Source organism: Lonchura striata, chromosome 8, assembly GCF_046129695.1.
Source record: "Lonchura striata isolate bLonStr1 chromosome 8, bLonStr1.mat, whole genome shotgun sequence".
Classification (NCBI taxonomy): Eukaryota; Metazoa; Chordata; class Aves; order Passeriformes; family Estrildidae; genus Lonchura; species Lonchura striata.
This window is the reverse complement of record NC_134610.1, coordinates 15,393,382-15,521,009: the sequence shown is the minus strand read 5'-3', so window position 1 is coordinate 15,521,009 and position 127,628 is coordinate 15,393,382. Positions and strand designations below refer to the sequence as shown.

The window sequence follows — 127,628 nt, the reverse complement described above, 5'->3', positions numbered from 1 at the left end:
TGAGTGCCCTGTGCCCTCCATCATGGCACAGTGAGGCAGCAGGACATAGGTCTCAGGCTGCCTGCATTCCCATTCCAGTGCTCTTGAGAGACCTCCGATGAGCTATCTTTGCATCTGCCCACCCTACTTGTACCTCAGTTTACCCCAGGAAGAGAAGCCCCTTACCTGTGTCCAGGAGCTGTGGGGTGCCCCAAGGCAGTTGCTGAGTGCTGCGGGTGCTCTGGCATGTCCCTGTGCCCACAGTCTGCCTGCCTGCTTCTCCTTTTGTACCTTGGGCAGGAGGAAGTGTGGGAGGTTGGTGGGGCTGCAGAAGCCACAGCTTACCCGGCCCACATCACATCAGGCACTGCAGCTTAGCCCCCAGTACCTGGCTCCATGTTTTGGAGGGTGCCAGTTGTGGGGAAAGGGTCTGCAAGGATGGTCCCCCTGTGCAGCTTTTGCAGGGGCAGAGCAAGGACAGTGTCAGACCTGGGGGGACCCTAATACTCTCCAATAATGGAAATTCAGAATGTTCTGAAGAACCTTCCTGCAGTTTTTGTGGAGGGGGTCCAGGACCCATCCTCTGCTAGAAGCAGCCAGCAGCAGACCTTGACACAGAGGCCACCCCCATGCACAACAGCCCCTGGGCACAGAGACCCCTGCAGAAACTGCAGCCCCCCCTGGCAAGAACCACAACCCTCCCCAATCATCTGGCCTCCACATGGGGGCTATACCCAGAGCCAGTGTGTAAAGCTCTTTCCAGAGCATTCTGGACAAGGCTCTCTCTTGTTAGGGAGCCCCCTACCCAGCAGTGCGCCTCATTCACTGTGCCTGGACCCCTGTATTGTGTCAGCCCTGTCCTGCGGGCTCCTTCTCGACTGGGAGCTGAAAAACCCCTGCGGGGGTGATGTCAAAGGTGATGCCAGCCCGTTTCTTCAGTCCAGGCAGGGGGACCCACTGCCATCCCACTCCCCACCACCATCTTGGTGGATGGCCACAGTGGTGCCCATGTCCTATCCTCTGCCATGCCCCTCCCTAGAGCATGCTGCCCCTACCTGTGCCACCTGAATGTCTTCGGGGCCACCCACGTCCACCCAGCTAGGCCTCGCTCGACACCAAAGTGAAAGTAGGAAGTGATGCTGAGTGGGAGCCTGGGCCTCCCAGCACCCTCCTGGCTCCTGGGGGGGTGTTGGCCTGTAGGTGCAGCTGGGGAGCACAGGGGAGACAGTGGCAGTGCTCGGGGTGACCTCAGCCTCCTCAGCACCCCATTGTCGATGCCACCCTGCAGTGTGTGCCACTGTGGGCATGGGGCACAGCACCTCATATTGGATATGGGTGTGGGCAGGGTGTTGAGTGGCAGTGGAGCATCAGCTGGTGTTGTGTGTGTGCATGCGTGAGCAGGCGTGCGTGTGATTGCACGTGTGTGCCACCTGTGTGAGCACAGCTGTGAGGCTGTGTGTGTGGGTGGTGTGGGTGCATGTGTGGCTGGTGTGGGTGCGAGGCTGGGAGGGCACCGTGTGTGCCCTTCATTGCACCCACCCCTGTGCCCCGTGCCGGGCACTGCAAGGCCAAGACCCCAACACCTGCAGGGGGGACGCGCCCCTGCCCGTCGCTCCGCTGCGGCAGCCTGGGTCCCCTCTCCCTGCCCCAGCCGAGGGCCGGGGCGGGGGTGCCGCGGGCTGGGGGGGCAGAGAAGGCTCTCACCCATCCTTGGCGTGGGTGCAATTCAATTAACGAGGCCTGGCCCTGGTTCAGCGCAGCCAATAAAGCTAATGGCCCCGCACAGGCCTGGCGCTGCCCGCCGGGGTGGGGGGGCAGGGGGGGAGCCGGGAGCCATCTGCTAATTAAATGGGGGTGGGGGACCACAGAGCCAGCAATGATGTCACCTCCCTGAGGCTCACTGGCCCCCTCTGCCCTCCTGCTATCTACCACCCTCAGGGTGCCAGACAGAGCTGTGGGGGACAGCTGTGAAGTGTGGGGGACCACCCAAACTTCCTGCACCCCACCCTGATGATGGCTGCTTGTTGGGAGGCTTCCCAAGGCAAATGCAATTAGTGCCCATGCCTGGCATGGCCGCTGCCCACGCTTGGCACCAGCAGCTGCCCCGTGGGGATGGGTCCTTGCCCGGCACCAGCACGGCATCATGGCAGCATCCAGGGGTGCTGCTGCCTGCTCCTCTTGGCACTATCTCCATGTGTGCATGGGGGATGTGTGGTGCCTAGGGGCTGCAGCCTGTTACTCTGTTCCCCTGCCCTGTGCAAGCCCCATGGCGAGGTGGAGGTGCCCGCGGCCGGCTCGAGCTGTCCTGCAGGGAGGAGTTCCCCATGGTAATTCTGTGTCCACAGCACGGTGCATCATCCAGGCAGGCTTTGTGGAGAGACCCCACTGGAAGGGGACTGTGTGGGGAGTCCCTGGTTGTGTCTTCAGGCTCCTCAGGAGAGGCTCGGTGGGATACAAGGAGGACTGGCAGAGGCGGAGGGAAGCCTCCCTCCCGCCCCTGTGTAGGCACTGCAATTTAGAGCTAGGGGCGGGCAGGGGGTACTGTAAGGAAACTGAGGCAGGGTCGGGGCGAGGGTCGCGGATTGAGCTGCGATCAAACATACGGTGTGCGACCTCCTGCACCCCCAAAACTGACGGCGCTGGAGTGGGGGACCCTGTCAAGGTCTGGCATCCACCCCAGGGGATGCCGTGCCCGGAGGGCAGGCGGGTGAGCGCCGGAGGTGCCAAGCCCCGAGCCCGTGTGCGGGAGGAGGAGAAGGAGGAGGAGGAGGAGAAGGAGGAGGGGGAGGAGGGGGAGCGTGTCGGAGCTGGCTCCCACCCAAGCACTGCAGGACAGGGGCGGGCACGGTGCTCCCTGCCTGGCTGCCAGCGCGCAGGCGACGCTGGGGAGCCGGCGGGGGGGACAGGGCCCGGTGGGACCGCAGCCCCCCGGCACATCATTGTCGCACGGCCCCGTGCCCAGGGCTGGGCACTTCGGGGGCACTGCCCGGGCACCGGAGCTTGTTGCGGCCGGTGCACGGCTGGGTTCGGCCGCTCCTCCGAGCGTGCCCTGGGCAGGGGTCGGCCCCTGCAGCCTCCCCCCGCCGGGTGAGCCCCTGGCAGGGGCACCATGACCCGGCTGAGCTGGTGCTTTGCCACCTTGGTTGGCTGGGGGAAGTCCTTGGTGTCCTGCCTCCTGCCCCTCCGCGCCTGCCGCCGCCGGGAGGTAAGCGGGCATCGCCGGGCACGGCGTTAGGGTTAGGGGCTGCGGGGGACGCGGAGCCGGGGGGGCTCCGGGGTGCGGGGACTGGGGCTGTGGGCTGCCGCTGGCCCTGCCTGCACCGGGCAGCTGGGGGTTAAACCCTGCATATGCATGCCAGGGTGCAGGGCATGTCCTTTGTCCCTCCTTTTGCCCCCCCCACAGCATCTCACTGTGACCCTCTCTTCCCACACCCGAGGAGCCCTGCAGTGCCTGGCTGGAGAGGACCTGCCGTACAGCCTTTCATTCTAGGGGACCTGCTGGGATCCCTGTGTCCTTATAGAGAGGCTGTAGAGACAGGGGGTGTCCCTGTCTCCTTAAAGAACCCACAATGGGAGCACTGTGCCCTGCATGAGGGGACCCCAGTGCCCATAAAACACACCCCAAGTGAAATCCCTATGCCCATAAAGTGGTCAGTGTGTGGGATCCCTATACCTGTAAACACCTGGCACTGGGAAGCACCATGCCCATAAAGTACTCAGTCAATGTGGGCTCCCTGTGCCCAACATGAGAGGCCCCTGTGGGGTCAGTCTGTGTAGGGCACCTCTGTGCCCATCAGCACCTGGCATGTGTGGGATCCACGTGCCAAAGGATTGCCCCACAGGGGATCCCCGTGCCCATGCAGCACCCAGTGTGGGGACTCATTCTGCTCTGACACCCAGGCTGCAGAAATTGAGGTGGGGAGGGGGGCAAAACTGTTGGAGGGTGCTGGACTCCCACTGCACCACCCTCACTTTGTTCCTCAGTTTTTGGGAAGCTGCCCCGTGACAGGCAGGATGACATGGGACACTTCAGCTGCACCATGCCAGAAAAGCAGGTGCCAAAGCCACTGCCAGGCAGCGCCTGAGGGAGTCACTGCAGGCTGGTGGCAGTCCAGCCAGGACAGGGACACAGCCTGGAGGAAGGAGAGGCCTCTGACTGCTTGAGGACCCCAGAGCGCACCGGGGACGTAGGATCATGAACTGATGGGAGTACTGGGGGATGGTCAGGGCTGTGGGTGGGTGGGTGGCATTGGTGAGACGTGTGTTGGTGGTTGTGCAGTCCTGTGTCCACCACATTGTCCGTGTGTTTCTGATGTGGGTGTGAGAACATGGACTTGTGGGGGGCTGTAGCACACGTGCACTTGTGCATGTGTGTTCATGGGCATGAAGGTGGGGCTGAGGTGAGGGTGAGCTGCTGCTCACATGGGTGTGGGTGCACAGGAGGTCTCTATGGCGCTGCCATGGGGTGTGTGTCCCCTAAGACGTGTGTATGCTGGGGCGGTAGCAGCAGGGCTTTATGGTGGTGTGAGCTGTTATAGAGGGGTGTCTCAGTCCTTTCTGAGCTGACAGGTACCCACGCACGTGAGACCCACCCGCCATGTGTGACATGGGCTGTGTGTGTGGCGTACATGAACGTGTACACAGGGGGACATGTGTGATGTGTGCATGTGCCCTGTGCACCCAAGAGCAGTGGGGGGGACAGGTCTGCTGGAAGTGGGTGTGGGGGCCTTGGGGATGTGTTTTCCCAGGACACAAAGGAGTTCTGCCAAGGCTGGCCCTGCACTGGGAGTACATGCCTACACCAGTAGAACCTGTGCGGGAGTCCCTGTGCTAAGTGACCCTGTATGTGTCCACCTGCTGAGAAAATGAGCCTTAAATGATGGTGATGGGCTGTGTCCCTGTGGCCACCCTGTCCCTGTCGTATGACCCTTGTCCCTGCCCTTCTGAGGAGCCTGGGATTGTCACGGCAGTGAATGGGAGGAGGTGATTTATTGGGGGGGTGTGGATGCTTCTCCCCACTGGGGCTTTAATTTGTGGGCAGTAACAAGGTTGATTAATAAGGGCTGAAATGATGGGAGAGGTATGTGAGAGGGGTGGGCAGGGATGGCTCTTTGCTTGGTTTGTGCTGTGAGCAGGATCAGTCCCCCCAGTCTCTCTCTGCCCCTGGATCTGGTTGACTTGGAGAAGTGGGAAGTGTTGTCCTCCATCCCAGCTGGCACATCCCTGCAAGGGTACTACTACCCTGGGCAGGGTGAACACAGCGTAGTGGTGGGGTGGAGGACAATGGGACAGGGATATTTTGGGGACGGGATGCTGCACTTTGGGAGGAGCCAGATGCAACCCCACTCTCTGGGAAGGGCAGCCTCCCCCCACCCCCATCCCATCCTGCCCTTCCTTTCTGGGCTGGCAATTTTATGCAGAGTATAGATGGGAAACCAAGGCATGGGGAGGAGGGCATTACAGTGCCAACGTCCTCTCCATGCCCAGGTTTCCATGCCAGCCGCGGCTCGTCCTGTCGGTGTGTCCTTCTCCCTGGCACATCCCGCACCCTGACTCACACCCTCATGGTCACGGCCGGTTGAGCACAAGTTTCCAGGCTGGAGCCAGAGTCAGCACTGGCAGAGACAGGGGGAGCCGTGTGTCGCACGGCCAAGCCCCCCAGGAGGGGCTGGAGCTCCCCCCTGCCAAAACCATTCCCGTCAGGGCCGCAGGCTGCCAAGCCGCTTCTCCGTCCCGCCTGGAGGTTGTCCCCCCTCGCTGAGGCCCCCCAGCTCCGCGCATGGATGTCCGCTGATCCCTCCCCGTCTCCCGTCCCGGGACCACCCAGGGGACTCGACTGGGGATGGGGGGGGTGCATCCCGCCGCAGGACCCGCTGGAGGCCGGAGGAGGGATGAGGGTGACGTGGGTGGCGGGTGTCCCCCGGTCAGCGGAGGAAATGGATCCCAAATGTGTGTGAGTGGGGAAGAGGGGGCCTGGGACACGCACAGCCCCACTCCGGGCCCCCGCAGTCCCGCAGCCCCTCTGCCGGCCGTGGGGGGGTGTCCCAGACGCCTCCGGGCCAGCTCGATCGGGGCGCAGCGGGGTCGGGGGGGTTTGCCGCTCCCCGCCTCCCCCGGCCGCAGGGGCGGCGAGGGGCCGGGGTGGGGCGGGCGGGCGGAGCGAGGGGCCGGGGGGCTCGGCCGGCCGGGGACGCGCCGCGGGCAGCATGACCGGGATGTGCCTCTCCTGCCTGCTCTGGGTACGAGCCGCACCGGGGGGAGCAGCGCCGCGGGGTCCCGGCGCCGGGGTCCCGGGAGCGGGCGGTGGATGGGACTGGATGCGAGGGGAGCGGGACGGAGCGGGGGCGTTTGCACCGGGACCGGCTGACTGGGAGCGGGGGGAACTGGCGGGGCTGGACCGGAACCACGACCACCTCTGGGGGAACCGGGACAGCGCGGAGACCGCTAGGGACGGCCGGACATAGGGGTGGGGTTGGGGGGACCGGACCAGGAGCAGGGCCGGGAGGCGCCCGGGGACTGTGGGGAGCGGAGCGGGACCCAGCCCGAGAGAGAAGTGGCGGTGGGCAGTAGGCTGGGGGGTACAAGAAGAGGCGACCGGGCTGGGATGCGGGACAAGTACTGGGCTGTAGAAGGATCTGTGTGTGGAAGGGTCGTTGGCTTGGGGAGGGTTGTAGGCTGATCCCCCACGACGCCCAGCCTTCGTCAGTCACTGGCCGGGGCTCCATCATTCTCTGGGGCAGAGGATCTGCTATTCCACTGAAGAGAAGGGCAACTCAGAAAACTGGGGATCCAGTTAGCTATGGGGGCTTGGGACTCTGCATTCTCCCCGGTCACCAAGCTGGGTCCCGGGGCCCAGCGAGTTGCAAAACTCTGGGTGGACCTGAGAGTACAAAACTGCACCCAGGTGTCCCAGTGCCCTCCACCCACTCTGGCTTTGCAGCCTCAGGGGAACTGGGTGTCACAGCTTTCCTCCCTCCCCGGCTATGCACTCTCTGCAGTACTGGGCAATCAACCCAGGTCTCCCAGCTCTTGATTAATTTGGCATCTCTATCTGGTGCCTCTTCCAGCCCAGGACACCTGGGTCCCCTTCCAGCCTCCTTTGGTCTGCATGTTGGGGGGGCCCCATGGCTAGGGATGCATTTGCACCCCTGCTCCTGCACCATGTGGGTGCTGGTCCCTGGAGGTGGGTACCCATGGGTGGGTATCCAGGTGGCATGCCCAAGAAGCCCTCCAGCCCATGTCCCTGCATCCCTCAACAGTTTCCAGCCTTGGGGGCAGGGAAGCTAATTGGGACACTGCCAGTATGGAGCTGGGACTGGATTGTTTTGTGGGATGGGCTGGTTCCCTGGCTAGGAGAGTGGCAGTGGGTGGGCGGAGTGCCCCTCCAGCAGCAGGGTGCTGGGGGGGGGGGCATAAAGCTGGGTGCTGGGTTGGTCCCCCTCTGTTACAGTGATGGCAATGAGACAAACAGAAGAGACTGGGGGTGTGGGAATCAAAGGGCCAGTTCTTTCACTGGTGAGGATAATTGCTGTTAATGAAGCCATGGAGGCCAGGGCAGAGTGGGGGGTGTGTACATGGGAGATGTGTCACCATCCCTGGGCATCCCAGTGGGTCCCTGGGAGCGGGGGGCAAGGCCTCTTCCCGGGGCACCCTGCAGCAATGATGCTGCTTTGCATATGCAAAGGAGCTCATGGCATCATTAGGTCTCACTGTCACCCAGCAACTGCGGCGTGGGAGCCGCTGTCCTGTGGGAGCATTTCCCACGGCCGCTGGGTGGGGGATGCCACGCCTGAGCACACAGACGTCTGTGGGTGTGGTGGGGTGGCAGCAGCTCTGGGGGCTGCCAAGGGACCACCCGTGAGTGGCCCTGTGGGAGCAGGTGCCAGGGGAAGAGGGGCTTGCACGCACATGAACAAACCCGTGTGAGTGTGTGTGTGGTGGCACTTGGACCTGCATATGGGAACAATGAGCCCGTGCCGCTGCTGCAGCAGCGGCTGGGGGAGACATGCGAGCCTGCAGGTGTGCATGAACACGCAGTGTCGTGACACATGCACTGCATGTTTCATGCACAACACCCTCACAGCCCCGGGGCTGTTTGCACACACACGGGTGTGCAGTGCACTTGCATGGCCCATCTCCCATCAGTGTCTGCACTGGGGAAACTGAGGCAGAGAATTTTGTGGGGAGGTACCCGGCCCCCTGACGCTTTGGCACCATCTCTTTTGGCTCTGGTGCAGTGGGCTGGAGAAGAGTGGGGCGCCAAGGCAAGGGGGGGCCACCGGGCCTCTGCTTAATCTCATTAGTCTTGGCATGAAAAGGCGGATTTACAGGGGCTCACGTCTTCATCTGGCAGCGGGTGGGTGGGCAGGGCTGGCATGGTGCCAAGGGTTGCCCCCCTCCAAAAGCAGTCAACTGGGAGTTTGGGAGGATCACTGGCTGCCTGCAGCTGTGCCAAGACCCCTCCCTGTCCTGAACCCCCATGGATGAACACACACACATGCTTGCACAGATTGGATCCATCCTGCACTCAGTCACACGCGTGGCATCAGCTTCCTCTTGCTGTGGGTTGTGCTAGACAGGGTGGGCATGGCTGCTCATGCTCACGGGACTCTATGCCCTCTTTACACTCCTCCAAGAGACACCTCAGCACATGCTGCCTGCCGTGCACCCCAAAACACACCATGACAGTGAGACACCCCCAGCATGGGCACCCTACTGGCAGCACTCACATGTACTCCGGTGTGCACATAGGTCTTTGTACACGTATCTGTGTACTCACACACATGCAAATACATGCACGTATTGTCTACACGTTTATCTATGCTCATTCACATCTGCTCACATGCACACGAGTTTGCACACACATACGTGCATTCAAGCATCTTCACCCCCTGTATGTGCAAACATACACAGCTGTGCCTACACACATATGCTCACAGACGCTTGTGCATGGGCACATATTCACAGGGACATATGGAGATGTACTGACATGCAGGGAACCACGAGTGTGCACACAGCTGTGCATGCACACACACATGTATGTGCTCACACACATACACACACATGTGTGCACACCTCTGTACGTGCAGGCACACACACTGCACACGCAGCACAAACAGCGCGGACATACACACATGCACACACGCATCTGTGCACACCATCTGTGAGTGCACACACACGCACACACACACATATATGTGCACATGCACAGATGTGTGAACACACGTGTGCGCACACACACTGCACATGGGAACGCTCCGCCAGGGGGCGGCAGAGACTATTTAAAGGGGTGGAAGCAGTGCCGCAGCCCCCCTTCCCCTTCCCCTGCACCCCCCATCCCCACTACATGCCCCCCTCATCCCTCGCCCTGTACCCCCTGTTCTGTAGCCCATGCAGCTGCAGAATTCACAGCCACAGGTGAAGGGGACGTTTGGAGGATGAAGTGCCCAGGGGAAACAGGCAGGTCAGAGGTGAGTGTCTGGGTCTTGGTGCCTCCTTGTTCCCGCTGATGAAGGCCCATGTTCTCCCCAGCCCCAGGACCTGGAGGCCCCTCCAGCACACACCTTCAAGATGACGAGCTTCAAGAAGGTGAAGGCATGCGGGATCTGCCGGCAGGCCATCACGCGCCAGGGCAGCACCTGCAGAGGTGAGCTGGGGCTGTGGGAACGTGTGTGCACAGGGACATGATGGGGAGGTCAGGACATTGGGGATGTGTGTGTGTCCCTGCATGCATGAGGATCTGAATGTGGGAACATGTGCCTGTGCCAATCTGTGCACACACACGTGTGCCTGTGTGTTACAGGGAGAGCTGTGGTAGTGAGAGAGTGTGTGCGGTGCCTTTGTGGGTGGGACGGTGGCTGGGAGGCCAGGGTGGCCCATGGAGACACTGAGGTGTCACACATGTACGTGGCCGTGTGTCAGCTTCACGCACGTGCAGTGAGTGTGCAGTGGCCACCACGTATGTGCACGTGGGCGGGGGTCTGTGCACACGTGGGTGCTCACCTCCTGAGCCGTGCGTGCTGCCCACAGCACCCAGTGGGTCACAGGTGGGGCTGGGAGCCCTTGCACGTGTGCGGTGTCACTGAGCCCCGTGCGAGGGGTGGACAGAGGAAATGGGAACAATGAGGCTTCCTGTGCTGCAGGAAACAGGCCCAAGGGGAACAGGGACTGGGGTGCGGCCGTGGCCGTGCTGCATGGGGACCCTTGTGTCCCCTGAGGATGGGACATATGTCTTTGCAGGGCTACTCAGGCAGTGTAGTGGTGCCCTGTATAAGTGTGTGTCCCCAGCAGTGGCAAACAAGCCTGCACTGCCCGTGAGCACGTGCCCTCCATGGGGCATGGGTGAAAGTGTGCAACAGCAGTGCACCGGGAGGAGGCAGAGAGCACAGGTAATGGCAGCACCCCTGTGACACTCTCAGTCATGCCAGTGTCCGTGAGAGACCCCATGAGACCTGTGTGTGCATGGTGTCCCTCCACAGCGTTCACCCTGGGCACTGAGGCTTGCACGCACACATGATCACTGGCACGTTGGCACTGTGTGTGCCCCAAAGCTACATTTTGTGTGCCTGCTGCTGTGCCCTGCTGGTGCCACCCAGAATGTGTGAGCACCAATGTGAGCTGTGGGTGTCCCTGCACACATGGGCACGTCCTGGCAGCCAGTGCCCAGTACCAAGGTGCTCTGTGCCCTGTAGTGTTGGGTGCCCCCCCTTCCTGCACTGCGTGTGGGGTGCTGCAGACTGCTCCCCCGGCACTCCTCCCCCTCCTGCTTTCAATAACCCTTCTCCCCCCTCTCTCCCACAGGCTGCAAGCTCTCCTGCCACACCAAATGCCAAGCCAAGGTAAGGCCAGTGCCCTGAGGTGTCCCCAGCCCTGCTTGTGGGCGCTGGGGACTCAGAGGGAGGATGCCATGGTCCATGCCAGCTGACTCCACTGGATGGGCACCCAAACGGGCTGGTGGCTCTGGGCTGGTCATGGTGGCACTGGTGTCACCACTGGGTGACAGTGCCATCCTGCTGCCTAGTCACTGACAGCACGTGCCTGTCTGTATGAGGCTGGGTTTTGGGGTGCAGCCCTTCTCAGAGCAGAGCAGCAGGTATCTGTGCCCCAGTGCCTGGAGTGGGGTGCCCTTTGCCAGGGTGAGTGCAGCTGCACGTGGGTGCCATGCGCCGTGGCCAAGCGCTGCCAGCTGCATGCACACAGGCTGAGCAGCTCTGCCGATGCCCGGCCAGGGGCGGATCTTGCTGGCAGGAGACAGTGGAACGGAGGATGCCCAGTGGTGTCTGTCTATCCAGCTGCTGCACCAGCAGAAGGGGACCCGACAGCAACCCAGGTTCTCTGAGGAGCTGGAGGTGGGCATGGTGCCCATTACTGCGCTGACAGGGCAGGGGAGGCTTCATGTTCTTAATCCCTGGGGAGGCGTGTATGCCAGCTAGCTCTGGGGCTGGCATCCTGGGCGGGAAGAGGCTGGCATGCCCCAGGCAGACAGCGTAGGCTGGGACATGCCTGTTCCTGTGCCCATTGCCTGTGCCCAGCTGGGCAGGGAGGGAGAGGAAAGGGGGGGTGCTGTGCCAGGGGCTGGGCACACGTCGGGCTTTGCAGGGTGCCACGGTATGGGTGGTGGTGCAGGGCAGGCGCTGGCAGCAGCCCCAGCACCGAGCCGCAGCCTGGGCTCTTGGGGGAAGTGGGGGCTGTGGGGTACCCTGGGCCTTGAGCGGGCTGGGCGAAGGTGATCGGGAGGCTTAGTGGAGCTGTGCCAGCCTCAGGACCCTGTGCCGACTCTGGGCCACCCCAGGACCCTGTGTCACCCCGGGCAGCCTGTGCCAAAGATGCCAGGAAGGCTGAGGCCAGGGAAGGTGGCCTTGCCGGTGCCGCGGGGAGAGCCAGGAGGGGCGTGCAGTGAGGGGATGCCTGTGGCACAGCAGCAGGGAGCATCTGCCAGTGCTTTCCAGGCAGGAGGGAGTGCCAGGAAGTGTGTGTGTGTCTGGGTGTGAACCCGGTGGGGATGCTCTGATGTCTGAAGGGGGTTGTACACCAAGAGGGGGGTCATACCGGGCTCCCAGCATCTGGACAGGCTGTGCGCATGGGCAGCCCGTGGCTCGCTCTTGCAGCCGGCTGCATTTCATTAGCCTCCATCACCCTTCCCACGCTCGCTGGAAGCTGGAGCCCCCTCGGTGGGGCCAGCTAGCTGAGGGGTTTGCTGCTGGGGGGAGCGTGCATGGGGCCAGGGCCAGGGGCCTTCCGCAGAGCTCCTTTGGGCCAGCGCCCAGGGAGGGGCTCCTCCGGTCGGGCAAATGGCCAGCTGACTCACACGCCGGCTTGTTATTGTAGGGTCTCTGGGGAGCGTGCATGTGGGGAGGGGGCTTGGCATGGAGCAAAAACGGCCTCTTGTTTACCTGAAGTCCCTCTTGTTTAACCCCTGCACCTCCAGGATACTTTGGCAGGGGAAGATGGATTCACCCCCAAAGTGCTGGCAGCTGCACCCTGCAGTGCTTCCTCTTCCTGCCCTGGATATGCTGCCAAGGTCCTGGTGTCCCCTGGCTCTGGTGTCTCCTGACCCTGGAGTCTGCCCCACCATGCTACTGGCAGTGTTTGCTCTTTGGTCCCCATATTTACCTCCCTGGGACTTGCTCCACCTCTTCGTTCTGCCCCCCCAGCATGGCCAGCTCCCAGCCAGCTGCATCCAAGCCCAGCTTAAAAACCTCAAATGGACCAAGTATAGGGGAGGGGGGAGAGATGGGGGTGTGGGTGGGGTGTAAAGAGTTGTACTCCTGGTAATTAGTGTGGAGCACCAGGGGGTACCGTGGGTGTGATGGGGATAAGGGGAGGTGGGCACTGGAGTGTGTGTGGGTACACCTGGGAGGTAGTGCTAGTGAGTGCCCCCTCCATGAGAAGGCAGTGAGCAGGCAGAGCTGTAGCAGGGAGGGCAGGACCTGTGCCCTGGCAGTGACCTGCATCCCTCAAGTTTCCATCCTGCCTGAAAGACAGTGGGGCAGCAGTGGTGGAACCTACTGCCCTGTGCTGGCAGTGATGCTGGTGGGATGCCTGGTGCCCGTGGGTGGCTGTGGAGGGGCCAGGGCAGCTGCACACTCATCAGCTGGGAAGCACAACACTGTTCCCATGCCCATGTAAGGCCCGTCTTGCGCCCTGTGCCTCTGCTCAGGGATTTTTTCCTCGCTTAGCAAACCTCCCTCCCTCTCTGTGAGAGGGGTGGTTTGGATGGATGGACATTGGTATGTATGTGACACACAGAGCTTGCCCCTCCCTCCTTCCCTGCACCAAAAGTGCCTGCCCAAAACTGCGGGGGAGTATCTTCCTTTGGAAAATGGGGAAACTGAGTCACCGAGCCCTGTGTGGGGGCAGCAGGAGGCAGGGAACATGGTGTGGGGTGCAGTACTTCTGTGCCTGCGTTCAGGCGTGGGTGAGCCTGTGTCGTGGGTGGCACGTGCCGGCAGTGGCACAGCCAGGATCGGTGGTGACGCTCGAGGATGCTCTGAGCAATGGGGCCAAGCAGGCATGTCCCAAATCAATGGGTATCCTAGGAGTGTCTCTGTCCCCCAGGACAACTTTGGTCTGACTGTGGCCAGATTTTGCCATGATGCTGGTTGGAGAGGCTGAGAAAAGACGGGGGACTGTGCTGCTTCCCGTAGTGGGAGCTGGCCCCACGATGGATGGTTTGGCTGGGGGACAGGGAGCGCTGTGGTGTTTGGCTGCCGAATCGGCTGGCGATTGCTGGTGCTTGGTTCTGGGAAATGGCGCCTGTGCCAGCCCCTGGGCTTGGCAAGCCTCCAGCCTGCCCTGCTCGTCCCTGCCACACAGGGGCCCAGCAGTGCTGGGGGAGTGGGGGTGGGGAAACTGAGGCACATCACACAGCATGGGACCAAGGGATCTAGGGGTTGTTCCCTCATTATCTTTTCCTAGAGAGCTGAAAGTGTGCATTGTAGCCATGACAGGCTGCTGGGCCATGTGTGTGTGTGTGCCTGTGTATGTGAACGTGTGTGTGTGACTGTGTGTGCTCACAGATGCATGCACGAATGCATGAGCTGCAGGAAAATGCATGTGTGTGCAAGAACATCCATCCATGTGCGTGAGCACGCTCGCACACAGGCAGGTGGTCACATGCATGTGCTCCCAGTTCACTGCCACCCATCCCCACTGGCCTCATGCCAGGCCTGGGTTGTTTTTCAAGTGCCCCCTGTGATGGGACTCCGGGGGGGGCAGGTTTGTCCATCATTAAACCAGGGGCTGGAGCAGGGCCAGGGCCGGGCAGCGAGGCATGTCCCGGCCAGAGCAATCGCTCCCAGTGCCCAGTGCGGCGTTGATGGGCCCTTGGACAGCTGTAAGACCTATGGCAGGCTGTGGTGGTGGGGGTGAGGGGGTGTGCTACTACTCCTCAGCTGGTGCTGGTGATACCCCCTGCTTGTTAAACAAGCCAGAACTAGGAAGGGAAACTGAGGCAAGGAGTGGTTGGACGCTTCCAGGAAGGCTTGACTCCTGGTGACTGGCACCCTCCAGCCGTGCCGTGGCCAGGGGCCCAGCAGTGTTTGGAGGTATGGCTAGGCTGTGTATTGCAGGTCCCCGGGGGCTGCAAGGAGGGGACATCCATGTCCCAGCTGTAGTAGACTCTTGTTATGGGACTTGTGGCTGTCTGGTCCCTGCTCTCTGCCCCAGCCACTCTGCTGCCTCCCCGTGCTGTCGAGGGGATGATGTACTGGTCATAGGGGAGCTGCCCATCAGGTCCCTGTCCCTGATGGCCCCATTCAAACCCCAGTGCTTTGGCATAGGTAATTAGCAGCATCCCTGGTCTCCACAACGGAGGGGGCGGGGCAGGGGAGGGAAGGAATATAGCAGGAATATGTCCTTGACCCTGGCATGGGCCCAGCTGGGGTGGAAGGCTGTGGGGCTTAGCCCTGCCCCAGTGCTGTGCCAGGTCTTATTTGTGCAGCAGGTCCTGGAGGGGATTTTGTTGTTTTTTTTTTTTTTTCCCTTGCCTCTTTCCTTTTTCCCCTTCTTTACGTCACTGCCCAAATATTCGGCCTCTCAGCTCCGGTGGGGGGCCGGCTCTGCTGCTTGGAGGACTTGGGGCCCTTCTCTGCACCCTCGGGGTGCTGCACAGAAAGGATGGGCAGAGGAGAGGGAATGCTGAGACTGCTCATGCTCGCTGCACTGGTGAGCACTGGCCAGGACCGGCCTGGGAGGTGTCAGATGAGGCAGCGGGGACCACCAGCCTCCCTCCTTGGCAGCTCCTAGGGCTGCATCCATCTTCCCAGAGCCCTGTTAGGGTGGGAAGAATGGTCCAGGTCTGCCTCATTTCCCACTGGTTTTCTTTCTTCCCAGACCAATTTGCATCCCCCATGGGCACTCTTCTTGATACCTGCCCTGGGAAGGATACTGGGTCCCTGGGAACTCCCAGGACCCTCCAAGAGGTGGCAGAGATCCCAAAACAGCTGAAAGGTCTGGTTCAAGAGGGGCTCTACAGACCCTGCATTGGGGCTTATCTCCTGTGTGCCTTAATCTCTGGAGATGAACTGCACCTGGGTGCCTGGTCCCCAGGTCTCCTGTCTTCCACTGACATCTGGGGTAATGATGCTCAAGGGTGTTTGTTGTGGGTCACAGAGGAGCTGTTTCATGTGAGGGGTGGTTTGTCGGGGGGGGCTGGGAGTCACTGGAGCCACTTTGCAGACCGTTGGACTTGCTCCCACTGGCACTTTGACCCTATGGCTCTGGGATATACTTTGGCAGCTGTAGTTCAAGGATGTTGTCAGAACTTCTCTGGCTGTGTCCTGTGAAAGGGACATGTCATGTCCCCAGGGGACAGTTCCTGTCATTGCCCTGGGACCAGGACAGGGACATGCTATCACTGCCCTTTGCTCACCCACTCATTTCCATCCCATTCAGTTGCTGATACTTTCCCATCTGGCCTCAGCTCTTCCTCTGCTGATCTTTCTCAGGGCCTGGGAGCCATCCTGTGGCCGCCTCTTGAGGAGTTTGAGCTCTGGGGACTGTGCAGGGGTCTGTGCTGGAGCTGGGCTGGGGTCCATGCTGTGCATTGCTGGTGCAGGATGTTCGTTGCCCCTCCATCCCTGTTGCAGCACATCCCATCTTTTTGGGATGCCGGGTTTTTGTGGGCTGTGGGGATGGTGGGACTTGTTTAGGGGTGTCAATGGATCCTGGATTTGGGGTTTTGTCTCTCGAGTGGTGGCAGTTGGGGTCTGACCCTGTGCTGTTGGGTGCTGGGGAGGCAGAAGGGCTGGCTGGTGCTTGCTTGGGAGGGGGATGAGGAGATGCTCTCCAGAGATATTTGGCTCTGGTGCTTTGTCCTTGGCAGAAGAAAGGGTCCACAGTGCCTTTTGGTGCTCCTGTCCCATGGCACTTTGGGTTGCTGTGGAAGCTGAGGCATGGAGGGACTAGGAAAGATCTCCCTGAACTGGAGTGTACGCCCAGGGGTGGTGTCCCTTAGGGGGACTTGGAGGTGGGCAATGGGAAAACCCCTTACCACTGACCCCTCCCTGGTGACTTTAGAAGAGGTGGTGAGGTAGGAGGGGTGTTGGGGTCCTGCACCGCTCCAGCAGAGCCAGTTCCAGCCTTTTGGCTGAGCCCACGGCTTCAGGACGGAAATGCAAACAGGAACGGGGAGGCGTTGGGTGAGAAAATGTCAACAGCACTGGGCCGGGTGCCTGGCTCACTGCCTCCCTGGCCAGCTCGCCACTCTCTGGGCTGCTGCTGGTGGGCTTCCCCTCTTTGCTGTGGGGTCTCCTGGCACTGAGCACTTGCTTGTTCAGCAGGGCTGGGGCTGGGTTGCCCCAGGGGCAGCAAGAGAGACCAGGGCTCCATCCATCGACATGCAGCCCCCCGAGGAGGAGGAGAAGGAAGGAGGAGGAGGGGAGACAGGAGGAAGGCCAGGGGGATGCTGGGCACACTCCAGGTTTGGGACAGGCAAGCTGGGACTGGCATGACTTTAGGTGCTAAAGGACTGATGGGGTTTTTCCAGCATTTTGGCTTTGATTTTTAGTTGAGAGGCGGTCTGATAAATCTTGACATCCTCTCCAACGCTGGGGGTGTGGGACACCCAAGGACCACTAGTTGGGCACTTGGTCCCGCATATGGCAGGGGGGCACCAAGTTGTGCCAGGGGGTGCCAGGCAGGCCCCGAGCAGGGCCCCACGCACCGGTCGCTGCCACCCCCCCGCCAAGGGCACAGGGACGCCGGTGGCGTCACCGGGGCGATAAGGCCCCGACCCCGCTGCACCCCGCCGCCCACCGCGGCCCCTCGGCACCGGCTGCGAGGGGCTTCGAAGGGGGAGGTGGCGGAGGTGTGGGGGGGGGGTAATTTTTTTTTTCTTTTTTGGGGGGAGGTCTGCCCACCTGCCGGCGCCCCTACCCCAGGGCCAGCTGCTCGAGTCAAGCTCACGGTTGCCTTTAAGGGCGTTTTTGGGGGAGGCGAGGGGAGCGGAGCGGGGCCGGACTTGGAGCGCGCCGTGCAGCTGGGGAGAGGGAAGAGGAGAAGAAAGAGGGAGAAGAAGCGGGAGAAGGGAGAGGAGCGGTGGAAAAAGTCGACCGGGACCCCGTTCCTCCCCCAGGGCCGGGGCCGGCGCCCCGGGCTCCCCAGCCCCCGGCCGCCCCGGGGGTGCGGAGGGGAGCGGGGAGCCGGCGGGACCTCCCCGCGCCCCTCCATCGCCGGGGTCCCGCTTCTAGGGAGCGAAAGCCTTCGGCTCTCCCCCTCCTTCCCTCCCCTCCCTCCTCCCTCCCTCCTTCCTTCCTTCCTTCTCCAGGCTTGGCCCGGGGAGGGAGGGGGGCTCTGCCTGCAGTCTGCTTTCACTCCTGCCCGCCCGGGCGACGCCGGGCTCCCGCCTGCCCCCGCGGCCCCTCCGGCCGCCCCCCGCGCCCCCCGGGCCAGGTGAGGCTGCGGTGCCGTCCCTCTCGGATGTAGGCAGGCGAGACCCCGGATGGATTTCGGGAGCGTCATGAACCAGGTACGGGCGGGAGGTGAGGGCACGGGGGTCCCCAGGCCCCCCGGGAGGGGGGTGCTGGAGGGGGGTGTCATCTCTCCAGGGGGCGGGGGCCACGCGTGATATCAGAGCGGTGATGGGGTGGTGCGTGGAGGGGGGGTGCTGCCCCCCCGTGTTAGGGGGATCCGTAGCTGTCTGTCACCAGAAGGGGTCTCAGGGTTCAGGGGGGCTTGAAGGGGGCGATGCGGTGCTCGCAGGGAGGAGGGCTTGGGCAGGGGGCTCGGGCCGGCTGGCTGCCGGCAGGGAGGGACCTGTGAGCGGCTCCGGGGGCCCTTTCCCCCGAGCCCCTCTCCCGCCTCACAGGGCCGGTGGCTCTCAGGGTGCTCCGGAGGGGGACACGCAGCCGCTGGGGTCTGCGTCCCCCCCGGCCTCCCCGGAGTGCGTAGGGACACGTCCCCGCGGAGCGAGGACTGCGCGGGAAAGCGGGGTCCGCCCCCGGCACCCCGCTCCCGCTCCGCAGCCGAGCGGCGATGCCGGGCTCCTGTCACCCCCGCGCGGAGGACACGGTGGGGGGCTGCCCCTGGGCTGGGACAGCCTGGCAGCCCACGGGTTAACCCCCCCTCCCCGGCGGGACCGTCAATGGTTAAACTCCGGGTTAATGAGTGGCGAGGCAGCCCCGGCGGGTGCCAGCCCCCCCCGCCGCCCCCCCCGGGCAGGGATCCCCGGCCCCTCGGCGCCGCCGGGCCCGCAGAGGGTTAACTCCGTCAGGGCAGGTCCCAGCGCAGATGTTTTTGGGCTGTGCTGCTGGGAGAGGAAACGACCGAGCGAGGGAGGCATCAGCCCGCTTGCGTTTAAGGGGAAAACAAGGAAAAAAAGAGAAGTGCGCCGTTCCCGGGCGCCTGAGCCCGCTCTGTGCTGGAGTCAGCCCTGGTGCGGGACCGGTGACCCCAGTGTGTGTGCTGGGGGACAGCTGGCAGGGACAGTGGGGTGACAGCGGCTGCACCCCCTGGGTGCTCATGGCACTTGAGTCTGCACGTTCTGGGGGACAACCAAGCAGGCACCTCTTGTCCCTACAGCATGATGGTACTGGGAAGACAACATGTGTCCTCTCTGGAGTCTGAAGCCACCCCCAGGGAAAGTGTATCGATAGAAAACAAACCTCCAGCTCTCACCCGCTCTAATGAAGCCCCTTCCTAGTGATCCTGCTGGCCCCAGGCAGGGGTACTGGGCCTTGGAGCTGTGCTCACCCACATGCCCTCTTGAGGTCCTGAGTTGCAGGGGGGTCCATTTGCCCATGCCCTGGGTGACCCTCCTTGCTTTGCCACTATCTAGTTCCTAGCCTTGTGCAGCCCATCTCAGGGGTATCTGGTCACAGACCCTGATCAGCATTGGAGCTTCCCTGATGGGTTTTGGGACACAAGAGAGAAAGTAGTCCCACAGCACAGCTCCTGGGCAGGGGGAGTGTATCTTTGTCTCCACTTGTCCCTCCTATTCCCTCATTTCCTCAAAACTACAAACTGGGGGGACACCAGTTTTGGAGGTGCTGCTCAGCATTTCAGGTCCCCTGTAGTGCTTTCAGCTCAGTCCTGCAGGGTGAGGACACAGCAGTGACTCCAGTCTCCATCTGCTTTGGGCCTTTCCTACTCTCCCAAGTAGAGCCCCTGGGCTCAGTACTGGGGGCTAAGACCCCTAGGGGCAGCCAGGGCTTATCTTGGCACCTTAATCACCCCTCGAGGTGGGTCCCAGTCCCATGAGCACTGGCAGATGCCCCTGATGCTGGGAGGCTGCCAAAAGTGTGCAGCAAGGTCTGAGTGCACAGAAAGGGGTTTGCCTGATGCTCCACCAGAGTGGATCTATGGGAAGGATCCCGCACTGGGCTTAGGGTGGGGCACAGACTGCGGAGAGGCTGGTGTGCTGACCAGTCCCACAGGAGTGCCCGTGCTCCATGTCAGAATCCCTTTGTTGATCAGTTCCATGTGAGAATCCGTGCGCTGGCCAGTCCTGTGCGGGAATCCCTGCTCTGACCAATCCTGCCTGAGAGTCAGTGCTCTGACCAATCCCCTGTCAGAAGCCACGGCTTGACCAGTCCTATGGGACAGGCTGGGGAGTGTTTAATCCCGTGTAAGAATCCGTGTGCTGGCCAATCCTGCGTGAGAATCCCTGCATTTACTAATCTCAGGTGAGAATCCATGCTCAGACCAGCCCCAGATGAGAATCCAGTTGCTGCCCAATCTCATGTAAGAATCCATGCATCGACCAATCCTATGTAAAAACCTGTTCATGGACCAGTCCTGGTGAAACCCCTTGCAGCAGGGTCTGTCCCAGCCAGTCCTAGTGTGATTCTGTTTCTGGCCTATCCCTGGTGCAGAAGCTGCTCCCTGGGCAGTCCTGGTGTCTGGTTTGGCTCTGGGGAGTTGCTGAGGGGGTGGGGGGATCCTGGTACTTTTTCTTGAAGAAGTCTGGTGCAGAGGTGGGCAGTGACCCCATGGTCTTCCTTAGGGTGGTTGTGGGGTCCCCATGGGCCTGGGCTGAGGGGTGTCCCCACAGTGGGGTGGCAGCACACGTGTGTGGTGCTGAGGGCAGAGCAGGGCAGGGCTGGGGCTCTGGGGCCAGAGCCAGGCAGGCGCGTGCTGGCCTGTGGGGCTGGATCCAGACCTGCTGCCTCCAGATGTTGCCTTTTTAGGCACTAGAGCACAGCATATCCCTGCCTGTAGCCGGCCCTGTGCCGAGCCAGCGCCTGCAAGCAAAGTAGGGACAGTCCCTGTCTTGGTCATGTGGAGGCATCTCTGTCCCCCTCCTGACCCCCAAAACCACCCTTCTCCCCCCAGACAGGGTCAGGGATGCTACCTTCTCTCCCTTCCCCTCATCTGCACTTGGCAGCACTGAGGCTGATTGCTGAAACCACCCCAGAGCCGGGACCTGCCCTTATTTGGGTTGAAACCAGGGCTATTTTGGTGTATCTGCCTCCACTGCAACCCCTTGAAGCTTCTCTGTACATTGTTTTTCCTGTCCTGTCCCATACCCCTGTGCCAGGGCTGCTGGCCAGGCCAGCCATGGGCTGCTGGGGGCCGTCATCCTCCCAGTGTGCTGTGTATCCCAGTGTGTCATGGGTGTCAGTGGTGGCCCCCACGGCCACCGTGGGACGGAATGGCTGGTGTCCCCTGTGGCATTTCATCCCTGATTTGCAGGGCTGTGTGTACCGGGTAACCTCTGTCCTGGTCCTGCTGCCGCCTTCCTGGCGGGGATGGGCCACAGGGCGGCTCCTCATCAACATACCAGGGGAGAGACAGGAGGTAGCGTTTGTCCCAGTTCGGGGGACATCACTGAGTAGCTCTTGGTACTCTTCCTGGTGCCCCAGCATCTCTTGGGGAATGCAAGGACAGCATAGACTTGATGGCCTCTGCCTTGGCATGAGTGCTGTCCAGGCATGGAGAGGATGGCACAGTGACAGTCTCTGACCCAGCTGCAGGGTGGGCTGGGGATGCTTGGAGGGAAGCCTGGGAGCGGTGAGACCTCTGTGCCCCAGCATCAGCCCAGAGTGACTCACCCTGAGCCGCTGGCCAAGCCGCTCCCCTGCCCTTCGGCGCATCTGCCAGTTACCCCCACCCAATAGAAGAAGTCCCAAAAGCAGCACCCCTGGATACTGGTGGCTGCAGAGAGGGGCTGTGGGGTGCACGGGGTGCTACCTCCTCCCAGGGACCCCCATGCCGGGGGTCTGGGGTTCTGTGTGGCTGCCCTGTGCCTCGCACACCGGGGCTGTGCTGGGCAGGGTGGAGCTGGAGTGGGGGGGGAGCGGGTGTGCATGGAAACATGCCGTCCTCCTGCCGGGGACATGTTGCATAAACAGGAGTTTTGCCAGAGCTGCAAAAAATGTGAGGGCAGGAGCAGCCAGCACGTGGTGTGGCAGAGGATACCTGACCCCTGTGCAGGTCAGAGGGGTGACCAGAGCACAGACACCATGGTCCCTTATGCCTGGCAGGGGAGAAGGATGCTGCAGCTGGAATGGGGAGCAGGGGTGCTGGAGAGCGAAAATCCTTCCCCAACATCCCCAATTTAGTGGTGCCAACCTGTCCCCTAGAAGTGTCTTCTGCTGTGAGGTGCCTGATGGCAGCTCACACTTTGCCCCACACTGTGGCTATGAGAGGGCTCAGCAGGGCTTGGTGGCTGGGCTGGAGGGACTGGTGAGTAGGGGAATGGCTGGGGAAGTTGCTGTGGCCTGTGGCTGTCCCTGGGATCCCCTTTACTTGAGGCAGGGTCTCGAGGTGAGCAGAGAGTTGTGGGGTGCATGGGGAAGTGATTCACAGCCCAGCTGGGATGTAAGTGGCACAAAGCTGAGATGAACTTGCTTGGGAGGAAGTGGTCCCTCATGGGGTAATGTGGGACCCCATGAGGTGGGATCACATGGGCTGAGCAGGCATTTATGCTGCCCAAGCATTGTCCTGTGGGACGCCAGTGTGGCCACTGAGTCACATTCCTGTTCGACAACTGCATTTCCAGACCACAGGGTGGCTTGGGCAGGGGAACCACTTACAGGGCTGCAGGGAGTAGGGTGCCTTGATGCCCTCTCTTGGGGTCCACATTCTTTCTAAACAGTGGGGCCATGAAGGGCCATGAATTTGGCTTGCTTTCGGAGGGTCTGGGATGTCAGTATCCCTTTTGACAGTGTGTCTCCAGGTTCAACCATACCAGATGGGCTGGCTTGCCAGCATCTCAGTGCCTGGCCATGGGAAGCATCTCTGGTGTGCAGGGGTCTGTGCGAGGGCTAGGGTGGCTAGTGCTGCATCTGCTCCTGGCATAGTAAGGGTCAGCACCAGCCCGGATATCGTCCGGCTCCGGAATGTTTATCGGAGCTCCTGGGGAAGGGAAAAACACAAACCGCCACCCAAAGGAAGGGATATGCGTCAGAGATGGGCCTGGATCACCCACCAGCAGCCGGACGGGCCATGCTGTGGGCTGTGGGCCAGTGCTCGCCCGGCTCCAGCAGCCCAGCTGGGGAGAGCTGATCCAGCCCGTTCCTGAGTCGCAGGGTCCCTCCATGGAGGTTTGTTCTCCCAGAGCCCTGCTGGCATCTTGGGGCTGGCAGGTTGGGGCTACAACCCACGGCGATGCTCTGCTGGAGCTGGCAGTGGCCCTGGGCACTTCCAGGGGTGCAAGGGTTGTTTTACTGAGGGAGGAGGAGGGAGAGGAAGGAGGTGCTGAGGGAGGGAGGTTTAAGCAGTGGTTGCAGCATGAAGAAGGCTCTGAGGTGTCTCATCCCTGGATAGGAGGTGGATGTCTGCATTCCTCCAGCCTCGCTCAGTTCTTGTGAAATGGTGCTGAAGTCCTGTCGGGATCTGTGGTGCAGAGGTCAGTCCGTGAGCTGTAGCTGGAGGGGTTAGGTGGAAGAGGGATCTCATGAGCTGCTCTGCACTATGGCGGTGTGGCCAGGGACTGTCAGGGGTTTGCCAGCCAGGTGTTTATTTCTGGGCTTGGACATGTCAAGGCTATCGAGTTTCTCTAGGTATAGTGACAGCTGGTGATGAGCAAGAGAGCCCATCATTGCCTTCCAGCGGAAGGCTGCAGGGTGTGCCCAACCCTTTATGAGACATCAGAGACTCCTATCACTCGTGGCCATGGGGCCTCCTCATTTGCTGGGAAAGTGATTTTTCTGCTTGGCAAAACTCGGGTGTCAAGGCAGCAGCTCGTGGGATGTGGCTGCCGGGAGGGATGGGGCTACGACCTGGGGGGCCGGGTGGCGGGTGGGGGGCCATGGGGGGCTGGCGGGGTGGGCGGCAGCCCTGCTGCGCCTCGTTCCTCGCATTCCTGGGCAGGGCTGCTGGGCGGCGGGGTCGGCGGCGGGGGCCAGCCTGCAGGAATGCAAACACCGGTGAGGGGAGAAGAAAGGCTGCTGTGTCTGCCATGGCAAAGCAAAACCTGGACCAGAGGTGTGCGGGTCCCCTTGCCTTTCGCACCCCTCCCTGCACGGAGGGATGCAGGAATCCCTGAGGACAGGGATGGAGGCTGTTCCGGGGGTGCTGCAGTGCTGTATGGAGCGATACTCTCACCGGTACCGTGGGGCAGGAGGGGCCTCGTACACCTCCTACACCTCTAGGGCAGGAACTGGACATCCATAGGGAGTGATCCATTGTCTGGGGCAGGGTCTTCCTTCTTCTCCTTGAACTGGGGGCATGTTTGAGCCAAACTTGAGAGAGGTAAACAGCTTTACATTCCTGCAGTCCTTGTAAAACTGCCTTTCTGGGATTCGAAAGTGCCATACAGCCTGAGTTGCTGTCTTCTGCAGATGGGAAGAGTGATATTGGGTGAGCACAAGCCCATATCACTCATCAGAGAATCCTTAAGGGCAAGGAAATACAACCACAGGCACCTCAGTTTTTTCGCTTTTCCAGCCAGAGGTTCATTTGTAGCCTGCAAACTTCCCCATGCCTACAGCAGAGGAGGACTGGGCATGGACCCTACCCGGTTGTGGCACCGGTGTGTCCCATTGTGGGGGAGCTGTGCATTTCCCCATCTCTGGCCCTGTAGCTGGGGCTGGGCGGGGGTCGGGGCGCTTGTTGAGCATCCCCGGGGGAAGAGCACGGCAGTGTGCGGGACACGGTACGGCACAGCCCTCGTCGGCTCTGTCCGCAGCAGCGGCTCGCTGCCGGAGAACATTCCAGGGAGGCTGGCGTGGGGCCAGCGCCGCGGGGCAGGGAAAAGGGCCTTTTATGGAAGCGTTTCTGCATTAGAATAAAATCATAATAATAATGCGCAGGGGAAGGGAGCGGGAGGAGGAGGAGGAACCCCTGAAGAAAACAGACGGGAAGGGAACAGGCTGGCAGCCGGGGAGGGGAGCAGGCGCTGGGCATCCTGCTCTGGGGATCAGGATGGGATGGGATATGGGTGCTCCAAGTGGGTTGCTTGGGACAAATCCTTCTTTTTATGGCCCGGGGCAGGACAGGCAGAGTGGGGTGCAGTGGGTCCCTATGCTGCCGTAGTAGGGGACCAGCCCCTGAGTGGTGTTTGCCATCTCAGCTCCATCCTGGGATAGGGCAGGGGATAGCTTACTGGGCATCACTGCTCCTGGTGGGATTTGTAGAGGACAAAATGCCCCAAATCACACACTCCCACTACTGCTGGCACCTCTGGGCCAACACAGAGCTGCAGTGCCTGTGCCTGCTGCCCCAGCACCAATGAGGTGCTGCCTCTCCCACCCTGGCATGCTGCTGCTTCCCTACGGACTGGGGTGCACACAAAACCCAAGGTTAATTGTCAGTAATTGCCGCTGGTAATTAAGGTAACAATAGCCGGGCTGTTCAGCTGGCGGCTGCAGGAGCTCACGAGGCTGGGCTGGGGTTTGTTCCAGGAGCTGCTCTTGGCATCAGGCGCCCGTCCTGTGCTGTGCTGTGCTGTGCTGTGCTTGCCATGCCCACCCGGGCTGGGGCTGGGGCTGGGCCTGTCTTGGCTCCCTGGCCAAGGATGAATGGCACAGCTGCCATGGCCTTGAGCCCGCTCCCACTCCCAGGAAGACAGCCTTGACTTTGGGATGCTGCCTAAGCTCCTGCCTTGGGTGGCAAGGCCATAGATGCCCCTGTCACTTCCTTGGATGGGTGCTGTATTCCCTGTGGCGTGGCTGGGGGGTAAATGCTGCATTCCAGCCTCTTCCCATGCCCTGTGTTGTACATGTTGTACAGGGTGTTCAGGGACTAATTGTGACTCTCTTCTGCTTCCTTGCAGGCTGTGACCCCCTGCTCCCCCACTGTCAACTATGAGCTGGTAAGTGACACCTCCACTGTGAGCCATGGGTGACAGCCAGGGCTCTGGAGATGCTAGAGCATCCTGCTCTGGGTATGGGGCTTTCTCTGTCCTGGGGCTTCAGGATGTGAATCTGCCACCCTCAAAACCACAGGGGTCCTGGGCTGGGGGTAAGGGCACCCCCATTTTGGCACTGTGCCTGACACCATTGCTGGCTGAAGGGCATCCCGCAGCTTAGCAGCAGAAGTTGGAGCAGCTCAGCCATCACTCCAGAGACGCCTGGAGCTGGATCTTTCAGTGAAGAGGAGCTTGCAGGGTTGCTGAGAGGGACAGGCAGATAGGACGTGACCATCCAGGGCTCTGAGGTCCCCTGGCCTTCCCTCCCTGGCCAGAGCTGGGGCGGTTTCTTGCACACCCGGAGATGGGTGTACCAGATGTGCCTTTGGCTCGGGGCGCCCAAGGCCATGCATTTGAGCTCTTGTTGTTGTCACCCTGTACTATTGTCTGTCCTAGGGGCCTTTAATAATCTGCTGGGGCCAGGGCGACGCAGGCTGTTCCCACCCTGTTCCCTCTGGACACCGGGAGAACAGCTGGATGCATCATCTCCGTTCACCCTGTGCTGGGGAGGGCAGGTGTGGGGGTGCTGGGCAGACAGCCACAGTCCTTTGCCACACAGCTCCAGGCCATGGCTGGGCTCTGGGGGCACCAGGCACTGGGATGTCGCCTGGAGCAGAGCCATGCCCAGCAAGAGGTTTGGGGAGCATGACACGATGGTGCCTACCAGGCAGCAGCATTTCACCAGCAGAGCAGCTCCCCTGCCCCGTCCCCAGCCTGGCGATGCCCGTGGCAGCAGGCAGAGCGGGCACGTGGCAGCAGGGAGACTGGCATAGCCCGGGGCCGGTGTGGCAGCCCTTCCTTTGTGCTGCAGACGTGTGCCAAGGCTTGCTGGGGCAGGTGCCGGGGAGAGGAGGCCCTGGCAGGGTTTCAGCTCAGGCTCGGCAGCCAGGCAGTGCCGCAATATCTGTGCCCCACACGGGGCCCTGGGCCGGGCAGCCCATAGCTGGGCAGGGGTCTCACCTGCAAAGTGAGTGTAGGGGATGACCACCTGCAAGCTCTGAGAGCAGCGTGAGAGCCCAAGTGAGCGAGAGCATGGGGTAGGAGTGGAACATGCTGCCTGCCCTGGGGCCCCGTGGTGGTTATCTGCCCCGGGTTTAATCTCTGCCTGCACCCCCCACCCCTGCCAACCTCCTTGGGCACTTATCAACAGCAAAAATATGTTGGCTTTGAGCTGGGACCGTTACTGTGGCTTTGGGAGGAAATTGAAAGGGTTTGCCCTGCCTCATGATGGAAATGTCTGCTCTGGCCCTGCTGCCAAGAGTAGAGCAGCCTGGTTTTGGGGGTGACCTCCAACCTCCTGGTCCCAAGATTCCCATCTGGGGACCCACCCACCTAGGTCCTTTTGCTGTGCCATCCTCAGGCACCACAACCACCATTCCCAGATAGAGGTATCTGTCTCCTGCTTCCTATATTTGGGGTCCATACACTTTCTCCCACTACAGGAAGTTAATTCCTATCCCCAGCCTCCTTTCAGAGCTCTCTCCATTGGCATGTCAACAAATTTCCTCCTGTTTAGAGCATCTCAGACCCTGGCTCTGCTCTCACTGGGGTCCTTCACTCGCCCTGTGGGATCAGGCTTATCTTGGGGAGCTGGTCTTGCTGGTGGCCAGTTGCCAGGCTGGGTGTGGGACTGCACTGTGCTTGCCCTGTTGTTTACTTCCCAGCTGTAGGGTCTGACCATGGAGGATCCATCTGGAATCCTAGAGATGTGAGGGGCACCCAGGTGCCCATCATGGAACAAGCTCAGGGTTCAGCCAAATGCTTCCCATTGGCAACAGTGGTCCAGTGCCAGTGGTGGTGGCTGAGAGGCAGGATGGCAGCATCCTTGGTACCTGAGTATCCCAGCTCGTCACTTGTGTTTTGGGCAATTCCCAACCTTTAGGAAGAGAGGATATGTTGGCAGGCAGGGAAGGGAACAGAACTGTGGTGCATTTCCTAGGAAGCACCAGAAATAGCCAGGGGGAACTTTTGACCCTGGCCTTGCTCTGTGTGTGTGTCCCTCTCTCAATCTCTCCTCTCTTGCTTGCCTTTTTCTCACCCTCTCCTGCTCCTGTCTGCAGCCATCCCTGGGGGAGAGCATCACCAAGCAGGTAGAAGTCCTGGTAAGTGCAACCAATCATGGAGGCTGATCACTGCCTCAAGACCTCTTAGGGGGTCACTTGTATCTGTGCCATTGCTGCAAGCACCCCCTGCAGCCAAAATCCCTCAGCCTGGAATGCTCCTGTAGGTTCCCAATGGAAAACTTGGGATCCTGAAGTCCTCTCTCCCTGCCAGCCAAGGTGATGGTGGCCATGCCAAAGGCAAAGGGAGATGCCCAGGGTTGGTGGCAGAGGTGGTGGTGGAGCCCAGCACACTGGGGGCTGAGGCTTTTGCTGCAAAGCTGACTTTCCTGTCTTGGAGCTGGGGATCTGTTACTTAATCTGTGAACATGAAATTGCTAAGACAGTGTAGACAAATGCACTGCCAAAGTCAACGTGGACAGCTACCCCCACCGCCTGCAGCCACTTGCTGGCCTCCCTGTGTGTTGGGACTGGTACCCAAGGGATGGAGGCATGATGGTTCCCATGAGGAAGAGGATGAAAGCCTTCCTCACCTGAGATCTGGCTTTTCCTAATCCCTTTGGTTGTCCAGGGCATGTTTCCAGCCCTTAGAAAGAGCATCCTCAGAAAAATCCAGTTAGAAGCCTCTTTTGCTGGCTTTGCTGTGTTTCAGGGCAGTTTCTTGATGTTTCTGAAACCTTTCTTGTGCCTTTCTTCACCCTTTCCAAGCAGAAGGAACCTGCAGGTTTTGGGTGCTGCCAGGAGCCTGGGGACATGCCAAGCTAGCTTGGGACTGGAAGGCACGTTCTTGGTGGGGTTGGCAGAGGGATCTTCAACCCAACAGGACTGGGACCAACCCGTCCTGTGCTGGGCTGGACTGGGTTATACTGGTTTGGCTGGAGGCTCTCTGCACAGGGGACGTTTGCAAGGTCTCCCAGCCCAGCGGGCAGGAGTGTTTAATGACAGGAGTGCTGGCTCCTATCAGCTGATTGCAGGCTGACTCTTCCTCGTGCAGGGGCTGGCGGCAGAGACGCAGCCTGGCTGTGCCTGGGGGGTGGGGAGCATGGCAGAGCCTGGGGAGCGGGGCAGAGCTCAAGGGCTCTCGCTGGGGCAGGGGACACTGGAGGACCCTGGCTGTGGGCACCCGCTCTCCCGGGTCTGCAGGGTGCCAGGAGTGGACCTGCCATGGCGTGGAAATGGATTAGCAAGAGGCTCACTGCTATCCAGGTATGGGGAGGGAGAGGGGCTCTGGCGTCCCCACCATGCTTGCCCTCCTGTGCCTCAGTTGACCCATGTGGGAGCTGGGGGTGATTCCTGGTTTCCCCATGTCAGCTCTCTGTTGGGAAAGGCGGTGGTTTTGGGAAGCTGCTGCAGCTGATGGGGCTCCCCTGGCTGGTGGGTGTGGGTGTGGGACCCCAGAGATCTCCATTATGGATGTTTGAGGCACTGCACAAGCCATGGTGGGGATCCCATCCTGATCACTAGTGGATGATGCAGGGATGAGCCCATATTCAGGTTCAGGCTTGTTCCACCACCTGGACTCTCCCAGGAAAGGTTTTACCTCTCTTTTTCTTGCATTTTAACTCCTTGTTTGCCCTCAGCAATGCTAGGGGTTTTCTGGGTTGAGCAGGCAATTTGGGACACCCTAAGGAAAAACTGGAAGGGAATTGTCACTAATGTTCAAGCACCTCTGGTCACTGAGGCAAAGCTGTTGCCTTCTGGAACTGCTTTGGCTGGGAGGGGTGACACTGTCCCCAGGCCCCAGACTTGCTGAGCCTGGCTCTGCTCTGCAGGACAACCTGACTTTGAGAGGGGCATGAAAGGCCGGTGGAGGGTAACACTGGCTGTCCATGGCAGCAGCTCTGGGAGTGTGCTGGGTGGGCAGAAAGTGGCAGGTGAAGGATGTCAGGGAAACTGCTCTCCCACCTCTTCCTGTGCACTTTGGTGTGCTGGTTGTGGGATGCTGCAACCCTGAGGAGAGTAGCAGCAGTCTTGCAGCTCTGGGGACCAATGGGGCATCCCAGGAATCAGCTGCAGGATGCATCTCTTATTTCTGATCCTTCCAGGCGGGTTGCCTGCATGAGATGAGTCTTTAAATGACTTCTGCTTATTAGCTGGAGATACTAAAACTAATGAGGTGCAAGTGTGTTTTTCCTCAGCAGCTTTTTTTGGAAACCCTGCTTTGTTTTTCGGCTGAGGTCACAAAGTCACAAAGCAAGCCGGCTGCAGATGAAATTTTCGAGGTCGGAGAACATGCATAAATAGAAGTTTCCTGCTCCAAGAGCTCAAACATTTCCTCCAGGCGTTTGGCTCAGTGGAGCTGGGGCCAAAGCAAACTGTCGTGCCTGGCTGGCTCCTCGATGCTTCTTGGGCAGCAAACCTGCCCTGCTCCAGGCAGGGCCAAAGCAGCTCTGTCCCACCAGGTGTGCCCGCAGCCTCATGGAGACAAGAGGGACTTGTGACATGCCTGAGACTGTGTCCACCTGCTCAGCATCCTCCCAAAAGGTTCTCTAGGACCCTTTGGCAAGGCACCAGCCTCACAGTGCCTGTGGCAGCTGGTCCCTGCAGCACTGGGGTTGTGAGAGTTGGGTTGTGTATGTGGGGTATGTCAAGCTGCTTTGCTATTGGAATGCTTGGTGGGCTTTAGAGACAGTGATATTTTGGGGATGTTAGGATGCTCAGTGCAGTGTGGTGGAGGTAGGATACTTTGGCAGCACCATCACACTCAGGTCTAGCAAGATCACTGTGCTGGCTGTGGCTGGGTCATGGCAGTAACTTGCTTTTCCTCTCTGGTTCTTTAGGATGCCACAAAATCCCCCAGGAGTGGGCAGTCACGCTGCAAAACATCCAGGTACCTGCTTCAGTTTCCCCCTTCTGATGACTATCTCTGCTCTGTCTGAAGCTCCCTTCCACTGAGACCTGCTTCTCCAGAGGTGCTATACCTGGGAGATGCTCCAGTGAAGAAGGGACAGGAGTTATGACCCACCAGGGTCTCTAAGATACTCCAAGAGGACTGGGAGCAGGGGACAGGCTGCAGGCAGCTGTGTCCCCATGTGTCCCAGCCTGTCTTGCAGGGTGGGGAAGGGTCCCTGTGTCTCCCCACCGTGCGTATATTGACAATGGTCTCCTTCTTTGTCCAGAAGCATGAGCCTGACTGCAGCCATGGAGAGCAGCTGTGAGCTGGACCTGGTGTACATCACGGAGCGGATCATTGCTGTCTCCTACCCCAGCACAGCTGAGGAGCAGAGTTACTCCAGCAACCTCCGTGAAGTGGCTCACATGCTCAAGTCCAAGCATGGGAACAACTATGTGGTAAGGGGCACAGCCAGGTCCCTGTCAGGCTGCTGGAGGGGTTGGGGTGCTCAGCTGCTGGGGATGGGTACTTGCAGGGGATGTATACTGCATCCATTTCTCTGTCTGGGTTCTTTTGAGGGAGGGTCTTTGCACTATGCTGGATAGATTTTTTTCTTCATGGAAGACTACCCATCCCTTTCAGACGTCCTGGGAGTTTTTGGTCATTGTATTGTCGTATGGCAAAATGTTACTCAGGGTAATGTGTCTGAGAAAGCCTCTCACAGCAGGATTTGGAAAGGCTTTGGGGTGAGGAAGAGGTGAGGTGGCAGCAAGGAAGATGTTCTCTCACTCTGTTTTTCATCTTCCCTAAAGCTTTTCAACCTCTCTGAGCGGAGACGTGATGTCAACAAACTTCACCCCAAGGTGGGTCACAGTTGTGAGAAGCTGGAAGGTCTCAGGGGCCTCAGGGCAGGCCTGTCTGCAGGACCAGCTCCCTGCAGCAGGATGTCTAGGGGAAAAACAGCCACCTTTTCTATTCTATCTAGCTGGGAAAAACCCTGAGAAAAGCACTGAGACTTCACACTGTGTTTGTGGTATTTCAGCTTGACTCCCATTACCCTCCCAGCCCCCCCTTCTCAGCCCAAAACTGGCTGTTTGGGATCTCCTGGAGACCTCCCTAAGGCATTGTCCTCATCCCACTGAGAATGGGGGAGCCTTCAGAAGCTGAGCCAAGTAACCTGGGGTGAAGGGCCTGAGATCTGGGACCATGGTGGCCTCCCTGGGCCAGGGATCTGGGCAGTGGGGTGCAGGGTTGGGAGATTGCATGTCAGAGCAACACAGTAATGCCTACCCTGCCTATGTGCCCTGGGATTTGCCCACTGGCAGGCTGGGAACGCGGCATGGGTGTGTCTGTGACCCCAGGCTGTTTGTTCCCCTGTTCAGGTGCTTGATTTTGGATGGCCTGACATGCACACCCCTGCGCTGGAGAAGATCTGCAGCATTTGCAAAGCCATGGACACGTGGCTGAACGCAGCAGCACACAACGTGGTGGTGCTGCACAACAAGGTGGGCAGCACCCGTCACCGGGGCTCTGTGGGGCTGCAGGGATTGGGCTGAGCAGCCTCAGAGGCTGAGAGATGTAGAGAATGCAGTGGTTTGTGGTTTGGTGTGTGGGTAGGTGTCAGCACATACGTGTAGATTGGTGTGTGTCTTGTGAGGGTTGGGGCATCTGTGGGCTGGTGTATGCTTATAGGGATCAGTGTGTGCCTCTGTGGGATGTCTGTGCCTGGGTGCTCAGTGACACCCCTTCTGCTGTGTGCCTGCAGGGGAACCGTGGCCGGCTGGGGGTGGTAGTGGCTGCCTACATGCACTACAGCAACATCTCAGCCAGGTGAGAGAGACGTGAGGTCCTGGGGTGGCCCTGGGGCTCACTGGTGACCTCCATGCCGGTGGTGCTGGGGTGCTGGTGCCAATACTTCCCTTCAGCTGCATCTGTCCTTTCATCCCCACAGTGCTGACCAGGCTCTGGACAGGTTTGCCATGAAGCGCTTCTATGAGGACAAGGTGGTGCCGGTGGGACAGCCATCCCAGAAGAGGTGGGTCCTGGCAGGCCTTTGCAGCTGGGTTTTTCCCCATAGAATGGTTGGATGCAGGGGTCCAAGGTGGATGTTCTTCTGTGGGTTCTGTCCCTGAGCTGCCTGTCTGCCCTCCAGGTACATCCATTACTTCAGTGGGCTCCTCTCTGGCAGCATCAAGATGAACAACAAGCCCCTCTTCCTCCACCACGTCATCATGCACGGGATCCCCAACTTTGAGTCGAAAGGTGGTAGGTGTCCCCAGCTGCTTCCCCAGCCTGCTGCTTCCCACAACACCATCCTACACTGCCTCGGCAGGCTTGTCCTCCTTGGGGGATGTTTTCCACCATTTCCTTGGCAATTTGAATTCCCCTTTTCCTCTCAGAGACTATTCACTCATAATAGCAGGGTGCTACCCTTTTCTGGCAGAGATGCCCTCAGAGGATGCCCTCCCGATGCTGGACACTAACCTGAGCTGTGGGGTGACAATATTTTTCTGACAGCTTTTCCAAGGATGGCTGCAGACCGGGGTTTGGGATGCAGTGCCCCGTCTGGTGCTGCTGGTACCTCACCCAGATCATCATCCCACCCCTTTCCCCAGCCCAGCACTTGCCCTAGATTCTACAGGACCCAAACTGTGAGGGCTTTGCCCTTTCTCACCTCATGCACAGCATCCTTTCTGCCCATTGCAGATGTTGCCCTTGGTCGGTGCGGGCTGCCTGGGGCAGGGAGCGGCTGTTTGCTTTGGCTTCCTCCCTGTTTGGATTTCTCCCCCGTGACTAATCCCTCCCCTGGCCCCTCCGCCCAGCCGGCTAACAGCAGTGTGCCTTTTCTCCCCGCCTTGATGTCTTCCAGGTTGTCGGCCCTTCCTGAAAATCTACCAGGCCATGCAGCCCGTCTACACCTCGGGGATCTAGTAACTATCTCCTCTCCATGGGGCTTTCCTCCTGCCCAGCATGGGGGGCATGGCAAGCGGGGGAGGATGGAGGGGATCAAGGACAAGTCCCCTGTGCTCTTGTGCTCTGTGCTTGGTCCGTCTGGGGGCCAGGGAAAAAAAAAGGGCTTCCTTTTTTTTTGGAGGTGGTCACTGGCTGTACTGGGCCGTACTGGACCCTTCTGCTGAGAGGGCTGTAGTGACTCGGCATATCAGCAGAGGGAGCCTGGGGCTGCGCGGAGCCTGGGGCGGCGTGTCCCCGGAGGGAGTGGGGAAAGCGATGGGGACATCCGGGAGATGAAGGCATCTTGGGAGATGAAGGCATTTCTTCTCTCCCTGCTTACAGAACTGCTCTTCCTGTCTGGATTAGCCCCCAGAGTTCACAGAGTATTCTTAGTTGGAAGGGACCCACAAGGATTATTGAGTCAAACTCTCAAGTAAATGGCCCATATGGGGATTGAACCCACAACCTTGGTGTAATTAGCACCATGCTTTGACCAGCTGAGCTAATATCCTTTCTTTCTCCAAAAAAAAATCTTCCCCTTGTTTTAATCTCCCCACAGTTTTTTTCAGATTCTGATCCTGGGAGCAGGCACTGGCAGAAGGAAGGCAGGAGTTGATTTCTCCAGCCTCCAAGACACTCTGCCAGCACCACATCCCAGTCTGGGTGGGACCACTGGCTCCTGGTCTCCCTGGAGGAACCAGAGCACCTCACCTCTAAAATATTCCCATCTCAACCCCCAGGCCCAGGATCTCACTTCTATACAGCCATGGGTCCCCGTTAGCTGAGATTTACTGCCATCCCAGCCTTGCCTTTCAGCTTTTAATAGACTGTTTATGGGATGCCTGTAATAAACTCCAGGTTTATCTTGCCTGTGAAATCCAACTCCTTTCTTCCCTTGTTCCTCGCTGCTGACGCCACCGCCCGTCGGCAGCCTGTCGGCAGTGCACTGGGAGGGGAGGGGAGGGCTTCCCGCAGGGAAACTGAGGCAGGGAGAAGAGTCTTCCCAGAGATTTCTCCCTCTGTGTCCTAAGCCCCTGCGGAGCTAGGTGGATGGCTGATAGCCTATGTTTGGCACTTGGAACCTGGGCAAACCCTCCCACCCAGCAGTTTTTGCACCCTTGCTGTGCTGTGCCTCAGTTTCCCCTTCCCGTCCTCCTTCCACCTGGGAATATGTGCCCCTTGAGGTGATGGATGGGTCTCCCCCCCCCCCCCCCCCCACCCCGCCCCAGTCACAGGGAGGGCAAGCTCTGTGCTTTGCACCTTTTCTGCCTGGATTTGGGTGGAAGGGCTGGTTGAGGTGGTTTTTTCTTGGGGGGCTCTGTACTACAGCTCACAACCTCCTGCTGTTCCTCTCTGCAGCAATGTGCAAGGAGACAGCCAGACGGGCATCTGCATCACCATTGAGCCTGGCTTGCTGCTCAAGGGTGATATCTTGGTAAGGATCGTCAGCTCAGCCCCGGAGTAGGAAGCAGACAGAGGTTCTGTGGTAGTCTTGCCTCAGGACCCCCAGATTCTCCCCAGATTCCCTGAGATCTGGGGGCTTATCCTGATGGCCCACACCTATTCCCCTCTGCAGCTGAAGTGCTACCACAAGAAGTTTCGCAGCCCTACCCGTGACGTGATTTTCCGTGTGCAGTTCCACACGTGTGCTGTGCATGATCTTGACATCGTCTTTGGCAAGGAGGACCTGGATGAGGCCTTCAGAGGTAACCTGGCACTTCCCTGCTCCAAACTGCCTCATCCTCCTGCCCCCTGTAACTCTGGTGTCATCATGGGGACATCTGGGCACCCATCCCAGATCCACCCCCGCCAAAACAGGGCACCCCAGCTCCATCTGCAGGGTGTGGTGCTGCTTGGGAAGTGGTGGCACCATCATCCCTTTCAGAGCCAAAAGCATTACTGCTTTGAGGGGCTGCCTCAGGGTTGTTCTGGGGGCTAAGATGCACTGCCCCATGCAGGGATATCCCCTAGCAGCTCCCAGCCTTAAGCTGGTCTGCAGGTTTGTTTGGGGTGACTGGCTACTACTGGAGCTATGGATGGAAATAGTCCCTTTATTCTGCTCTCTCCTTGCCAGATGACCGCTTCCCTGAGTATGGGAAGGTGGAGTTTGTGTTCTCCTATGGCCCTGAGAAGATCCAAGGTATGGCTGGCTCAGTGCCATGGGGGTTTGGAGATGGATGCTATCTCCTTTCCTTCTCCTCAGCTGTATCCCCTGCTCCCTCCCTTGTGACCTCCACCTACCCCATTGCAGTTCCTTTGTCACCAGGGTAGAGTGAGGCATCCAGGCAGTAAGGCTGATCGAGGAGCACCCATGGATGCCCCATATTTCTCGCTCTCTTCTCCAGGAGGCTGCTCTCCAAAGCCCTTTCTGGCCCAGGAGAGATGGAAGGAATGTTTGGGAATGAAGGACTCCCTTGTTCAGAAAGTCCAGACCCATGCACACTCACTGCCAATCTGTGTTCTGGTCTCTAGACAATCCCAAAAGCCCCAGGCAGTCTTGCACACCTTGTTTGTGAGTCTTGATGTACATCTTGTGCTCATCCATCTCTTGATGTTGCCTTTCCTACAGGAGTCTCCTGCCTTGCCCTTTGGCTCCTGCACTTTTTTGCTTGCATGCACTTTTCTCGACCTATTCCCCCCTCCCATCCTTGCTGGTCCCATTGTCATCCTACCTGACCATTCTGCCTTTTTCCAGGTATGGAGCACCTGGAGAACGGGCCCAGTGTTTCTGTGGACTACAACACGTCTGACCCACTCATCCGGTGGGACTCCTATGAGAACTTCAACATCCAGCGCGAGGAGAGTGCAGAGGGGGCCTGGGCTGAGCCACCCCTGCCCAGCAAGCACCTGGAGAAAGGTTAGGGCTCACAAGGTGGTCGTCCAAAGTGTCCACATGGAAGTACCCCCCTCCCCAGGATAGGGGGCACTTCTGGGCAGCAGAGCTGGGAACAGATGGCTGCTGATGGGAGCAATGTGACCATGTGTTGGGAGAGCAAGATCTTGTGGACTTTGCCTTCTGCCACAGTGCCAGAGAGCTTAGGTCCTTTGCAGCACTTAGCTGTCAACGTGCTGTTTGCACAAGCAGAGTCCAGCCTTAGTTTATGCCCCAGAGCTTTAGGAAATCCAAACCCCATGTCTGCAGGACCATTAGGTATCCCAGCTACTGTGTCACGCTGCAAGCATGGCAGGATGTACTTTAGTTACCCTTAGGGGATGAGGATGTCTTACTGGCCTTCGAGGGTCTGCTGCATCTCTCAGAGCTGGTATAAGCCCTTTGTGCACCCATTTTGTTGCAGCAAGTTGACTGCTGTCACCCACTTGGCAGGAATGGGCAGTACTTGTATGTCGAAGGGTGGTGGGCCCCTGTCCTGGAGGCAAGGCCACCCATGGCCAAGCAGATGCCTGGGTTTTCCTGGCCAGATCTGGAGAGACCTTCCTGGAGCAGGGACAGCTGCAGTCCCTGATGTCCCTGAAGGTCACCGGCTGCTTCGAGTGGGAGCAGTGGATGGCGGTGCTCGCAGTGGAGGGTGGGGGCTCTGGGTGCCTGGGGCAGGCGAGAGTGTCTCTGCTATGGTGGTCACATGGAACCAGACCTGGGGCGGCAGTGTAGAGCTGGCATGGGCACTTGCCTTGGCACAGGGCATTAAACGGGCAACTTGTGATGTGCAGGCTCAGCTGTGGGCTATGTGCAGGCTGGGGTGCTGTGGGTCCACCCTCAAGCTGTCAAAACTGCCTGGCAGTCCCCTCCTGCCTGCAGAGACCCGAGTGCTTCGTTGCATGTGTTCTCCTCTGGACCCTGGGCCAAAGTTTCTGCACCCCAGCCCCTCACAGGGCTGCAGGGGTACCCCAGGACTCACCTCTGTACTTTTGTGGGGGTCTTGGTGAATATTGGGGCTGCAGAAGTACCCCAGGGCTCCTCTCCATTCCCCCTTAGGGGTCTTGGCAGGTGTCAGGGCTCCATGCACTGGCTGAGCTGTCCTCTGTGCCAGGAAGGGTGGCAATAGGGAATGACGGCACCTTGAATTTGTAAACACTGCCCCAGTTTGGAGATGAGCTTTGACTGTGAAAGGGTGAAGCTGCAGGCAGAAGGCTGCCCTCTGACCCCTGCCAGCAGAAGCAGCTGCAAGAAGCCCATCTATAAGGGGTCTTTCCCAGCTGTCCCATGGGGCACTTTGAGCAGTGGTGGTAGGAGTCAGCATGGGCTCAAGGGGCTCCCATCTTTTTCCCTCTCTGTTGTCACTTTTCCTCTTTTCCAGCCTGTCCCAAGCCAGGATGGGGACTCTGGTGTCTGGCTGTGCAGGGGGGGTCCCTGTTTATGGTCGTTCTTGCCTTATTTGGTCAGGGAATTGCACGCCACATTTTTGGCACCACCAGGCGTGAGCAAGCGGCGTCCGGGGGCGGAGGGGGGTGAGGTTGGCACCAGGACCCACGCTGGGCTGGGATCAGCCGCTGCTCCTTGTCCCCGCCACTGCCCGTCCTGCCACCCGGTGAAGGCTCCCCGCAGACGGTCGCTGCAGCCTGGGCCAACGGGACCGGGATCGCCTGCCAAACGGTGGGTCCCCCATGCTGCCTCTCTGCTGGCCACAGCCGCTCTCAGTGCAGGTGGATGCCCTTTCTCCAGCAGCTTTGTCTCAGCATGGAGCACTCATACGGGCTGGGGGGTGCCTGCCAGGGTGGGATGGTCCTGTGGGACCCCAGAGCTGGAGGGGCAGGCGGGTGGCTGGGCATGGTGCCTGTCCTGGTGTTCCCCTCACCTCTGTTGTGCTTATCTGTGGGGACTTGGAGAAGGGGAAACTCATTTGCAGTGGGGTCATTGGTTGACTAAGTTCTTCCAGAGCAAGGGCCATGAGAGAGGCATCTGTACTATCACATTTTGCTCTCTGGCTGAGGGGACACAGCTGGATTCAACAGGCTCTCTGTGAGCCACTTCCATGGGATAGGGTGGCCCCATCAGCAGACTTGCCCTCTTGCTTTACTCGGTTAGGGTTTCTGCTGCCCATCATATTTGGGCTGTCCCGTGGCCCTTAGGGAGAGTGGGGTATGCTGGGATGCCCCCACAGCCTGTCCTTCTGCCCCTCAGCCATGTCTGCACAGCCTGGGAAAGGCAAGTGCTCTGCCTGCCCTCCTTCCTCCTCCTTGAAGGGGCTTTGGGGTCAGTGGTGGATGCTTGGCAGGTTCCTGCTGCAGTCCCTGTGGCCACTGATTGGCTGAGGGTGTTTGAAGGCTGAAGGTGATGGCATGCTTCATCTTCTGACTGTTTTTGTGGTTGCCTGCACTGTGGTAGCTCTCCTTGGGGTGCCCAGCTGGCTCCAGAGAGGCAGGAGGAGGCTGGCAGCTGGATGTGGCACTGCTGGGCTTGTGGCTGGTTGGAGGATCACTGCAGAGAAATTTTGGGGTACTGCAGATGCTTTAACTCGATCTGGAGATAATTTATGGCCTGGTTTGGTTTTGCTGAGGAAACCAGTGCTGGTGGAGAACAGGGAGGGTGCTGTGGCTGGCATGGAGTCAGTGGACAGGTTGTCCTCAAGGTCTGGATGTGTGACTGTTGTGGGGGAACCCCAAGCTCTGCCATCCCAGGGTGGTGTGAGAAAGTGTGAAATAGTTACAGCAGCTCCTTGTAACCACTGGTCCTTGAACCCACGCTGGGCTGGCACTACCTGCCCTGTCTCTTTACCAGGCTGGGAAGAGAGTGGCCAGGGCCTGGCCAAATCCAACATCTGCGAGGGAATTGCTAAATCCCCACCTGAGTCATGGTTCTGGCATAGGGCTCCCCTGCAGCTCATCCCTGTCTTCCCACACATCCCCACTCGCAGGGCTGGGGTGGGGACTGGGATGAGCATCCCACCCTTCCAGTGAGGGGAGGTCATATCAGAGCCTGAACCACATGTGTCTAAGGTCAGGGGGTCCTGGAGCCCCACAGATGGGGCTGGATGCTGATCTGGAGCATTTCCATGAAGGAGAAAGCCCCGCAATGGGGTTGCTGTCATCTGTTTGTCCCCCAAGAGGGCCACCATCTCATGGGGTACACCTTTTCTAGTGGGGTCAAATCCTGTCCCACTTATCAGGAGGGGCTGAGGCTGCCCAGGAGGGCAGGCCAGGCTGTGCAGAGGTGGAGAGCCAAATGGTCCAGGCCAGAGCTGTTAAATCCATTGCTGGAGCTGCTGGCAGGCTGCTGCTCTCCCCCAGTGGCTGGATTGGTCCCTAGGCCAGGCTCAGTGGGAAGGGGGGCCACTGGCTCTCCTCTAGCCTTCACCAGCTGACTAAAGCTGAAGGAATTCACTTCCCCTTCCTTATTCTGCCCCTCTCTGCTGCTCTCTGCTCCATCTGCTGCAAGGTAAGGGTGTGTTGAGGTGGGCATTTTGGAGGGCAGTAGGGATCTGCATGGGCTGGATGGGAATTCACAGGGAGTGTCCCCCTTGCTTCTGATTATTCCCCATGGGTGAAATGTTGGAGTGTCTATGGGCTTGACTAGCCATTTCAGCTGGAGTGTGGCTATTCCCAGGGCAGGATCTGTCCTCTGACATGGTATTTGGGGTTGCCATGTAGGGTGGGGGATGGGGTTTGCTCCCACTGGGACCGGGAGCCAGGCATGGCTGGGATGCAGGGAAGGAGAGACCAGCTGGTAGAAACTCAGCCCCATCTCTTCTCCATTTAAACTGTCCTTGAAGTCAAAACTTGTAGCAGTTTTGTGCTCAGGGCTGGGGTTGTCCCACGGCAGGAGCGGGGATCTCTGTCTCTGTCCTCCTGCAGCCGAGACAGCCGGGACAAAAAATGAGCAAACTTAGGAGGTTTTGGAAGGATGCTGCTTGCCTTGTGGTGTCATCTGGGAGCAAACAGGGCTGTGAGTCAGGGGGCCGGCTGGAAACAGTGCTCTCATCCCCTGCCGTCATCCATGGGGGTGTGGGAAGCACGCGGTTTAGGGGATTAGAGTGGAGGGAGCCTCACGTTTTGCTGAGTGTATTGGATCAATTGAAGAGTGGAGTCCTGAGCACGGGTTCAGGCAGGGGCCTGGATGTGGGGTGGGCTTGCTGTCATCTGGATGAGCAAATTGTGAGCACCATTCCAGCATGGATTTTGCTTGGGGTGGAGCAGTTTGGTCTCAGAAAGCTCTGGAGTGGATAGGATCATGCCATACCTCCTGTCACAGAGCAGGACAGTGTGTACATCTCGAAAACAGGGCTGGAATGTCTGTGCTATGCTTGTGGTGCTGGCAGGGCAGGCAGGAGGATTGTGAAAGTGGGTCGGCAGGGTCGGTGGCTTGTCCATGGCTGGTTTCCACCCCTCTTTAGCTGTGTAGTTATTTCAGATGGAGAAACTCAAGTCTCCAGCAAGACATTTGAATTTGCAGACCCGTCTGGGTTTTAGCATCATGTGTGGTTTGGAAGGACATCGCCACCCTGAATGTGTCGCTGCTCTTTGGGGACAGGTGTGACGCATGCACAGGAGCTGGGCAGGGCTGGGTGTCTCAAATGAGGGGGTCACCCAGCGGGGTGATGCTCAGTGGACGGTGCAAGGTGGGCAGGCTGTCCAGCTGTCCGGCTGCCTGTCCTGCCTAGGAAACAGTTAACGCGGCGGAGCCCTGCCTGTGGAGGAAGTAGTTAATATTCATAGCTGGAAGCTGTCTGTCTGGCTGTCCTCCCTCCATGGCTCCCACCCTCTCCGCACCTCACTGAGGTTAACTCGGGCTGAGGCTGGAGCTTGGGCGGCCCCGCCGCCCTCCCCGCGCCGCTCCCCTTCCCCTCCCGCTCCTCCCTGTGGTCCCTGTGTGGTCTGGGGCGGAGGGGAGCACAGCCGCACCTCCTCGCTCCATCCCATCTCCGGCCTCTCCCACCTTCGGCTCCTCCATCCTCTCCCGCAGCTCCCCGTGTCCCGGGGTTCCCGTATCCCGCCCCCTCCGGCGCCCCGCCGCCGTCCGGGTGCCCCTCTCGCGGCCCCGCGGGACACGGCGCTGCGGAGGGAATCGCTCCCTCCGCGAGAGGAAAGCAAAGCCAAAGGGACAAACGCCAGCCCCAGCCAGCTCCAGGCCGTCGGCTCCTGTCCTGGACGGACACACGGGGCTGGCTGTGGACGCCGTTGGAGCTGCCACCACACCGGGTGCCCCTGGAAGGCTCTGGTGCTGGGAGGGGTGAAGGAAAGGGATTTTGCTGCCTGCTCCTTCCCTTTGCCTCGGATCTTTGAATCCCCGTCCCTTTTGGTAAGTCCTGACTTTGCTTCTCTTTGGTCTGGGGGCTGGGAGGTGAATTCATGGTTGTGGTGAGCCACGGCTTGGACACGAGTTGCTCCGTGCCATCATATCTAGTTACAGGATAAAACCAGAGATAAGGAGGCTAAACTCTTCCCTGTGAGATTCTGCTCACACCTTACATTCTGTAAAAGGTCCCGGGACCCCAGGTTCTTCCCTGCAGGCTGATGCTCCACAAATGCACTGGGCCAGGGCTCTGAGTTGGGAGTGGAGGCAACAGGTGGGATGCTGCTGGGGGCACGACAGGGGGAGACATGGTGATACCTCAGCCTTGTCTTCTGCACCGGTGCAGAGCTGTGGACAGGATTTGGGATTCTGGGGATGTGAGCTCACTCTCTCGGTACTGTCACACTTGTCCTGGACCAGTTTTTTTGCTCGGTGTAGCCACAGAGTGCTGGAGAGAGAGGACAGAGCATTTCTCCCCTAGGGCAGCGAGCCTGGCAGCAGGGCTGGGACCAGGCTGGGCTCAGCGCTTCCCGCAGCTGCCTCCGTACAGCTGGAGCAGATAGAGCCATGGCAGAGCTGCGTCCGGGGCTGAGCCCAGGGCAAACCCAGCCCACGATGGGATGGCACAGTCTGCCAGGCAGGAGCTACTCCGACCTTCAGGGATGAAATCTGACCTTGCTGGGAGCTGCAGACTCTTTGTAAATTCGTTGCTGAGAGCCTGCTGCTTTGAGGGAGGCTGGTTTGGCTGTTCTGTTCCATTATCCCTTAGTTTTTATTCTATTTTTTATTTTGTTTTGCTTTATATTCAGCTTCTCAAGTGACAAACAGTAGACAGTATGAGAGATAGTGTGGCCCAGGGATAGTGGAGGAAGCTTTGGAGTGGCAGCGCATAGCAGGATTTGTCTCGTGGCATCAGAGCCCAGGAGGTACATGGGGTTGAGGACAGGATGAATAATCAGGTGTGGGGCAGAGCAACTGTAGGACAAGGGCTTGGCTGATGGCTGAGCTGTCACAGGCTATTCCTTGCTTACTGCTCTGGTACTGCTCTCAAGGGGGTGGCCACCAGCCCCTCTATGTCCCCTCCTCGCCAGAGGTTCTGGGGAAGGTGGGATGTTGCAGTTGGGGCTTTCTGTCTCTGCCATGAACTGCATTGTGCCCCATCCTCACCTCTCTTGGAGACTTTTCTGTCAGCTGTGGGGCAGTACCCAGCCCAAAGAGTAATTAAAACTTTTCCTGTCTATTTTCTCCCTTGGCAGCATGTGGTTACATTTATATTTATTTATTCCCTTTTCCTTTCTATTCGTCTGCTGTTGTTCTCCCAGCCCCCATCCTGGCTTTTGCCCTATTTCTTGAGACCAGCCAGCACCCATCACAGCCTTCAGAGAGGAGGGCTGTGCCTTTCCCCCGTCTCCAAGCAGTGTCTCAGCCTGTCCAGCATTGACACTGGCCCTGGATATGCTGCTTTTTTCTTTTTCCCTTCATGGAAAGGGCTTCCCTCCCTCTCTTCCCCTTTTCCCCAGTATGGGAGGTGTTGTGGAGACAAATGCTACTGGCTTCTGGCTTTACTGTCTGGATGAAGAAGCTCTCAGTCTCTGGGAGAAATTTTCACTCTTTCCCATACCAAGTGCCCAGAGAGAATCTTGCTGCATGGTCCTGAGACATCTTCAAGCCAATGGGAGGCTTTGGGGCTCAACTGCCTCCTTGGGATACTGCCAGTGAGGATTCAGGAGTGGAAAATTAGCAACAAGGAGAGAGGGCCCTGACTTTGTAATGCTTGGGCTCAGTGTTATCACCCTCCTCTGCTTTGTGGTGAGGGGGATTGTTGGCGAGGGAGCTGCCGGGGTGCGGGTGCGGCGGCGTGGGACTGGTTAAGCTGTCCCGGCTCGGAAGTGTTTTGCTTGCAGATAGGACCGCTCTGATTTCACACTATCGTGTTAGGGCCGTCTTCCGTCCCTGAGTCAGCTGCCTGGCTCCCTGCCAAGGAAGAGTCATTTTTTCCTCCAAAAGAAAGTGTTTAACACTGCTCACAGGACCTTCCAGGAAACCTTGTCAGGGAGCTGGAAAAAAAAGAGTCTGCAGCCTGGTCTGTGCTGCTTTGGCAGGGGGGGATGTAGCTTGGGAACTATTCCCATTGCTGTCAGTGGCCAAGGTCCCTCTGTATCCCCAAAATCTTTCTGCCCCACTTGGGGCACTTGGAAAGGTTTAAAGGGTGCAGCTGGTTGTAGTGTTGGTGCTGACGGACTGGGGGGCTCAAAACTGGAGTGCAGGATTACTGGTGATGATGCTGCCGTGCCCTGACTGCCCCCCAGCCTTTTGGGGCTTTGGAGCAGAGCCAGCTGCCCACACTGGACTTGAATCACGGTGCCAGGACCTTCCTGTGGAGGAGATGCTACATGTTCAAGGCTGGGCAGTGGCACTGTTGGTGCGGAAGCTCTAGGGCAGGTTGACCTGGCCTGAGAGAGGGAAGGGAAAGAACAGAAGGGGTGGGAGCCTGTCTGTAGTCAGGCAAGAAAAAGTCAAGGATGCCTGTCTGGCTGGATCCATGCATCATCTGGGAGGAGGGTGGGCAGGGAAAGGGAAGGTGGGTCTGTGGTTCATCTGTCCTTCACCTGTGGGCTGAGTACATCCATCCAGCTGGAGACACAAAGAGCTACGAGGCCACATACTGACTGCCTCCACCCGTCCTCCTACGGCCTGGGGTGCATCTCCTCCACCCTCCCTCTTTGCCTCCCCGGTGCCACATGGCCCTTTGAAGCTGGATGAGCCCTGCGGAGCAGCGATCGCTGACTGTGTGGGTAGCCCTGGCCCTTGCCAGCCATGGAGGAGAATTGTCAGGAACGATGCCTGGAAATAGTGCATGGGATATTTGGTGGATCCCAGTGGAGCAGGCAGTGCTTGCGTGCGAATCGGGGGGCTGTGGGGGCATGGGGTTGGGGAGGACCTGGCTGCGATGTCTCTGCATGGTGGCGCCGGTGGGAGTGTGGAGGGTGCCGAAGAGACATCCATGCTGGTCATTAAGTGTTCTGGCACACGGAAGAAATCGAAATCACCGGCTAATGGGACCCATTAGCTCTGTGCAGAGCGCCAGCAATTGATCTGGGGTCTCGTGTTCGTTTCTCCCCTTGCAGAGGTTGGGCACACACAAGGGCCCCTGGATGGGAGCCTCTACGCTAAAGTGAAGAAGAAAGACTCCCTCCACGGCAGCACCGGTGCCGTCAACGCTGCCCGACTCCCGCTCTCGGCAGCACCCAACCACGTCGAGCACACCCTGTCAGTGAGCAGCGACTCAGGCAACTCCACCGCCTCCACCAAGACCGACCGGACTGATGAGCCGGGGGTGACCGGGGCACCCAGTGGCCAGGCGGTGCTGAGTCCTGAGGAGAAGCAGGAGCTGGATCGTCTCCTTGTCGGCTTTGGCTTGGAGAGTGCGGCGCCCATGCACAACCACGTGCCCGGCCCTGTGCCGGCACGCCTGCCCACCATGCCGGGCCGCCACGTGGTGCCGGCTCAGGTGCACGTCAATGGGAATGCCGCGGCGCTGGTGGCCGAGCGGGAGACGGATATCTTGGATGATGAGCTGCCCAACCAAGATGGGCATAGTGTGGGCAGCCTGGGCACGCTCTCCTCCTTGGATGGCACCACCACTGCCAGTGAGACTGGCTACCAGGAGGCACCCCGGGTGGGCAGTCTGTCCTCCCTGCCCAATGGCCCCTCGAGCTGCAATGGGGCAGAGAAGCTGCTGAAGGAGGGGCTGTACGATGGTGAGCCGCTCTCCAACGGTGGCTACCCCTACAACAACCAGAACACCCTGATGGGCCACCACCTCCGTGACACACTGCCTTCCTTGCGGCCCTCGGCATCCACTCAGGAGCACCTGGCTGGATACCCACAGCGCCTACCGGGCTCCCATGCCCCAGGGTGGCTCCAGCCTCAGCCACTGCCCAGCTCCCAGCCCTACCTGTATGCCTACGACCACCCCGGAACTTACCGCTCCCGGTCCTTCCCGGCAGTGGACACTGCCAAGTACGACGTGAACCCGGCGCTGCCCCAGGCCCCGGCTCGCAGCACCAGCAGCCGGGAGGCTGTGCAGAGGGGCTTGAATTCCTGGCAACAGCAAGGAGGAAGCCGGCCACCTTCCCGGCTGCAGGAGGGTGGCATGGAGAGCCACAGCCCCAGCATCTCTAGCTGCAGCCCCCAGCCCAGCCCGCTGCAGACGGTGCCCCCACACAGCCACAGCATGCCTGAATTCCCCCGGGCGCCCTCTCGCCGGGAGATTGAGCAGTCCATTGAAGCACTGGATGTCCTCATGCTGGACCTCGCACCTGCCGTCCACAAGTCGCAGAGTGTTCCTGCCACCTCCCGTCAGGACAAGCCAGCCGGACCCCTGCCCTCCTCCCTTTCGACCCAGCCCATTGCTGGTCTCTACGCCCGACCAACTCCACAGGTGGCCCAGCCGAGGTCCTTTGGCACGTCTGTGAGCCCCGTGGTCTCTGAGCCCGGGGGCAAAGCCTATTCTCCTGGAGAGCTGGACTATGGGGTGCATGATTATCGGGAAACCTATTCACCCTACAGCTACCAGCTGGCACCGCTGCCAGAGCCCAGGAGCTACAGCCATGCCCCGGCCGGAGCACAGATGGGCAGTGTCCCACACAGCACCTCGTGCTACAGCCCTGTGGGGTCTCAGCAGCAACTCACCTCCTCCCCACCTTCTCCCACTGTCCCAGCACAAAACCAGATGCCCCTGAAGGGACCAGAGAGCTATGAAGACCTGTCGAGGTCGGCAGAAGAGCCCTTGAATCTGGAGGGCCTGGTGGCACACAGGGTGGCAGGTAGGATCCTTTGGTTCCTTTGGGGGATGGGGAGGATTGCATGTCCCGAGGTGCTGGAGCACGCGAGGGTGGCATGCATGGTAGAGCTGGGGATAAGTGATGTGGAGACTCCTTGTCCATGTTGGATCTGGGCTTGGGACTGAGCCACCTGCCATGGAGACATACAGGGCAGGGGAGAAGCCTATGCTCCTCTTCTTTGCTGAGATCCTCCTTTGCAGCTTGCTGTCTGCAGCAGCATTGCCCAGAGGTGGGAAGGGGTGGCTGAGGGTGTCAAATCCCCCCCATCCTGTTAGGGTAACAGGGCTGGTCTGTCCCTGGTGGCAGGGCCAGTCACTGGATCTCAGGGGAATATCTTTCTTTTGGGAAGAATATGGAGAGACTGGGAAAATGTTTTCATCTCTGGCTGAGGTTGTCCTGCCTGGACTCCACTTGGACATGGTGCCTAGAGCGTGATCTGGTGCAAAGTCCCAGCTGAGAACTTAACTTGCCTTGTGTTTGATGTTGCTGCGCTCATTCCTGATTTCAGTCTCTGCTTTCCCCCCTGGATTGCTGGGTTTACTGCTCAGACCTCCTCCTTGGGCAATTGGGTGCTGCTGGAGTGTAGGCTTTTGGGAACTAGGCTTTTGTCTGTCAGCTGTAATTCTGCCCAGCTTGGCCCAGGTTGGTTTGACTCTGGACCTAGCCGTGGGGTAGTGGTCAGGGGCTGGGAAGACATTTCCCAGCCCTCCCAGAGAGGTTTGGTTCTTGGCTGGGTGCGCTGCCGAGTGTTGGTGCTGCGGCTGGATGAAGGCTTTAGCTCTGTGCTGTGGAGGGCTAGCTGCATCCACCAAGCCCCTGCCCTCCTGCAGCTCTAGCTTAGGGGCTTTGGGGCCACAAGAGTGTCCCAGCCACCTGGAAAGAAGGTGCCATGGTGCTGTGGCAGCTTGGTGCCCTCCCGTCCCACTGCTTTGGCTGCAGTTGTTCAATTGTGGAGTGACATTTGGGAAGGGTCTGGGGCTGTGGGCCAGCTTGTGATGCTGGGGCTTGGCAGCTCTGTCCCTTCCAACTCTGTGCTCAGTCCAGAAACTCGCCCGGCATTAGAGGGAGGGGGAAAAGGCTAGGCTGGAAAAATCCAACGGCATCAGCCTCCCAGGAGTGGGGACTGAGTCACAGGGTGGGGGGCAGGAGGGGTGCAAGTGGCAGGAATGGGATTGAGGAGGGTCAAAGAGTTGTTGGAGGAAGCTTGCATCCATCTGCATCTGACCTCTGTGATCCAGATCAGATTCACAAAGGGTCATGAGGCTTTTGCAAAGAATTTAAACAAACCTAAGGACACATGGATGCCCAAACCATGCTGTATGTCTGAATTTAATATTATAAGCAGCACATGCCTTCCCTCCCCTGCTGCCCCATATGAAGAATTAAAATGGGCTGGAAAAAGAGACAGTTCTAAGGAGAGGAAGAAGAGTATTTGCAGTGTGTGGGAAATGGATTTTTGATGGTGTCTACCAGAAACATCATCCCCCCCAACCTTGAGTCAGGTCCTCAGGGCTGGGGTCAGCGTCATCCCCTTGTAGCTACTGAGTTTCCAGGGAGGAGAGAGAAATATGGGGGATGGTCCCCAGCCTGTGACCACCTGTCTCTGCTGGAGCTGGGCCTTCTGTGCTGAGGTGGGGACAGCGCAGGCGGGTGGCCTGACCTCTGGCAGGAACGAGGTGTCCTGAAGCCAGCGTTGGGAGGGGACAGCCAGCAGGGACCGTGGGGCATGGACATGTTTGTTTACATTCCCTGCTGCTATAAATTGCCTGCGTGTCCTGGCGCAGAGATGAGGAGCATCTCACACCTCCTCCCTTCTTGGTGGGGAATGCTCCCATTCCTTTTTCCCACTGATGATGGGGGGAAGAGCTGACAAAGGGCAGTGCTGACAGGCCCAGTATCTCCCCACAGAGGGGAGGTGGTTTTGTCATCCTTTAAGACCCTCTTATCTCCTAGTAAAGGTATGTGGGGTCACCCCATCTTGTCTCAGCCCTGAGCATTCTGTGTTGAAGGGGATCTGCATGTTGCCATCCCTGAGAGGATGGTGATGGGGCAATTGTGGCATTGCACAAGGCAATATATGACTAGGAGCCACCCTTGGTTTCCCATGTGGGTTTCTGTGGTGCCTGGAGCCAGGCAAGTTGGCTGGTGGAAAAGCAGCTCCAAGCAGAGACCAAGCTCCTTCAGACCCCAAATGATCCCAGACTCATCTGTTGGACCCCTAGCTAACATTTTCTCTTCTTTCTCTCTCTCCTCCCGTGTTGTATCTCGTGCCATTTGTCCTGTCTGCCCCTTCCTCTCTCTGTGGGGGACTGTGTCTGTCCTCTGTGACCTCCCACCCTCCTTGCACTCCCTGTCTTGGTATGCTGGCAGAGTACAACGCCAAGCTCAGGGAACTCAACAAGAGCACCAAAGTCCCCCGTCCTCCTCTGAACCAGCAGCGGTCCTTCTCCGGTTCGTTCATTCCACCTCCTTCCTTGTTCTCCAACCTTCCCCATGCATCCTTCTCCTTCCCTCTCTTGCATTCTTCCCCCCTCTCATCCTTCCTTCCTTTTCCCACCTTCTCTCTCCTTCCCCTTCATCCCTCCTTCCCTCTCATTCTTCCTTTCTCCTCTATGCATGCTGAGTGATCTGTGTGTTGCATGGATGTGGGATGGAGGGAGGCTCAGGAGACCATTTCCATGCAGGATTGATCCCTTTTCTCAGCAGAGTGATGGTAAGGGCTCCCATTGAGCTCCTCCAGTGATGGGGGGAGTCCCTGGCCCTGGGTACAGACTCCCCTGCCCCTGTTTGGTTTTTTATCTCATCCAAGCCTGGCACTGCTTGCTGGGCCAGTTCTGGAGCCTTGCTACATCCCCTCCAAGCTTTGCCCTGACCATAGCTCACCCCCTTGGGAAGCAAGGCCTGGGGTGCAGCTCCACAGAGCCCAGATATAGCCAGTTGTCAGCCCAGGAGGGTCCTGTTTCAGTTTAGGGATCCCCATGTCTTGGTCTACAGCTGGAGGGTGTGGGCTGCTGAGGCTGGATTTTATGCAGTGTGACTTTTGCTCCTTAAAGGTGAGTCTGCCCTGGGTGATGTGTGCTGGTGACCTGCTTGGTGCTTGTTGTGCACACACTTGTCGCAGGGCAAGGAGAAGGTGGGAGATGGAGTGGGGCTGCGGGGTCACCATCTTTCTGTGTGACCTTTTCTCTCCTCATTGGCACCTTGGGTTTCTCCCCAAAAAGGAGAGGACCAAAGAAGTTTGAACCCTCCGAGTCCTCAGCACAGAAAGCCATTTGGGATAATTAGGCAGGATGTGGGGAGCAGTCTGTGCCAGGATGGGGTGAGTTGGGCCCTGGTGAGGAGCAGCACAGGACAGTGTCTGTTCCCCATGCAGGCAGGGAGTGAGTTTGCATCTCTCTTCCCTGGGTTTTGTGTCCCCATCCAGATCCTGAGGGCCTTGGGATGCTTCTTTGTTCTCTTCTGTCCACTGTGGGGATATCACCTGGCTTTTGTCTGACAGTAGTTATAGAATCTCATGGCCTAAAAGCAGCTGCCTCCTGATTTGGCCTAAAACTTGGCTCCCAAGCTGTAAAATTACCTAGGCTTTGCCATCGCTCCTGTTTCCTCCTTCCCCAGCTGTTGTGCTCCCTGCCTTTCCCTAGCCGTAGAGCTGTGCTGCGTCTGAGGGCAGTGGGTTGGTACTAGGTTAGGTACTTAAATGAGCAGCAGGAGGAGTGGCAGTGCCACAGGTGTTGGAGTGAGAGGGTGAGGAGTGGGGTGCAGGCTGCTGCTCCCCCTTTGTGAACAGGAATCTGCCATCCTGCAGCCAGCCACGGCGTTTTTGGGAGTTCAGTGACAGTACCATGGCTAAGGGAGGCTGTATGTCTGCTGAGGGGGCAAAGCAAGCTGGGGAAAAGAGAGTTTGTTTTTCAAGCATAGTTTCCATCCCATAAATCACCCAGGGGGTCGGCGGAGCCATGCTCAGAGCCTGGGTTTCCTCCAGGCTTTGCTCCGGGCGGCCTGTGAAGTTTCCCACTCTCCGCTCCTGAACAATGAGTCCCTTTTTTCCCTTCTCCTCCCTCCCCTCCCTGTGGCCCCGGCCACTTTCCATGTGTGGGGAGTGGAGCAGCCAGAGCTTGCTGAGCTCCTGGGTGTCCCAATGGGCCAGATCCAGCACCCTGTGGTTAGGTGACGTGAAGCCTGGGGATGGAGCAGCAGAAGGAGTCCCATGCTGCAGATGTGTGATGTGCACTGATAGCTAGGCTCCATCCATCTGCCGCGTTTAGCGCTTCCCAAATAAAAAATGCAAAGCAAGGCAGGCGTGCACAGCTCAAGGAGCCAGTCCCTGCCTCTCTGAAGTGCTTGGGCCCTGCAGCTCCTTTTCGAATGGGCCAAGGGATGCTCCTGATGATGTTCCTGCAGTGTTCAGGAGAGCCCATAGTGCACAAAGTGTAAGGGAAAAGAAAAATGAGAGTTTGCTTTTTTCCCCCCAATATCTTGTTTTCCCTGTGCTCCCAACTGCGGGCTTCAGTCTCTTAAATGAAGATCAGGACAAAAGATACGGGGTGGCCCTAAGCAGTGCTGCCCATAGCTGCAAGACAGCTTCGCAGGGACCCTCTCGGTCCCCCTGTTCTCTCCACGGATCTTTTTAATGGCCATCTCCCGTGCCGGTGAGCACCTGCAGAAGGGATCGGGAGTTGTGTTTCAAAGCTGCTCTTAGTGGAATTTTCCAGGCCGCCTCTGCGGCTGGAGCCAGCCCCGTTGGCTCGAGTCCCCCGCCTCGCAGCCTGGCCGCCTCTCCCCCCGAGCCGCGATTTTATTGTTGTTGCCATTCACTGGGCTGATTATTTAGAAATGCGCCCAGGCCACCTCCTTCCCTCCTGCCCTCGCAGCCCTTGCCCCGGGCCGGGAAAGCTCTGGTGTGTGTGCCGAGCAGTGGAGAGGGGAGGTCAGCGGGTGCGAGGCGTGGGTCCCATGCGCAGCCCCCGGGAGTGAGGGGAAGCAGCTGATGGCTGGTTTTCCTCCGCCAGCCCGTGGGAAAGGAGTTGGTGTTTGAAAAGTGCATTTCCTGGAGCGTGATGCTGGCCTTTCTCCCTCTTTTTTTTTTTTTTTTTTTTTCCCTTTTTATCCTTTTTCTCTTTTTTTTCTTCCCTAATGTGCTGAACAAGGGGAGCATGAGTGCCCAACGATTGTGGGAAAAGTAGAGGGGACAGTGTTGTCACCTCTGCTAGTGGGTAGGAGTGTGAGTCCCACAAGGCTCTGAGCTTTGCCCATGGTACTCTTTTGGGGTTGCTGTGCACTCAGCACCGTCGTCCATGAGCCCAGATTATCCTCTTAACCAGGAGAGATGGGATAGAAAGTGTGTTTGGGCACTGTCAGGTGCTGGGAGAGCTGAACTGCCCTGCCCTGTGCCAACTTTGTGTATTCCTGGGCTTTATCCCAGCCAAGGAGATCTCCACAGCCCAAGAAATCATTTTCTGATGACTTGGTCACTCTGTTCTTCCCCCCAGCCTGTGGACATTTGTGGCTCATACTGCTGCAATCAGGGAAAGATGTTTGGGGGCAGATGGAGGGGAGATGCTGATCTCTCCTTTTAGAGAAGCTTTGCACTGGGGACAGAGCAGCAGTGTTTTTTTAGGGTTCCCTGCACCATTCCTCTGTTGGGTTCTTTCTTCTTGATCCAGTGCTCCCTCTGCCTTGGGGATTCACAAAACCAGCCTTTTTCCACTGCTGTGGTTGAAGCCACATCTGGCTGTGGGTGCAGGGATGCAGGCTGAATACAGCTGTCCTTGTGCTGGATGATTTGGTCATTTCCCACTATGATGCTGTTGGGAGGCCTCATTGCTTCCCTGCTCTGCAGGGCTGGGTTGTCTGGACTAATCTGAGGATGCTCTTGCCCCTTGCACCCACTGATGGAGGTTGTTGTCCCGGAAGTCTAATGGTGCTTGGGAGGGCTAGTGCAGCAATTCAGCCACTAGCCACAACCCTGCCTTTCTCTATCACCTGGTCTGGGGTCACTGTTGTAGGGTACATCTGCTCCAGCTACCCATGCTGGTCTGGGGTTTGATGCAGGTGAGTGCTGAAGCTGAGACCTTTCAGGTCAGGCCTGAAGCATCTCCTGCTGGTGCCCATCTCAGCTGGCAGCTCCTCACCCCTCTACCACCCTGTACTTGCCCTGCAGGGGCACAGTCCCGGGAGAAGCCTCTGGAGGAGAGCGCTGTTCCTGCCCGCAAGCGGACTCCCAGCGACAGCCACTATGAGAAGAGCTCGCCAGAGCCCAGCTCGCCCCGCAGCCCCACCGTCCTCTCACCTGAGGTGGTCAGCACCATCGCAGCCAACCCTGGAGGGAGGCCCAAAGAGGTGTGCTGGAGTAGAGGAGTGCTGGGGCTGGGGAGTGGCTGACTGGGGAGATGTGCTTCCAGGGAGGGGCTTGGTGGTGGTGGTGGTAGTCAGCAGAGAGGAGGTGAAACCCTTCCCTTTGCCCCCTCTGCCCTCTCTTTGGGGTGTCCTAGGGGTTTTTGCCCATCGTAGGGATGGGACTGACTCTTTCTCCTGCTCTCCCCAGCCTCACCTCCACAGCTACAAGGAAGCCTTTGAGGAGATGGAGGGTGCCTCCCCCACCAGCCCACCCTCCAGCGGCGGTGAGATTTCTCCCCCTACCCCAGCCTTCCCTGTGTCACCACAAACCCCTTACTCCAACACCTGTAAGTGCCATGCCTCTGGGAGGCAGAGGGGCTCGGTGGGTGGCTCTGGGCAAGCCAGAAATTTGCCAAGGGTCAGACAGCTCCAGGTTCCAGACACCCACCACCATGTTAACCACTCCTCCTCTCCATCCTCCTTTCTCCTCCACATCCTGCCACTCCATGCTGCTATCAGCATCCCACCTAATTCAGCATCACATGCTAGGCACCCTCATCTTGGCTTTTTCCCACCCTGCACTCACTGGGGTGTTCTTTTGATGGGATCCCAAGGTGGGATGAGGAGAGAGGCATGCTATGACCCCAACCCATCCTGCATCTCCCCATTTTTCCTACTGGCATGGCATGAAGAGAAGCAAAACTGCAGTGGCAGGCAAGTGGGAGGGAGGCAGGAGGGACTGAAGATCAGGAGGCCAGACTCACATCATGCCACTTCTTGCTCGCAGTTTCAGAGGCAGGAAGGCCAGAAGGCTGGGGCGCGTGCTCTTTGCATGCAGCTTGTCTCCGCTCCTCCAGCTCAGCGTCTCTGTTCTGACTTACCCTGTCTCAGTCACGGTGGGTTTGTGTGGACTGGGTTTGTGTGACCAGCTTGAGCAACGAGCCCTGAGGAGCAGCCACGCGTCAGCACAGCACGACTCGGGCCAGAGCAGTGCAATGGAGCAGCCAGGCACCTGGGAAACATGTTAAAAAGATGACAGACCCCCCCCCTCCCCTTTAAAGCACTCCTGTAGGCTGAGGGATGCTCTAGGGTTGGGGATGCTTGGGCTGAGCCAAGCATCTGATGCCATGTCCTGGTTCCACTGAAGCCACCTGCCCCCCACAGCTCAGCCTATAGGGCTTGGAGTTGTTTTCTTCTGTACCGTTGCTCTTCCTTCCCTGCAATCCTCTGATATTTGAGCCTTGTCTCTTGGGATGAGGAGACGAGTGTGGGAGCATTGCAGGGGTGCTTGGCAGCTCGGAAATGGCCCTGTTGTTCCTGGGACTGAGAGCTCGGCCCTGGGGCAGCAGCAGCTCCTTTGGCAGTGGGTCAGTGGCTCTGGGAGATGAGTCACTTGCAGAGGTGACGGGAACAGCCTGGCTGGGGTCGTGGCCCCAAGACAGTGCTGCTTATCCAGCACCAGCCAGAGAAGCCTGGGAAGTTTGAAGTTGCAGCTTTCAGGCTTTGCCAAAGTGACCCTGGGGGATACAGGAGCAATTCCCCTCTGTTGGGAGATGGTGGTCCTGGGAGAATTCATGGCTCTGTGAGGACCCTGCTGTTCATCAGCCAACTGAGATGTGAACTGACATTGTGGCTGGGGTCAGCTAGGCTTGAGGGAATCAGACACCAACTAGGGAAGGTGCTTCTGTCTTAGTTTCCCAGGAACTTGGCTGCTTGGCTGCTCCAGCCCCAGGCTGCAGGGTGGACCTGGCCTCAGAGCAAGGGTCTGGCTTTCCTCTGGACCTCCCACCACTCGCTGCCTCCCAGCCTCACCACAGGCCCTGTGCCTGTGCCACCAGTCAGAGACATTCAGACACTGCTGGAGGCTCATGCCCCTTTGTTCTCTCTTGCTGAAGATGATGCCCTGAAGTTTCCCCTAATATGGAAAAATACAGCATAAAGGAGATGGGACAAACCCAATGGGTAGGAGAGGAGGTGCAATCTGCTTGGGGCGGTCTACCCTGCCCTGTGAAACCCCACTGCCATCCATACCATAGCCATACACACATACACAGCTCCTCCAGGTGTGTATGTCTGGGCACAGGGGTGCAGAACTCACATGTGCATTGCCACCCCCCTTGTGTGAACATCCTCATCCACCCATTGAGCTGGTCTGGAGGGCAGGGGTTTTTTGGCAGTCCTTCCGTCCCTTTTGTGGGGGTGATGAGCTGCTCTGGGACAGCTGGATTCCAGCTCAGCCAGATGTGGGGATTGGCAGAAAGGGGTTCAGGTGTGGGAGAGCTGGGTTGGGATGGCTGCTCACATAGGGGAAATTAAAGGGGCTTCATGTCTTTATGGTGGGGTTTTATGGGGATGGTGCTGGGCGATGGGGTCTGGGCTTGTCCTGATGGGAGTTGCCCTCTTTCTCCATCCTGCCAGCTTTGCAGTGGGGCAGGGTGCTTGTTCCTAGGCATCTCCCACTCTGTCCACTCCCAAATGAAGAGAGGGATCAATATCCTTCTGCAAGGTGTTGCTTCATACAAGGGCATCTCGTGTTCTCAGCAGCCCTTCCTTGCAGCCAGTGGGTGGGATGGGCTACGGGGTTCTGAACCCATGGGCAGCTCCAGCCTTTCTGAAGCATCACCTCCCACTCCTCCACTAACATTCTTGTGCCCACTGTGCCAACAGTGCGTTCTCCCCCTGGCCTGGCCAAGACCCCGCTCTCAGCACTGGGGCTGAAACCCCACAACCCGGCTGAGATCCTGCTGCATCCAGTGGGAGGTGAGTGCAGACGTGGGGACTGCAGGCAGATTTTTTTGTGGGGGCATCTATGAGGATACCCTGGAAGTGCCCCCAGTTTGGAGAAGGCACTTCCACTTCTCTTTTGGGGCCAGGTGGCCTTGGGGGGGTCCTTGTTGCCTTTTGCGGAGCCTCTGGGACTGTGTAAGCATGGGGGATGTTGGTGCTGCTCTGGTGGGCTCTGCACAGTAGGGTCTTCAGCAGTGAAGGCTAGTAGATAACCCTGTGGCCCTGTTTCCTGCCCAGCCCCATATTCTTCCCTCTCCCACCCCCTACATTCCTTCTCTTCCCTAGGACAGCTGGAGACAGTTTGCTCTCTGGAAGCTGAGCCTGTCAGCCAGAACAATATCCAGAGCTCTTTCCATCCTGGACAGCAGCCTTTTAAGTGCAAAGGCCCTGCTGTCCTGGGGACGTGTCCTGGAGTAGCCTGCCAAGCCAGACCTTACTGCTCCCCAGTACCCAGGGCCCCTTCCTGAGACAGCTCAGGGCTGAGTGTGACCTCCTCAAACCCATCTGAACCTGGGGGCCGCAGGTTGATTGAGCACATAGTGCAAGACCCTTATCCCTCTGCTCTCAAGGGTGACCTGATGCATTTTTGGTGCTTGCTGGGCTTTTTGGAGCAGCCCTTTGGTTGCTCTCTTTTGCATTTTTCCCTCTTTCCCATCTGAAGCCAGCCTCCTGTGTTCTGGACATCACTTCTGGGATGTTGGCGTGATGTGAGGGTGTCTGAGGCCGGGTTTCAGTTTGGAGGACTTCCAGTGTTGGGAGGTGTGGGGCTCTCCTTTGTGCTCTGTGTGTCCCTGCCTGAGCAAGGCAGAGCTGCTTAACTCTGATTTCTCTTTCTGTCTCGCACCTCCATTCTTCCTCTTCCCACTCCCATCACTCCCCTGCCCCTCCATCTCTCAGAGCTAGAAGGGGAAGTGGGCGATGACTCTGAAGAAGGTAAGAAACGCTTTTCTTTCTCTGTTTCTCTCTCATGCAGCTTCACTGTTGGGACTGTCACTGAGAGCAGGCCCAGGTGTCTGTTCCAGCAGCCTTCCCTTGCGCTGTCCCTCGGGGATCTAGGAGCTTGAGTCTTGACTGTGCTGCTCTCTTTAGAGGAGGGGCACAGCATGCCTTGCGTCGTGGTAGGATTTCTCAGTGTCCAAGCGGGACCTGAAGGTCTGTCACTTTGTGTGGCAGTCATCCGTGGGGACTGAGAGCTCTTTGTCAGTGAGTCGCATCCTTACTGGTGGCATGCTGGGGATGCTGGCACGCTACAGCCAGCTTTGGATGAGCCTGGCGGGGATCTGGGAGCAACAGCCCCAGTTTTAGTCTCCTTCCCTCCCCTTTTGGCTTTGCTGTTGCCATTCAGAGCAAAAATAAACCAAAGTGCAGCACAAAAGGTCAGCAGGCGCAGAGGCCACCAGTGTGTTGCCAGCACAGCCAGCTGGGCAGCGGTGCAGCACCAGCAGCTGGTGCACATCTTCTGCTCGTCAGGCAGCTGCCCAAATTCCCCCCACCTCTCCTGTCTCTGGGTTGTGCCACTCTGGGGATGCCAAGGATGGGGCTGAGGTGGGACATCAATTCAAGTGTGGCTGTGCTGACGGCGCAGGCACTGTGGGCTCTGGGATGGCACATCTCGTGTGGGGACAGAGGCTTTGGGAGTGGCTGTGATTCCTTGGGGTGCTGCCTGCTAGGTAACGGTTGTTGGGTGGTTTTGCTTCCTCCTTTAATGAATTTTTGCACACTCAGAGCTGGGATGAGGAACTGTATGTTCAGGATGCGTTTTGGGGAAAGAGTGTCTCTTCTTGGTGGGTGTGGTACTTCCTCTAGCCCTAGCAGCCATCAGCATTTCTCCTTAGAAGTTTCTCAAAATGCACACAACCAAAACCTGAACACTCTGTGATACTGGAGAAAGTGTTTGCTTGAAAAAAAAGTTCCACTTTCAGAACTGATTTTTCAATGATGGCTTTTTGGATACATTAAGGGAAGCAAAGCTGGGATAAAAACAGGCTTTTACCCCGTAAGTTCCCCCAAGCTTTACCATTTCTGTGCAGCTTTAAGCCTCCAAAGATTCAAACATTGCCTCTCCTCTCCTTCCCACTAAACCCTCAGGAACTCAAGCTGTCCTGCATCTCTGTCCCCTTGCATGATGGTTGACCCCAAGCAAGGCTGAATGGCTGCCATGGGCCTCTTGCCCTGCTTCATCCTCTGTAAAATTATATTTTTGGGTATTGAATCTACAATTCTGAGAAGGGACTGCTGTTTTGGCTTACTGCTGGCTTAGGACCCTTTGTACTTAGCCACACATTCCAGGAGCCACACTCTAGGTGGGGCAGTCCCTGTCCCTCCGTGCTTTGCCTAGCAGATCTTGGCTGGAATGGCTGCCCTGTGTATGGGCTTGGAAGATGCTTTGGCAGTGTGGGAGCTCAGGGTGTGGCTGTCAGCTCTGAGGAGGCTTTAAAACAGCCTGACACAGATGCAGTGCTGGGGATTTCTGGCCAGCATGCAGCCCTGCTTGGATTTGGGATTCCCAAACAAATGCCCATCTCCTTGGTGACTCAGAGTTTCTCTATTTTCCCACCCATATTCCCATCTCCAGAGTCCCTTCCAAGAAAACACAAGGAGGCAAGATCAGATTTTTCAACCTAAAAAAATCCTGCCTGAAACTTCCTAACTTTTCTCCTGTCCTGTATTGAATCAATGTACTGGAACCTGTGACCATGGCCACACACCTCACTGTGGCACAGCCCCCATGCCTCCCGCTCCTGCCTTTTTAGAAGGGGCTGGCATTTTCTCAGCCCTATGGTCTTAACCTCTTGCAGGGTGACTCATATGTACTGTCTGGCTAATTTTAGTCTGGGCTGGGGAGCTAGGAAGGGGAAAAGTGAGTAGCTGCGAAATTAATTTAATTACCTAAGGTGCGATGGATTTCTTGCAGCTGCCCTGGGTAGTGCCTCATCCCTGTCACTCAGGATGTCCTGCCTTAGGTGCTGGTACCCAGCCTGTGTAGAGGTCTGGTTTTAGCTCAGATCTTTCCTAGGGTTGTTGGCTGGGGACATCATCCCAAGGGAGGGACTCCTTCTCCTCTCTCCACAGACAGATGGGGCACAGAGATGCTGTGGAGGAAGGAGTGGGACCTATGACAGTCTTTTTCCTTGCATGTCTCTGCTCCAGCTCTGAACAGGGAGCTGTGCATTGGTGTTGCTGACTGTGAGCAGGCCAGCTTGCCAGCAGACTGAGCCAGAGCCCAGCTGTTATGACTAATAATAACAATAATAATGTTTGTAATGCTAATTACTACTGCAGGACTGCTTTGGGCATGGCCAGCCTGGAGCCAAGGACCAGCAAGGCTGCCTGGCCCATAGGATTTGATGCCAGTGGATCTTGTGTAGTGCAGGCTGAGGTGTGGCTGTGGGACTTGGGGGAATGGGACTGAAGCTGCAGCTCCTTCCTGTGGTGCAGCTTTTGGAAGGGCCTGTGGGGGGCTGTCATAGGGATGGGGTCCAGCCTGGGTGGAATAGGAGGTAGGGGGCAAGGTATGAGCGAGGACTGGGTCTGGTGTCTCCCATGGATAGTTATGGCCAGCCCAGCCCGCTGCTCCTGGCACGGGACAGCTTGGCGGCTCTAAAGGAAAATTGCTTTTCTTGGTCGTGGTCATGGGCTCCGGTTTCAAGCTGGGCTGGGAGTGAAAGTGTTGGATGCTGCAGTGGAAATAGCTGGAGTTGCCCTCTGGTCTGCTGCTGGAGATGGCTGGCAGAGGTGGGCTGCAGAGGGCAGGGACCACGGGGCATTGTCATCAGTCCTGTGTGAGTCAGCACAGCACAGGCTGGGCTCTATTTTTAGGGGCTGTGGATGAACAGGGAGCAGGACGTGTTCTCTGTGGCATCCTGGGTGGGAGGGACTCTGACTCAGACCAGGGTGAAGGGGCTGTGGCAGGCAAAGGGATCATGGCTGGAGGAGGTCAGCACAAGCGCCTTCACTACCGTGAAATGTGGATCCTGGGAAGGGTGTGGCCCCCTTCCCATGCAAACTGTAGGCTCATCTGTTTTCACTTCTCTCTTGCTGCAGAGCCCAGGAGCTATGTTGAGTCAGTGGCCCGCACGGCCACAACGGGCAGAGGAGGGACACTGCCTGCTGCCCAGCCTGCTGCCCAGCCTGCTGCCCAGCCTCCTGCCCAGCCTGGAGGCCCAGAGGTGCCCACCAGGAATGGCACTTTCTCCAGCTCCTTCATCGCCCCCAGCCCTGTCTCCACCAGCAGCCCTATTCACAGCATGGATGGGTAAGGCAGTGGGTGCATGTCCCAGGGACTGATGGGGCTGGGGCTGAACCCTGGCTGGTGCACAGGCTTAGAATGACAGTCACAGAGTCACAGAATCATTAGGGTTGGAAAAGACATCCAAGATCATCACAGAGTCCAACCTTTGACTCAACATCACCAAGCCAACTAAATCAGAGCACTAAGTGAAGTGCCATGTTCAGTTGTTTCTTGAACATCTCCAGGGATGTTGCTTCTTCCCACATGGAAACTGCCTTTGCAAAGACCCGCATCTCTCCATGCAGGGTTTGGGTATCCTGGCCAGCTGTATGCTTTGGTGCCCTAAGAAACAGAAATCCAGGTCACTGCTGGTTGCTTGGTGGTTACTGGACCTTAGACAGCTCTCACTGGGAACCTGGCTCCTGGAGTGGGAGGAGGGATGGGTTGTGCAAACCCCTAGCCCTGGCTAAGGCATTAGTCCTCTGTGGTGAGATGGAGCCATTGTCCCTGTCCCCTGTCTACCCTGCCCATGAGGTGTTCTGCATCCACACAGTCTGGCAGGGCAGGATAAATCATGTGTTTGCTGGGAGCAGAACTAGAAAAAGGCTCTGTTCTCCAGAGTCATATTTTGAGATGGAACTGAGATTATGGTGGAGGTAAAGCTGCCTCTAGTTGCTTCCATGAAGCTGGCTGGACCTATCCCACAGTTGCTTCTGAACAACCAAGTTGCTGACTGGCTCTGTGCCTCAGTTTCCCTGTGTGCCACATGCAGGAAGGTGCCAGTACCAGTCAGCAGCAGGAATGAGTGGTGGAGCTGAATTCTATCTTTCTTCATCTCTCCCTAGGGCCTCCCTCCGCAGCTACCCGTCAGAAGGCAGCCCCCATGGCACGGTTACACCTCCCCATGTCTCAGCCGAGCCCTTGTACCGGTCGCCTGTTGGCTCACAGATGCCCTCCGTTCACAGCAGCTACCAAAACTCGTCTCCATCTTCATTTGCAATGGTCCAAGGAGGGGTCCCAAGCTCGGCATACAGCAGCCCTGACTACCCTGATGGCCGAGCTGGCCTCCAGCCAGAACCCCAAGCTCGGCCACAGCCACAGGTCAATGTGGTGGGGGTGCACACCCTGCCGGGGAGCCCCCGCAGCCTGCACCGGACAGTGGCTACGAATACACCGCCCAGCCCTGGCTTCGGGCGAAGAGCCATCAACCCCAGCATGAGTGGCGCTCCTGGCAGCCCCGGGCTGGGCAGGCATGCTGTGGTGGCCCATGGCAACCTGGTGGCCCCACCAGGGAGCCCCAGCCTGTCCAGGCACCAAACAGCGGTAGCCACCTCCCCTGGCAGCCCCCTGTATGGCTACTCCAGCCCAGAGGAAAGGCACCTGACGCTGTCTCGGCAGAGCAGCTCCTCTGGCTACCAGCCTCCCTCCACGCCATCCTTCCCGGTCTCCCCAGCGTACTATCCTGGCACGAGCACGCCGCATTCCTCCTCCCCAGACTCGGCTGCCTACCGCCAGGGCAGCCCCACGTCGCAGCCTGCTTTGCCTGAGAAGCGGCGGATGTCAGCTGGGGACCGCTCCAACAGCCTCCCCAACTATGCCACTGTCAACGGCAAGATGTCCTCGCCCCTCTCCAGCGGCATGTCCAGCCCCAGCGGTGGGAGCGCCGTCGCCTTCTCCCACACTCTGCCGGACTTCTCCAAGTTCTCCATGCCAGGTAAGGGATGCTCTTGGAGGTCCCCGTGTCCCCCTGCCCTACTGAGGGCTCTCCCCTCCTCCTCCTTGCTGGCCATCAGGAAAGGGATTGCAGCCATGTCCTGATTTACCCCTCCTGTCCATCCGCAAACCAAAGGCACCGCTGGGGCTGGGGCCATTTCCTGCGCTTTCTGACAAATCCAAACAGGAAAAACACCGACTAGCATCTCTGGCACAAACAGCTTCCAGAGATGTGTATGAGGAGATCAAAGCTCCTGGAGGCGATTTTTCTCTGCCGTGGGGACGGACTGGCCTCTTGGCCCCATTCCCAGAGGGCTTTACCCCACTGGGATCCTGCTGCGGCGCTGCCTCCTCATTTCAAATGGTGCCGTGCCCTGGGTGCCATCCTGCCGGGTACACTTCTGCCAGCTCTGGTTACAGACACCTTGGTGACGTCAAGATTGGGCTGATAGGACCAGGGAAATAAAGCTGTGGGGCAGCAGTGGCTCTGGCTGCTGGGCCAGTTTCTCTGCTGAGCAGGCATCCCTTTGTGGGCACTCTGGCACTCGTCCTTGCCCTGTGACTCCTGTGGCCTGGGACCTTTCCCAGCAGGGAAGCACGAGCAATTAAACCCCTTAACAATTAACAAGCAGCTTGGAGAGGGGAGTGAGCCCCCTGCCTCTCTGAAGGTGACCAGATTGCTGAGGGCTGATAAAGTGTCTCCAGCAGAGATGCTATCCAATCGTCTTGGTTGTTTGCCTGGTTGTTTTTGGAAAGCAGGTGGTTGTAAATGTTGCCTGAGTAAATGACAGCTTCACAGCCAGAGGACCAGCTCTCGTTGGGGCTGTGCCATTGGTGGGCACTGAACAAGGCACAGTCAGGCTGGGGCTGGGGCTGCTTTGCTCAGGGTGTCCAGTTCCTCTTCACAGAGCAAAGATAAGGGAAGAAATATGTTTTTATGAAGTGTGATCCAAATCTTGAACATTAGAGAGCAGTGAAGGTTCTCTGAAATCAGGATCTCTCCGGCACCTCCAGACATAGCTCTTTCCTCCAACAGCTTTTATTCCACCTGGCCAGCTTCTTTTAAATTAAGAACTCCCATTCCATCTCTTGCTGTGTGCCATAGGGGCTCATCTGACACACAGCCCTTTGAGGGCCCTTGAGCTTGGATTTAGCTTTAGATGCCCAGCAGCCCCATAAGCTCCAGGTAGTGATCAGCCTGTCTGGGTATGGGGAACTGGGCTGAGGTTAGTGCAACGTGCTGGATCTGAAAGGAGGCGGATGTATTAATGCTTTGGCTGGATGGAGGGTTTCAGATACAGCATCTTTTAATTTTTTTCTTGCCTTTTCTTCCCTTTCCTGCAGACATCAGTCCCGAGACTCGTGCCAATGTCAAGTTTGTGCAGGATACTTCCAAGTACTGGTACAAACCAGACATCTCTAGGGAGCAGGGTAAGTAGATGACGCAGGGTTTGAAGTTGGGATGTGTCTAAGATCACAGGGATTAGCAAGGATTTCCTTTATGGATTGGGTTGAGAGTGAAGGTGTGAATAATGACTGCTCAGGCTGCTGCAGATGGGGGTTGAAGCCTCATTCAGCTGTAGATTTGTGAGATGTGGGCTCTTCAAATCTTCCTCTTGGTAGAGGAGCTCCAGTCCCTGCAGTGTGCAGTGGATCTATGTTTGCAGTTCTGGGTGCAAAACACCTGGATCTCGAGTTGATAATGCTCAGAGGTATCTTGGAAACATGGCTAAAATGAGTGGGGAGAACAAGAAGGTGGCAGGATGACTTCAGGGGGATGGTCCCAGCATTTGGGCCTTGGCTCCTCCTTGCTCTCCAGTACTTGGTTGCTCAGAGATAGGCAGAGTGGGAACTAGAGATGCCCACACAAGGGCAGTGGATTTGGGGGGAGATGAGCCTGGCAACCCACTCAAATGTGCAGGAGGTGCGGTAACATTGTGGTGCCTGGCTATGAGATGTGGAGCTGGGGCACCCTGTCCCAACCCACACCTGCTGGTGTCTTGAGGGTGTGCTGTTTCTCACTATGCATCATCCCTGAGCTCTGCCATTCTCTCCTGCAGCCATTGCCCTGCTGAAGGACAGGGAGCCAGGGGCTTTCATCATCCGAGACAGCCACTCCTTCCGGGGAGCCTATGGCCTCGCCATGAAAGTTGCTTCTCCGCCTCCCACAGTCATGCAGCAGAACAAGAAAGGTATTGTGTGCCCTTCTCCTTCCCACGCTGAGATGCTTTCCATCGCTCAGCCAGGGTGAGCGGGCAGCTGGGGCTGCTGAGCTGGTCGTGCCCTTGGGTATGTGCTGATGTGGCAGGATCCCTGCCTCCTAGGGCACAGGGGAGCACCAGACATGCCTCTGGTGTGAAAACATCTCGTCTCTTCCCAGGAGACTTGACCAACGAGCTGGTGAGGCACTTCCTCATCGAGACTAGCTCACGAGGTGTGAAACTAAAAGGATGTCCCAACGAGCCTAATTTTGGTAAGTGCCCCGAGTGTGCTTCCCACATGGGCTGGGTTGGGAGAGCCTTGCCTTCGCCATGCTGTCAAAGCAGAACTGTCTGGGAGAGCCTGTTACAGCCTCTTGTCCCTGTGTAACTGAATCCTGTGGGCATTTGTAGCCTCTGTTCATCCACACCCATGGCAGCACACGAATGTGCCTGTATGCATAGGTACATACCTTTCTACACACACATAGGATAGCTGATGCTGCTGGGCGGGTGGAGGGTAGGGGCTCCCCTTGTTCCATTTATTCCATTACTAATGTTGTCTGAGGAGCTGTATGAAGACCTTTGTTGCATTTTTTTGTTGCTAAAGTGGCCCTGGCACCTCTGTCCCCTCCCTGAGCTGTCTGTGGAGGGCTACTTGGTGGTTTCAGTGAGAGGAATTGCCACACGTGGCATTAGGACCATTAGTGAAGAAACTCACCTAAAAGCCTGCTTCCATCCATGCAGAGCAATGGTGACCTAATCAGGGAAAGCTGGAGTTTCTTATTCCTTTCCTTGGTTAATGGTTATTGTACTTTGGATTCTGCGGTTCCACAGCCCAGTGATTTTGTGAAAGGATCATTGTATTAACCCAGCAGGTGCAAACAATTCTTCATCTGGCAACACTGGCCCTGTGCTGACCATCTTCCCTCTCTCCCCAGGCTGTCTCTCAGCGCTGGTGTACCAGCACTCCATCACACCCTTGGCCCTGCCCTGCAAGCTGGTCATTCCTGACCGAGGTAAGAACTAGGACCAGAAGGCTTTGCATCTCTCCTACAGCCTACAGGGAGGGGGTAGGTTTCCAAGCAGGGAGCACCAGTAACCATCCTGTGTCTTCTAGATCCCATGGAGGAAAAGAAAGACTCTGCATCAGCCACCAACTCAGCCACGGACCTCCTCAAACAGGGTGCAGGTGAGTTGAGAGGGGTTGTTGTGGGGTGAATTTGGCTTGGAATACTGCTTGACTCCATGTCTGCTGTCTCCTTTTCCAGCCTGCAATGTCCTCTTCATCAACTCCGTGGAGATGGAGTCTCTGACGGGCCCCCAGGCCATCTCGAAGGCTGTTGCTGAGACTCTGGTGGCTGACCCCACACCCACGGCTACCATTGTTCACTTCAAAGTCTCCGCACAAGGCATCACCTTAACGGACAACCAGAGGAAGTAAGAGCCTCCGTGGCCACCTCTCTGGCCAAAAGCCATTGTTGGCTCATTCCCAAAGACAATAGGACTGTGATTCAGGAAGTGTGTTGGTGAAGGATGTCCCTTTGCTGGCATCAACCTGGTCATGGACATGGCTGGGCTTTGTCCTTGACTCTTGGAACATCCTATGGGAGACCTGTGGCAGTGTCCCCTGGGCTGGTGGAGCTGGGTTGTGGTGAGACAGTGGTGGAGCTTCCCTGGCCCTGATATTCCCTGCTTTGTGTTTCAGATTGTTCTTCCGAAGACACTACCCCCTCAATACCGTCACCTTCTGTGACTTGGACCCCCAGGAACGAAAGTGAGTGCCCTAACCTGGGGGGAGCACATGAACCCCCAGCCCTTTCACTCTTCTAGCCTCCTGGGAAGCTTGGAGCAGTGTGTTTACTTGCTCTCTCCTCTGCTCCTGCAGAGAGCAGGAATGCAAGGTCCTCTTGGATACTGTGGTGCAATGCCAGCTTCTTTTGGTGACTTTTTGGTGTCTCCAAGCACCTCATGCTGAGGTGCACAATTCTTCCATAAAGTCAAGCCTGTGCAAAGCCAGGCTGGCCTTCCAGCACTGGTGTGGTGGCCCCCATCATGGCCCTGTCTCTCTGTGGGGTACAGGAGGGACCATCTCTCACACCTTCTCTTCTCCTTGCAGGTGGACTAAAACAGATGGCAGTGGCCCTGCCAAGTAAGTACTTTCTGTGCTTCCCAGCAGATTCCTCCCAGCTGCTGTCGAGGTAGCTTCTGCCTGTGTTTGGGCATTGGCTGGGAGATGCCCTGTGCAGGGCATCCTGGCTGTGTTTGAGATGGGCTCAGCTCTTCACTGCAGGAATATTTCTCCCAGTCATGAGAACATAGTCTTGGGACTCTGGATGCATATTTTAGCCCCAAATTCCTGGTCAGAGCAGTCATGACTCTTGCTGAACTGACCAAACTGGAAACTCTCCCAGCATTGGGAGAGTTGGGGAATAACTGGGAACCAGCTTATGGAGCAGACCTGGGGTTATGCTGATGGCATGTGAGCTACTGGTCATCTCTTCCCTTTCCTCCTGTCCTGACCCATGGGAGCACAGAGCTGTTGGCTGAGCCCATTTGCAGGGGCCAGCTCCCACTAATTTTAGTCATTGTGTGAGCGAAGGGGTTTTTATTAGGATGTCCAGCTGCTGGAATATTTCCCCTCCCCAATTAGAAATACCGTAGCCTGGGCCTGTCTCACATTCTGTTCCCCCTGTATTTATAACTTGAGTTTGCACATTCTAATGAAAAAAAAAAATAAGGGACATTTTATTCATCAGCGGAGAGACAGACAGAAATAACCAGATGGTCTCATTCAGCTTCCTGTGTCCTTGCATGGCCTTAATCTCTTAGAGGGTCTACCCCAATGGTCAGCCAATTTCACCTCTGGCTTCAAGAGGCCAAACCAAGGCAATGCTGTGATCATCTGGAAGGTCCCTTCCTTGGGATGGACTTGGGAAGGGTGGCAGAGATGTTCAGAGCAAGGGCAGTTGGGTCAAGAAATGATTGAAACTTGGCCTTCAAAGAAACTGCAGCAAGGAGAAGAGGAGATGGGCCTTCACGCAGGCTGGTCTGGGATGTATCCCTCTGTGTTGTGAGAGATGGATGTTAAAGAGGGGAAGTGGGACAAAACCCTGTTGGAAGAGGACGTCAATAATCCTTGCAGGAGCAATATTGAGCCTCTTGCCTTCTCCCCACACAGGCTCTTTGGCTTTGTGGCCAGGAAGCAAGGGAGCACTACAGACAACATCTGCCACCTCTTTGCTGAGCTGGACCCAGACCAGCCAGCTGCAGCCATCGTCAACTTTGTCTCCAGGGTCATGCTTGGCTCCGGCCAGAAGAGATGAGCTGGCACTTGCGGGTGATTCTTGAATTTTGGAGAAGGACTTGGAGCTGATCCGAGAAGGAGTGTTAGGAAGTGCATTGTGGGAGAGGGAAGTGAATTGGGGTGGGGGGGGGGGGGAAAGGGTTGGAATTTTGGAGGAAAACAGCAAACAACAAAAAAACACCAACAAAACCCCTAAAAACTCAACACAAGCCAAACACACACGTAGAGGAACCAAAGCCACGCACCTACGAAAGAGAGCCACAAAGTCACGCCAGACAGGATGCGTGTCCCATTGCAGGGAAGGTGACCAAAGCAAAGGCGGCAGTGAGAGGTGTGTTTCCAGCTTTCAGCATCATGGCCTCAAGTGGTGACATCCATTTGGGACTGAATGTGGGACCATGACTGGTGTTTTCCATCTGGAAAAAAAAGAGGCAACTAGCAAAACCCATGGAAGAAGCTTCATCCCAGCAGCTCCATCTGCTGTGTGTTTGAACTGACCTGTAGGAGATAATGGCATGCACTGCATCTATGGGACACCAGAGGAGATGCTCTCAGAAACCTTCCCTTGTCCAGCTGCAGAGGAGGGTCCTCACTGGTCCCTGTGCTTCCCCTAAAACCTGCTCATGACCTGGTAACTTGCTGGGGACATGGGGAAATTGGTCCTGAACCTTCAAATCCCTGGGGAACTTTGGCCATGGGCTGACCTTTGCTGACCCAGAGCCCATCACCAGTCACAGATGAGACACTGTGAGCCCACTGGAGAGGGGGGTTCATGCTGTTTCTCCACTTTCCCCAGGGGTTCTTGTGCCCCCCAGCCTGTGAGGAGGTGTGGGGGTTCCTGCCACCCAGTGCCTGGGAAAGGTGGCTACTCCCCAGGAACCTGGAGGATGCAGAAAGTCGCCTCCTCTCCCATCTTCCCCTTTTCCTTCCTGTCACTAGTCCCATTTGACAGTTTTCTCCTGCGGCCTGTCACATTCTCTTAACACAAAAAAAGCAAAACAGAAAGGAAAGGAATAGTTGTAATAATAATAATGATTATAATAATAGCGGATGCTGGCACAGGTGGGTTCCCTGTGCAAAGCAGCAGACCCGTGGCTACCCCTATCTAGCTCTTCGGAGACACGCAAGCGGTTTTTAAATTGCATGGACATTCAAGTTGCACGAAAGGCAAACGACTACAAGTAACTCAGGCGCTTTTTTTCTCCTTTTGTTTTGGAGGCCACGTTAAAAAAACAAAGAAGAAAGAAAATGAAAAAAAAAAATAGTAAAGAGACCTGCAGTGGCTGGGCAGCTTTGGCTCAGTGGGGAGGTAACAGGTCCTCTGACAGCCACCCTGGTTGACGCATGTGTACCCCCTAAACCATCTGGTTTGAGGCTTGTGCCCCTGAAATGCACCATAGTTTTGCAGTGATTTCAGTGCTTTGGCTTTTCCCTTAGGTAGATGAGGAGGGCAAGTTGGGTGGAGAGAGGGGCAGAAAGCCCCTGTGCCACTGCAGGGGAGAGGTCATGGTGGGGGTGCAGCAGGTGGAGGTCCTGGCCCTATGGTGCTGGGGAGGGGGCAGAGGATGTTTCAGTCACATGTGCAGGTTTAGGGCAGGGGGAATGGCCCAGCTGGAGCTGTGGGATCATTGCTGAGCCCCCTGCTGCCAGCACTCCCTCTGAGAGGTTTTTTGGGTAAAGTTTTCAGTGCAAAGTGGCCCAGATAGTCTTTTGGGGACAAAAATTAGACACATAGCACTGCAGTCCCCTGGCGAGCTTGTCTCCCGTGGACCACCCTTGCCTTGATAGCTATATTATATATACAAGCTATACTGACAAGATACTGTAAGCTAATGAAATTTTAAGGAGGAAAAAAAAGGTTAAATTTACGCTCCAAAAATATTTATTTTTGCCATATCGCTTTCTGCGCATCATATCTCCCCCACTGTATCCCCCCCTTCCCCTGCCCTGGGGAAACACCTGCATGTTAAAAGAAAATCTGGAGCAAGGCAAAGTAGAGATGGGGGAAGAGGCGGGGGCCCCTGTGCCGGGGTGGCTGTGTGACGTGCGTGTGTGCGGGTCTGTGTGTGTGTGTGCGTGGGGAGTGAGCGGCGTGGGCGGCCAGACAGGGCTGCAGGGCCACAGGCTGTGCTGATGTACTGGAGTGTGAGAGGAGGGGTAGCGAGGAGTTGGTTGTGAGATGGTGGTGGGACAGGAGGTTCTGGGGGGGGCTTTCCCCCTCCCTGGCTCCCTGGCCGCACAGATGCAGAGATATTTTAATTTTTGATGTTTCCAAAAAGTGATTCCCTCCTTCTGCGAAATTCAAGCGAGACAAGAGACGATCTCACCCGTAATCTCCTCATCCTGCCATTCACCCATCAGAGAAAACACTGTGTTTATAGATATATAAAGATATATTTTTGAAAGCCTCTATTTTTCAGACTTGGTTTTCTCACTGCTAAGAGAAGAGATTATAATAATGTAATTTTATTTTAATCTGCTGCCTTGGAAACTGGTGCTTGGAACTCCTATTTCTCTTTTTCTCCCCATACAAATGAAGCAGATCTAAGCACCCCAGAGATGTTGCATAGAAGCCAACCCCAGCAGGTACCTGCCAATAGCATCACACTTGCTTCGGGCCCTGAGCCTCTCCCGGCTTCCCCACTAACCCACTAGCTGAAAATTTAGACTGTATCCAAATCTCAAACACTAACAAAATCATCTGATGATTGTATTGTTTTTTTAACACACAGCTAATCACCTTCCAATGATGTTTATCAGCTCCCTTTAAAGGCACTTTTTTCCCCTTTAGTTCCTTTTTAAAAGAAGGTTTTAAGGTGTAACAACCCTTTCTGTCCCCGGGAGAGACCGTCAGCAGCATTTAGGATTGCCCAGGTCCTGGGGCTGGCGGGAACCTAGTGTTGATACTTTTTCCTTATGAAAGGGACAGGAAATACTCTTTGTGTTTTTTTTTTTTTTTCAAGTGCAGTCATACTATTTGAGATTCAAGCTTGCACGAGTTAAGCCCAGCATATGTTTCGTTGTAATCACACTGCCGTTGTCAGCAGCCGGATGGTATCTCTCTCTCGCTCACACACACACACACACACACACACACACACACACACACACACAAAAACACACACATCCCTCCTTCCTACACAAAGAACTGCATATATTCTTGCCAAAGATATCCTTAAAAACGCACTTTCCCCCATATATATATAGATAGATATATATTATTTTTTTTGTGTGTGTGTAAATTTAATGTACGTGCCCTTTTTGTGTCAGTTTGTTCTTTGGAGAAGCCCGTCCTGCCTTTGCTGTTGATATTGCTGTCTATTGGGAAATGCTCCCTGGAGAGGTAATTTGCTGTCTGTCCTGCTCAGTGGCACCTGCAATGCACAAAATGTGGGGTTCCCATTAAATGGGGCTGCCTTTGGCTCTGCCCCTGGGAGCTATTTTGGGAAATGATCCGTATCATCAGCTGCTGATGGGATGTACCATTGCATGGTCTTCACCAGCCCCTCATCACCGCTGGAGACAGCAGGGCTCATGGTTTTGAGCAGAGTTTGGGGTTGCTCTGAACACAACATTTGCTGGCTGCCTCCTGGTCAAATTACACATGGAAAACAAACCAGGTAGGGAGCAAAACCCAACCCAGCCTCTGGGCATTGATTTTTCAGTGAATTCAACCGCCTGAACCAAAGCGCAGAGTAAATCCCCACCCAGCAGGTCGGGCAGGTAAAGAAACCAGTTGCCCCAAAAACCCCAGACAACAGCATCAACAAAAGGCAACCCTTCCCATTGGAGCAGGCAGGATGATCAGACAGCAAAGGAGCCCGCAGGGGCTTGTTTCATTTTGTTCGTTTGTTTTGCAAATTGCGAGGTTGGTTTGGGGTTACTATTTTTTTTTTCTTTTCCTTAAAAAGGAAAAAAAAAAGAAAGAAAAAAGGAAGCAATATGACGTTTCTGTTGGCGGATCCTGCGCCGCTGTGTTATGCGTGGGGTTTATTTTTTTTTGTTGTTGTTGTTGTCTTTGTTACTTTGGGAATGTTACAGATTTATTTGCTAATCAGTGTTAACAAACAGTTTCAAACTTTTAGACTCGCCCATTTCTGTGTATTTATATAGATGGAAAAAAAAAATACATTATATTTTGTATCTTTATGCCCATAATGTTGTCGTGCGTGTAAGGATGGCTTCGGTCGCACCATGTCCGTGTGTGAATGTCACTCCGCTATTGTCTTCCCATTGTACAGATGTCGGATTCTTTGCAGTTCATTGTATTGCTTTATAAAGTGGTAAAAACAACAAAAAAAGAACCAGTTATATAAAATATACTGTTGCTTGGAATGCCAGCTTGGTGTTTGGATTGCTGGAAGTGTAACTTGAAATTTAAGGGAGCACAGGAATAAATGCTCTGGGTTTTTTTGCACAGGGGGGAAAAAAACCCAAAACACAAACCCATATGAAAAGCTGGTGGGTGCTGTTTTCTCCGGGCTGTCGTTCCCCCTGTTCCTCGATGGCAGACTGGGGCCCCCGGACAGACGCCGGGCGGTGGGTGTGGGAAGAAGGAGGGGTTGTGCTGCTGCTTGTCAGCCTCCAGCCGCAGCTTGTGTTCACCAGATGCTGGCTAACCAGACAGCCCCCAAACTTCCGACACGGCTCCAGCTCCAGCCTGGGCTTTTGTTTACCAGCAGGGATCTCTCTGACTTGCCCTGCAGTCACTGGGTGCTCTTCAAGTCCTGCTGCTTTTCCCAGGTTGCCTTTAGGTGCTGTCTGTCCAGCCTTGGGCAACCCTTTTGGGTCCATCTCTCGCAAGGGAACGGGATGATGCTTGTGTGGGGTCTTTGCCTTTGCTGAGATGGCAAGTTTGGGTTCTGCTCCCATTAAATCCCACTCCCTATGCCTTTCAGAGTCATCCTGCTCCCTTGTGCGTGGCAAAACTTCCCCCAAAGTCTCAGGCCAGGCTTTTCCAGCATTTGCAGAGCATTTCCCAGCATCTGTCAGAGCACTCAGCCCCTGGCTCTCTGGCTCCTCTCCTTCCCCTCCTTGCTGAGTTGGTGGCCAAGGCCCAGCCCCCTGGATGGATTGAGTTTAATTATACAAGAAATGTCAGCCAGAGCAGCGGCAGTTTCTCTGGCGCCAGCGCTGCTGTGGCTCAGAGGCTCAGAGCTTCTCCTGGGGGCCGGCAGCACTAAAAATACCTCCTGCCTTTTTCTAAAATAGCTGCAGGGCGAGGGGCGGATTGCGGGGACTGCTTGAGTGGGGACCCCGTGCTGTGGGGCTTGTGCCGGGAGGCAAAGGCAAGAGAGGTAAAAAAGGAAAGGGGCGGAGATGGAATGGTTTCTCTGAAATAGCTGTGGGGCTGTGGGTGGGCACCCAAGCAACCAAGTGCCCTCCAAGCCAGGCTGCACCACGGAACCTCGTGAAGTACCTGGCATCTGCCAGCCTTGGCCTCAGTTGTCTCTCATCTACCTGCAGGCAAGACAGGACCTGCAGCCTCCTCGCCCTTTCTGACACTGCAGGGATGGTATTTTCTTCCCAGCTTCTCTTAGTTTTGTTTCTTCCCTGATTCCTACTGGAATCCCCAGGACCCAGCACCAGCGACTTTCCCATTCCTGCTGTTCCTGCCTGGCTGGGATGGCCTCTGCTGAGTATCCCTGGGCAGGGAGGAGAGGCAGTGAGTGCCTGGCGAGGTGGTGCACACGGGCTATTTGTTGCAAGCCATAAACTGCCTCTCATCCCCCCGCCTTTTCTGCAGTTAATTCCCCATTTCCTTTCCAAAATTCCTCCGGAACTTCTGGTTTGTGTTTTTCCTCAACATGTTCTTATCTGCCATCCATTTCCCCTCGCCAGCTCTGACAGCACAGGCTTTTCAGGGTCTCTCTCTTTGCAGATTGCTGCTGTACCCAGGCCAGGCTTGTGGTTCTGACGTGACCATTGGAAAGGCAGGTCTCACTGGCTTCATGTTGCCCCTGTTGCATCTCCCCTTGTCTATCGAATCCTCACCTTCAGGCTCCTAGATCAGTGTTTTTCTCATTTCAGCCCCAGCTCTGGGGACCTGGGGCCATCCAGGGAGTGTTTCTTGTGGGGCTGTGAAAGGTGGCAAAGTTTCTCTCTTCCCTCTACCTGCTGTTTCAAGAGAAAAGGATGGGTATGCTGCCAGACAGTCAGGAAACCCTGTGTTGAGAAGCTGTGGTGGTGGGTTTGTTCCTCTCTTCCCCCATTATTTTGGTTGACTAAGCTATAAGCAGCCCTCAGATCTGGAGCAAAACTAGGGTCATGGTGGTGGGGATGGAGGTGTTTTATCTCCCTTCACTTTTATTCTTTCCCAGGCTTCTCAGCAGTGCTGGGTACCCTCCAGAAGCATCCTCAAGGGAAACAAGAAAGTATGATACAATATGGCTTTTCCTGAGTATCATGTCTGGGCAAAGGCCAGGAACCAGACAAATTCCACAGGATGGGAGGGTGGAGCAGACCTCATGTGGGCAAAAGCCACCCTGGGGCTGGTGTTACCTGTGCTCATGCCATGCCCTTGGAAGCAGAAATGTCTCCTTGTGAGCTGCAAACCCTGCTGTGGTGTCCAGGATGCTGCTGCTGAGTTACTGCTTCCCTGGGTGGCTCAGCCAATGCAATGGGGACACAGATAGATTGATAGAAAGGTAAAGGGCCCTTTGCCCATCTGTCTGGGGTTCCTATGGCCACACAGACGGGCTGAGCAGCACCAGACCAGGAAGAGGGCTGCCATCCAAACCAGCAGGGCCTGGTGAAGTCCATCATAAGAAAAGGAGGTAAGAAAAGACAGCCCAGAAATGACTCTGGGGGCATCATCATCATCCCAGGAGGATGCTACTGCTCAGAGAAGGGCATCAACATGCAGCCTGGGGTTCAAGAATTACCACTCTCCATGGCTGTGGTGGACATGAAAAGACAACAGAAAGGAATTTGGGTTAAATATGGAAGAAAGAGGGACAATGTGACACTCGGGAATGGTTGATCTGGGGAGGGAGGGAAGACAAAACCCTGGATTGTGTTGGAGGGAGAGAGGGAAGCGGAGAGGGAGGACAGGGGCTGGGCTACTCTATTTTCAGAGCAGAGCGATTGGAGAAGGGTGATGAGTAGGACTGGGCTGTCCTTCTGCTTTGTGAGGTTCTGGCTCCATCTACAGGGATGTGTCTCCAAGTGATGGAGGCCTTGGACTGCTGCACGCCCAAAGCCGGGCAGGAGGTGATGTCTCCTTGCCTGCAGCCAGCTTCTTCTGTGGCTCCTCTCCTAAGCACACCTCTGAATTGTGTTCCTGCTGCTCTGCTCTTATCTCATCTGTACAAAACCCGGACACGCGGGTTTGTATAGGTAAGGAGATGTCCTGAGATGGAGAGATCCTGAGAGGCAGATGGGTTTGTACATCCCTGAGATAAAAGGGCTGGGAGCCAGCCCGGTGGCTGCAGGATGCAAATGCAGTCAGGGCACTTTGAGCTGGGTGCAGAGCACTCCCAGCACTGCTTCTCCCAGACTTGTGTGCTTTGCACAGCCTCTGCCAGAGCCTGCTTGCCTTCAGAAGAGTGCAGCCCAAAGACTGTCCCTGTGCAGGGCTTCAGTGCCAGCAACTCTTCCCACCTCATAGCAGTTCCCTGCAGCCTTGGCTCCCATAGAACCATGTAGTCCAAGCAAATCAGGCAAGCAGTCTAATTCAAAAACTTAGATGAGTCAAAGTAGCACTAGATAGGTCTCTTCTCCCTGGTTAGTTGATGCTCACCATATCCAGAGGCATGCCCAGAGAAGGGCAATGAACCTGGTGAAAGGTCTGGAGCACAAGTCCTACAAGGAGCAGCTGAGGGAGCTGGGGGTCTTTAGCCTGAAGAAAAGGAGGCTGAGGGACGACCTTATCACTCTCTATAACTACCTGAAAGGAGGCTATAGCCAGGTGGGGGGAAATCTCCTCCCCAGTTACAAGTAATAGGACAAGATGAGATGGCCTCTAGTTGCTCCCGGGGAATTTAGACTGGATGTTGTGGAAAATTTCCTCACCAAAACTGTGGTCAGGCATTGGAACAGGCAGCCCAGGGCAGTGGCTGAGTCACCATCCAGTGAGGTTTAAAAGGTGGGTAGATATGGTAGTTAGGGATATGGTTACGGGTGGACTTGGCAGTTCTGGGTTAATGATTGGACTCAATTATCTAAGGATTTTAGGATCTTAGGATCATTTAGCATCCAACCTAAATTATTCTATGATTTTATGTCATTGTCCTTCCTTGGATGCCCCTTGTGCTGGAAGTTTTAGGCAGACATGAAGTAGTGACAAAGAAGAGTCCAGGCAGTCCCAACATGCTACAGCCAGGCTAAAGAAAGCGAAATGAGTCGTGCAGGGATGTGAAGCAATTTGTTCACAATCTCTGTGCCCCACAACAGGGCAACATTCTTATTCTAACATGGTCAGTGGTTCTTCATTTACCACCTCACTCATGCTCTGCCTGTCTGCTTCCAGCTACCTCACAGATGGCCTCTAGCTGGCTTTACCCACATGTTCTTGGAACTGTCCTCTGCCTCCTCATGCCTTGATGGTCACAGGGTGAGTCACACCCTCTTGCCTCTTGGCTGCCATCCCAAATTTGCCCTGTTCCATTGCTTTAACCTCCCATCCTTACACAGAGCTCAGGCAGAAACAGGCATGAAGTTTGTCTCCAGTCAAAACCAATCCTTCCTCACCCATCACATCACCTGGGGCTTGGGGCATCACCATGTCTTAATGACAGTTGTTCCCAACAGAAGTTTCCCAGTCAAAGGCAGGGAAGAGAGCATTCAATCACAAAATGGGAGTTATCCTTTTGGATTCCAGGCTCCCTCCTCTCCATGTCTGGGCCTGCCAGAGTGAAAGCACAGAGGAATGTGCCTCTGTCTTGATGACACTGTGACAGCTGTGTGGCTTTAGCATGGGGCATCTTTCTAGTGGTGGTAACAAGGGGTCCTGCTCTAAGCTTTCCTGCCTGTGTCAGGGCAACAAACATGTTGCAGGTTGTGATGGTGCTGGACAGCTGGCAGAGTGCATGTGTGAAACACACACACAAGTGTGCTCACATGCACGTGTATTCACAACAGGAAAGAAAACACCCTTCTGATCTCTTTTCCCTCATCCCTCCTAATTCCAAGACACAGCACTATCTCCCATGTACCCCCCCCCCTCCCTCTCTCCTCAAGAATAAAGAAAAAGAGAGAGAAGGAAAAGAGAGGAAGTAAGAAGCAAGCAAGAGTGCGGGGGAGGAATGAAATATTTGCAAGCTCATTGTTTTATGCCTCCAACAACTGGATAAAACAAGCCACCAGTGAGCAGCTTCTCATGACTGTGCACAGTACCCTTGCCAGAAGATCCAGGCTCTAATGAAAACAGCATGTGGGAGGGGACATTGTGTTGAATCAAAGCAGAGTGCAGCAGCGACCTCGGCCGTGGCATAGCGCAGCTCTACTGGGATGCATTGCATTCACTCAAGAGGGCTGGGGAGAGAGAAGAGTGGTTTATTGCTGAGGCACCTCGTTGTCTTGGCTGTCTGTGGGGCAGCTGTGTGAGAGCACTCTCCCCACAGGAGATGCTTAGCAAGCGCCTTTGGCTTTGCTGAGATCTCAGTTTTTCCAGTGCTGCTGGGTATCTTTGTTGAATCAATCTTGCCTGTTCCTCCAACTGAGAGAGCAGGGGGAAAATACTCACCCACTAGCCTCGGGGTAATCTTGAAAGGCTTCTGCTCTTGTGGGTTCCCTCTCTGGGCTTAGATTTTGCAAGTGCACTAGGTTGAAAAGGGCAAAAAAAAGGAGGAAAGCCTAGTTGGAATGGAAGAAAATCGTTATGGTTATTCTCCCTCTGAGACAGCTTGGATTGATCTCAGGACATGAGGAGTGTCTCTATGTTCCCTCTAGGGTCTTACTGTGGGACTTCTCAGGGTCCCTAGGAGATGCCTCACTTGTGCTCACTCAGGGTGGGAGGGAAAAAATGAGTGGACAATTTGCTTAGTGCTGTTTTTAGAGACTTTTTGATGTATGTTCTCAGCCCTTGTTTCTGGCACTTCGGGGAAGATGCTCCTCTTGCTCCTCAGCTGGGGAAATGGCGCTCAGGAGCCACTGGGACCCGCCACAGCTGAGAGAAGAGGCTTTTTGTGGAGGCAGCGATCTCCCTGGGAGCACCGGAAAGGTTTGTAGGACATGCCTGGGATATCTGGGACGTGTGGAGTAGCCGAGCTGACATTTTGGCAGAGTGCCGCTCAGTAAGACGTGAGGAGAAGCAGGAACCTGTGCCAAGGTTCTATTTTAAAGCAGTCCCCTTGAAATCTTTGATATGGATAGCACTGAAGATAGGGTTTCACACGTCTTTATAGCTCACACTTCCACGTGAGAGAAACCTCAGCCTTGCCCCATCAGGCTGCTCTCTGCCTCAACCAAGCAAAGGCTGTCCATTCCCAAGGACCCCCAGCTCCAGCCTCAGTCCCACTCAGAGGGAGATCCTAAATACCTTCCAGACAGGAGAAAATGTTTGGCTGTGAGGTTTCTCAGAGCTCTGGTGCCCATTCCTGGCTTCCCTCCTCTTCACACTGCTGAGAGCTAGCGGGACACCCCCTCTTTAGACGAGTCAGAAGCTGCTGCATGAGGGAAAGAAAAATTATTGTACAGAGCAAGGGGTGTGAACTCAGGGACCCTAAATATAATCCTCCTGGTCTCACAACCCCCCTGCGAAGTCAGCATCCTGTTGTCTCATTTCTGTTCTCTCTCTCAACCTCTTTTTAACCAAATGTCCTCTCAGAGCCGCTAGTCCTTGGGGAGCATCGTGGTGGAGATGCTGAAGGGTTTGGTTACACAAGTCCCAAGGTGATACTGGAAATCTGAGCTTTTGTGGCTGCTTTCCTCTGGTCTCCCAGACGCTCTCCCACCCTTTTTGGTTTCTCCACTTCTGTGGGACCTTGTCCAATGCAGAGACGGAACCCATGCGCGCAGAAGGCGGCGGGGGTGCTCTGAAGGCAGGCAGCCGCTCCTCGCCAGCGCCGTGGGCTCACACCACTAGAGGTCGGCCGGTCCCCACCGATGGGACCGCTGGAAGCCAAAGAGGACTGCAAGCAGCCTGGCTATTGGAGCTCGGTGTGTGCCTCTGTGACAAACGCTTCCTCTCCTGTAGGCATTTCCTCCGGACCCGGACCAGCTTTCCAGGCTTGGTGCTGCTCCTCTTCTATATTGGTGTATTTATTTGGCACACTAAAAAAAAAAAAAATGTTAGGTCTTTAAGGGCGGGAGCGGGCTGGAATAGCCAGAGTACCAGATTTTCCTGGGAAAAAAAAAAAAAAAAAGAGCAGCAGCCTCAGAGGCAGCCCGGCCACCATAAATACAAAGCCCGTTACCCCGACCTCACGGAAAAAGGTGTGCTCCTCCACTGCCCAGGGACCTGCAGGAGCTCAGGACCTGGTCATGCCCTCAGGACATTTCGCTGAGCACGAAACTCTTGGAAACTCTTGTAGCCACCGGCTCTGGGTCCCACCTCCTGTCGGTGCGATTAGGATTAGGAATTCAGAGCAGGGAAATAGCCAGGGACTCTAATGAAAATCCAGCTCCTCCTTTGCTCAGTTCTATGGAGCATCTATATATAATACTTGTAGTCCTTACCCAGTTCCACAAAACTGTGAACAGCCAGCAACAAGTTTGTTGTGAATGTTGCATTAATTTGATAATGAAGGAGGGGAACTTTGCAACATCAACTACTCCCTGAAACCATCTTTTGTACTACTCTTCTCATTCTCCTGTCTAAGTGGCTTGTGGTGACCCCAGCTCTTTTTCTTGGCACTTTATCTAAATAATGTGAGACGTGACCAGCAGAGCTGCACTGCTCTGTTGGAGCCAGAAATTTAAGTACAATGAGGCAGAAAACACCAGCAAGAGTGCAAGTGACTTCTTGGGCCAGCACCCAGCTAACCTGGATGGAGATGGGCTCCTGCCACAGGCAGCCTAGATCCACGCTGCTTTATTTATGTGAACACCACAATGATTTTCCTCTTAAAATTCAAGATCTCTCTCCCCTTTATAGAACATTTTACCCCCAACTGTTTGCACAGGAGCTTTCCTTTACTGTCTGCCCACAGCTAGGCTCAGTTTGAAGAATCTGGATTTACTTTTGGTTCTCTATAGGCTGCTTGTTTGGTTGCATGTCCAGGGTTGTATCTACTAGTGTCACAGGCTTCTCGGTGGCCTTGCAAGATGCTATACTCCAGCAGTGTTGATGAGCCACGGTTCCAGTATTTTTCACCAGATTTTCAGGTCTCAGGGAGTTTTTGGAAGGGGGATGTAGTTCCCTTAGTTACCTGTCTAAGTTTTAGGTCACTGCATGAGTGAACCACGAGGAGGATGTGACTCAGCCTCCCTCAGCCACAATGATTCCCTCCCTAAATGCCTCTCAGATGTCTCCTTTAGGAGAACAGCTTGGTACCTAACACCCAGTTTGATGCATGGCTCAGACAGGCTGATCCCTGTCCAGTGCTTCCAAGAAGTCAGCAGTGCAGAGGCTTCCTCCAGCTGCTGGGCATTCAGTCCTGCCAAGCCTTCTCCGAAGAGATGGTGATGACACAGTTCACTTCACTGAAGGGGGGAAGGCAGCCTAGCTCCAAATGTCATCTGTGCTAGCCACAGGGAAGTGGGTGAAAGAAACTGCAAAGCACTGGAAAATTGGACCTCTCCCCTTATCATTACTGTCCCAGAAGTGGAGGGAATCTCAGGGGATGGGAGTCAACATTCTGCTGCTGGACTTGGCTCTTCACTTCCACAAGGGCTGAGCCTTAGCTGGTTTGAACTCAGTATCTCAATTCTTTCATTTGTTACCTAAACTAGGCCAATGTTTGTCATTTTTGGAAACTTATTTCAGATAATCATAACTCCATGGTACAAAGAAAAAATACATTAAATAAATACCAGCATGTTTTGTGACACAAAAAACAGATATACTATATGGAAAATATAACCTCCTTCCATCTGGAAATGGCTTGGGATTATCTACTTTTTCTTGTAACTCATTTTCTATGTGTCTCTACTTTGAGAGTGATTTACTGCAAACATCTCTGGGTTTCTTTGCTGTATTGATTCATAAGAATTCCTTTCACAATGAAATCATATTTTCCATGCACCAAAAAAAAAAAAAAAAAAAAGTCAGATAGAAAATGAAGAATATTATTGTAACAGGAAAATGGTTAGGACAAAGAAAGCTTATAATTTTGTAAACAGAGGTTGGGAGGAGGCTGTTGGGATTGAGTTTCTGGGCAGTGATTCAGAGGGTTTTTCTTTTCTTATTCTAAAGACTCTACTGGCAAGATCTACAGCCCTGAAAAAAACCTCCAAAACATAAACAATTGTCCCCTCCAACACAAATTTGATAGCTGAATTAGCAGAACTGAGAATTTGATGAAGGATGTGCTGAGGAACCTTGGCCATCTTGGAGAAGTGTTACAAACTTAGAGGTCTTGTCTGAGCACCCCCAGTTTGCCACTGGGGAGTTAGATTCTATCTTCTACTTTTGTAGAGTGTTTGAGTGACCAAAGCCAAAGGATTTCGTGCTGCAGACAGGATGGTGTCACCCATCCTGGGGGGGCAAAGAGGAGGCCAGGAGAGTGTGTTCCAACTAAAATGAAAGTTTTTGGTTAAAATCCACTGGGGAGAAAATAGGACAACAATCTCTTTCCCCTCCCATTAGTCACAGTGAGTAACTGGGAGAAGGGAGTGATGGTTGTGGAAAGGAATGACATTTGGCTAAGAAAACCAGCTTATGTTATTTACAAACACTTAGCAAAGCAGGTGATTACTGATGTTTTGCTTGTTTAAGCCATTCTTCTCTTTTGGATAACCCAACATTTTTTTTGTGAAACAATTGGGAAAAATATGCAGGAAATTGTGAAATTTTTTTTCTGCTATTTTTGCCTGTTTCTACAATTGCCAGCGATGACCAATTTGGTTTCTAAACACTGCCACTCTGCTTATTGAGAAGGCATGTGTGGAATGGCTCCTCCTGAGGGAACCATTCTGTGTTGCCTGTGAATCTCCACTTCAATGCATTTTGGCAACAGGGAATGGAGAGAGAGAGAGAAACTGGCAAACAGCTTCTGGGCAGCTCCACACAGCTCACCTGGAATTGATTTTCAAGAGACCCATCTTCATCTGATATAAATCAATACAGCTCTGTTGTCTGTGCTTGGTTGGGTCTTTTCCAGAAGTCTTGTGTCAATGGAGGCAAAAGGTTTGCATGTCAGAGGTGGTCTCTATGTCAGTGTTCTGCCTTTAACCCCTGAAGCTGTGTCCTCCAGGATGGCGGGAGATGCTTCTGAGTTCTAAGCATCTGTTTCACCCTTCTACACCAATGGGTGACAAGTACTTTGCTGGGAGATTTTATTTGTCTGCTTGGGCAGAACCAGGGAAATTCCTTTGTGGGGAATATGAACCTTCTGGGTTCATTGTCACTGACACGTTTGAAGCTGCTGATCTGGGGAATCTGGGGCCTTTTAAACTCTGGCTCTCATTTCACAGCTTTTGTGAGCTGTCTTAGAAAAGTCTCCAACCCTCTCGTCCAGGTTCACCACCTCCTTTCCCAGCTGTAAAAATAACCCAGGGTGGGATGGAGACCTACACCCTCTCCCCTTCCCAAGGACATCAGCAGATGTTGTGATGGATGGTGTAAGTCAGCTTTGTGGAGGTGTCATGGAATTTGGCTGCAGAAGGAACTTGGTTATTTCTGTCATTCAACAGGGCTGTGATTGCTGCCTGACCACTGGCAAAATCAGCTAATTTTATTCAACCAACATTGAAATTCAAGATCTCTCCCTGAGCTCTGCTTGGATGTCCTTCCAACTGTCTGCATGCCCCTGTTCTGCAGATGGCTCCAGCCACCTAGGCATGGCCAGTAAGATTTTAAACTGATGATGAGGTTTAGTTCTGACCTAGGTAGATGTAGGGACAATTTGCCTCAGATCAGCTTGGAAAAATTCAGAACTCAAATTATTCTTTGTGTTTTGCCTCCCTCCCTGCATCTGCAGGGAGGATATTTGTCTCTGTCAGCTGTGATCCAGTAGGATGAAAGTATTTCTGACTGGAGAAAGACTTGGACCAATATAAGTAAAAGTCCCACATCCATGTGTTCTTGGACCATGTGTCTGCTGTTAAACTACAGAGCAGCAATGGGGATTCACCCCAGGCATTGAGGCAGCAGCGAGCTCTTGAAGTCACTGGTCATTTGGAAATATGGGACAGAGAGAGTTCTCTACACATTTGGGTTGAATCTGAGAACAATTGTGCTTTCTCTAAAACTCCCTCTGCTTTCCTGTGCTGTTTTTCCGATCTTCCCAGATGTTCAGGCAGGAATGAGAAAGAATATCTCAAGTGTGAGACACGGGACAAGTTCCATGTCATAGCATCATTTTATCTTCCTTGGAAGACTCTTCAGGTTAATCTGAGATCTCCCTCTCTCAATTCCAGTGCAGAATCCATGCTCAGGAAGAGGACTGTAAATCCTGAACTGTGGTAGGAACAATAAGTTTCTTCTAGCCTCGATCTCACTGCCAGCTGCAAGATGAAACAGTACTTCCCATGGTCACTTGCCAGCACTGTCTGAGACAGATCCTTGTCAGATTTCTCTGCCCTGCTCATCCATCTCAAATCAAAGTTGATACACCTGATTTTGACTTGGTGAGTCAGCTGTAGTTGTGGTGGGCAGTCCATCAGAGAGCTTGGGGAGGCTGCCTAAGTCCTGTGGTGATCTTCATGCCTTTCACTCTTCAGCTCCTTTTCCAGCTTTATGCCCTCTCCCTGTCATTGGCAAGTTTCCACATCCCACCTAGTCCCAGACAGAGCACTGAACAAAACACAGTGTTGCAAGAGTTTACAGTTCCTCAGCTCATCCCAGCACCTTGGCATCTTTCACTCTGTGCATCCTTGGCAACAGAAACTTTGGAAACTTTCATCTGTGACACCACGCTGCCTAGCCCAATTCCCAAAGCTTGTAGTCTCAAGCTCCAAGCTCCAAGGGCTCCTTGCCCCTTCTCCTGCTATCACTTGTGGTCAGCACCCAGGGCTTCTGAGAGAGGGACAGAAATAACATAATGCACAGAAATGAGCAGCATGATAATATGGGAATAGGGAAATCCTCTGATGATGCATCTTGTGCCCAGGCCAGTGGTTTGGAAAAGGTCCGTCAACTTTGGATGGTTTTCAGGGTCTGAACAGCTAATAACATCCCTGTTCATGTCAGAAGATGTGTCTGTTGGTGGATGTGACAGGGAACGTGTGCTTGTGGTCAGAGCACTTCCTCCTAATTGCCCTGACTCCATCCATGACCCCGTCTAGGCTTGAGCCACCCATTGTTTTCTCAAGTATCATCTTCTTTCAGCTGCCTTCAGCTCTGAAAAATGGGGCTGCTTGAGCAGTGTGGTTTCTTTGACTGCATGGCAAAGGTTTACATGACCTGACAGTAAGCAATGAAGCGAGGTTTCAGTTGTGCTGTCCTTTATTGACACAAGGCTGGAGTGGAGGAAGATGAGTGCTCCTGTGCAAGCTAGATAGTTTTCCCAAAGCTGCATGTGCACCCCAGTTGTAAAGATTTTATGGACTTTGCTTTCTGAAACAGCTCACTTTTAATTTCCCAGTCCCTCCAGTCCTCTCCCTCTGTTTCCCATCCCACCATGTGCCTGTCAATCTCACTGTCTGCTCAGATATTTCTGGGCATCTGAGCAAGCAGCATGCTCCTGCCTGCAAAATGCAGATGTGTGTAGAGAAGAGCTGGGTGGATGACAGTGCCTGACCAGGGGATTTCTCCCTGTGCTGAACCACATTTCAGAGACAGACCCTTCTCCTGACCTGGAGTAGGACTGAGCTAGGCAAAACCATTCAGATATGAGGGATTTGCACAGGTGAAAGTGAGAACCTTCAGGCCCTGGACACAAAAATGTGTCTTCTCCTGGGACTGAAAATGTCAGCCTACATGACATCAGACTGATTTCTTGAGCTTCCCCCAGGACAGGGGAAGTAAGCAATCATGAGAGATTTTCCCAGGGCTTCAGTGGGATCAGGATTTCACTGACATTGAAAGCCTCATTCTGCCAGCACTGCTTTCTGTTTCCTCCTCCAAGCACTTCTGTATTCCTTTCTATTGAGCAGGATTCCTGCCCTTTACCTAAGCCTAGGGGCCATTATTAGTGTGTGTAGTGTCATTAAGTATTAGCACACTTGCTGAAATGTGTCAAATATATTTTTGGAGGTCTTTATTAATTCAGGCCTGATTTTACCTCTAGACACAAACTCCCAGTCACTTGCAGAAAGCCCTGAAAACATGATATGGAAGAACAAGCTCCTTACAAGAGGATCTCTTGGACACTGAGATGTGTCCTTAACCCTCTAACCCCCCTGAAGATAGCAGCTGTGTTCAGGGAGGAGGAGTACACAGAATCTGCATTCCTGCAGCCAGTATTGGGGGAAATGGCAGCAACTGGATTGGGAGATCTTCATTCTCCTCTGTGGATGCTTGAGATAGTGGAGGTAGCATGTTCTTATGACCTCTTTGCTTTCAGATCCCATCTCCACACAGCAGGAAGTGGAACCTGCTGGCCCTCAGATGCAGAGAGGGGCACTCTAGCAAGGAGCACCCAGGAAGGTGGCATTGCCATGGGCTGGGGAATGTCTCCCAGGAGCAGATGACTTTAAATAAAAAAAAAGTCAACCAAAATCCTACGTGTTGGAGGAGGAAAGCAGAGAAGTCCCTCAGCTGTTGAAATTACCTTGTCAGCATCTGTGAGCGGTTGGCTGGCTTGCTGGCTCTGACAAAAATTGATGGGGACCATGTGGCAGTCAACACGGGAGAGGGCAGGAGGGTGCCAAGTTTTCCTACGTATATGTGTGTGTATATATGTGAGTGTGTGTTTATTATCCCATCTCTTCTGCAGTTGCCTGTGTGACTCGTGCCAGCAAGCTGTGGAGATGTGGCCTTTCCCTGGAATGAGGAATGCGTCAAGGAAAGTGTGGTTGCATATACTTATGAACATATGGAGGCTCTGGAGTCACGCCACACGGTTTGCCACTAATTGAAATAGGCTGACTAACCTCTGATTGTGGCCACCAGGAGCAAGCCTGGGGAGGGGCTGGCAGAGGGGGAGGGGAGTGCTATGCATGGGAACAATACAGCTTCCAAAGCATGACTGGGAGAAACAAACATCTCCCCCTTCTTCTCCACTCTTCCAGGATGGAGAGAGGAAGCTGCAGGGGTACAGCAAGCAGGTTGTCTGCACACAGCAAAAGCAGCACAATAACTTCTGGCTGCTCCTATACTGCTGAATTTCCAGGGTATGCTCATGTATGGCCAAATGCTGACTGTCCTCCTTGCACCCACACAATGTCCAAAGTGAGCATGCAAGAATAAGCTGGGTCTAGGCTGAGTGACTTCTAAACTTCAGTGGTGTGGAAGAAGAGTGCTTGTCTTCCTCCAGGTACTCTTCCTTCAGATTGCAATGCACCTGAGCATTTTTCATCGCTGCAGTTTTCTTAAACAGCTTTCTGCTGCTAGATTATTCCTCCAGATGCTCACATGGCTCCTGAGTGCTCAGACACACCCAGGCTGAGGTGCTCCAGTGGCTTTTAGAAGGTCACCTGCTTTGTTTCTTGCATGTATTACAAGAGGTGGCATTTGAAGTGGTGGAGGTTTAGCATCACCTGTCCTTGGGTCATATTGGTGATATGAAATCTTGATATGAAGACAGCCAGAGATAAATACCTCTGTATATTTTATCCAGCATCACACTCTGTTCACTTTTTTCCTAGCTATGGAGTGGAATACCTGCTTGGACAGCTATTACCATCTCCTGACTGCAGACTTCCCGTAAAAGTGTCTTGTCCCTCAGAGCTCAGAGGTTCAGTCTACATTTCTTGGCCATGAGGGGACGTGGGTATACCAGAAGACTGGCTGCCTTGGGGAAAAGTCTTCCAGCTTTAGGTGGTATATCGAGCACAGTGAAAGATGGAGCTCACATCACCTGTACTTCTTTATAACTACATTGGCAAGTGAATCCCTACCAGCTTCTCTGATCTTTTTTCCCCATGGCTTGTGTTCATTTCAGAAGAATTTTGTCTGTCCTTCAGGAACAACTGAGGGAAAAGATGGATGAGAGGACTATCAGCACCCTTGTGATTTTATCAGATCCATTGCTTCAAAGCTCTTATGAATACCTCAGCCATCTAAGTCTGTCCAGGTTCAAAGCACCTTCAAATCCAAGTCCAAGATTTTTTTTCCTGTAGAAATGGAATAGAGAAACTAAGCTAAAATTGAGACAACTTCTGAATTACCTGTGCAGTGAGGATATAACATGCAAAGAAGCAATGAAAGATATAAGGTTTTCTAGAAACAAAATTCACAAGAACATAGGGAACTTAGGGAATTTTCAGCAATAAAATAGGATGCCACTGTTACCACTGTTGTTAAAGGAAAGTAGAACTTAAAAAAAATTCAGACAAAAAATGTTTACAAGCTATCACCAAGAATACATTGCATTTGTGTAATCAATTTTTCAAATGGAAACAATCATAAAATGTCCCTCATTTTGTTATTTTTTTGTGTCTAAAAGGAAATAATATGCAATATACTTTTCTACTTTATAGTTTTCATAACAGGCTAAATGAGTATTTTCTTTGAGTTGTTCTAGGAATTTGCTTAACCGGTTTTGAGGTGTAATGTTGCAAGAATACTTTAACAAAGATTCAGAGGGTTTTATGAAATGAATCTTCAGGCTGATTCATTCATAATCATATGCTCTGGATGGGCCCAGAATATCTCAGGATACCTCACTGCCTGTGGTGTAAATCTGTACTTTACAGTTCCTTAAATCCATTTTCCTAGGACTGCTGAATCTTGGGCATATCTCTGAATTTCTGCTTATGTACATAAGTACTCAATTTTGACAATGCCTTTGAAAGGAAATGAGCATGTAAACACTATTACAAATATGTATGTTAGGAGGCAGCTGAAGGCTCATACATGGCTATAATCATCTTAATTGGATCTCCATGTCCCAGAGATCAAAAAGACGAGAGACAGCAGCTGGACAATGGGTAAATAGAAAGGGGGAGGTGACAGAATACATGTGACCAATAAATATGATAGGAGATGTGCAATTCCCAGCTGGCCAGGGACAGTGGCCACAACTTTCCATCTGTTCACAGCTAACCCCACACCACACCACTGACAGCACACACTGACAGAGCATCTTTCCTCACTGAAATCTTTACATGACACAAAAAAAAAACAAAAACAAAAACAAAAAACAAAGAAAAGGAAAAAGAAAACAAGTATCTCACCATTCTTCCCTCTCTTTCCTGCATATTCCTCCCCACATATTTGTGCCAGGTCCAGAAGGAGATCAGGGAAGGAAAAGGCTTTTTGTGCCTGGCATAGCTGGGCAAGGAAGCCCAGGATAAAGTAGCAGAGGTGGCATTCCAGACGTTAATGCATGAAGAGTATCGGGTGTGTGATGGGACGCAGCAGGTGGGATTAATCCTCACTGGGTACGGCTACGCGCTAACTCTGGTGGATCTCCTCTTGCATCAGCCTCTGGAGTGAAAACTGCAGACACCTGTCCTCCAAACCAGTGATGCGACCAGTGAAAAGAGGGGTGTTGGGAAGGGGAGAGGATTGAGGCCATTTTAAAAACAAGCAAAGAATTCTGTTTGGCATAAGTGCTCTGGTACCTCCCCAGGCATGTGGTGGTGCCGGGTGCTACCAGGAGAGCTGTGCTTTAGTGTTCCTGTGTTAGCACCAGCTACAGAAATTGACACCATGCTGATCCCTTGGGCGCTGGGGTTTGCAGCTTCCGTTCACTTCCTGTGTGTCCTTCCTCACTATCCAGAACACAATCTATATAAACGAGCACACACATATGTGCTTGTGTCAGGACATTCTGACCTGACCTGAATAGCATGATAAAGTGGGCAAGGACATCCATTTATGGAAAACTTGAAGCCTAAAGTTGTCCTAAACCATTGTATGAATGGGAAAACTGAGGAAGCTTTGTTTATAATGCAACTTTAAGGTGAGCATCTCTGTGGATTCTCTGAAGCCCTGTAAAGAGCTGAGCTCATGCAGCAGTAGGTGTTTTTATTAGACCTATACTTTTCTCTTTTTCTTCCACTTGGTCAATCATTTCCATAAAACTCAGAGGAAGTTTCTATTTTGGAGACTTCTACTCCTCTGTTCTATTTTCTTAAAACTGACCTGTGAGTTAAAAAGCTATTAGGAAGGACCCAGACAAATGTATTGGCAGACTAAAAGACAATGTGATCTCACATGCCTGGTTTCCTAAGTAAACCTGTCTAAAAGCCCCAAGGATCATTAGTACATCATCTGTTTCTTCCATCAGCATTTTTTGAATGCAGGAGTGTGATTTCTCCCAGAGCAGATGGGACCTGGCATCTCGTTAGAAAGATTTCTTTGTAGTGATCTGTGCAATATTTGTTCATCCCAAGGGAAACAGTGAACAGGAAAGGTAGCTCTATTTTCCACATGTCCAACTACTCTGAAACCAATGACGTGGTCAGCTGAGGTGGCTTGCAGACCCAGCCAGCATGAAAACTGCAGCTCACCACAGCACCTATGGCTTTGTGATAGCTCAGCAGCCACAGAGCATGTTTCTCTCGGTGTTGTGACAGCAATGAGCCAGCCCTCTGGTTCTCCCTTATGTCTGGAGATTTCCCCATCAGGTGTATTTCTGAGCTCTGTGGGTATCTTTGCAGGAAAAGTCCCTGCAGAAATGGTCCAACAAGTGGCAGAGACAAGGCTGGCTGACAGGTGCTCCTGTAGGGAACTTCAATTGCCTTGGATGAAACTCCAAGAGAAAACCACATCCAAGATCTCTGAGATGTTAGGCTGCATTAACATCTCTGAATCTCTCTCAAAGCAGGGGGTTCACAGTGTTCCAGCCCAAAGGAGGCTGCTTCCCACTGATCTCAATGGGAACCAGAGTAGTGCCTGTCACATAAAACACACGAGGAGGCCCAAGAGTGGCAAAAATTTGAAAATATTTCCAATGGCTTTTGCTGACGTTTGAGCTGTGTTGTGGGCAAAGCTTGTTTCTGATTTTCTGATTGTTTTTGTCCCTGCCTGATGAACACATTACATAGCAAAGCCAAATCCTTAGCCCTCTGGCCTCATACGTCTCCTCTTCACCTCTTGTTTGTTCATACGCAGATCTCTCCAGCTCCCAGCCAAAGCACACCCTGATCCAAGCTAGCTCAGGAGGTGCTTTCTGCCAGAAACTTCCCCTGGGAGATTTAAGAAACAAACAAACTAACCAAGCAGCCTTCACAACATCCCAATGACAAACAAACAAACAAACAAACAGACAAATAAACACACACACACACATGCCCCCATGTTCCCGAAACAGCATCTGACCCTGCTCTCCAGAGCCTGGGGACAGGGGGTGTACCTTGGTGGTAAACACAGAGCAGTGTGTCAGGGTGAATACTTGGAACAAACTGCAAATAATTGACTTCTTCCCTGTGGAGGCAAGATGAAAACTCCAGCAAAACCTGTTTTGTGCATCCAGTCACTCTAAAAAGGCATGGAGTCAGGATGTTCCTACAATAATTTCCTACTTGACAAGCATCTGTTTGCACCCTTCTCCTTTCCTCTTCTGTAAGCAAGACAAAAGCACTTCAGTGGGGTTGGGTCTTTCTTGGACACTCTTCAGCATGGAGGAGCATGCTGGCTGTGTTCTGTAGGGAGGGTCAGGCAGGGTACATGAATGAAAATCAGGCAAGTGGTTGTCTCTTACAGGTCTAGCTGGAGGCCTTGGAGATTATGCTGAGATGAATGAAATTATTTTGTGAGTTGTTCCAGGGCAGACTCAGTGCTCTATTCCATTGCTGAAATCATTCCTCCACTCATAATACCCGTTTCTGGCCTCCCTTGGTACAGAAGCTCTTCTGGCAGCTCCCTCTGTGCACTAATTGCCCTAACTTCTCCTGGGACCTCCACCACACCCTCGGGCCCCGCCCCAGGAGCCCAATTTCAGCTTGTCCCAGGGTACTTAGTTCTTTCATGTGTTGTGTGTTTGGCTGCAGTCTTGCTTCTGATCCTGTCTTCTGGACAGACTGAACTTGTGCTCCAGGTAACTTTTATTCCATATCTGTCCTCTGATGTGGGTTGTAGCTTTCTTTTATTGGTTAATTAATTGTTCCTGACTGAGTTCTTTGTATGAACTCAGGACTGATTAATTGGTTGTTGTACTTGGTGACCAGCATATGGCCCAGCTCCTGGACATAGCCCAGAGGACAAACTTCTCTGGGGACACCTTCCTTGGGTGGATAGTACTTCAGCTGTTCCTACAGAGCCCCTTCATCCTAAACTCTGCCACGAACAAGCACAAACAAGCACAAAGCCTAGTCATATATGGTTATGTTTTTTGGTGTTTTTTTTTTGGTGTTGGTTATTTTTGCTTTCTGCAGAGAAAATATTAACATACTTGTAGGATTTCATGTATTAAAGTAGGATTTCCTGTAATATTTTTGACAAAAAGTCTTGATAGCTCTACATGCAGGTTTTGGTATGTTATTCCACCAGAGCTGCCTTGAGACGGAATATCTGGTGGCCTCGGTCTCTAAACACTGTGTCAGAGTGCAGAACTTCCAGGAAATGTTGGACTTACCAGTCTAGCATTAGCTGCAGGTGGGTTCTTGTATTTCATGTTCCTCTTCTGATGCTGAGCTACTCCATGCTTTTGCAGTATGATGTGGGGCTGCAGCACAGGACATGGGTCCTAGGATCATGCCATTGTGGCTGGGGTGAAAGAACCCAGAGTTCCTGGCTGAATGGGGCTCACTAACTGAGTGTGTTTTACATATGCTATGGGCACTGGCCAAAGATGAAAGTGGGGTGAGATAAGACACTTGGGTGGTTTACACTGGGAGAGAGAAAAAAAAAATGTGGATACTGCAACAGAAATACCATGCAGGGATGGATAGAAGGCAGGGGGATAAATAAAATAATAAGGAGTGCGTGGACAGACCTGTAATGCGGGAAGAGCTGATCCCTATCACCTAGAAATCCTACACCAGCACAGACCCCTCCATCTCCCCCAGATCGTGCTCCTTCCAGACTCTGAGTCTCAGCCAGTGTTGCCCTTTTAGGGGCAGGCAGGGAGAGCAGAGATAAGCAGATGTGGAGCACACAGTGGATTTTATAATAACATGGTGGTTATAGACAATTGCCTAATGAAGACCAGATGGTCAGTTTTATTTTAAGTTGCCCTTTAACAACATTCCTATCTAAGCTGTGTTTTTTAAGTAATAGGTTTTTAATGAGATGCCCATAAGATCTTACAACACATCAGGTTTTAATCATGCCGACCTATTTAAATGGCAGTGTGTGTCTTTAGCACTCCTTTTACATTTTTATGGTGTTTAATTCCTTCCCACCACTGTTCCTCACCCCAAACCTCAAATGAGCTGTGTCAAAGGGATTGTTCCTCTCAGCAATGGATGCTGCCCCTGCTGAACTCATCCATGCTATTCCAGACTGAGACTGGGAACAGACCTCCTTCCAGGAGAGAGAAAGCATCTTCCTCCTTCCCTCTGAGGTCAGGGTGTAGCTCTGCTTTGCAAAATAAAAGCTCTGATTATAAATGCTGGTCTTGGATGGGAAAGGCAGGGAGCAGTGTTATTTATCTTGCAAAGTTACTGTTATGAAGCCAAGCAAGCATTTGCTTTGGAATGGTGCCTCTAAATCCCCTGGGCAGCACCATGTGGTCATACTGCAGAGGATGTCTGAGAGCCCAGACACATGGCAGACATTTTGATGGTGATAAGCCATGAGGAATTGCTGAAAGAATATCCAGACCCCTTGCTGTGTTTGCATATCAGGAGGAGGATGTAGCTGCAGATTATTTGCACTTCCTAGGTGAGGGCACCATGGTGAATTACCTGCTCAAGTGAGGAAAGGGCAGAAACCTGGGTTTCATGCTTCTTTACTTGTTGTTTACCAGGCCAGGTCCTGGATGGCACAGGTAGCTCAACTCATTTCTGAGAGCTGAGTTGTGGTAACCCCACGTACAGTTCCTCACTCATCTGAGCAGGGGGAGCATGTGTGAAGAGGGGATTGGGAAGCATGGCCTGATGACACCTCCAGCTGAACAGAACTCTCCTGCTTCATATCTCAGTGTGGCATGTGGGTTCCTGTGTTCACCTTTATGATCTGTGTCAGCACTCCAACCAGCCAAGCAATCATTCCATGGCCTTCCTGGTAAAGATCACCATGAATTGTGTTTCCCATTGCTGGTGCTCAGTCCAATAAAGAAAACAAAACTCTCTTGTAAAAAAGTCTGCTGTCAGGACTCAAAAGGGTGGGCTTTTTGTCCTGCTCTTAGAGGCTTCAGCAAAAACTGGACAAAACAATGCAGGACTTTCATTTCTCACCTCTCTGGGGATTTAATTTTTCCCGCTAATGTCAGAGGCTCTGTGAAATTGCAGATGAGATCAAGCTCTGCTTTTCTTGGTTGCCCGTTGGTGGAGCTTACACTGAAACTGTGACTGTGCTGGCAAAATGACATCATGTTTCAAAATTTTATTTGCTTAGGTTTTTCTTTTTTTTTGCAGTGGTATTTTGTATGTTTACCTAGTCACCTTCAAGCAGCTGCAAACTTGGACAGTTTCTACTCATGGAGTGGAGGAGAAGGCATGCTGGTAAATGACATTGAGTTCTGGGGCCATTCACAGCCTTTCATATATTTGAAGTAGTTCACTCAGGCAACTCCAGCAAAATAAATCTTACCCTTGCACCAGAGTCCACCATGTTTTCATGGCAGTTCTGTACTTAAGATTTCCTGTGGGTAGGCACTGGAAGGCACCAAGGAGCCCATCCTGTGTAGGACATAAACCAAAAGAAGCATAGAAGAATCCCTGTAAGGGATTATTTACTTGGGAGTTTAAGTTCAAATGTGACCTTGGTCACACAAAGAAGTGTGGTTCAGGTGGTCACTGTATATTCACTTCTCAAGTCTCAGCACAGAGCTCAAGTTGTTGGGTGCTTACTTGGAGAATCCCAGGCTTTGCTGATTTAGCTCTGAGCAGTGGCCATGCTGGAGCATGCACAACTGTGGAAGACACAACAATGCAGGTAGGAAAAGCTGGGGTGTGAATCCAGCTGGTAAAGGGCTGCTGAACACTAGTCTTACCCTGGGCTGGACTTGGCAGCAATATGTGTATATGAAAGGTTTCAGTGGTTTTGGGGAGACACCAGATTTTGCATTTTATCTATTAAAAACATAGATCTGTTGAGAGCTTCCCATGCCGTGTCACACTCGCAGGCAAGATATTTTACCTGGTCCTTCCTAGAAGGGAAGAGAATCTGGAGTCACTGATGCTGCTCAGTTTTAGTCTGTCAGTAGGGTAACAACCACAGATTTCACAGATAACCTCTGGAAGAATAATGGGCACAGTGTTTCTCCATAACACTAGTTGAAGTCTAATGGTTATTTTGTCTTTCCAAGGATCCCACCTAACAGCATCTGCCCTCAGCCTCAATTCCAGTGCCATTTTTTGAGGAGACAAGAGAGGAGCAAAGCTCCAAGCAGTGAATCTTTTCACAGCTCTTTGGTGAAACAGGAGCAGAAAACTGATCTGTTCCATCTTAGAGAGGCCAACAGGTACCTGAAGTTCCAGGAAAGGGCTGATGGGTCTCAGCAGGTTGCTGAAAGTTTTCCCAGGGAAGAGAAGGAAATGTAAATACTCTTGGTGATTGAAAATTGCTCTACAACAAGAGTGGGGAGGTAAAGTGGCCTTGCACCATCAGGAAGATAGTGAGAGGTGCCTCCTGTGCTTGTCAGGCACCTTGTCAGGCAGTGCTGCTCCTTGCTGAGAGGGATGCTCAGGCCAGAGGGGCTGCCTGCTCCTGAGTCTTCTTCCTTCCTGGCCTTGCCTTAGGAGGTTTGCTGACTCCTGCAGCCTGGCCTCTGGTTAGCTGAGCAGCATCTGTGTGAAGTGGAAAATGTGTGTGAGTGCAGGGGCTGGGGCACAGAGCCACAGATGGGCTTAGGGCCCTGAAGCTGTGCTGTCTGAGCCAGTAGCTGCTCTGTGGGTTCAGGGAGCTTTCCTTGGAGCTGTGGCAGCCTTGCAGGGAAAACAATCGGAGTTGGAGTGTGTGTATGTTTGGCACAGAGCTAAAGACCTCTTCTCATCCATCCCCCAGTGATGGGGCATGTTTCTGCAGACACTGGGAGTCAGCAGTTTGTGGTGAGCTCCACTGTCTGATAGTGGATGGAGGAGCCTCAGCACAGCTGGGAATGAGAAGACACATAACAAAGTGACAGCTAGAGAGATGGAGTCTGGCTGGCAGAGAGGCAGGAGTGGGGAAAACATTGGGATGCCATCTGACTGGGGGTGCCTTTTGCCAGGAAGTTGGCTTCTCTGAACCACAGAGATCCTTCATGCCCACAGCATCCAGTCCTTGGTGGGTGTGGGGAAAATGGAAGGGGTACTCAGCTTTGCACTCCCATGGTAGTGTGAGGGACCTGATGGGCTCAGCCCCTTCCCTGAAGCCAAGGCTTGTTGATTCGGTTTCTTGCTGCAATAGGGGGTGGCAGCCTGAGAAACTTGGTCTCTGCTGCTGATTCTCTTTGGGCACATCAGTAATGTCCCCCAGGGAAACAAGAGTGCCTGAAACAGTCTTGCAAAATGAGGGAGGCTGCAACAAATCTACTGGTGTCAATCCCAGTGTTTCTGGGATCTGAGCTTTGCAGCTGCAGGAGCAATAGGATTCAGAGGGCTCTGCTGTAAAAATGAGGCATGGAGGGGCTGGCAAGTTGTTGCTAACACTGTAAGACCTCTGGCCGAGTGGCTTTGAGTCCAGCCATGCCATGGGGAATCTTCCTGTTTTCCCCTTCTGTGATGATGGAAACATTGCATAATCATATCTTCCTTCTGGGAAGAGAGTGGAACTGTCACCTCGTCAAAGAGACAGAGACCACCAGACACAGCCCCGAGGTACAAGAACATTAAACCAGGCTGTGAGGAACATTTCTATAACTGTTTCCTAGGGGCCAGGTCAGAAACTCAGTGAAGAGTCCTTACTTCTCCAGGGACTTGTGCTCCAGGGACTTGTGCAGAGACACACCCCAGAGCACAGCACCCATAGAAAGCTTTGCAATGCCTTTGATTCTGCTCTGCTGGAGATGATCTCCTCTCAAAGAGAGAGGCCACCCAAAAGCATTTACCAGCTCCTGCCAGAATCTTTGTAGGGAGGCATAGGTCCCTTTCTGTTTCCCATGGGGAACACAGAGACAGCCCTAGCAGAGCAGTTAGGATGCTCAAGATGAAGTCTCACAGGCTATGACTTCTTTGGCACTGAGTTTACATTCTGCCTGTGGCTGTTGTGAGATTCTGATAGCTCTTTTACTCCAGCAAAGCTTTCTTGCTTTCTAGTGTTCCCATGGGTAGTCCAGAGGCATCTCCAAGCCCAACAGCGTCTGGGCTCAGAGGGATGCAGCACCTCAGATGCTGTGGGAAGTGGGGTTTGATATTGGCTTGGTGCATAATTAGCTCTTGCTAATCCTTGATAAAGGCTGTGACCCTTGGGCAGCCTGGCCTGAGAGCATAAATCTAGTGTAGTAAATGATGGTACACCTGTATGGGGACTGATATGGTTGAGTTTATCTCTCACCCTACTGTGAGATCCCTAGTGCACCCAGATCCCTAACACAGACTGTATCTTCTCTCTAAATCCTTTTCACATGTCTGACAGTAGCTTCCTATCTTTGAGACCTCTTCCCTTTGAGCAAACTCAGTGGAAAGGGCCTATGGGTTTCAGAGCTGCTAAGGGGAAGGGCAGATGGAAAAATGAACGAGATTGCATAAGCCTTTTCATTTAGGGAATAATGTTAAAATGCATCTTGTATAATAGGAGGGATGAGAAGGTGGGGTTTGCAGGCAGTCTGGCATCCCTCTGGGTTCTTGATTGGTTGGTTTCAGAAATACAAAGCAAAGCTGTCGGCAAACAATAGACTATGAGCCCTTGTCACACATCCCTCTGTTTATCCTGAGAACAGGGTCATGGAAACTTTCCCTTTCTGTTACTGTTTCAATGGAAATACTTTGCCCTCTTCAGTGTTCCTGAGAAAGGACGCATCATGCGTGTAATTTAGCCTCCACACAAAAGATTTTTCCTTTCCTAGCCAAAGCTTTTCCACTGCAGCTTGACTTCACTGTAAGGAGGCTTTCTGTCCTTCCTCTACATAGCCCTGGGGCTGAGCCACTGGAGGGCAGGTTGTGTCTTCCCATGCATGGCTCTTCTTTCATGCAATTTGAGTATGCTCTGGTGCTACTGCTGCTTCCACTGCTCTGCCTCATCCTTCTTCCTTCTAAGAGGTCACTCTGCTCTGTGTTGGAAGGAGACAGGGCAGGATAATGGGTACCAAAGTGCCTCCAAAGCCCATTTTACTTTCTCAGAAAGTTCCTGCTGAAACTTGTCCCATGGCTAAGGCCCTTCAAAGAGCATGTGGTATCTCATGTAGATGCTCTGGTGGCTAATCACATTTCTCTTATAAGAGTAGGATTCAATTTTAGACACACAGTCCCAAATGTTGGTGTTCAGCTATCACCCTGAGCTCCCATTATGGAAGTTGGTTGAAAGAAACCAGCTGGGTTAAAAATTACACATGGCAGAGCAGACATGTATCGCACCAGTCATGTTTCTTAGGAAGTCCTGGTAACAGGGGGTGACAGACAGAACCAGGTAAATCCTGGCTATGGCCTGTGACTGCATGGCACAAAGTGAGCATCACCCTCTGAGATGACTGTACAATCCTCCTGTGGGCTTGGAGGTTATGTGGTTTTGTCCAAGAAGAGCAGAGCCATGGAGATTTTTGTTTAATCTGTGTCCTCATAGACACGTGGCATTTTCCCACCTCAGTGATTACACAAGGGGTTTGGCTGATGCAGCGGATCAGGGCAGCAGGGGATTGCATTGCATGCAGGATGGAGAGCAGACACCAGAAATATCAAAAACGTGGTGGCTTGCAACACAGTGAAGTGCAGATGCAGATGTGCTTGCAGTCATGCAAGGGAAGGAGGGAAGTAATGAGATCCCAGGCATCAGCAAAGAGATCGTCCTGGAAGCCAGGAAGGAAATAGCCCAATCCTCTGCTTCTTTTAGCCACACAAAATTGGCCCGGTGTGCTGTGGCAGTTTATTGCTTTCCTCTGAGGCATTAAGTTTTGGCTGTTGTCAGAGAAAGGCTCTTATATTGGTTTGGGATGGAAATCTTCATTCCTGTGACTGGAAGTGCCAATATTTCATTGGATGAAAATGTGCTGGGGCCAGAAAAGCCTTTGCCTCAATGAATTTGCTTTTCCTGGGAAAAGTCAGTCTGAAGGGAACATCCATTTGCATCCCATAACTTTCTACCTGCTTTGCTGCTGGATGAGTGACTGTAGAGTGTAGGGATAAGCAACCCCAAACCTCAGTCCTCATCTGATCCTAGTCAGCCACCTTAGCAATGAAACCGATCCCCTTTGGCTCCTGGTGGGGGCTGTATGGGCAGAATTAGGCTCAACTGCCAAAATTCCCAACGCTTTGAAATACCTTTGTTGTAATGAAAAATGTCTGTGCTTATGTTGTGGGTTCAGGGTTCAGGCCTATGGGAAGTTCAGGACATGAGGGGAACCACTGAGTGGGTTTCCCATTCCACTCTTCTCCATTTCTTTGGCTGTTTGACCTTTTTGGAGTTACATTGTTTGTTTTCTTCTGCTCTGTGAATCAGATTCAGACTTAGTGTGACTGTGTAAGAGCTGATGGAGTTACTCCCAGGCTGAACATTTATTTCTTTAGTCTTATCTGAAGAAAGCAGTTCATATGCCTGTAAATTGAGGCTGTGTATCCTCTCCTGATGTGTTGTAGTTCAGCTCTTAAAAAAAAAAAAAGGCTTTGTTGGAAAAATGCAAAATGAGTCAAATGAGTGCTCAGATGATTCCATTTCACTGCAAAATTCACAACTCCTGACATTTTCTCCCTACTGCATGCTACCCTGTGAAGCTGCAGATTGAATTGGTTTCATTTCTGAATAGTGATAGCGTCTCAGCTGAGAAAGAAGAGAGTGAATGGTGTAAATCAGGCTCTGCAGGTGGTTCATGTTCAGCCTCAATTTCTTCAGCTGACCCATTGAAATGGGACAGGTCCCACCTCTGCAAGGCCAAGGGGCTGCCAGTTCCCTGTCACTTCTTTTTTTAAATTAAAGAAGAGGTCCCCAACCCTCATTTCAGTGGGACTGGAAATAAAAATGCCCATTGAAAGTGGCAATGTCCTTCTGCACAGCTTGGAATCAATACTATGGCAGTGATGGTGGCATGAACTGAGCTTGTCTTCTGTCACCTCCCAGGTGTCGCTGCACCAGAAATTCCTTGCATAGCAAGCCTGAAAATAACCTGCATCCTGGGTCTGGTCCCACTTAGCCTGGACATGGTACTCATCCAAAATGTTGGTCATTGGTAGATTTGGCACCAAATATTGCAGACCCCAGATCCAGTTCCAGGCCCACTGGAGTGGGTGGGCACAGCCCTTTAGGCTGTCCAGGCCACAGGTCACTAAAACTCCTGTCTGGACTTTGTCATGCTCAGGTACCAATCTCATGCATAACTGGAGCAGCACTTGGGGCACAGAGATCAGCAGCAATGTGAGGTTTCTGCCTAGATCTGACTCATGGCTCCTTGGATTCTGGGGGCAGAAACTCTCCTGTTATAGGAGGGCACAGTGACCTACTGCAGCAAGGTTCTAGGTAATTGCATAGCACTCACTAATGGTTTGCAATGAGCAGGTTAAAGGTCAAAATGCCAGCACAGCCTTGGCTGTGCCTCCTTTTGAGTTCACAAGCTGGTGGAATTGCAATATTTACAGACCATACTGGAGCATATCATCACGTTATACAATCTTGGAGCAAAAGAAGATAAAAAAGGAGGAAAAAAAAGGATGGGTAATGATGGAGAGTAGAGATCTGAAAGGGAGAAAGAATGGAGAGTAGGCATGAAACAGCAAAAGCTTGGTTTGGAGGAAGAAGAGTTGCCTTGCCAGGTAAGGAGTTTTTTCCCACTCCAGTTGCTCCTCAGCTCTAATTTATACAATATAAATAATTAAAATCTGTGCAGGCCCATTACTAATCCTTGTGGTATTCCATAAGCAACCTCCTTCCTGCTTAGAAAGAGTTCCATTGAGAGTTATCTGTCAGTTCTTGCTCTGCAGCCAATTTTCCACTCAGTGCATGGAGTCTGAGCTCTCCTTTTCCTCGGTTCAGCCTGCCCCAAATTGCATGGCAGAAAAAACCCATAATGTGAGGTCCACTTCCTCTCATCCTGGAGTTATCTGTTCTGCTAAAATTTCACTACAGACCTCGAGGGGAGAGGAGGACATCTTGTGGAAAAGCTGTGATTTCTGAAGGCAAATTCAACCACACCACATCCATTTGGTCACATAAATCAGTTCTACAATGGTCCTGCCTTACCACGACAGCCAAAGTTAGACAATCTAAATAGTTGTGGTATTATCTCAGCAGCACAGGGTGCTAATGGAGGTCAGTTTAACCTGCTCAAATGAATTCTGTGGTAGCAGCAGTAACAGGAGGAAGACCTTCAAATAAAGAAGCTGTTGTTCTTTCTTCCCTTCACTGTACTAAATTGAATGGATCTGCCTTGCTGTCACTGGGAATATATGGGCTTTGAGGAAATTACAGAGAAATAGTAAAACTCAGTGGCATGTATCCCCTGCACAAGATGGAAGATTTCTACGGTGCTTTAGGCAAGAATGATTATTTGTGGCCTGTAAAAGTTGGGATGTAACTCTGAAAAATGCTTCCTAGCTACAGTCCCTCCTTAGCACTATGGGACAGATCAACTCTGGGCAGTCTTCCCCTGGAGAAGAAGCCAAGCCTAAAAAGCTATCAGCCATGTGTTGCTGGAATGGCATATAGTATGGAGGCTAACATTTTGCAATGGATAAGGGAAAAAATAAGAGTATATTTGGGGATATGGGTTGTAAAAGCTGAAGGGGACTTTTCAAGCAAGAAATTACTTGACTGTGAGCAAAGGTGTAAGATTATCACATATTTAGAAATTCAGGATCCTTGCAGGACTGCTATACTCAAGTTTTCTAAGAGGAAGTGAGTGAATTCCTAGTCGCTGAGTTGGAGATTAGGACTCAATAAATTGATATGAACTGGCTCAACTGTAAGAAGTGTTTTCAATAGCAGAATTGAAAATTAAGTATGACTTCAACAGCCAGTTCTGCCCAGCTACATCAACCAGTATTACCCTCTGCCCTTACTTACTGTCCTTTATAGTGCCAGAGCAGAAGAGCCAAGGAGCTTGCTTCTCCATCTAGGCTGACAGGCTGTTGTGGTGTCCCTACAAGTACAAACAATGAAACACATACTTAACCTGCAGACCCTGGGTAAAACAGTGGTAGTCCCTGCATTTCATCTGACCGCAGACAGATGGTCAGGTCACCACATCATCCCTGCAGATGTAGGTTTTTTGGCAGAGGGGTGTGAATATTTGAATTTCTTGCCTAGTGTGAAGGATGCACAATTTAAAGGGGAACCATGGGTGTATGTTTTCATTTGACATTTGAGACTCTAATGTTTGATGTGTCTCTAACAGACCATGACCTGTTGGTCCAGCTTTGCCTTTGGTATTTCCTGTCCTTGAGATGCTGAGCAAAGCAAATTTAGGGGAAAGGCAAGATCTCCCAAGTGAAGATTCAGTAAGGACAGCAGTGAGGCAGCTACGAGGTGAAACTCACAGCAGCGTTTCTGCAGTGAGGACAGTACTCTGCTACTGACACAACTACTCCCATAAAACCCAGGACATGTGCTCTTGCTGTGTGCTCTGGCCAGTGGCCGCTAATGAATCATCCAGCTCCTGGATCACTCCCATGAAGGGGATGGAAAATGGATCCAATCCAGAGAGATCTTGGAGTTCACTGCAATGTGATAACCCTGTTTACAACTTCAAGAACTCCAGCAATTCAGGAGGTGCTGGCAGAACATCTGCTCATTGTAGGATCTTGCCAGCCACTCTTTGGAAATACTAGATCTGTGCTTCATTTGTCCAGTTGAGATGCCTCAGAAACAGCACATTGTTATGTCCTAAGACTAATGGGTCTAGAAAGAAGCAACTGCAGTTCCCAGTGGAAACTAAAAGCTCTGATAAACATTCAGCAAGATTTAGCCCAAGTAAATATCCCAGGGCAGAGCAGCTGGGAGTCAGGTGCTGTACTGCCACTAGGTTTCCCCTTTTTTATAATTTTTCTTTTCTTGCTGATCTACCTGGAGAGACTCTGAAATTACTGGAGGAAAACATCTCTGAGGAAGGTTTATGATCAGGCCTGAAAAACTTTCCCAAGGATGTGTATTAAGCTGTTGGTGCACATTTTCTGCAGGAAACAGATATGGAGATGAGGTGAATAGGAATGAAAATAATCCTGAGGCTCACAAAAGAAAATATACCATTGATGCTTTGGGAATAAATGAAAACCTTGCCTGCACAAGTTGCTGTTACAGAGTTACCTAAGGACAGATGACCAGCCCACATTTCTGCTGTGGTGGAAAACTCTTGAAGTTCCCAGCCTTTCATCTCTGAGTAAGAGTTGAGTGGCACAGGCAGGACTCTGACAGGGGACCAGCCTGAGTGAGGTCTGGTGAGCGGTGTTGCCTCTTGAAGCCATTCAATGGCCAGAGAGAGACTTCAGTCTGCTTGTAGGGAGAGGCTGGTGCAGAAGAGGAGCTACGATTGGGAAGGGAGCTGCCTGCTTGCCCTCCCACTGCTCCTGGCCACTGTTTACTCCCAAGGGACCGTGGGGATAGGCTGTGCCCGCAAAAGGAGGAGAACTGCAAGAAGGCACACCATGTTCCACCAGCAATGCCCGCCCCATCGCCCGCGGCTGAGCTCCTGCCTGCTGCCAAGCTGCTGAGGGCCTGCTCCCCTGGCAGCCCGAGGGCAGAGCCAGCCTGATGTCCTGATGCCTGTGGGCAGCTTTCCTCTCTCAGGGAGCTCTGCTGGGAAGCAGGGCCCCGGAGGGAGCCTTGCAGAGCTCGGGGTGACACGGCTGGGCGCTCCCCCTCCCTGTTCCACGGGCAGGAATGGCTGCTGGAAGCATGGGAGCTCTGCGGCCATTTCGGGCAGCGAGCACATCATTTAAGGTCAGCCCCAGTGCCATTTGGAGAGAAGCTAGTATTTCCTTGACTGAAACAGTGAGTTCTGAGTGTAATTACAGGATTAAAGGCGTGTTCTGGGGCTGAACTCATGATTTATAAGCAAAGGTTACACTTTCAGGCTGTTTACAAGGTGCTCTTGGCCCTGCTTAACCCCTTCTTTGCTGAATACAAATGGTGATTGGGTTGTTCCTCTCATGGTGTTCATGCATGGAGTGGAGGGATGGTCACCAGTGGGGACAGATTAGGGACCTGTTAGATGTGTTCATCCAAAGAAGGGGAAAGTGACTGTTCTGGTTTTCTCCTTTACTCTGTTATATCTCACAAAAACCCCAAAGCTATTGCTCTAGCAAAAAGTCCCCTAACAAACTTTTAGCTGATTGCCATTTATTTAGTTGAAAATATCCAAGAGCCTTTGTTCTTCCCAAAGCTATTTGAGTAGTGGTCCCTGCACAGTAATAAGGTTGGAAAAGACAATTATGAAGATAAATCCAGACACGTGGCAGATAAACCAAACCCTGTAGAAATTTCTCTGGTGATTAATTTGTTGAATTCACCGGTTTGAGGTAAAGCCAAAACCTGTCATGGAGAAAGGCTGCCACAACAAAATGCAGGCCAGCAGTTCCAGGAAACTGACCTAATGTCATGACTATCTCTCTTCCCTGACTGCATAGGTATCCAGTGATCTTATAGCCCTGGAGAGAAGACAATCAGAATTTTTTGCCTTTTTTTTTCTTTACTGCACAGTGTGTGCAATGACTAAATGAAGCATCTAGAGTAGGTGATCTGATTATGGGTTCAGTCTTCCTCTGAAGACTTCAAAGGATGGAAAATCTGCTGCAGTTCCAGTGACATTTTTTCAAAACTGAGTGTACAGTTTTTAAAATTTGCATTTTATATTCACAGAGGTGTCAAATTTAATTTCCTGCTGTTAGCTCTAAGAATGACTGTCCCACTTTACTGCTTTTACCATAGCATTCCTTTAAGGGCTCTGGTTGAATTAGAGCTGCTCACAGTCTGTGTCACTGCTGCTTCAGATGGAGATGCACTTGTTTGAGACCTATGGATTATATTTTTCCAAGAGTATACACAGAGTAGAACTGAGACAGTTCTATTTATCTAGTTTGGAATTTGTTGTTTCCAGATGGAACAAGATGCCAAAGCAAATCAAGTATTTTACTGCAGGTGCAGGGTTCTGAGTTAAAATTTTCTTTCAGCAAAAGCTTCCTACCAAACTGTGAGTAAAAATCTACATTGTGGCTCTGACTGGGCAGGTCAGGAGTGGTGGGGATTATATGTCTCTTGTCTTTGAGGAGCAGCAAATCTACTAGGCAAAGAAGGTTTGAAAAGAAATGTTATCTACAGTTTACAAGTGGAAATGGGTTTTATTTACATTCCTCAAAATGGTTTGTGGCCCACTGAGGAATGGGCCTGCTAAACCTCAGTCTTGTGTGCACAGAAGCAGGGGACCCATGATCTATGAATGCAGCCCATGGTGTGGGCAGACAGACAAGGAAACATTCCTGCAGGGAAGTCCTGTCTAGGCTGGGTAGACTGGACACTTGTGTCAAACAAAGAACAGCTATGCCAGGTGTAACCCAGAGCAATTGTGATCTTTATTTCTTTCTTTTCCTCCACTTGAACAAACTTACCCATTCTATATTACTACTCTGGAGCTGCCTTAAGCTTGGGAAAGAAACACTTGTGTCCTTGCTTTTGTTTCCTCTGCAGTCTTTGAGGAATGGGGGAAATGTGGATTTTTCTATAAGCAATAATCTAAGAAGCAAAAAGAAGAGGAGAAACGAGGCCTGGTAATTCATGTGACCAATGGGCCAAATGGATGTCATGCTCCAAATGTGTGAATTTTTGTGTGGAATCTATGCCTAAAGCAGTTTGCTTAATGTGTCCTTATAAACAGAAAGGATTTATGGAGCTGGGAAACCTTGATGTTTTTTATCCAAGATGAAGAGCATTGTCAAATGAGAGAGGAAGCTGTATCACATGTTCACTTTCTCTGTTTAGATTGTTTAGGTTTAACTAACAGACAACCCAAAAGCTGGATGCATGTCCCAGTACACAGGCCACAGGAGGGCCTACCATCCTGGGAGTGCTTTTTTTTTTTTTTTGGGAGCAATATAGACCCATGCTAGGTTTGGTAGGGTACATTGATAAAGTTGCAACATTAAGCTGCGTTTACCTGGTCCTTGAACACCTAGCAGACAATATAAGATTTTCTTAAAAATTTAGGAGTTGTCAATTCTTGGCTTAAGCTGTGGTATTGCTCAGCTATTTTTGTTGGCTTGGCAAGTCTCCAGCCATCTAGACACCCATCTATTTTCTTTCTGTAGTACCAATGCCCAGAGTAGCCTAAAGCACTGCATTCCAGTCTGGAAGACCTGGACTTCTAGGGAATGATGAAGCAGAGGACATTAGAAACCCTATCATTTGTGTGCCAGGACAATGCTGTCATTACCACAAGTGTGCAGTGATGTGTCCATCTGGCTCAGCCCTTTGCTGCTAATAGCCAGCTGAACAGTGATAGCTGGTTGCACATGGAAGTGGGTTTTAACAGGGCTTCATGCATGTATCTATGGCCATATTATCTCTGAACAAAAAGGAAAGGCAAAAATAGGAAAAGCGTTCTTCCAAAGATGGTGACTGTGCAAAAGACAGAGTTTATGGTAAATGTCCAGCTGAACACACATTCCTAGTGCAATGATGTGGTTAGAAGAGCTGACACAATCCTTTGAGTAACAGAGACATGAAGGAATTCTGCTGATATTACACCAAATAAAAATGAAATTCATAGAATACTCTGCTTGCAAACTTAAGATCAGGAGATCAGAAATATCTGGAAATAGTCTTCTGGTGCACCATTCATTTAGACATGGTGGTATGGTGTGGTTTTTTTGTGGTTTTTTTGGTGGCATTTTTTTCCCCCTTCCTGTGAGGTTCTTCCTGAATGAGTTGAGGCACAGTGGACATTGCTCACCAGTACATTTGAAATCCATCTCTACTTGAGTTCAGCCCCAGAATGAGTACTTGCCATTGCATCTGAGTGCTTGGGAACCAAAGAGTGGTTGGGAACCAAAGAGAACACGTGACTGCTGCTGGAAGCTCTTCTTGGTGGACTAGCCCAGCTTGATGCTTTCCCATCCAGGGCACTGTACATTTCAGCTTCCCATTGCACCTCCTGATGACACTGACACTCTGATGGGCTGGTTGCTCCTTCTCTTACTATGCAGGTGAAATGGATGATTGAGTTTTTTAGTGGCATGGGAAAAATCTTTGTACAGGATGAAGGAAACTGGACTGCCTGGGTTTCTAGAATCTGAGAAAGAAAGCTGATATTTGGAAGGCTGAAGTAACTGCAGCTACCTTGGGCTCTACCAGCAAGCGTGGCACAGAGATTGTCTTGGGTGGCAGTGAGAGCAGCCCCAGCATTGCTTCAGTCTTTGTGGCGGGGATGTTTTGGAAGTCTGCTTTGCCTGTGGGGCTCTGGTAGGGCAGGGAACTTGTAGGCCCTCAGCTGGGGCAATTGCAGGAAGGGGAGAGGGATGATCCTGTGGCTCAGTCACTAGCATGGGTCTTGGGAGCCATGGGTTTAATTCTTGGCTTTGCTGCCGTCTCCCAGTGGGCAGGGCTTGGAGTGGCACTCTCTCTAGCTCTGTTTCCCAACTGCTCATTGCATGGTATCATATTATTTTAAAACCCCAACCCATCTGCAGTAGAATTCTTCATATTGCATGACAGCCCACAGCTTTGCTTGTGTCTTCAATGGGTAATTTGCAAGGGGACATAGGCCCCAGCCAAAATCCTGAAGCCCCAGGCCCCCCAGCATTGGAGTCTGGATCCTGCAGCTTTTGTGAAATTGAAAATGAGGTGTTGCAGCAGCTGAGTCAGCGATCTCTGATAATGTTGCTGTGGTGAAACTTCCTTCTCAGCATGGAGTTTTCATAAAGCCTCCTCAGTACTTAACTGTCATTTAATGCCACAAAGTATAGCTTGAGTCAGACTTCATGTGAGGCTTAGACCCTGCTGGGATGGGGTACCCAAGTCTAGGCTGAGGTGGGGTCCTCCCTGTAAGTGTAAGAGAGATGAGCAGTTTGTGTTTTTGTCTTGCTAATGTTCATTGATGCAGAGGGAATACTGAAGAACCAGACTCATTCCTTTTCCCACTCCTCTCTCCTTTTGTCTGTTGCTATTTAAATTGCAAAATTAAGAGTAAGCCAGGAAATTTACAGTCTCCTGCAAGACAAAAATAGGTGGATATACAGAGATAAATGCAAAGGCAGAAGACCATATGGTCTCAGGGTTTCATGACAATTTTTGTGGGAATCTCAGTCTTGGAGAAATGTAAGGAAGGATTTGTCAGGACTGATGGTACAGTCACACCTGTACCACAACACTTGGCCTTGCACATGCTTTTGGCAACAGTACATAACAAAAGTGGGAGAACAGATGAATCTGGAAGTGAACTGGAGAAACTATGGAAGTATGAGAAGATCACCAAATTGAAGGACAGCTGACTGGGGAGAGAAGTGACAGAAATCTGTGCTGCAAACAAAGGACATAACCTTCTTCAGGAGATGCTGAGGGTCGAGAAGAACCACATACAGCTTGAGGAAAGGATTGCATAGATAAATACCATGGTGGGACAGCCAAACTTCCTCCCATATAAGCTGCCATCTGTTGGGCAATATTTTTGCACCATGGTTGAGCCTTTAGATCTGAAATGAGACCAGGGGCACTTTGCAGCTGACACTGGAACACCCCATAGCTCTGGAGCTCCAGCATATGAGATGTGGCCCCATCAATGTGGAAGAAGGGTGGTGGGAGAGAAGTCTTCCCAACAGGCACCCCAAAACCCTGTCCCAGTCACACTGTGTCAAAAAAGCTGAGGGGTCATCAGGTGAGTTAAGAAGTAACAAAGTTTTACCCCAATGGAGAGAGTCAGAAGGCAAATCTCTGGTCATTGCGTTTTCTGTTTTTCAGGGAACCACTATCATTTGAGCTATTTTAAGACCAGACTGGATTGAGCTCTAGGAAATACACAGTATGAAGCTGCCCCAGGACTGGCAGGGAAAGATGCCAACTGGTCAAAGTCTTTTTAGTAATGTCGCTATTTCTACGAATGTTTATATTTCCTTGCCAGCACTGTGGACAATTAAGAAAAGGCTTGGCTGAGATGTGAGCTGTCATTATTGGTCTAGACGTTGGATTGGGTCCACATCATAAAATCTTGAAGATGGAGGGATCTGTATGAGGCAGTAATTTGCAAACTGTAGAGAGCATTCTGCAAATCTGTAAATACAGCTGGTGAGATAAACAAAGGGAACGATGCACAGGAATGCTCCCTTGTTCATCCATGGCCAAAGGCTTCACCAAGTGATTGCATGTCAGTCACTGGGACACCAGTCAGCAGCTCTGCTCTCTATACGTATGCTACCAGTGGGAAAAAAAAGGCAGCAGTAGCTCAATTTTCTTTTCTGGCTTTGCTTTAAAAGCTTGTTGAGTTTCTCTGACTCCTGTTGCTGTCAATTGGTGCTTAACACTTCAAAAAAATTGTTAGCACAATTGCTGGAACTTTGGCAATATCTGGACTGTTAGATTTGACCACTGGAGAGTGGTTTGTGTCTTACCTCCACAAGCCCAACATCTAACATAAGGTGGAGGAAAGTTGGAAGGGGAGGCTGAAGGGAAGTGACTCATTGCAAGTCACTCAACCATGTCAAAGCACTGCTGGGGACTAGAAGATAGTTTTGAGATAAATGGGAACCTGATCTTTTCTCTCCCACTTGGCCTCTTCCTTGGCTTTGGGGAGACAGTTGTGTTAGCACTCAGTGGTGAAATTCATGGGTTGGAGGCTTGTTTTCAATTTCCTATTTCCACTGAGCTGGTTAGTGAAACTTCCGCCTGAAGAGAGATCCAAAATTTGCCTGGGGTGAATGACATCAGCCTGATCTCATCTCTGCTCATTTATTTGTACTGGTTATCTCTAGCTTCAGTCTTACTTCATTCAGATAATTGCCTATACTCTCCTTAGAGACTCACTAGATCTGTCACCAGCTTTGCCAGCAACGCCCCCTCCTCGTGTTACCTCATTATTATTCATGCTAATGAGGAGCAGGAGGAAATAAACTGGGGTAGACTGAGGCTCAGGAACTTTTTCTCCCTGCCAGTATCTCTCTAGGCCCTGTCCCAGTATTGCTTTTTCCAGTGGAGAGTGCTTTCCCAGTGCTGTTCATCTGCCTGTTCCTAAGCCTGTGCTTGGGTCCAGGAAATGGCTAGAGTGGATGTCTCCATTAATGCCTGGATAATATATCTTAGGCATTTGTTTCTTTAACTTATCCTGCAGATGGACTTTGCAGTCACCAGGTTATCTGAGGAAAGTGTCTTGCCCTCTGCTTTATGACTTGTGTTTTCTTTCCAGTTCCTATCAGTGTTTTAAAGCCACAGAGGTTTTAAAAAAGATGCTCTTTGTATACATGTTTGTGCTGGATAGAGATGTGTGTGTACAAGCTCTGCCACAGTAGCAGTAGGAGCAGCCTTGCCCCACTCCCAGACCCATCAGGTGGTGGGACTGACTGATGGGATTTCATACCTGTGTCTCACACCCCTTTGACAGAGGTGGTCAGAAGCAGGGAAGAACTTTTGTAAGAGAAATAAGCAGATATTTGGGAAGCAAGGTGGCCAGGAGAAGATTTTATAAATATCTATAAAAGCAGGGAAATCATGAAGAACACAAGCAAGGAGAAAAAATATAAACTCCCAAAAATTTATCAAAGGAGCTCCTTGCCACAGGAAGCTAGGAAAGGCAAAAAGCTGACATGGATAAATAAAGGGCTTTTAAACACAGAGCCACTGTCTTACTCGGGAGTGGGAGAACACTCCAAGGAGCATCACTGTGCACTTGCTTGGCCCTTACATTCTCTGGGCACCTGTTACTGCATAATGTCAAAGAAAAGGTATTGGCTCCTTTGGGCTGATCAGATCTGGCTGTATTCGTGCACTAACAAAATCACTGCAGTCCCAGCCGTGTAGTGAGTGCCGAGGGTCTGGTCCAGAGCATGGTCTGCAAGGTAGCTTGGAGCAAAACAGGGAAATCAGATCTTGCTTGCTTAAAATCAAAACCAGACTTAGAAAGCAATCCCAGAGCAGGAGCGCTGTTCTCCAGGAAAGTTTCCAAAACCAACTCCTGGCCTTGGAGAATAAGATGGCAAGCCACCAATAAATAAATAAGTAGATAAAGAAATAAATACAAAACCTGTGAAGAAGTCTCCCAGAACAAATGGCAAGAATACTTCCATTTTTCAAGCCACCTGCTTGTCATCTATCACTTAGAAAAAATGAGTGTTCCTTAAATATTCATATGGGGAAAACAGACCCACCCTCCTGTATTTCCATGTTGATTTATGCTGTGGCATTTTCAAGGTCATCCATTGCCTAAATCTCCTGTCTGTCTGAGGCTTGGGTCCTGCAGGGAACCCGATCCCCATGATCATATATATTAGAAGGGATAGAGCCTGTTTCCATATGTATCTTAGTGCTGGCATCTAAATTTTAAATGAATGTGCTGATTCCTCAGTCTGTACTCGGACACCAGCATTCTCCTTTGGCTGTTCCAGTTAAGGTTTTTATATGAAGAATTTTCAGTTGAGGAGCTTTCAGTGGCAATATTCTCAAAGACACATCTTGGAGTCATGTTTCAGGCTCTTACGGCTGGCTCATAAACCCTCCCTGTGGGCTGGAACTTGATATGTCCAAGTTGTGTTGCTGTTCCATAAGGAAACAGAGGTATATTACAGGAGTCCTGCCACTCTGGGGAATCAGGATTAAGATAAAGTCAATATATGCATCCAGTGGTGTTTTGTTGCTTGCTTGTTTTTTTGAAATAGAATTAAGAGTATATAACATGTGATGCTTAGCATAGGAAAGCTTGGGATCAGGGAACAGAGAATAGATTTATTTTCTTTTTTTAGACTAGAAGGGTTCATTGCCTTTCAAGAATGAAGCAAGAAAGGTTGGATAAACTTATCTCTGGAGATGCTCCTTTCCCCATCCACTAACAGACCTTGCACTGCCAGATATAACAGTAATCAGTCCTGCCCTGGCCAAGGTTAGGTCTCTGGAATTCTAGCGTGATCAGGGACCTGTAACAGGGACCTTAAATCTCTCTCACCTTCAGCCTCTTCTGGAACATCTAGGGGTTCTGCCTTCTCTGGCCTGCACAGACCAGGCTTTACCCTGGAACTCTTGGAAAGTGGGAGAAGGGTATGACAAATTCAACTGCACATTTAATAGCTTCTCTGGTTGTCTTTGAGGTTGGTATATGAAACATTGTCAAAAGACCAAAGAGAAACCATGAGTGTGTTGATTTCAGACAGCATCTAACCGTCCTGATCAGAAAAATCCCAAATGCTGTACCAAAGTTAGTTTGTTTGTTTCTTTGAGTGGAAAAGATAATGAAACTATAGTGGATGGGGATTCCCCAGTTTTTTTTTCTCCCTCTCTTTCTTTCCCTTATTAGGCAAAAATTTGCTTTGTCAGTACCTTTTCTGAGCACCCTAACAAATATACCAGGCCCCTCAACACAGGCTTTTGTGTTTTGCTTTGTATGGAAGGAAGAATGCCACTGCCACAGGGCAGATCTCTTAACTCTTTTGGGACTGACTAAGACATCAGGTTGTGATGAGGTGCAAAGCAAGGGAACCTGCACCACACATCCCAAGGAGCTGATCATTAACAGGGGGAACAGAGCAGCAACTTGGCCCCAAGAGCAGCTGGGGGCTGGGTAACTTGGAATTGCCCACTGCAGCTACAACCTCCTTTGCCTTCAGCATGGAGGTGCGGCCAGAGCAGGCCATGCTGACAGATGTACCCTGCCAGGGCAATTGTATGTGTATGAGCAGGAAGGAGAGCTCCTCCTTTGAGCTCTGCATATCTACTCTGCACCTCTAGCAGAAGGCACACCATGGCATAGAGGAGTGAAAGCACACATTCTGTATGACTGTGCTCTCTGTATTAGTTTTTATCCTTTATAAAATCAAGCTTTGAAAAAATTGGCTTATATAGCTGAGTTCAGATCTGAGAGCCTTCCAGCTGAAGTTGGAAAAAATGAAGGAATTTCTTTATTCTTAGTATTGTTTAACCTTAGCAGCAGAGCTGAAGCGAGTTGAGAGAGCAGGAAGGGAAATGGTATTTTTGCTGGTTCTGTACCTACTTGTCCTGACCTCATAAAAGGACTTGTCTTGGTTTCTCAGAATACAAGCTTATCTATTGCCACGAAATTCACCCCATAAAACATGAAACCAATGCTGAGTTTTAATTTATGTTGTCTGAAATGAAGATATGTCCTGGTATCCCACAGGGATACCTGTGTCCTGGTGAAGAGCTTTTTAGCCCATTTATTCTTGATATAACAAGTTCTCCCCACAAAATTTCCTTGGCTCTCTCTTGGGATGGATTCATGATAGCCACCATCTTCTGTCTTCTAAGCTCCAGGTGTGTCAGAATGGTAGGGAACAATATTCAGGTGTGAACAAGGGTGTGCAAGGGGAGAATTGGGTAAATTAGGAAATGTCAAACAGAGCTGGCAGTCACCCCTGACCCCCATGACTAAAAGAAACAGAGATTGGTGTTCCTACCATGTTGAAAAACCAAGGATTTTGCTCAAGACTTGGAGTTAGCATGGCAAGCATCCTGTGGGAGCATGAGCTGTAGGCATCAGACACTGAAAAATCCTTCTCCTCTCTCTACTCCAGATGAGGACATACATTCTGCTGCTATTCTTCTAATGTGTACTTTACTCTGAGCCATCTGCAAATGAAGGAATGGTCTGTTGCTGATGAACTTAATCCAGAAAGCTGAGGTGGAATCAGACCACAGTTGTGCTGCATGCCTTGTGGGTCTCTGCTACTTCAATTAGAGTAGCAAACCAACATAGTGAGGGCCTATTTCCTGTCTTTATCTCTTTGCCTTTATGTGTATGTGGAAGAGAACAGAAGCCAAAGAAAATAATCCAAAACTTTCTATGTGATTTTTTTTTCTACTGTTTTTCTCCAAGGATACACCTAGAAAGACTGTTTCTGCTTTCTGTAATGTTGGATGAAAATCTGAATGGAGGACTTACGTTAGGCTATAAATCATGCATGCTTGGTCCATACATGCCTCTGCCATGGTATCAGCTTTCATTATGAACACAACTATCAGGAAAAAATTGTGAAGGCCAGTCCAAATTTTCTTCTACACCAAGCCATTCTCTTTGATTTCCTCACTTTTTTGAGTTTCAGCTTTTAAACCAGATATCTGGAACACAGTACTAATGAAGCCAGGCCATCATGGAACTGACCATAGCCTAGAAAACTCACCTCAGAAGTAGGGTGGATTATGCTGAGCTGTGTGTTGTCTCAGCCAGCTGGCACTGACCTCTGTGCCTGCTGCAGCATCAGTTTGGGAAATGGTGCCCATCCCTCCTGAGCAAAGTCAGCAAAGGCAGAACAGTGCCTCAGGATACTGTCAGTGTGTGAAGTGCATGGCCTGAATTTTCCTCTGGCAGGTACTGAATTATTTCCACTGGCTGAAAGAGGTGCCTGAAAACGGGCTGTGTCTGAGCACTGGTGTTAAATAGAACAGCCCTTCCCTGGGAGATGAAGTGCCTTTCCAAGTGGCAGTGAGGCTGAGTGCTCTCTCAAGGCATGCAGGATGCACTGGCATATCGGATACTGGGAAGGCTGGAAAAAACCAAGTCTTAAAATACCTCAATATAGAATTTGAGACCAGGACACAATCCTTCTTGAAGACAGAAGGAAGGTAGTAGTCCAGGAGAGAGATCCATTGCATGGATGATAGTATCCCTGGTGATGCCACGGAGGCACAGCATGGAGTCAGCAGGCAGGTGCATCTCTTCTCCTCATCACACAGCAGAAAGAAGAGAAGAAACATCAGAAGCAGGTCCTTGGTGTGCCTCAGTGAACCTCTCTCTGACTTCCCGGGCTCCCTGGTTTGTTTTCTCTTCAGTTTGGGACTTGAGCCAGATTGTGCTTGGACTGTGAATGCTTCCAGATGTTCTCAGTCCGTGGGGGAGGGAGGGGGCAGAGGCATGCCAGGCTGTAATTGGCATGCAAGCAAACCTATGGAAGGGGCACATAAAACATTACCTATCCCTTGGCCGGTGCCTGGAGGTCTGCTGGTCGCCAGTGGCAAAGGGGAAGGAAAACATCAGAGCCTGGTGGAATGAATTCTTTTATTGCTGTGTCCCTTTGGCAAAATGGCCGGTGTGTTAAGTGGCACCTGGATGGAAAGGCAGGAGAATGCAGTAGGAAGAAGCAATAAGAATGCAATCCAAGCCAAAAGCATTAAAAACCTGAAGGAAAACATTGCTTCTCTCACTGTTGCCAAGTTTATTTCAGTATGTGGCAACCTGGTGAAGTACATTCCTTTATAGGGGAGGAATTACAGAGGACAAGACCTTAAATTCCTCCCATTTGCTCAAGAACTCCAGCAAACACCTCCTCCTTCTTCCCCCTCCTGCTGGTCCAATTTTAAGGAGATTTTAATTTGAGCCCAAAGTGCTGGAACATAGACAGGAAACGGCTTATAATTTGCAAAAGTGTATATAGTTTCATGGAAAAGCAACATATATACTGAAACCTATGCCTTTCAAATTCTTCCCAGCAGCCATCTCTTCTGGCCTGGGGACAATGGAGTCTCTGTGTTCAGGTCTGTTTTCGGTCGAAGCGGCCCATGACTGCTCTTTTGTGACCAAACAGAATGCGGGAGCGAGCCGCTCGCAGCACTCGGTGCTTTAATTACTTGGGTCATGTGGCTGCTTCCACTGCTGCAAGGGCAGAGGATATGCAACTGAGGAGCATCATTTCTGCTAAAGGGGAGACTTGGAAAAAAAAACCACGCAAGGGAAATTCAGGCATCTCTCAGAGATCAGAGGCAGACTCCCATCAGCTTGGAGAGGGCCAGGACTTCAGCCTTCGTGCTTGGATGGATGGATGGATGGATGGATGGATGGATGGATGGATGGATGTGTGTTTGCATTGACTGCAGTGAGGTTATTGTGAGTTAGAAATGCATTTGGCTTTGGATGGTTAGAAAGTTGGGAGTCCCAAAGGCTCTTCTGTTCAGCATTTGCCCTAGAATTTTTGCAGGCTGAGCGGACAATGGCTTGCTTGACTGGCAAGCACAAATGTGAGATTTTGCACGTACAAAGGATTGTTTGTGCAAGCAAAAATGTCATGCAAAATGAGGAGTATGTGTCTATGACAGGAGGGACCTCAGTGAAGAAATCATATCCAAATGCATCACCAGTTTGATTAAGGAAATTAGGGCAAAATTTAGAAGCATGTATGTTGGCTTTGGAGTGAGAGAGAGGTCTCTTGCCTTGAGTGACATTAGCTCTTTGAGAGCAGGGCCTGCTGTGAGCTGGCAGTGCTGCTGTTTGGATGTGGACATATAAAAGAAACCTCCTGTATAGAAATTAGACATATCATCTGAATCTGAGCCACATTGCATCCTGCTCAAACACTGATGGCCCAGTAGTGTTGGCAAGCATTATCCTGGAACCACCTTCTCTAATAGTACAGACATGGAAGTGTGCATGCAAAATGCACATCTAATTGCTCTACTTATTGCTTCAAAGTTATCAGAATTACTTAAATGTAAATCAGGGAATTTATTTACTTTTTATCACCTGTACTTGTAGTAGAGACCAAATTATGCTAGTTGTTCAATTGTGACCAACATTAGGCATCTTGGAGAAGATCTGGTTGGCCCAAAGGATTGTACTGTTTGTCATGAGTGAGAAAGCCTGAACTTGTTTTCTGGGCTGTGATATTTTTTGGTTTACTAAAGATACTTGCCTGAAAACCTTTCAAATCCCAGTTTTGAAATCAGTGCTTTAGAGTCCAAACTCAAAATGCTGGTCTTTGAAACACTATGTAATATAAGTGCCCTTGGGCAAAAATCTTAATCTACATGTTTTTCTCCCTTTTGAAAATTGAAGGTAATTATTCCTAACTATCCTTGTCAATTAGGCACAGCCTTGAGATGGGTGGAATTTAATGTTTTCCCTTTGGAAGGGCTCTATTTCTCTTCAGTTTATAATCTCCTCTCGTTGCAACTGAAGTTCATGTAGCTACTGTTTAACCATAGCCACCCATGATTTTAGGCTGCTTTTTGTCCTCCCAGCGGCCAGCTCTGAGGCCACATAGGCAGCACCATAATCTCAGACCTTTTTGAATGCAAGTGCTGAAACTCAGATGAAGGATGCTTGGAGTCTGCAGATGACATTTTGTGGGTGAGCGCTTGGGACTGCTGTTTCACCTTGCCTAGAGGATGGTGGCATTGGGATTTTATGGCCTTCCTTGAAACTGCTCCTCCACCTAAAGGTAGACAGAGCATCACCAGTGCATGACCTCCAAATAAGGAATTTAAAGCACACACTGGGGAGAACTTGCCCTGTACAGTGGTCAAGGTTAATGAGGAGTTACAGAGAGCTGGATCAGGAATATCAGAACTCATTCTGTGCTTTGAAAAAGACACTTGGACCTATTGGTATTTTTCCAGCTAATTACCTGCAAGAAGAAAGGGTAGGGCTTGGCTTTTGAAATGCAAAATGATGTATTATGCAGAAAGAACACAGAATTTAAATAAAAAGAACAGTCAGATCCCCGTGGTTTGAGGGGCGTTTTTCTCTGCTTGGATTGTCTGGGCTGCTCCTGTTGGGATGAGAGGCTTTGTCCTGCCTGGGCTTGTGACCAGAGCACAGGCTTCAGGATTAAGTTGCGTAGCAGACTAACTAGGGACAAGCAGTTCTCTGTGTGTACAAGAGATGAGCAGGGCACTGATGAACCTGGCTTGGGCAAAAGAGCTCCAGGTTTTCTGCAGCACTGGAAAAAAAAAAGTCAGAGTACTTTTTTTTGTAGCACACAAATGGTAGAGGCCTCCTGATACTCCCAGTAGCAGCAGGCATTATGTCCCTTCAGAAAATCTGGTGCTTTTGCCTGAGCAAGCAGGAGACTGCCCCCAAAACATCTTCTCTGTTGCTCCTGGATTGATTTCTGCATTTCTGGGGCCTGCTGTGGGAGAGCACAAGAGCACCTACAGGAAGGGGGCCTCAGGAGGATTTAGGGAAGTTGCCGTATTCTGCAGATGCTCACGTGTCACAGCACTACTGCAGGAGTCTCTTCTAAACGCAGCTGTGCTGCAGGCAGCACAGTCCCTCTTTCCAAGACCTGTCATGAAGGCAAAATGTGTGTAGAGGCGAGGTGAAAAAAGAAGTCATAAGGGCCTTTCAGTACATGCTCAGATGCAGAGGTTCTGCAGCTGGGAGAGAACATATGCCAGCAGTTTGAGAGTGCTGATATGCAGGAGGAAAATCAGTGGAACCTAATGAATCTGGTCCATTTTGGGTCAACCTATCCTTCCAGCTGTGAAAGAGCAAGGGTTGTACATAGTTTTGGACATGAGACCAGCCAACTCATGAGTCAGGTCTGATTCCATAATTTAGAAAGTTGGAGTCCCTGGGTTCAGCTGTGTCATTTCTAGTTATTATCATGTGCTTCAGATCTTCAAATAAGCCAAATGGGTCCCAGCTCTAAGGAAAATTCAGTTTATATTTCTTTTGAATAAGGAGATGGGACAGTCTTTCTATTTGTAATTGTCTATTACAATGAGAGAGAAAAAAGGGATCAAATTCTAGCTCTAAAAATCCACAGGAACAGGTTTTCTGGTTATTATTTCATTAGTCTGCTTTCTCCTTAGAAATAGATATGAGATGATACACATTTTCACAAGGAAGAGCTTGTTGATGTCTATGGGACCTCTGCACAAGTCACCAGGTACAAGGATATGCTGGTGTTTGCTGGCAAGGGACATAGATTTTTTTGAGGCTCTGGTGACATGTAGGTATCACAGCGATGTTGGGAGTTCGAATGAGTGTCTTTGGGAACAATGTCAGAATGGCTTTGGTACTTTTGTAGTGAGGAGCTGGAGTTTTGAAAATGCAATTTTAACTCTTTTATTGTTAAAAATATAGAGAAACATATCAATTCTGCTCCAAGCCAAAAGCTACTTGTTTTCCAGTCTTCTTTCCTCACTGACCCCAAATAATTTAATTCTTGGATTTCAACAGAAAAATCCTAGCCATTTCAATAAATATACTTGCCAAGGAGACACTATTTAAGTTCTCTAGGAGATTTAAGCTCTGTAGGAGATTTTCCTTTCAGCCTTCTCTAATAGCAAGATTTCAATCAGGAGAATGAACATCAGCTTCTTGGAGATCCATCCTGTGAGTTTTTTTAAACATAAATAAGGAAGTCTTCTGCCACTTTCTTATTGTAGTGTGTTATACATATCTACAACACCATTAAATTGAAATATTAAATCATGTAACTCTTTCCCTTGGCCCCCACTTTCAATTAAACAGGTTTTTCTGGTTGTATTTAACCCATAATTAATTAATCGACCAGACCCTAATCTGTTTATTAACTGCCCTATGCTCCATTGTTGTCAGGAAAAGCTGTAGAAGGGGTTACAGTAGGATCATAAAAAGCCTTATCTCTCTTATCAGAGCTAGGATATTCTTGTGTGATGGATGTGGATAATTTTATGGTGAGGATATGATTTGATGACCTGCCAATAGCAGAGATCTGGATTTTGCATCACAATAGGTTCCCTCACACCCTTGTGCTATTGCAGACACCCAGTATGGTCCTGGCTATCAAATTCACAATATTTTCTTCAATCAATAATTAACAAAGGATCTGTGGACCTGTAGCAGAGAAATTCCTGTCTGTAAGGTCAGATAAAAGATGGAGGAGGGACTTCTGACTTGTTTCTAAACACAAAATAATTTAATCTTTATTGCAAGCAGGATGTAAAACTACATTCTAAGAGACAATGGGAAGTGATGGAGGGAGACAAATAGCTGTGTTCCTCATTCCTGAGTTTAATAGCTTTTGGTTGTTACCGTGAAGCTGCAGCTTTGAGAATCATGTGCTCTTCATAAGACAGGATTCTTTGCTTTCACTTTCTGAGAAAGAAAACACACTTCTAATTTCTGGAACAAGGCAGAAAGGCCCAAGTTAGTAAAAAAAAAAACCACCCCGAGTCCAAGAAACAGATGGAACATTATTTTTCATTCCCTGAAGTCTCATGACATCCAAGATAACTCTGTGATTTCCTGGTACCCTGGGTATAGGGGAGCCCACCTTGGGATGCTCCAACACTTATCTTTGGAAAAACTCCAAACACCTGAACAGTCAGACTAATCCTGGGCTGGTCTCAGCCCTTGAAGTTGGTACAGATGCTTTTCCGGGTCGGACTTGTGATGAACAAAGTGATTGTCACCCTCCCCCGAACTTCAGGCCCTCTGGCAGTGGAGACATCGGGAAGCCTACGCGTGCCTCTGCTTAACAGGGCTGAGTCCTTCTCCGGAGCATCGCATCCTCCTCCCTTCCCTGCCCGCCTGTTCTCTGAGCAACCGGCTGCAGAGGGTGCTCTTGCTCTGCCTGAAAACAAAAAGTTTGGGCAAGTCCCAGCCCTTCTCCTCCCTTCCACCCCCTCCGTCTCAATAGAAGCAAACAAACGAGTCTGCTGCGACCTGAGCTCTGCCTTGGGACGAAGGAGCCATTCCAGAGCATGTCCCTCCCTGCCTGCGTGGGGAGCCGGGGGTCGAGCCCGAAACTTGGAGGGGCTGCATGGAAGGGGCCCGGCAGGGAGGGCAGGAGGCTGCTGGAGAGGAATGCTGCCAGCAGTGGTGTGGGCTCCAGGAGAGCTGCTCTTCTTTCACATCTGGCCCGGGAGGTCTTGGCCTGGCAGCTCAGTCTTGGGCAGAGGGTGTCCTCCTGTTGTGCTGTGCAGGAGAAATAGGCTGCTTTTGAACCAGATTTGGGTCAGGGTGTTTATTAAAGCATTCCATGGGTGCCTCAGCGTTTCTAGCTGCTTGGCACAGAGATGCAGACAAGGCAATCTGTTGAGAAAGCATTTACTTGATGTACTGCTTGCCTCTGGAACACCTGAGGGCACGGCGGGTCTTGTGTGCAAATACATCTCGAGTGTTTCAGATTACAGGAAACTTTTGGAGCCACAAAAAACAGATGGGAGGGATCCTGAAAGGCAGTCTACTGCACTGACCTTCTCCATGACAATGGCAGCTCAACTGAAAGTAGCCTTTGCTTGGGCTGCTCTCAAAATCCCCCAGTGATGGAGATTTCACAAACTTTCCAGGCCATCTGTTCCAGAATTTTACTCCTCTTGCTTTGGTGGCAGTACCTAGATTACATTTCTTATTCCTAATGGCTAATCAGTCACCAAAGAGACAGAAGTTTTTCTCTCCTCCATTATGTGACTATGCACAATAATTAATAAATAATAAATCAATGTCATGTTTTGCATCTGAGTGCTGATTTGAAGACAGGTTTAATAAGTTTTGTGTGCACCTGCTACTTGTGTTTCTCCTTGTGGAAAAGTACATACCGTTGAAATACAATGCTGCTGGCAGCAGGACACCAAATAGCGAAGGGGCTGGTGTGGTGAGGTGCTAAGGGTTTCCCCGAGAGCTGGGGAGGCTCAGCTTTTCTTGGAAAGGTTCTCCACAAAGATCTCCAATCAGTTAGGGACAGTCATGTTTGATGGCCATGAAGTAAAATTTTCCTTCAGTTAAATCCATTTACGGCTGAAGTACAGCATAGGATGAAATTAGAAGTGGAATTTGTTTCACAGCACTTCATCCTGAGCTTTAAGCAGATGTAATCTTTTCTTGTTCTCCAGCCTCATGCTATAATCAAAGGTGAAGGACTGGTGCCTCTAGAGGATCTTCTTCCTTCTAAGGCGAATTTTAAAATTAGATGGTAATGGGAGAGAAATATAGTCACTTCTCATTTATTTTTCTTTTGTTTTACAATACAGACATGCAGAATTCATAAGACTTCCCATACACTGATGTCAGACTAGCCAAAAACTGTTAGTATTCTAAAACAGTTGGAGATATTCATAATATGTGGAACAGAATTTCCTTGCCTAGGAAATTCACAAATAAATCCTCCATACTGAACGCTTCTGAGTATTCTGAAGTCTTGGTCGTGACCAGTTGCTAAGACAAAAAGCCGCAGTCACCAAGTAAATCTCTTGTGCATCATTTGAACTTGTAATATGTGTAACTAGCCCTTGAAAGCAAGCTGCTTTCTGCCATCCCCTGAAGACCTGTGGTCATGGAACATTTATCCATTTTTCTACATTATTTCAAAATGCATTATTATTTACTTTGATGAACACTCAACATGAGTACCGTATTTAGGAAATTACAGATATCAAAGTGGAGATGTAATAAAACTATAAATCTTCTCATCTGTTCTCTCTGTCCACCGAAAAGATAAATCAGTAATTATCACAGCTATATGATTGATTTAGAATGTTTTAGAAAATGGGACTGCTATTTTTTCTCTCCTGGGAGACTAATCTAAGGTTAAGTAGTTACATCTAAGGATGTTTGTCTTAGATCTTTTACCAGGAGGCACACTATGCTACTTCTGGTTAATCCATTTTGTAAGTGGGACAGATAAGAATATTCCTTCCCGAGAAGGGGATTCTTATGAAGCCCAGCATTACACTTTTGAATCTTCCGCTAGTCCATTGCACACTCTCAACTTGCTTTTATTTGAAGAAATAAGGAATTGAAAAATCAACACAACCGTTTTTCTCCTCCAAATTTTTCTTGTCAGCTCTGACCAGCTGGCAATTTCCATTTGGATTTATTTCTATGTATTTCCATCCTGGTGCAGAGATTATGACAGAATATTCTTTTATATCCTTTTACTGCAGAAAAAAAAAAAAGTTATTTTCTTGCCAAGTCAGACACACATTTATGGCAGAAACTGTCACACCTACCTTCCCTCAGCAACTTTCAGTCCATCATGTGAGCTGTAGCCGGTAACCTACACAGGGCAAACACCTCCTTTGTATTGTCAAATTTTATATACCACAGTCTTCAGCTGGAAGGTCTTAATTTAGCATTCTGAGATTGGATCTGAAATACAAATTTCCCATGGATATCTACCCAAGCAGTAGCTCAGTCCTGTTCAATGTCCTTTAAAATAATAAGTGGATCTCTGAACCACCTATGCAGGACATGAGAAAAAAGTATGGCATTTTTGGTGGATGGATGGATGGATGGATGGATGGATGGATGGATGGATGGATGGATAAGAGCCAGAATCTTGGGGGGTGCTAACTGCTTAAACATGCTTAAGTCATGACATAAAGACGTGTTGTATCGATTTGTCTAGAAGAACTGTGATTAAGGGAATGCTTCCTATAATAGTCTTGTTCTTTTTGTTTGATATGTCTGTTCATTGTGTCTGTAGAAGCACCATGCCAAAATGGGGTTTTCCCCCATTTTCTTGTCACCACTTTGCCTATGTTGGCTAATGACAGATGCTTCTTCAGAAAGAAGAAAAAATGATTTCTAGATGAACTGGTCAGCGGGAAGTCAGGCTTAGAGGAATTCAAGTCTGGTGACTGCTCTTGCTACACAAAGTTCTTTAAATACTTAATGCTTGAATATTACAAAGCAAATAGAAGGAAGGTGGGGACGAGCTGTACAAGTTTGCCTGCTTTCTTACCTATTCAAAATTACCATAGCCCTTCTAGCAAGGGGAAGAATTCAGTATACCTCACATTTTTAGCCCAAGCCTTTTGTTTGTTGAGTCATTATATCTCAGTCAACAGCTTTCTCCCCACAGCTTTCCAAAAGTAAAGATTGTCCTTGAACTCCAAACTCTGCTAAGGAAACATAGAGCAAATGTCAAAGTTTCTGAAGTTATTCACCCTCTGCCAAAGCACACACATGGCTTGGACAGCAGAGCTGTAGCAATGAAATCCACTGAGGTCAACAAATAAAGGCAACACAAAGTCAGTGTATTTTACTAAGTCCTCTGACACAGGTACAGGTGAAAGATCAATAAAAGTTGGCCAGGTTCAGCTCTCTCCTATGGGAAACATTTGAACAAGTCTTGTTAGTCTGGGTTACTAAAGATCCTTCTAAATGTGATCCTTCTAAATGCATTGGTGAGATGGAACTGGAAAAGTGACAGAACATACATGGGCTTTAATTGTAGACAGACCAATGTTTTAAATAAAGTGTTCCTGGAAGGACTTTTCAGTCTTTTTCTCTGTACCAAGTTCTGAATCCTACCCCATCCATCCTGTCCTACTTGAAATTTCCACACAATACTTCCTCAGGCATCTCTGTAGCTGGCCTCTAAAGTGCAGTGTTTCCATGTCCAACACAGCCTTGGGAGAGGAAAGAAGGACAAGCCTCTCTCTCAGGTGAGAGCGTCTCTGTCCAGAGTTATTTCTGTGGGCCAAAAGGACCTTAAGGAAAAAGCATGAAGAAAAGCAGCTGGAGAAAGCATGGCTGCTCTTAAAAGAAAGGAGCAAGGAGACATGAAGTTGGCCATGGATTTGTCATCTGTTGACAGAATTTTCTCACCTGTCAGGCAAATTTCCTACGGGCAGCTTCCTTCTTGCTCTCAGCTCTTTATAAACTCAGTATCTTTTCCTCAAGCTCTTAAGTCTCTTTCTCCCTCCTTCATGTAACACCCTTGTGATCCTTGCAAGTCGTGGACCAACTTGGATGTGTGTTACTCAGGTTCTCACACTCTCTCTCCTCTTAGAAGTTTGTTTCAGTGATTAATAAGAAGCAAACTATGCAGAAATTTTCTCCCTCTCCCCACCTTTCTGACAGCAATATATTGCTGAGGACTGGGCACAAAGACAAAAAATAAATAAAGATATTTAACAGTTAGGCTTTTCTTGTGCTGAAGGGTCTCCCAGACTCTGGCTGCAGGAATCCTTTTTCAGAGTGGAGCACTGCTGCTGGGTGGAATGTGTCAGCTGCTTACCAGGTCCTGGGCACGCTGGCGAGCCGTGGGAGGTGGTGCTATGAATGCAGCCATATGCTCAGCGTTAAGCCAGTGAGAAATTCCACTGAAGTCAAGGGGGTTTTTGCATGTGCTTAAGGGCTTTGCTGGACTGGGGCTTGCGAAGGATGGACTATGGGTTCATCAGATGGGATTGGACCAAGAATCTTGCACCCCTTCTCTTGCCAAATCCTGGAGGATGCCTCTGATTCACAAGTGATAGGAGTAAATTGGGTCATTGAAAAGGGAATTCAGCTGACCAGCTGGCCATAAGATTGAGGCTGCTGAGGTTGAAGGCTGTTGTGAAAAAGTGACTTTCTCTTACAGGCACTTAGGTCCTTGCTGTAGGATTCGTGTGTGTATGTGTGTGTAACTTTATTTTGATCCACCTCTTCAAACTAAGGTAATGCGTGTGGTGGAACAGGATCCCTGCTCATGTTTTTTTGGCTGTCATTATGGATGAAAACCCATCAAATAATGATTAAGGACATTATTTGCAGAGTCAGCTGCTGAGTTCCCTGACTTGCTGCAGTTGCAGAGCAACAACATTGCAGTGGGCAAAAGATTAACCACAAAGACTGTTAAAAAGAAAAGAAAAAAAAAAAACAGTCTGGATTTGTCAGATGAAAAAAAAAAAAAAAAACTTGATGATACTTAGAGATTAAATTGTCTCAGGATGATAAATGTAGCCATAAAAGCCTATAGGAATAAGCTGGAACTCAGCTGCTGAGGAACTGTCAGCAGCCTAGAGGACATTGTTTGGCCTTGACTGAGACAGAAGATTAAGAGAAGAGGGGGCATTCATAGTCTTAGATCTGGAACTGAATTATTCCATGGCTACGGACACATCACTTCTGCCTCTTATTCTCCTCTCCCAGACAAACTGGTAAAATACAGAGATGGGAAAACTGATTCCAGCAGAAAAAGTGCTTCATGCTTCTTGATCCTTTGAGTGCAAGTCATCACATGATACATCTCTGTTTCAGTGACACTGCTGTGCTTAGAGAAAAGGCTCGTTGATTGTCTTCTGGGTGCTTTGCAAAACTTTCTTAATTCCCTGTAAGTCAAACCTTGTTTTCCCTTTCAGAGTTCAGTTAGAGAGAGAGATATTAATCCCAACAGCAAGATTTCAGCCAATATCCTAAACTAGGAGGAAGGTCTGGGGTCAAAGCTAGCAAATGATGTTGGAAGAAAGAAGTTCACAGTCAGTGTGTTCTTTCACGAGCAGATTATAGAGGTTTGGAAACTATGTCATCACAGAGGTAGTGAAATACTGCTAGTTTGCTATAGGCAATGACTAAACTCCACCCCCTCCATTCTCTTGTGAAATGAAAAATACAATCACCAAGGTTTCAAATAACCGATGAAGAAACAGTCCTCCTTTTCCAGTGGTTTTGAACAAAAGGAAAAGGCAAAGAGTTGGCACTGCGAGCAGAAACATAGACCTATGTGAGCTCAGCTTTTGGAGTTGGAAGTCAGCCATGAAAACAGAACTAGCAGAAGTTCAGCAAGCCATTTAACATGGTACTAGCATTTGTACTGACTTTCATCCTTTGGGGACACTGTGGTGCTTAACAAGACAGGGCTTTAAATGCTAAATTTTGTTCATTTTCAATAAATTTTGACAAACTAGCAAACTCAGGTGATGAGAGGGATGGATAGACCTAGAAAGAGGTGGAAATCAGAGATCCAGGTTATGATTCAGCCAGGCACCTAATTTGAGCTCAGGAAAGTCACTTAGCCATGGGATCTGCTGTCTACAGACCAAGTGCCTAACCTAAGCCAGTAGGTTGGACTCCTTTTAGAACTGTAGGATGGGTATGGTTCAAAGAGACCTGTGAGTTCAAGCTAACAGAGAGGGACAGGTACATCCAGAACCTCCTATTGTCTCTGTTTCTACAGTGGGGCATTTCCCTTGAGGAAATATCACCATCTTTTAATTAAATTATCCTTTCTGTATTGTTATAATGCCTTTAGTGCAAAGATAGTCTCTTGCCTGGTCTGCTTAGTGTACAACTCATTAGGCCCTGGATATTTGGTGTCATTTTACCCTTACTTCTCCTAAAGTTAATACTTCTACTGCTGGAGATGAGTGCTAGATTTTCTGGGCTGCACTATTCTGTAAGTCAGTGCAGCACTGGCTCAGTGGTTTGGAAAAGTGAAGGTGCTGTCTCCCAAGACATCACACTGTATGGCAATGTGAATAGCTTGAGTATCAAGGAAAGTAGTTTAGTCTTTATCTGGATAGTGAACAGCAGGTAATTCCATGAACTCTGAGATTAATTGTTTTTCTGCATCTAATTCATGTAGATGGGCATCCTGCATCTTTGTCTGGGGGAAGTACTTCTGACCCCTTTCATAAATCTGCTCCAAAAGGTCAAGACTATGTTTAAACACCCACCAAGTTGCGCAAACATGAGATAGTTGGTATCCAGCCTGGAGGAAAGGGTTGCCATCAAAAATGTTTTGTGAGAAGGAAGGTGTTGTGGGAGCTCAGTTCACTCACCAGCCTGGAAGGAGAAGGGCAAGGCAGAGGAACACAGATCCTGACTCATGGTCAACTCTGCCGTGAGTGCACAAGGCATAAAGCAATCTTGGACCCCACTGGACTTACCTAGTAAAGACCTGTGCTGTGGTATCCTGCAGTGATTGGGTCTCAGATACCTATTTCCTCCTGGAAATACCTCCATCCTGAATGTCCCATATCCTGCCCTTTTCCAGATTTAGCCTATGATGCATGTGAGAGCATGGACAATTGGAAATTACTCAGATGCAGAGCTGTAGAAAGCCATTGCCTCTCTGTTTCACACAATAATCCCCTGAAGCCTCACATCAGAGAAAATCCATGTGATTTCTTGCAATGTGGTGTCACATGAAAAGACATCTCCCCCAGTGCTGTTTTGGAAATACAATAGTTGTTTTTGTTTTATCTGCTGTGCCATCGGCCCCCCCAGCTGGGGACTCAAATATGCATTAATTCTGCTTATGACTGCCAGGAGAATTTATTATGGCCAACAGCAAGAAGCATGTAGGAATCTGCGAGGTGTGTGCATTTCTGCAGAAAATGAGCCTTGGTCCCTGTTTGCTGTCAGCTTTCATTACAGCAGGGGAAACTTCTTGCTGAGGAGGGGATCATGTAGTAGGCAAACATGGTACAAGAGGGAGAGAGATGCCAGGAGTGGCTCAAACACTGTTGTAATGGGACAGGGGGGGAAAGAGAAATGCAGAATCTGAAAGGCAAGAGGAGAGATGAGGTGCAAGGTAGTCCTCAGGAGCTTCAAGTGTTAGGCTGACAGGGTGGTTGGCTTTTGATTGAGGGCTTAGGAGTTTGCTTTCTGTCTTTCTTTCCTTTTTTAATCTCTCTCTTTTTTTTTTTCTTTCCTCTTTTTCTTTTCTTTCCTGGTGAGAAAAGCTCTTTTGTGTTGATTGGCACAAGTTTTGGAAAGGATTAAATAAACCCAACAAATGGAGACTCCCTTTTCCACCTTAGCTGGAGGCAGCTGTCTTTCAGCAGTCAAACCCGTGCATTGCTGTGGAGGTTCATCCTATCACTGCCTGATTGCATCCCAACAGGAGGAATGTTGTGGCACATCTCCAGTGGTGGTGTCCCCTTGGAGGGCTGTGATCTATGTTGGGACAGTTTAGGTAGAAGGGAACTTAAGGAGATCTCTAGTCCAAACTTCTGCTCAAAGCGGGGCTGATTTCAAAGTTAGGTTGGGTTCCTCACAGCCTTGCTGTGTTCAGTCTTATGTTTTCTTCCTCAAGTGGGCAGGATAACACTGAAATTTTACAAGCTGCTGGGAGAGGTTGGAAATGCATCAAGACTGTCAGTCCCTAAGGGCAGACCAAGGAATTTGTCTTGCAAGGGTTTGCAGAGTTGTCTCTGTCTTGGTTGCAGACCTGGAGTGGGTGACTTCTCAGAGGCAGTGATTTCGAGGAGGGCTGTTGTCTTTTCACGTTGGTTCCAAAAGCAGCAAGACTGCTCTGTGTGGGTATGTCTCTCTTCCCTCATAACACAGTCATTAAGGTTGGAAAAGACCTCAAATGTCATTAAGTCCAACTGTTAACCATTCACTGCCATGCTCACTACTAAGCCACATATCCAAGCACCACATCTACATGTCTCTTAAATACCTTCAGGGATGATGACTCTACCACTTCTCTGAACAGCCTGATCCAATGCTTGACCATCTCATGGGTATGAATCAATTACAAGATGAGAAATTGGTTGAAGGGGGAATCTCACTTTGTATGTGTGGGGAA

At 52.2% G+C, this 127,628-nt stretch overlaps 1 protein-coding gene across 11 annotated transcripts; it reads left to right on the top strand.

The window, feature by feature from the left end:
* The first annotated feature begins 6,149 nt into the window (after positions 1-6,149).
* Positions 6,150-69,631, top strand: TNS1 (tensin 1). 11 transcript variants are annotated; one of them, XM_077784966.1, is made up of 31 exons: positions 6,150-6,218; positions 9,511-9,625; positions 10,780-10,817; positions 25,637-25,675; positions 27,832-27,873; positions 30,612-30,661; positions 30,951-31,122; positions 31,477-31,527; positions 32,047-32,169; positions 32,430-32,494; positions 32,616-32,699; positions 32,817-32,929; positions 33,534-33,594; positions 34,976-35,051; positions 35,193-35,322; positions 35,691-35,756; positions 36,312-36,473; positions 52,812-52,990; positions 53,196-53,271; positions 55,655-55,747; positions 59,819-60,029; positions 60,851-61,719; positions 63,063-63,149; positions 63,779-63,910; positions 64,099-64,191; positions 64,858-64,935; positions 65,037-65,108; positions 65,188-65,356; positions 65,625-65,693; positions 66,036-66,068; positions 67,098-69,631. In XM_077784966.1, exons 1-31 carry the CDS (start codon positions 6,186-6,188, stop codon positions 67,240-67,242), a joined length of 3,726 nt encoding a protein of 1,241 aa, XP_077641092.1. In that variant the 5' UTR covers positions 6,150-6,185; the 3' UTR covers positions 67,243-69,631. The 11 variants fall into 11 exon arrangements, with proteins under 11 accessions (XP_077641092.1, XP_021381876.2, XP_077641085.1 ...); XM_021526201.2 differs by lacking the exons at positions 6,150-6,218; positions 9,511-9,625; positions 10,780-10,817; positions 27,832-27,873 and adding exons at positions 16,676-16,701; positions 44,933-46,633; positions 49,022-49,102; positions 56,672-56,707 and having other exon boundaries at positions 53,196-53,334; XM_077784959.1 differs by lacking the exons at positions 6,150-6,218; positions 9,511-9,625; positions 10,780-10,817; positions 27,832-27,873 and adding exons at positions 17,813-17,947; positions 44,933-46,633; positions 49,022-49,102; positions 56,672-56,707.
* Positions 69,632-127,628: the final 57,997 nt, after the last annotated feature.

Excerpts from the sequence above, each read along its gene's own strand:
- TNS1 (XM_021526198.2), top strand. The coding sequence starts at position 17,921 with ATGGATTTCGGGAGCGTCATGAACCAG. Across the intron at positions 35,052-35,192 it reads TGCTCAAGGGTGATATCTTG|CTGAAGTGCTACCACAAGAA; the intron begins GTAAGGATCGTC and ends TCCCCTCTGCAG. Across the intron at positions 60,030-60,850 it reads CCTATTCACAGCATGGATGG|GGCCTCCCTCCGCAGCTACC; the intron begins GTAAGGCAGTGG and ends ATCTCTCCCTAG.